This window comes from Polypterus senegalus, chromosome 10 (genome assembly GCF_016835505.1).
Source record: "Polypterus senegalus isolate Bchr_013 chromosome 10, ASM1683550v1, whole genome shotgun sequence".
In the NCBI taxonomy this organism is placed as follows: domain Eukaryota; kingdom Metazoa; phylum Chordata; class Cladistia; order Polypteriformes; family Polypteridae; genus Polypterus; species Polypterus senegalus.
In genome coordinates, this window is record NC_053163.1 from 12,413,841 (window position 1) to 12,558,019 (window position 144,179).

The following is a 144,179-nucleotide window of genomic DNA, read 5'->3' on the forward strand; positions in this document are numbered from 1 at the left end:
TTCTTGGTCCCTAATGTTTAAAACAGTATTTGATTTCATTACAAGGGTACAGACAGATGGACATATAAATGGATACACTGCATTATCAAGTTGCAAAAAAAGCTTGTAAAGCTTTAGAAAACAACTGGGATTTCTGCATTAAAAATTGCTTGAAAGAAAATGACAAAGAAAGATCTTTGTCCAAATATTTTTCAAAAGGCAAGAGTAAAAAAGTGAGAGAAGCACAAAATACAAGAGTAATAAATTGTTCGAGAAATCTGTTTATTTCCTCTCTTGTTTTTCAATACATCTGACCACTGTCAGTGAGCCCTTGTCAAATTCTTACCCTGCTCACTCTAAGTTCCTCCCAAGACAATGGCCACTGGATGACTGTAAACATTGGGACTTCAAGAAGATTCATTAAAACTGCTTCTAGGTCATGCCTTCCAACAACGTCTTTTGGACACACTCCCCCAGCCACCACAAGGTCTTTTAAAGAACACAAAGGTCATTAGTGTACCAATATCCAAGTAATGCTTGGTAATAAACTTTCATCATGGCTTTAACTAAAAAAAATTCATTTTCTGTGACTTTTACATGACTAGAGGTGAGTGGGTAGCAGTCCTTTATTGTACATCCAGCTTTCAGGTGCAGGAATGCAACTGGATATTTGAATTGTAATCCTGCTGCGGACCCTAGTTAACTCATAAATTAGTTATTTCTGCTTCCACAATGATGTAGAGTTCCTCTCAGATCTGTATTCATTGCTCTCTGTCTCAGGCTTCATCCAGACTTGGGACTGGCTCCAGCTGCAGCTCACGCAGTTAATTCATATTCCTGGACAGACTGAGATCTGCTCTTCAGCGGAGGTGCATTTAAGAGCATTTGAACTTGTAGATGCCTTTGGCTTCTCTTTTTTTGTTACATTCTAAGGTATGCTTCTTATGCCATGTCCCCTGAAATGTGAAGATAGGACAGCATCATTAGGATTGGTGCAAGCAGTATGAGGAATAAAAACTTGTATTCATTCTTACTTGCTTCTGGTTGTTGACTATGTATTATACATTTTTATTCAGCTATCTATTAATTTGCTGGATATTTTGGTTCTCCTTTACAGTTGCAGCGAGATATAGTCTCAACAGCTGTTCATCCTGGCTACAGTCACACACCCACACTCCAGCAGGAAAGCCCCTTTAGGTTCACCAATCAGTAAAACATGCACAGCCTTTGGATATAGAAGGAACCTGGAGTACCAGGATAAAACATAAGCTGACACCAGGAGTCCACGCACACTCCAGTAAGGTGGTGAAATTAACTCACAGACCTCAAAGTGTCAACAGGCAATAGCAATAGCCACTAAACTATTTACATAATTCAAATTATTACATATTTATAATCTATTTTCTTATTCTGCTATCTCCATTACAGTGATAGAGGTATACCTATCCAGTGGCATTAGGCCTATGGATATACTGAATAGTTCAAACACTGGACAAAATGCCACTCCACTTTTTATTGTTAACTAACTTCTTCACATTGACTTTTAATTCTTAACCTGTCTCATTTCCACTTGCTTTTTGCTATTTCTCTATTTTATTGGGTCCCCTGACCCGTTTTTTAGTATCTCTGTTTTAATTCTTTCATAATGGTTGTTTTTGATATTTTGCTTTTAGTCCGGCTTGTTTTAACTGTACAGCGCTTCGGTCAGTTGTAATGCTGTGTTTTTAAGCGCTCAACAAATAAAAATGGTATGGTATGGTATGGTAAATGTAAAAAGGGTTCCAGAAATAGAAAGTCAACTCAGCTAGGATGTACTGCTAGGATGGACTACATGTCACTTAGGCAATAAATGTGACTACATTAGCTTCAGAATAGAAGGACATATGTATATCTGAAAGTCTATGTATAAAGGAAGCAAAATAAGAGGCCATTTAAGTAAAAAAAAGAAACCAATGGTACAGGATTTTTCTCTGAAGGTTCTTACCTGTCCTCATAATTAATGCAGCAGTAAATACTCCTAAAATGCCAAGCAAGGAAAACACAATAAAGTGGTTACGTCTATGGCTACCTAAAGAAAAAAAAAAATCAACACAATAAATACTTATTTTTTTAAAGATGAGAAACGGATTAACCAGTAAATGTCAAGAATCAAGAAACCCCACAAATGACAAACTTTATGGCTATCTCAAGGTCTGATCACTTTATGGCATGGATATTGTTGTCATCATTTGGTAATAATTGACACTGTGTTCTTTCATTTTTAGGATATTCTGTTGCTGTCTAGGATGATTGTTACAATTATAGAAAGAAGCACAAAATACCTTCTTTGTGAAATGTCTGTGATACATAAATATAGACACAAATAGATGAATTTCACTTTTATCAATAGAAAAAGCACATAAATGCTCTGTTGGGGTCTAAGTGCCATTTTGCAGTTCGTTAATGTTACGTTAGTATAAATATTTCCATAATTATATTGAAATGTCTGCCTTTATATTCAGGACTGCTTTTAAAGTTGTTGCCAGGAGGCTTGGCAATAAGGCAACAGCTTTTAATATGGTTGCCATTTTTAAAAGCTTATATATGAAGTAACAAAATGCTATGTAATAATATATCAGCTTAATGATCAACCCACAACCTTAAAGAATGTTTAAAGCCTGTATTATTCAAATTAAATTCTATTAAGTTTGCTTCACATGCTTCTTTACAGAATTTCTGTCTCCACTGATATCAATCACTGTACTTTCTCTGGGGTAAAAAAAGAAAAAGAAAAAAAGAAAAAACATGCCAGATTATAAACCCTCAGCTTCTGGTATACAAAGTGCCACTAGCAGAGAGTTATTTACATGTTATTAACAGATTATTCAAAAATTAATCCAACAAATCACTGCTTGCTCGTTTATCCATTTTCACTTTCAAATTTTGGCCATCTGCTCTTTTCTGCTGATTCCTACTACAGACCCATTTGCCCTACAGCATGGAGATTTGGGAGTGAGGGTTCCTCAAATAATACAAAATACATACGTCATATGCTTAGATTTTACTGTTATTCCTTCCTGCAATCTGTTTTATTATATAATTTATTATTTATTATTATTGTTTTATAATATTATATATGTATAAGAACTATAGTGTTATATATTTTAATAGATATATATACCCATTCTGTGTAGAGCAAACATCATGTAAATGAAAACATGCAACAATCCTCTTAATATTTAATAATTAAATAAAAAAAAACTAATAGAATGAAAGAGAATGATGCTAGTTGAACTTGCACTACTGGCAAGCATTTTTTGGCAAAAAGAAACATCCCAAGTTTGTCGCATGGCATTAGGGGCAGAAGATGGCAGCATGAGAGGCTTTTAATAGACCTGCCATTGCTGTGTCCCAAACTTTATAGTGCCCTGAAATGGGGGGCCGTGTATAAACAGTGTTTTTATTTCTACATGGTGTGACCGAAACGTGTGCAACTACCTTAAATGAAAGTCTACAATGTGCACTTTAAATACATCTAAATTGTTTAATTTGTAATTTTAAACTGTTGAGCAGAGGGATATATCAAGGAAAAATGTGCCTTAGTCTGAAACTTTATGGAGGGCAATGTGTTTGTGTCTCTAAGGCTCAACTGTCAGACAAAAACTCAGGCCTTTGAAGCTTGATCTTGGTCTCACCACCAGCTTATGCTCTGACATACCCAATGCGACATATGAATTTGACGACGGGGGACAGCCAGGCTGTGGAGTTGGGGAAAGAGAAATAATTATATGGGTTACTGGTATTCGATGTACTGTAAATGTACCGACTCTAACTAAATTTAAATAGTATATATATATATATATATATATATATATATATATATATATATATAATCCTAAGCCTAAAAGTGCAATGGTGATGTTTTTATGTCACGTTTTTTGTCACGCTTTAAATCAGGCTTATTTTAAAACCTACATATATATGTTTGGCATCATTCTTTTCAGAATTTATCGAACCTTATTGTGATGTTTTTAAATTATAAACTAAAAAATATCAAGAATTCACGTCTCACGAGACGGGACTTTGTGCCAAAGGATTTAAACAGGCCCGGGGCCGGAAATAAAACACAAAGAGTAGGACAGCTGCTGTACTGGCTTTTAAATGTTCAAAGTGGCGTGTGAGATGCAGATCACACAGCACGGCAGCAGCAGCAAGCCAGCAGCTGATCGAGCAAAGAGGAGGTACAAAGAAAACTGTATTTGTTTCCCATTGTATCACCGTTTAAGAGGGGTTTTCCGAGGAGCGACTGGGTCTCCTTGGGGTGCGTTCAGCCCCCCTCTGCACAACGCGAGTGGCAGAGACGCGAAGTGGCTGGTGAGCAAAGCGAGCAGGGGGGAACCCCCTAGTAGTAATATTAAATATATATATGCTTGATTGGCCAGCAAACTCACCTGACCTAAACGTATTGTCAAGAGGAAGATGAGAGACACCAGACCCAACAATGCAGATGAGACGAAGGCCGCAATCAAAGCATCCTGGGCTTCCATAACACCTCAGTAGTGCCACATGCTGATCGCCTCGATGCCACGTAGCATTGATGCAGTAATTCATGCAAAAGGAGCCCCAACCAAGTATTGAGTTCGTACATGGACATACTTTTCAGTAGGTCAACATTTCTGTATTAAAAATAGTATTTTTTTTATTGATCTTATGTAATATTCTAATTTTCTGAGATACTGAATTTTGAGTTTTCATTACCTGTAGGCCATAATTAGCAAAATGAAAAGAAATAAATGCTTGACATACACTCACCTAAAGGATTATTAGGAACACCTGTTCAATTTCTCATTAATGCAATTATCTAATCAACCAATCACATGGCAGTTGCTTCAATGCATTTAGGGGTGTGGTCCTGGTCAAGACAATCTCCTGAACTCCAAACTGAATGTCAGAATGGGAAAGAAAGGTGATTTAAGCAATTTTGAGCGCGACATGGTTGTTGGAGCCAGACGGGCCGGTCTGAGTATTTCACAATCTTTCACGCACAACCATTTCTAGGGTTTACAAAGAATGGTATGAAAAGAGAAAAACATCCAGTATGCGGCAGTCCTGTGGGTGAAAATGCCTTGTTGATGCTAGAGATCAGAGGAGAATGGGCCGACTGATTCAAGCTGATAGAAGAGCAACTTTGACTGAAATAACCACTCGTTACAACTGAGGTATGCAGCAAAGCATTTGTGAAGCCACAACACGCACAACCTTGAGGCGGATGGGCTACAACAGCAGAAGACCCCACCGGGTACCACTCATCTCCACTACAAATAGGAAAAAGAGGCTACAATTTGCACAAGCTCACCAAAATTGGACAGTTGAAGACTGGAAAAATGTTGCCTGGTCTGATGAGTCTCGATTTCTGTTGAGACATTCAAATGGTAGAGTCAGAATTTGGCGTAAACAGAATGAGAACATGGATCCATCATGCCTTGTTACCACTGTGCAGGCTGGTGGTGGTGGTGTAATGGTGTGGGGGATGTTTTCTTGGCACATTTTAGGCCCCTTAGTGCCAATTGGGCATCGTTTAAAGGCCACGGGCTACCTGAGCATTGTTTCTGACCATGTCCATCCCTTCATGACCACCATGTACCCATCCTCTGATGGCTACTTCCAGCAGGATAATGCACCATGTCACAAAGCTCGAATCATTTCAAATTGGTTTCTTGAACATGACAATGAGTTCACTGTACTAAAATGGCCCCCACAGTCACCAGATCTAAACCCAATAGAGCATCTTTGGGATGTGGTGGAACGGGAGCCCTGGATGAGCATCCCACAAATCTCCATCAACTGCAAGATGCCATCCTATCAATATTGGCCAACATTTCTAAAGAATGCTTTCAGCACCTTGTTGAATCAATGCTACGTAGAATTAAGGCAGTTCTGAAGGCGAAAGGGGGTCAAACACCGTATTAGTATGGTGGTCCTAATAATCCTTTAGGTGAGTGTATATCACTCTGTGTGTAATGAATCTATACGAGTTTCACTTTTTGAATTGAATTACTGAAATAAATTAACTTTTCGATATTCTAATTTATTAAAATGCACCTGTAATGTGTTAAAAATTCCAATTTTATATATACCGTGTGAGCTGGGGGGCTGATCGCACCCCTACAGAATACGGACGCTCCTCTAAAAAACGCTGAAAGACTACCTTCACATTGCTCCCTTGCTTGCTGGGCTTACTTGTGGCTGATCTATTGAGCGATCCGCGCGGTACTTCGCATACTTAAAAGTCCGAACAGCACCTGTCGGTTTTGGTTTTTGTTTGCTTCTCTGACCTTCCTTGCTCCTGACGCGCATTCCTTTGAAGAAGAAGATATGTTTGCATTCTTTTAATTGTGAGACAGAACTGTCATCTCCATTGTGTCAAGGAGCACGTTTAAACTTTTGAAAAAGAGACATATGTTTGTTTGCAGTGTTTGAATAAAGTTCCTGTCTCTACAACCTCCTGTGTTTCTGTGCATATCTGTGACCCAGGCGTGACAACCGATTCGATTAAATTATTTTTTTCTTATAGACCTTTGATAAAAATAGAGCTTATTTCTTAATTTTATAAGTTCAGTCTTATGCTTAATGTTACTCAGAGATTTTAATACACAACAACATTGTTACAGTCTCTAAACCCAAACTTTAACAGGTTAGAGTGCTAAAATGTATCCTGACGATTCTTGCAGGCAGTGAAGAAATGTCTTGTATTTTGTGTACTTTCAATCAACAAAGTAAATATATTAGTCTAATTACAAATAAAAGAGTCAGAGTTGGTGGTATCAGAGTCAAAGTCAAAGATTTTGTGTACCTCCTCCAAAGCCCTGGGGACAGCCAGACCAACATCAGGTTTCAAGTTTGTCTCAAAGCTGGCACAGACATGGTAGTGCACCTAAATTCACAAGGTATGTACAGCAGCAAGTCCACTATATTATACGATACACAACAGACATGAACAGTACTGCTGACTGAACACACCTAGCCTGACAGGAACACAATCCCTGAATCAGCCTATAGTGGCCAGGATTTAAGCCACATACATGGTTCCACATGCCACCAGCGCTCAGAGTGCTATATCGTAAACATGTTGATTAAGAGCCAGAGCAATCACACTGCAACTCTGACATGAAAATGACTTCACCAACCGAAGACCCTTACAATAATCTTTGCAGAGTGGCTGGAAGCAGTTGCTTTCGTGAGAGATACACATGCTACCTTCTCCAAAGTGTGTGTTCAGGACAAATACTAGATGAGAAGAAAAGAGCTGATGGAATCTTGCAAGGTACTGTCAGGCTGGTCCTCTTCATCACTCACACTGATTAGCAAAGAAGCAAAAGCTTTCATCATCCATCCATCCATTATCCAACCCGCTATATCCTAACTACAGGGTCACAGGAAATCCATAGTCACACATACCTATATGAATCACACTGAAGTGTTTCTCTAGTTTTAAGATATTTTTAGTTGTAGTTTGTATTTCATTTTTTATTTAGTATGAACCACACTGAAGTGTTTCTCTAGTTTTAAGATATTATTAGTTGTAGTTTGTATTTCATTTTTTATTTAGTTTCTTGCTATTTTCTAATTTTACATTTTTTTTATTTTTCCATTCTCTTTTTAATTTTTTATTAATTTTAATTTTTTGCCATTTTCTATTTTTTGTTGTTAGTTCTTTTTTTTTTATTTAGTTTAAGTTTTTTGGCAATTAACTTTTAGTTTTTTGTTATATTTTATTAGTTATGTACTTCTCACTAAAAATGTCCACACAGACACAGTTTTGCAAAGCAAAACACTGTTTTCTTAATAGTTGTCAAATTGTTGTTACCTTAACCTGCTACCAGTTTGAATAACTCATTTTCTTAATTTCGAAACACTTTCTTTTTTATTGAGATTCTCTATCCGAGCAGTAAGATCACCATCCACATATACTCTTTATATTATTGTTGATACCTCCTGTTGTGTACTATGTCATCTACAAAAGTTTGAAACTTTGAAAGTGCATTTCTTCAGGGAATTTTTACTTTGCTTATTTTTTGAGATATTGTTAATATCAGAAATAGATTAAAATGTTTCCATCTATAACTGCATTTCTACAAGCATACAATTTACATTGAATACTGAACATATGTTATATAGCATCTCAGATTTTTCAATTAATAAGTAACATGCTAAACTGAGAGGACATAATTTAAAAGCATATGTAAGAATAAACATATTTTATCTATTGAGTGTGCTTAAAGATACACTTCTAATACCCAACTATAAAACAGTATCTGATGTTATGCACACTCAGTCCACTTACATGTGAGGCAAACATGCAAAACTCCATCCAGACAATGACCAGGTTAACAATAAAACCTGAACTTATGGCACTGTGCAAGAACAACACATTTTATTTAGTGTCTCTTCAATGCTTTGTGCTTCAACATTATTCAAAGGAATACAACAGAAATAAATACAAAGATGACAATAATAATACATAGGACACAAATGAATATCATTAATAATTTTGCTTGACATATCAAGATTGTGGTCAGCATTGAATCAGATACTTCCAATGCTTTACCACTGATGACCCATATTAAACATGGCAACGTTTGGTAAAGAAAGTTCACTGCACACATTTCCATCACCACAGTTTATTTTATTACAGAGTAGATTTGGTACATTACTCTTGTTAAACTGAGCGGGATTGGTGTACTTCAAAAATAACAGTTCTGATGTGCACTCAAGCATAGCACATCACAATCCCCTGTTTTAATCTTTATAATACTGTGGCATTTTAAATATATTAAGATTACTGGAAGGTTGCCAGTTCAAATACTGTTACTGCCACAAAGGATCGTACTTCGTTGGCCCCTTGAGCAAAGCCCTTAACCTGAAAAGTGCTCTAGGCCGCTGTCCAATGGCCGAGTCTATGCTCACCACCAAAAGTAACACGAAAAGGCAATTTCCCCTCAGGGATTAATAAAGTATATCATCATCATTATTGCAGTCTGTCCATTTGCTGTCATTGAAAGTATCCTATGCATATAAATTAAACTGTCACTGCAAATTAGCAACAAATTACTAAAATTTTTTCCAGTCTAAATACTGACTGAATTTCAAGTGTGGGGATCACTGCTTGAGGCTTTAGTATTCGCTGTCAGTTCTAGCGGGGAAAGTCGACTGTTGGATGAAATGACCAATGAAATCCACAGATTCAGAAACCAGCAGCAAGTGATACTTGTGCATGTGCACAAATCAATACTTGGTCCTAACTAAATCTATAACTGCGCGATTTGAAATAATATATTTTTTTTTTGTAATTTTTTTTTTTACTCAAATTTTATTGATTTTATTGAAATCACACAACGTTCCATACAAATAGATCAATTTTACAAGAATAGGATTGAAAACAAATCAACCCCTACCTATGAGAAAGAGAGCATGGGCACCAGAATAAAACTTAAACCTAGTAAAAATAAGTAAATGGATAAATGAATAACTGAATATAGGTACATGGAGAAGAAAAAGAAAAAACAAAAAAAAAAGGAGAATAGGGATAGACTCTGCTTCCTCAGTGCTTTAAAAGCTTATTCTAAAATATTATTGATTAGATCCTGCCTGGTTTTGAAACATTTCTGCACAGATCCTCTAACTGAGAATTTGATTTTTTCCAATTTCAAATAATATAGAACATCAGTTACCCACTGACTTAAAAGAGGAGAGATAGGATTCTTCCACTTGAGCAACATAAGTCTACGTGCCAATAGTGAAATAAAGGCAATTGCAGTTTGTTTGTCCTTCTCCATTTTAAGCCCATCTGGAAGAACACCAAACACAGCTGTTAGTGGATTAGGAGGGATTGTGACACCAAGGCTGTCTGAAAGGCTCTTAAAATTTTTGATCCAAAATGATGTTAATTTGGTTCAGGCCTAAAACATGTGACGCAGTAAGGCTGGAACTTGATTGCAACGTTCGCAGGTTGGATTTTGCCCTGGAAACATTTTGGACAGTTTTAAGCGAGACAGATGTGCTCGATATATAATTTTGAGTTGAATAATTGTATGCTTTGCGCATACGGAGCTCGAGTTAAATACTCTGCATTGCTGCCTTCCACTCTCTTTCTGATATGTTGAGGGAAAGATCTTTTTCCCAGTGTCCTCTTGGATCTTTGAAAGGGAGGGACTGTAAAATAATTTCATATATTGCAGACATGGTGTCTAAGTCCTTGAAACTGATGAATATTTTTTCCAGCATAGAGGGAGGTGGGAGGTGAGGAAAATTGGGCAGGTTCTGTTTAAGTTTCTAATTTGAAGATAGTGAAAGAAATTTGTTGCTGGAAAGTTAAATTTAGAATGTAATTGTTTATAGGATGCAAAGACGTTGTCTATGTACAGACCTCCAAGTGATTTAATCCTAAATGTTTTCCAGACATTAAAAACTGCATATGTTTACAAGGGTTGAAAAAGGTGGTTCTCGTGCAGAGGTGCCACAGATAAGATTCTCCATCTTAAAATGCTTCCTACATTGGTTCCATATTCTGAGTGAGTGAAGCACAATTGGGTTGAAATAATATTTAATAGATATGCCAACAACTGCTGGCTTGCATGTACATTAAGACTAGTGTGGTAAAAATTATAATTAAAATTACAGAAAAAATTTCATTTTTGTTTAGTTTTCAGACAGTTTTTCATTTTTATTTTAGTTTAAGTTAACAAAATGATTATTTTGTCATTAACAACATACTGTATTTAGTTTTTGTTAACAGGAATAACACTGACACATTCTGGATAGGACAGCGGCCATGCACCTCAGAGTCACACAGAAATAGCAGCTAATCCATCTCTAATCGACGGGGTAAAAAGACGTTTTGTGCCATTCGAAGGCCCTTCTATTAACAGGACAACTGAATTCAAAGAATTATAATTATTTGTAATAAGGAATGTCTAAAATTATAACCAAATAATATATATATATATATATATATATATATATATATATATATATATATATATATATTTAAACAAATGTCATTCGCTTACCTTTTTTTCTTATTTTCTCCATCAATGGCTGTGTCAGAGAACTGTGATTTGCTTTACAACCAATCTCCACCTCTGGGCTCCAAAGAGAATCTTTGACCTGAAGTGTTGAGCTGATGATGTAAGTCCCATCCTGAAGGAGAGTGGCAGGTGTTTGCTTCCTGCTGTGGGGCACCTCTTGGACAGCAAGGACCCAGGACAGAGTTATATCAGAGGGGTAGAAACCTTCTGCGATGCAAGTCAGTGTCAGTACACTAGGATCATCAACTGATGTCTCGTAAAAAAGGCTCAGCTTGGGAACAGCTGTAACAAAGAAACAAACAAGCAATAGGAAAATATGAAAGAACTTTATTAAAAACAGTGTGATGATTAACTCATAAGTAAGTATTTATGATAAAGTGTATTCTAGTCCATCAATGCAGCTAAAATGTATCTTGCTGGAGCAAAAGAAAACAGCACAAATCCTTAAAACAAATACATACATACAGTATGCATACCTAAATTGTATATACTGCATATGCTACTGGTCAAAAGTTTTGGAACACCACTATTTTTCCAGTTTTATTGGAATTTATGCAGCCCCAAGCCAGTGAATAATGTGAAACAGCACAAAGGTAACTGGGAACTGCCAGAGATTTAAAAAAATATAAATTTAGGTTACCAAAACCTGAAACAAAATGTAATCTTTAGTTTTACAAAAAGTATGTTTTCAGAGGACAACTAATGGGTTAACAATTTACAGATTGCCCACAGCTATGGAAGTTAATTAGGCCTTGATGCAAAAAATTCCTTCAGGTGTTCCCACGTTTACTTACAAACCCCTGTGTCTATACAAAAGCAGTGTGAGAATAAACTGTGTTATTACACCCTTCAAAGCATTATTTGAAAATATTCCACTGCATACTGTTATCATTAATAGCAAGGAAAAAGGGAGATTAACAATGGAAGACCGACAGATCATAATAGGTTTCTTAATGCATTCCTGTAAATTGTAAAGAAAGCCAAGATAAGCTCTAGGGAGCACAAAGATGTACAAGTAAGGTCTTTTCTTTAGAGAAATTTCAAAGACAGACAAGGTGTTAGCAAGTTCAGTATTCTAGACCATGAAAAGAAACTTGAAAAGTTCTTAAAACTTTAACAGGAACAGAAATAAGTCCCAAAAGAATCAGAGGACAAGTTTCTGAGAGTCAACAGCTTGCTTGGAGAGCCTAAACTCTGTTTTTTTTTTTTTTTTAAATAAATCTTTGCCAGTTTACCACTTACTTATATACCATTTTAGGTTATTCCCTTGACTTCAACAGCTTAAATTTCAATAAACACTAAAAAAATGGGGGTGTTGTAAAACTTAAACATACATGCAAACACGCATATATACTCATTCAACCCTAATTGGAAATAGTTGGGATGGTATGGAAAATGCAAATAAAAATAGGAGTCATTCATGACAAAATTCACTTTGACTTTAAATCCACCAACACAGTATAAACACAAGATATTTAAGGTTTAGTCTGGTCAACTTAATTTGTTTGTAAATATATTTCCATTAAGGGCCTTAAACATATTGCAAAAAAGTTGAGATGGGGCAATTTAGGGCCAATAATGAGTTAAGAGAGGAAAATAATGGAGTAGAAACAGATGATGTTCAACAGGTTATAACTGTACTGTGCAAAAACAAAGCCATATATTAACAGTGTCCAGAAGCACCGCCAACTTCTTTGGGCTTGGAGTTCTGGGATGGACCATCACAAAGTGGAAATGTGCATTTTGGTCAGACAAATGACAAAGGCATGGCTGCTTGGGAAGACATCATGAGTGCTCAGCTGGCAAGCTTGTGGTTCTGACTTGTCCCCAAATGAGAATTTATAGTGCATTTTAAAACATAAAATGTGACAAAGATGACCCCATACTGTTGCACACCTTAAGACTCATTTGCAAGAAGAATGGGACAAAATTACATCTGACAAACACTTTAGAAAATTGGTGTCTTCAGAATCTAAATGTTTGTTAACTGTTGTGAGAAGGAAAAGCAGCATTACAAAGTCTTTAATTTCCTTTTAGAGTCTTTTAATTATGCTGTGATTAATTTAAAATGTCATTCTTTTCTATTGCTGTGCCTCTTAACAATTCTGGTTCTAAAAATCATTCATTATGGTGGTTTGCATTTTAACACTGGACTATTGTTGATTTTTCTTTTTTTCTATTTTTTTTTTTTTTGTGGCAGACCGTGCCTCAGTAAAGACATTCACAAAAGAAAATTCAGACTTTAATACCCTTGGAGACTTTAGAATAATGATGAAGCTACTGAAGTTAAGATGTAACTGAGTTTAGACTGGAGAAAGAAAGGTCTCTTACGTCATGTTAGCACAAGGCTGTTGAAGGTGATGTAGATTATATAGAAAAATAAGAAGTGGAGCAAATATTGTGTTGCAAACGTTTGGTGCAACCCTCAAAGATTTAACTTACACACAGGTAATCCAGACCTCCCACATGTGCAAATATGAATGCATCAGGCTAACTGTAAATTCCAAGTCATCCCTTGGTGAATGTCTGTGTGTATGAGAGTGAACCCAGTGATGGACTAGTGTCTCACAAAGTAGTACACAAAAGAGAGATGAGATAAGTGCTTTCTTGTTGTATCGAAACATGGGTCAGTGTGGAAGTAGGCCCAAGCTTAGAGCAGTGCTTTTCCTGTGTTCTGACTATATATTTTTTTCATTGTTTATTTCCTAGTTGAATGAATGGTAAACAAGATTAACACATTAGAAACAGAAATAATAAAACACTATGTTTAAATGTATAGCTGATAGAATGTGATAGAAATACACCAATGGAGGACGTTGCTTTTCAGTAAGCATAAGTATTTACTAATTTTATTTGTTTTTTAAATGGTACACAATTATTCATACTCACTCTATAACAAGTCAGTACAAATTATAGGCTTTGATGCCAAGATGTGTGCATGATTTTTGCTTTGAATCAATCAACTTTAAATCTCTTTTATAACATTACCAAATACACCTATTGGTGATGTCCTGTAATGCTGAGTTCTGCAGCAATCTCTTCCGCAACAAACACTGCCCTGGGGCCCACCCAAACTGTGGGATCTTTCCTAGGTCCATGCGCCCAAGCCTTTACAAATAGAAGGCAAGCTGGAGAACACAAATTACAAGCACAGGCAGACGTCATGTGGCTGCCACAGGTTAAAACTTTCTCACCACTTTTACACAATGCTGACACCATTATGATACACAGTACTTCAAGCTTTTCATTTAATGCTTCATCACATTCAATACTGCAATATTTTGTGTTTGTGTTTACATGCAGTTTTCTTTCTTTTAATAGTACATTTCTGTCATTTTGGACTTGTACATTTCCCTGCCACATTTCCTTTTATTTAAGGACCAGATGAACAAATGCACATTATTAATGGCTCCTCATCTTTGTCATCCATGGGAGCCTTTTTTGATAATCCCCAGGACATGATGCCTACATGTTCAAAATTCATATTCAAGTTTCTTCTTATATAATATGCTACCGTGGCTGTCTGTTTGTCTGTCCAGGATTTTAAATCACCTGTAGCTCGCAAACCGTTTGAACTATTGACCTTAAATTTGGTACACATATACTACGGGACCTCTACTGTCCACTTTTGGGGTGATGATTGACCTCCAAGGTTATTCCTTTTTAAATTTTTATTTAATTGTAGAATCAACTCTTGGCAGAGGCCAGCAGGGTGGCCGTGCAGCACATGCTTATGGGTGCCATTCTCATCTCTACCACCTTCGCCATCACTTCCCCTACCTCTTCATATCTTAAATCAATCTTGAGGCAGATTTAACACAAGTGCCAGCTTAAGTTAAAAATGAAGGAAAATGTACTAAGCAATTGCAACACAAACATTTACTTAATCAGTTTTAATGTGAAAAGATGCCAACGAAAGAAGACAGAAGCGGACTGCTAGTGTGGAGAGAAAAAGAGCTGCTCAGGGAGCAACAAGTGCATCAACCTCTGAGCAAGCGAATGCTAAACGTACAGAGAAAGAAAGTTAAGTGTATTCATTACACAGTATCGTGCAGTGCGCCGTTACTGGTATCATTATATTGGTGGACTTCACCTCTTAAAATTTCCGTTTATTTGAGGACCTGAGTTTCGCATGTTCCACTACTTTTTTTTTTTTTTATAAGTTTAAACATGTATAATATACAAGTGAGCATTATATTAACTTTATATGTGTGCATCACATGTCGGAATACAATCCCATTTTACATCTTTATATATAATACGCTTCCGTGGCTGTTCGTTTGTCTATCCAGGATTTTAAATCACCTGTAGCTCGCAAACCGTTTCACCTATTGACCTGAAATTTGAATCACATATACTATGTGACGTCTACTAACCGCTTTCGGGGTGATGATTTTTATTACTCTTTATTTTTATTTTATTTTATTGTAGAATCAACTCTCGGCAGCACGCAGCAGGGCAGCAGTGCGGCGCATGCATATGTGCGGTGCAGGAGTATGGGGGCCGTTCTTATCCCTACCACCTTCCGGTCACTTCCCCCACCACTTCATATCTTTAATAATAATAATAATAATAAATTTTATTTATATTGCACTTCATATTTTAGAAATCTCAAAGTGCTACATAGTAAAAACAAACATAATAAAACAAGAAAATCTATGTATGCTTTAACAAAATATCTTTCTAAAAAGATGAGTTTTTAGATTCCGTTTAAAACATTAGTCGACTGTGGGGCTCTCAGGTAGTCAGGGAGGGTGTTCCACAGTCTCGGCGCCACAGATGAAAAAGCCCTATCACCCATACTGCGAAGCTTGGTTCTAGGGACTTGGAGAGTGTTAGTGTGTACAGAGCGGAGAGTGCGTGAGGAGGTATGAGGGGTAAGGAGTTCCTGTAAGTAAAGGGGGGCATGTCCATAGATGCACTGATGGGTGAGGAAAACGACCTTGAAATCAATTCTGAGTGGAACAGGGAGCCAGTGAAGGGTTTTCAGGATTGGGGTGATATGGTCATGCTTTCGCACCCTCATCAGGATCCTGGCAGCGCAATTCTGAATATACTGGAGTCTCTGAATACTCTTGCCAGGAATCCCGATGAGTAGCGCATTACAGTAATCCAACCTGGAGGAGACAAATGCATGGACGAGCTTCTCTGCATCTTCCAGGGTGAGAGTTGGTCGGAGTTTAGCAATATTCTTGAGGTGGTAGAAGGAAGACTTACAGAGGTGTTTGATGTGGGTGTCAAAGGTGAGTTGAGGGTCCATTTTAACACCCAGATTGGTGACAGATGTGTAAAGGGGAATGTTTTGGCCAGCGAAAGTGATACTGGTGATGGTAGAAGAGCGGAGATGGTGTGATGTGCCAACTAAGATGGCTTCTGTTTTGGATCTGTTTAGCTGAAGAAAATTGAGCCTCATCCACGCCTCTATCTCCTCCAGGCAGGTAGTCAATGTAGAGATTGGCAGAGGAGCAGTAGAGGAGGTGGGGGTAGTTCTGAGGTAAAGCTGAGTGTCATCAGCATATCAGTGAAAAGATAAACCATGTCTGCTAATGACATTTCCAAGGGGGAGCATGTAGATGGTAAAAAGGATGGGGCCTAGCACAGAGCCCTGTGGGACACCACAAGTGACGTTGTGGGTATGAGATTTTGTGCTGCCCAGGGCGACGTGCTCAGTTCTGCCGGTCAGGTAAGATGTGAACCAATTTTGAACATTTCCAGAGAGTCCAATGGTGTATTTCAGGCGGTGAAGGAGAATGTTGTGGTCTATTGTGTCAAAAGCAGCTGTCAGGTCAAGGAGGATGAGTAAAGAAGGGGAACCAGTATCTGCTGTTATCAGAAGATCATTGGTGACCCTGACCAGGGCTGTTTCGGTGCTATGGCCAGGGCGGAAACCAGACTGAAACTTTTCAAACAGATTATTCAGTTTGAGGTGGTCATGAAGTTGAGTTGCAACTATTTTTTCCAGAACTTTAGAGAGAAATGGAAGATTGGAAATGGGCCTATAATTGGAGAGAACTTCAGAATCCAGGGTGGGTTTTTTCAGTAGGGTCTGATCACAGCAGTTTTTAGTGAAGAAGGAATATGGCCAACCAAAAGGGACTGGTTTATGATCCTGGTGATAAGTGGAGAGACGGCAGAGACGTTGGCCCTCAGTAAAGCTGAGGGGAAAGGGTCCAGGGAACTGGGAGACAGTTTCATTTTCCTGATGACATCCTCCACCTCTTCCCGTGTGGCAACAGAGAAGGAGCAAAGGGGCTGGACAGTCTCAGACAGTAGGTCGACAGCTGGGGGCAGGATATCCGTGGTGGAGAGGTGTAAGCGGATGTTATCAACTTTTTGTTTGAAGAAATTTATGTGCATATTGCACCTCTCATCGGTGGCCTCAGAGTGGGCAGGTGAAGGAGGTTTGAGAAGGTGATTTATAGTTGAAAAAAGTTTTTTGGGGTTCCTGGAACTGTTGCTGATGATGATGGAATAGAACCTGGACCGTGCAACCTTCAGAGCTTCTGCATACGCCCTCTTGTGTTCCCTATAAGCCTGTTTGTGGACAGTCAGCCCAGAGGCCTTGAACCGCCGCTCAAGGACACGGCCAGCCTTCTTCATTTTTCGCAGTTCGCAGGTGTACCAAGGTGCTGAGCACGAGAATGAGACGGACCTGGATGTTAAGGGGGCATGGAAGTCCAGGAGACTGCTCAGGAACTGGTTGTAAAAGTCCACAAGGTCAGCAACAGAGAGGGAGCTGGTAGGGTCAGAGGAGAGAAGTTTAAGGTCCAGGGCCAAGGCATCAACATTGATGTTCTTCAGATTTCTGAAATGTATCTGTCGTTTTAGTTTGATATGGGGGGAAAGAATGGGCAGCTCCATTGACACTACTTTGTGGTCTGAAATACCAAGATCATATACCTGTAAGTTACTGATTAAGGCAGAATTTGAAATGACCAGGTCAAGTGTGTGACCCCTGGAATGTGTGGGGACATCAACATGTTGTTGTAGATTAAGAGAATCCAATAGCTCAAGGAAATCAGCAGTGAGATAACCTGTGGGATTGTCAACATGAATATTTATATCTCCTAGAATTATGATGTTGGCAGAGGTAGCACAGAGTGTTGTGAGAAGATCAGTCATTTCCGGGATGAAGGCAGAGTTGGGTTTTGGAGGTCGATAGATAAGGAGAACAGTCATGGGAAAAGGAGGCTTACATTTAAATGCAAAGCACTCGCAGGAGGATGTTGCAGGTATCAAGATACGGGACAACCCCAAATCCTGACGGTGGATGATAGCTAAGCCACCACCACGCCCAGTGCTGCGAGCTGCTTCCACGTAACTGTAGCCAGGAGGACAGGCTTCATTTAGGGCAGAGTAAACCTCTGACTGGTTCCATGTTTCTGTCAGACACATGAAGTCAAGTCCTTTCTCCCTGATGTGTTCTTCAATCAGTGTGGCTTTATTGCAGATGGATTGAGAGTTAAACAGTTCAAATCTGACTAATGACTGTAATCATTCTTGAGGCAGATTGAAGACTGAAGTGCCAGCTTAAGTGAAAGATTAAACAAAATGTACTAAGTAATTCCAACACAAAAACTAACTTAATCAGTTTTAACGTGAAAAGATTCCGACAAAAGAAGAGAAGCAGTGGGCCGCTAGGGTGAAGAAAAGAAGAGCTGCTCACCAAGCAGCAAGCACATCAACCTCTGAGCAAATGAATGCTAAATGTACAGAGAAAGAGGATGAAAACTAGGAATGCTCAAGTCAAGTGTATTCACTGCACGTTATCGTGCAGTATGCCATTACTGGTATATAAATATTTACAGCAAAAAAGGAAAAAAAGTTTCTGATGAATTCTGAATCCATGCATCCATTTTCTTTTAATACAACTCAGTGTTAAGAAGCACTAGGGCCTATCTATGCAGAATGGAGGAACTACAGCAGGGCGGCCATATAATAATATATATTATATTGCATCTACAGTATATATGGCTTATTGATGACAATTTAGATTTTACAAACTTTGGTATACTGGACTTGGGAATATATGTTCAAGATTAAAGTTGCTGAACAAGTAAAAATGAAAACAGTGAATATGTAGATAGTAATAAAAACACCAAAAACTCCAATTTGGAGAATCCACATACAGAATACGGATTTTGGTGTGATATGTGTGTGTTTATAACCTTGTTGCTGCATTTATTTTCATACTACATTTTGGCACACCAGCACCATGCCATTTCCTTCTCCACCATCGCTTGGCAAGTTTATATAATTTTTGGTGTTTATTTATTGTTGCTAGTTTTTACACAAGGCAAAGCATTATATTACTTGGTCTTGAGCAACCTCAAGCAAAATTAAAAGTTTGATGCACAAAGGCAAGGAATACTAATCCAAAAGAAGATAAAGTGTTTACTCAAAATATTGTGTATAAGGGCATATTTTCTGCTTAAATATGTAATTTAATTCAATAAAGGGTTACAAAAGCATGCAACTATATACCGTATATAACAGATATTAAAGCACATAGTTTACATCTACACATAGAAGCATGTAAACATAAGTAATTTACCCATTTTACCACTGTTCTTTTGCACGCCATCCAATATCAAAACCAGCTTTGCACAGACAAGAGCAGGACATGCCATTACAACTAGTAATATACAATGATGAGGTAGACAGCTTGTAACATTTCTCCTGGGATAACAGCCTCAACAGGCTAGTAAACAGTTGTCTTGCAGGGAATTGCCACAACACACAGAAATGAACACTGATATGCACAGAGCAACTAAGCATAAGCATGTCAGTTTTGACATGTCTTTTTACATATGGTCCCTCAGAACTAAAATAGGAAGGTGCACCCATAGAAGGTGGACAAATGACAACAAACGTCCCTCGTGAAGAAGATTTTTGTTCTGGATATTGAAATGTAAGTAGCTCTTACCAGAGAAAGAGAGAAGCTGTAAAGTTCAGCAGATGGACCTTAGACTGATATAAGTCATATACTGCAGTCCCAGAATGAAGGAAAAGCACTGTGCCACAGAGGACAGCATAGAGGCTGATTTGGAAACTAAGCCTATTAAGAGTTCTAATGTGAGGAAACAATACTAGTGAGAGTTCTGGCCAGTTGTCCCAGAGATAAAAGATTAGCTGTCTTTGCCTCTAAAAGTAATCCTGAGGCTTTGTCAGAGAGTTCAGATGAGAGGTTTCTAAAGGTTAGAGTTGGAAGAAGAATTGGGACTCCCTAACAGAGCTACAGTCCAGAGTTATGACTACCTGTGTGATCCTTGGGTGATGGATAAGTAGGCAAACAACCACACCACCTAATAAAAAAGGACATGTAAGGCCCAGTGGGGCAGCTGTATTTTGTTTCTTTGACTTTAAATTATACTGTGAAGTGAGCCCTCCTTGCATGTGTTTTATTTTGTAACCTGCCATTATACTGTTTGTGGCGAAAGATCAGGACACTGTCCTCTTACTAAATAATTACAATTAAATACATACTTATAAATACTTTGGGACAATAATGTATTTACTTTTTAAGATTTTACAATATATAGTATATTCTATAGTAAAATGGTCAGTTTTTCCAAGTATCTCATTAAACTTTGAAGTAAACTCTACAAGATAATAGAAATGTAGTATAAAAAGATACCATTGATCATGAGTCACTTTACCTGTCAAAAACACATGGACTTCTGCGTCACGGTAGGCTTCATCAAAAAGGACTATGCATTTGTAGGTTCCATTGTCGGATATCTGAGTATTTCTGATTTTCAAGATCAGGTTCCCATGTTTTATTTCCTCCATAAGTAATTGGTGTCTGGAGTCCACTGCCCAACTATGATGTGCTGCAGAAGAGCTGTAGTTATAAAGTGTAATGTTGCCTTTGGTCCAAACATTTTTTCTTAGTGGAGTTTTTAATATATTTTGCAAAGCACAATGACATTCAGCAGTTTTGTTCACAGTGATATGTAGAACATCAGGCTTGCATTTCAGCTCAAATGCCACTGATGGGAAAGGGAAAAATAAAAAAAAAAATAAAAAAAGACAGAAAGAGAAAACACATTTCAGATTAATGTTATTTACAGAAATATTAAGACTCAAATATAGTCACTTCAAGTAAGAAATTCTAAATTTTCAGACAGTACTTACACACGGTGGACAGACAGGTCAAACAAAGTGCCAACACCATCCAACTGCATTTTTTCCTGCAAAATACATAAGTGCCAACAATGTATTTAGGAGGTAGAGGCTGTTCTATAAATGCACCAGTCCAGACAAGGTTCACATGATTTTTTGTTATTATTATTTGTAATACAACTGAAATGTAAAACTGTTCTATAGAAGACTATGCATTGACTACTGTTGACTGGGTATGTAATTCATTCTCACATGCAGTTGACCCATTTTCTATTTCTGATTGCTATTTTAGTTATTCTCTAATAAATAAAAATAACAATATAACAATAAATACTGACAAATGCAAATATGAACATATCTTAGTTTGTGTGCACACATCTATGTGTATGTGTGTGAAAATTCTTAGAAAACATTATATCAAAACACACAGCCTACTAAGTCTCCATTCCTTTCCCTGAACTCACTTTATTATGCTATCTAAGGCTGTTTCCTGACAGGACAGACTATAGCCTGAAATATACAATCCATTTCTGGGAACTCTCATTCAGTGGAAAGTATTCCCCAAAGAGGAGCAATGTACCTAACTTAAACATGTACTTAGATACTAGATAGAGAAAATCATACGAACATAGGGAGACCATTAAAAATCCTGTCTATTTCCTGAAAGTGCAAGTTAGCACCTTTAACCAAGCACCACCACGTTATTCCTAAACAGACCTGGACCATTTGGTGCTGTGCTAAAAGATTCTGAAGCTAAATCAAGAGCAGTAATTGACATGTCGGACAGTTTACAGGTTTACAAGCATATATTGCAAATGTTTCCATATTTCTGCATTAAAGCCATTGGTGATGCAAGTGATTCTCTGGTGTAATTTCTTTATAAACCATATTGCACTTAAAATCTCAGTGTGCTATTTAACTATTACAAATTCAGTACAATAAAGCACAAACATACATGAAACACAAATATTCTCTCAGAGGGCCATACTGCATAGTCAGTCTTTTCTTGGCTGGCAGTCCATATCACTTGCATAACAAGAAGTACTGTATATCTGTACACTTTCCTGTTGGATAGTTTATTCTACTTTTTTGCAAACTATTTAAGCGAGACAATGGGTCGCAAAGCAAGTTGCTTTGTTGTTGTGTATTAAATTGTTAATTGTTCACTTCTCATCTTGGATCTGTTTTTGTCTGTTCTAAAGAGACTATGCTTACAATAGTCTCTTGTGCAAGCACAGGGTTTCATTTTCCACAGAAAGTCTGAAATTCCTGCAATTAGGCAATTGATAAATCTACTTGCAAGTGTGTATGTCATTGTATGCTGCAAATAACCAGAGTTCTGTACAAGTGGGAGGCAATCTGAACCTCTTTAATTAACCTTATAACCACAACTAAAACATTCATGCTCCACTCAGGAAACAGATGAGGGTCTAAGAGCTGCAAGCTCACAAACATAGGAAGTGTATTGTGAAATGGATCTAAAGCAGCACTACATAATACAGTTATATTAATCAAGAGTTGGGGACAACAGCAATAGACAATTTTTTTTTAAGTTAGGTATTTGTATGTTTGAGTGTTGGAGTAATTGTAGGCCCCAAATATTAGTGAATGTGTGTGAACACACAACTGTGCCCTGCCATACAGTAGTTGCCTATCCAAAACTGTCACCTATCTCGTGCCAAAAACTTCAAAATTTGAAGATTAAGTGGGATAGAAAATAACTTTATTTCATTCTGGAAAAAAAAAATCTTTTAATATGGAATCATAAAATATTAAATCATATACCACCAGTCAAAAGTTTTAGAATAATCCAGTTTTTTTAGTTTTTATGGAAGTGCGTGCAGTTTAATGTTTAAATATTTCATGAAATCAAAGCACAGAACAAATAAACAATGGCAAATAAAATAATTAAAGGAATCAGTAAGTTTATTAAAATTTTTAATTAATCAAAATTAGTCACCTTTTGCTGATATAACAGCCAAACTGTGGTAATCCTTTTGATTCAGAATGTTGTTTGCTCTTTGAAAGTCACCAACTCTGTCTCCAGCAAAAGAACCCCAGATCATCACACTTTCTTCTCCGTGTCTGACAATTGGGGTCACACACTCAGGAACCATCACTATCACCAACTCAACGGCATACAAACACCCTGTGTGATAAACCAAGGATTTCAAATTTGGGTTCATCTGTCCATAAGACTTTTTTCCAGTCTACAGTCGTCCACAGCCAGTACTTCATGGCCCTATTGTGTCCTTTAAGGAAAGTCTTTCTTACTGCAACTTGCTCTGTCAAACCTGCAGCACAAAGTCTCTTCTTCACAGTAGAAACTGAGACTTGCCTTTTTGGACCACTGTTAAGCTGTACTTGAAGTTGTTGTGCTGCGAGGTGCCTGTGATTACACAAGTTGGTGACCCTCAGATACTTGTCTTTTGATTGGTTTGTGACTTTGGGTCTGCCAGATCTCTTCCTATCAGAGTTTCTTCCAGATTCCAGCTGTCTTTGGATTGAGTAGGACACCACTATGCTCAACGACATTTTGATTTTTTTTTTTTTTTTTTGCAATTTCTCTAAATGAAAGGCATACACTTCTAAGGGTAATAATGCTCTGTGTCATTTCATTTGGTAATTATTCATTTTCTTGCCATTATCACTAGAATTTACAACTTTCTACAGTGTAATATTGTCTAAGTACTTCAGAGGGTGTAGTAACAGCCTGTTCCAACTCTGCTTTGTGACAGAGGTTGGGAGAATGAAGGTTATTCCATGCAACAGACTACCAAGAAACTTAAGATTTCATATAAAAGGGGTCTATTACCATCTTGAGAGAAGAGAGAAAACTGGACCTAAAGAGGATAGAAAAAGAAGAAGGTCCACATGTACAACTCCATTTATGAGGACAGGGACATCAGAGTCTGTAGTTTGAGAAACAAATGCCTTACAGGTCCTCAGATGGCTTCTTCCTTAAATACATGGCAAATACCAGTATCATGTGCAACAGAGAAAAGAGGACGCCAGAAAGCTTACCATAATATGCTTTTCAGGTCATCTTCTGTCCAATGTCTATGTTTTTTTGATTATTTTAATCTTTTCATTTTATTTAAAGGTTTCAGATATTGCCTTTTTCTTTAAAACTCTAAGGCCAGCATCCCAGTCTCGCCTGAAGTTTTTCTTTAGGATTTACCCTTACCTATATACCATTCTGGTGAAACTCGTGCCAATGGAAATGTTCAACTGACCAAATATCTCATTCCAGGCTATGCTAGTCATTTTACTTGAAACTGTAATAGATTCTGTTACACAGTGTTTAGCATGTATACAGCAAAGTGCTATGGAAAGCTAAATCAGCACTTAGAGATAGCAGGTCTGGAAATGCACTGTAAGATATCTTATCTTGAAATAGACATATTTTCAGGTATCTATAATTCAATTTATGTCAAATGCATTTTCCTATATCTCCTAGAAAACTCAAAGTGTGTGTATGTAAGAGTGTGTGCACACACATATATATATCTTTATCTATCTCTATTCTTAGCGCTCTCTCTCTAATATATTTTTTATATATATATATATATATATATATATATATATATATATATATATATATATATATATATATATATATATATATATATATGGATGCCAACAGGGTGGAAGGACCAGGGGAAAGGGCATTACCTCCCCTGGGACACTAGAGGGCAGCTCTCCTGAGCAGCTGTGGCACCACTGATTCCTGCAGGGCATGTCAGGAAATGGAGTTTGGTGAAGCCCTGTTGGGTTCTGTGGAGGCTGCCAGGGGAAGATACATAGCCCTGTAGAGGACCTCCAACACACCTGGGAGTGATTCCAGGTAATAGTGATGAGCCATCTGGAACACTCCCGGGACCTGAATAAGAGGAGCCGCCTCACTCCATTGAGGGGCCAGAGTCAGGAGGAAGGAGACAAAGCCTGAGGAGGAGTGGAGGCAGATGGACTGGTGGCAAGTAAGGGAACGGACTGTATATTGCGGTGTTAGTAATGTGTGCACAAACTGTAAATAAACATGGGTGTTGCGTGAATTTGTGTCCTGCCTGTCTGTGTCTGGGGGTTAGGGTGGCAGTACGCCTCCTAGTGGCTTACAATCTATATTGAAATGTTTTAATATTTATCAAAACCATTTCCAGATATCTTAAAGTTTCAAAGCATTTTGAGAGATTTCAAATAAAATGCAAGACATCTCAAAATAACTCCCTGTAAAACTGCCCATGTTTTCAATGGGACTACTTTTTTTAAAATATCTTAAAATGAATAGAGATTGCTTAAATTTATGGGAAGTTAGTTTAGGACAATTCAAAATGTAATCAAGCTATTTTAAAATGCATTTCAAATATCTTCACATTTACTCTTGCATCTACTAATATCTTAAAATGGGCTTCTAGTTTATTTGATACATCTTAAAAATATTTTCAAGATACACTGGATGCATTTTAAGATACCTTTAACAAGACAGCAAATTATTTCAAGATATCCAAGTATCCTTTTAGAATATACAGAGATACAAGTAGACCAGAAATCTCACTGAAAGAATGCATTTTGAGATGTATCAAAATGTGCTGAAGATGTATTGAATTGCAAAGAAACTCATTTTAATTTTCAGATATCTGAAAAGGCCAAAAGCATTTAAAATTCATTCTGAGATATCCTTAAATGTAAATCTAGCTTGATATAAAGAAATAGACCAAGGAAGTAAAATACTGAGTTGGTTAGAAGGGCTGGAAAATTCAGGTACTAATTTTCAATGTAACATCTGGCTTACATTACTCTGTGTGTACAAATAAAAATTGTAGGTTATTTAAACTACCATCTTACATTCACACATTACTTTCAGATAAGCACCATATACATGTTTTTGGCTTGAATAGTTTATATTGTCATCAATTAAGAGTAAAGATTTCTGTCCAATAAGAAAGCCATTTTGTTTTTCAAAAAATAGGTTGCGTGCTGCATGGAGCTTCTCTTTCAACTGGAAAAGCTACGGGACGTGTGGCTGTTTAACACATAGCCTCAAACAGACAGGAGACCTTGCAGGATGATATACTGTATATGTCGCATTGTTAACATGAACAGACTGATGTACAGTTATCAAAGAAAGTGAAGAACCACACACTCTTCATATTATGTTGTTTTGTTCTGGCCATCCTACACATTAGGGCTGTACAAAAAACAAATATATAAGTAAGAATCCAATAAAAATCATGTATTGACTAGAAGAGCAAATTGCCTGTCTAGTAAAGTAGGCACAATGGTAAGTCCATTTGTTTTGACCATGTTGTACATATTTATATCTTTTATTTTTTTTGCTACTCCAAGCACATGTAGAAACAATAACAAACAATATCACTGCCAGTCTCTTTGAATGTCTGAAGCACACAGGTTCACTGCATCTTAGTATATACAGTATTTCTTGTGAAAGTTTGTATATAAGTAAAAAGTCTGGGTTTCCAGAGACACACAATTTTTTTAAGGAGATGTTCCTCATACAATCTTCATTTTACACTTTGAAAGATTCCTGAAAATTGGACCAATCCCTACTTGGGATACATGCAGTTTATTCCATATTTTTTAGTGCATGTTCCAGCTGAAAATTGTATCAGTTGAATACAGTAGCCTGCATGTGCTTAACTCTATCCAGTCAACCTTGTTTTTTTTAATATTACAAAAACAAATCTTATTTTTTTTTACTCCTCACTACCACAGCAAGAGTTTTTCTCAGTTTTCAAATGTATCAACAGCAACAAAACTGGTCTGTTACATGTTGGAGAGTAAAATAAATTTGTCTTAAAATTATTGTGCTACGTTGTTGGCTTTTGAATGAACATTGATTTAATTTTAGTTTAATGTAGCATCCCTTTTACACTTTAACAACAGTTTAATAAAAATGGAATAAACCATTACATAGTGTCATGCACGTGCACCTGGGCATTAAGTTCAAGGTTTAAGTAAGGTTAAGTGATACCACCCCAAACCAAGAGGAGGCACTGTTGATAACAGTCCTTTCTTTACCATCTGCAGTACGGAAAACAATCCCTGTAAAAACTGACCCCCACCTGTAATGCCTGAAGAATCACCCACCCCTTCTTGTCGGGACCAGATAAAAAGTGTCACGCCAAAGAAGGCAAATCTCATTTTGGACCTAGAAGCCAAGGTGGAAGAAGCTCCCAAGGTACCTGAAGCAACTGAGATAATATTGAAAGCTACTGCTAAGCATGGAGTGCCCAAGTTATTGTACTATTTACTTTAGTAATAACATTTTTGTTTTGTTTTCATTAAACAGGATTGCCTGGCTCACTCCCCAACATTTATTGTGAGCTCCCCAACTGTTCTAGGCCATAACATTATACAGCAGACAACTTTACAATTAATGTATAACTAAATTTATAATGTGACGTTGTCATGTTCAGTTACTTGCAAGCAGCTTTGTTTTTTTCTTCCATCATGCTTTTGGTTAGTCAATCACCCACACCCCACTTAGGCTATTTTAAATAGAGCCCCTGAAGTCCCAAAAAGCTGTGTGTTTTTTATCTAGCGCAACAAGATTTTTATGAGCACAAGTAAAATCTTGAGACCACAAGTTATTGACTGTGCAATGTACACACAAGATTTTCAGGTGGATTCTTACAAAGTCAGTTACTGAAATGCTAGAATGAGCCTGGTCATAAAAGTCACTGGTTAAATGAAGAAGACAGACTCAGGATTCAAGGGAAATCTGTACCTGGAGAGCTGAATGAAACAATGCCAAGGTCTTGCTATTCATTGTTATGGAAATGCTAAATATGTTTTGTTGCTACATTTTGACCTTTGGGAAAGCTAACGGAACACTACCCCGCTTACCAGAAACTACTGTACAGCTGCAATGATTAAGGAGCTTACAGGTGACTTATCAGGCAAATGAATATTCTAGTTTTTTGTACAAGACTGAACTTAGTGAGTAGCAATATATCTTTTCTTAGTAAATTATTGAAGAATTACTGCACATCAGTTATACTACCTACCATTGAACTTCAAAAATGTGTGACTTGTATTATATCTGAGCTGAATTTATTATTATTTCTTGCAACATTTAATTATATGAACATTTTCATACAAAGAAAGTAACTCAAAGTGTTTTACTGCATGTTAAAGTAGATACATGCAAAGAAAAACAAATTAAATTTGGATAAAAAAATTAATGAAGTGTACAAAATATAAACAATGCATACTTACATAAGAAGGATATAAAACAAAGAGATAAACAGTCCTTAAATGTAGAATTTTTTTTAACTGTCTAAATGACAATGTGATGATCAGAGCAAATGGCCAGAGTGGACAGAAAAAAAATTAAACTCCAGTTAAGCAGGGGTCTGTTCCAGAAAACACGATTAAATAATCCTGTATCTCAAAGTGAAGTTCGGCTTGCTTTAGCACAATTTCACACTAGCAGATTAGCTGGTTCCATGTTACCAGATTTTAATCGGTTTATACAACCCTAGATAGGTTGATGTGGATTAACGCATGTTCACATCAAAATTTATAAGCCCTTAGGAGAGGTCACTGAACAGCCGATCAACCGCGGTCTAAAACAGAGAGAATGTCAGCAAGCAAGAGGTGCTGGTGAAAGTATGTGAAGACTATCTGCAAATTTGACAAAAAGGAAGCAACACAGTTACTAAGAAAATGGCGATGGTATGGAGGAATATCATTGAAAAAATGAATGCGTAAAACCGTTAATTAGCGAAATCCGTATTAATTTTGTGTTTGTAATTGTTGCATTCTGCAAAATGTATCCCTGGTGATATTAACTTTACTTGAAAGGTTATATGCCCTCAAGTAACAATTGTATTCCATTTTTGCAATTTTAATATTATCAAAAACTGTATGACATACATTCCATTTTAGTGTTCAGCATACATAAGACCTTTTCTGGTCATTAATGAGAGAGATGTCAAACATTATTGTGCCTGAACTGAATCCTATACTTTCTGATAGTTACACAAGAAAAAAAAAGCAAAGGTTAATTACTGTCACACAAATCTACAACAGAAGACTCACAGTGCCCATTCATTGAATGGTAATTTAAACTCTTCAGCCATGAGACCTCAGATATTTGGCCTCAATGTTTGTTCAGTCATTATGTGTGTGGCATCTTATATTATTTAAGAATGGATAACAGGGCGCATTTATATTTGTACTGAGTATTTGATATTGTGCATCATTCATTTAAAAAACCATCAGCTAAATGAACTTAACTACAGAAATCATATTGTTGCCTTACATGAAAGAACCCCAATTCAAAACAGCATTAATAAGCATATCAGTTATAGGTACCTGCTGAAGTGGGGGGTCTTCAGAAGTGTTTGTTTAAAAGGTAAGGGACTAAGCAGAAAAGATGAAGGTGGGAAGCTTGCTCCACCAGCGAGTCTATTATTAGATGTTATTGCTCAGATTTACCGTAGGTTGTTTAAATTCGACTGGTCTACCTGAGATGCTGTGGAATTTCTCTGTGATGATGCTTGTTTATTTCTGTATCAGAAAGATATTAATTTGGGCAAGACTAATTTTGATTGGATGTATTATGTTACTTCTAACATCCTTAATTTTGTATTGGAAAAAATTGTGGCAAAAGCCTCACAAAAGTTTCACTAGAAGCATACAGGAGGCATTTTATTGGCTGAACTGGGTTTAAGAAGATGGTCAATGGGTTTTCTGCATGATCAGTTAAAATTTTAGAAAAACTAGACTGCCTTTCAAGGGTGACTACTTTATTGTACTCCACTATATGTGCCTTTAATATTTCATAGTGTACTATTAATTTGGTTTATCTTCTATTAAGTTCAACCTTGTTCCCTTTTCATCTTAACATCCAACAGTCTACAAGTTTTCCAGGGTATTTACTTTAGTGCTGAAGGATTTCTTAACAATTTTTTCAAGGGCTACTATGTCGACTGTAGCTCTCACCTTTAAAAAAAATGTATTCCATCTTACTGGTTAAATTGCTGGCTGTGCTAGGGCAGTCAGAAAATTTGGATTGATTATTTATAATATTAGAAATATCTAGAAGCTGTGGATTTATCAAAGTACTGCTTTTTTAACAATGCACTGCTCTTTAATAGTGACTGGTGTTTCTATATAAATAGAAATATATCAGATATCAGATCAGTATATATACTGATTTCCACAACCTGCCTCATGTTAACATTTAATACTTTTGAAATAATTAAATGCAGTTTGTGCTTTCCCTTATGTGTAGGCTGGCTGACATGCTGCCTAAAGATCAAAGGAATGCAACAAATTAATTCTCTTCCATTAGGGTCACACTGAATATCCACAGTAAAACTGAAATTCCCTTTTCATTAATTATTATTATTATTACTACAATTAGGGCGGCACAGTGGCACAGTGGGTAGCGCTGCTGCCTCGCAATTAGGAGACCTGGGTTCGCTTCCCGGGTTCTCCCTGCGTGGAGTTTGCATGTTCTCCCCGTGTTGCGTGGGTTTCCTCCGGGTACTCCGGTTTCCTCCCACAGTCCAAAGACATGCAGGTTAGGTGGATTGGCGATTCTGAATTGTCCCTAGTGTGTGGATGTGTGTATGCGCCCTGCCCGGGGTTTGTTTCCTGCCTTGCGCCCTGTGTTGCCTGGGATTGACTCTAGCAGACCCCCGTGACCCTGTACTTAGGATATAGCGGGTTGGATAATGGATGGATGGATTATTACAATTAGGAATCTATCGTAATTAGCTATTATTATGGATACCAAGTGAACAATAAAGTTCACTTTGACTTTGAAGTTTTAGAAATCCTTAATAAAGGATGTAGTATATTTTGGTCAATACAAGAGACTGTGCTGATTCTTGAATAGCTACAGCAAGATACTCAAAAGATCCAAAAGTACCAAATCTGGTATCTTTCACTTTAGTTGGCTTGAGAAAATATTCACTAAACCAATACCTTTTTATACCTTTGCAAAATGAATTATTTTTCAAAGGTGCTGCTTCAATTACCACTACCACACCATCACTATTGGACCATGTTTCACTCAATGCAAGAGAATCTAATTTCCTATCACTAAAAAGATTGTTAATGTAAAAAGTCTTAATGGCTAGCACTCTAACATTTAGCAAAGCTATACTGAAGTCCCAAGAAGAACACAACCACATCAGAATGTTGGGGCATCTTGAAATAGCAATCAAGTTATTTGTGTTGATCCTGCTTTGTCCAGACCTTTTAGTGAGACTTTGGTCCATTACTATAGTGTTGATATAGTGCACATCTATAGGTGAAACCACTGCAGAATTATCATATTCTAACATGGGTTTATAGTTAATATGATTAGAGCTACGTAAATAGTTTAAATCAAGATCACTATCATCCTAATTTCTCTCTCTTTCTTTTTTTAACATGAAATTATTTGCTAGTTAGAACACTAATAACACGTAAGTTCATTTTATAAGTCATGGGTTGGCATTTTTTTCTCGAAACAACTAATGACAGGGATATTTATTAAATTATGGCCGTTAATCCCTCATCAAATACCATTTTTAATGTATTTTTTACTGGTCGCATGCTGCTTAATACGACACACTTTTTTAGACAACTCATTACCGGCTTGACTATGTTTGAAATATGCAATAATGTAAATTAGTATCTAGATTAATTTCAAAATGGTCAAACCTGTTAATTACCTTGGCTATGTTCTTGGAGAGGACCTGGGTGTCTTGCCTGTTCAGATATAGCCCATCTCTTATGAAAAATCAGTGTCTAATCTCAGAACAAATCACAATTGTTGACAAAGGCAAGTAATTTTCAACCAGGCGTTGATGAAAAACATCCAAATAAAGGATAGATAAATAAATCTGAATGTCGCAACTTCAGTAGTGGTCGAAAAGTTGATAATCCACATAGCTGAGTTCCAGGTCCTGTCTTGAGAGATGTGCAGCAGCAATCCAAAGTCCTCTTTCAGCACCTACGACCGGCAACTGTGAATGCCGTTAGTTCCCATAGTGTTGCTTCTTGAGGACAAATGGAGCTTTTATAACAATGTCCTGGACACGTGCCCTAGGAAAGCAGGACATAAAAGTCTTCTGTCCAAAAGGTGTACAGTCCAGGTTTCATATGATGGAGTCCTCCAAAAAGTCAACAGCATTTTGGTGAGTAGCTAGAACAGACTTGAGACCTTCAAAATGGTTGCTTAGCTGCAACATCAGCAGCACTTTGGGCATATAAGATGGATGCCTTTTTGCTTGTAGTGCACCCACACTCTGTCCCAAGTGGGTGCAGAGGTAAAACAGATACTCACTGGTTTCACGTGCTGCCAGAGTGTGGACAAACTGGCAGGCAATTTCTGGAAGGTGAAGCCTGCTCATGGAACCCTGCTACATATCGCTGTAGTTTAAGGGCTTTCTGGTGCCTGTAGCCTGTAGTATCTGTTCCTCCAAAAAAATTCAACTCTTCGTTAATGTTTAGAAACTCCCAACCACTGTTCTCCATCACTCCTGTAGGATTTTATGTTCTACACAAAAATAGCAATAAACCAACACACAGAGCTTCTGCATGAGACCATCCAATACAACACCAATTCAGACAAGAGCATTTAAATGTAACAGAATTGACCAATGTTCTGAGCATACTTCAATACAACAATGATTTTTAGTTTTGTAATTATCATTTGTTATGTATTAAACATGAATTATTGTAGCCTATTAAAGCATTGTTAGGTATGTATGGGAAATGTTACTAAAATAAAAGTATTCTTTTTTTTTTTACTGGTTGTACAATTAAATGAAATAACAAAACAGTGAATGATTCCTGCAGTTGTATAAACAGTAGGTCGGTAAATAGACAGAACATTGTTTCTCCCAGGGACAAACATGGCTTTTAATGAAAGCTCAATAAATAAATATTACATTATGACAAACAAACACCTCTCGCCAGAATGACTAAAAAGAAAGAAAACTTCCGACTTGGCAGTTCCAGTGAGGCACTATGCACGTATATTGATGTTGGTGTAAAAGTGCCCCCGTTGAATTTCTTTACGTAGTTCTGCTGAATAATTTGATTGCCGAAAGTACTCAGTGTCAGTGTGAGGATATGTAGCATTGTTCAGTTTAATATAATACAAGGAATGTCTTTGTTAAACCAAGTATATCTTTATCAATTTTGTTTGCTGATCCATTTGGATTCTCAAAGCCCCCAAACCACAATGGCGTACATGTACAGTAAGACTTACTGTACTTGTATTTAAAAAAAAACAACAAACAAATTATTTGGCCACACTATAATATTTTGTTCATACAACATTACTGCTCTTGTTCCCGCAAGATAACTTGAACACATAACATACACATCCTTTTTTACACAGTTTATTACTTGTGACAACAATGTAAGATCTTACAAAAACAAAACAGCACCGCAACGAAGATAAAAAAATTATTGTGTTTAAAATAGACTGCATTGTATTAAAGCTTTACCACAGTAGTTGTTGCATTTAAACTAAACAATACAGTATTTAAACTTAAAAAAATGCAATGAAAAATAACTTGTACCTTTATTTCATGTCACATAATCATTATGCAAGAACAGTAAATACAGTAGGTTTAAACTTAAACCTGTATAGGGTACATTTCACTAATTTCATGTCTAGTACCAATTGACACTTCCAGTTTACAAATCCTAATATTACTCTAAGTCACAAGAGACATACATAATTTTTCAGTGTCTAAAGTCTTTAAGGATTTTCATGTCCATAAAGGAAGAAATACACTGTGATTCTTTAATGTCTTTATTGCTAGACGTTTCTCTGACTGCAATTATGTGCTGATCAAAGGCATTATTATTATTATATGTACTTTTACTCAGGTATTTTTAACTGAAATACGTGTTGCTTCCATGAATGTAAAAATTTGATGTACTTTTACTCCATATATTTTCTTTTCACAACTCTGAATATATAACAACATCTGGATTTGAAAAAATATATATATTACCTGTGTCCACACAACCAACAATGAATGTTTACTAAGAGTTTTGTCATGAACACATTTACATTAATTAAAATATAAAAATATTGCTATTTTAGCCTGACTGATGAAACTTGGTAATATTAGTAATAAAAAAACTAATAATAAAATGAACACACAGCTGTGAAAGGTTATCCTTTCTCTGTTCGTCTGCAAGTTTCTCCTCGCCCTACATTTACAGGCTCTGCAGTTTTGAGGTATTCTGTCAAAGTCAATGGTAAATAAGAAGTCGACCGTTCCAAGATGGCGAGTATATTAACGTGTGTGGCTGAAGCATCGTATGTAAATGTCTAATACCAGTCCTCTTCAGCCTGACCTGGAAATGCTTCTGACGTGCTACGCGCACTCTCGGATCCTGCTTTAAAAGAATAATCTCTTCAGCCAGGTGATCTTGAAATCGAGAGAGAAGCAAAAGGCTCACCTGGAGAGAACCTGAAGCTTGGAGTCCAATTTTCAACTGGCATATTTGGGGTAATTTCCTCCCTTGCCGATTGGCAAGAGACCTGCATATTGAGTGTAAATTGCTCTGGGCTGTGGCACACTCAAACGTCTACGAATTTACATTAAAGAGCAGGGAGCTTTAATTTGTAATAAGTGGAAAGTAACCGAGTGGGGGTAATGTAGATATCGGCCGTCAACTCGAACATTTTACTAATCTATATGGAAAGGCGACCCTGAGACGTGAATTAAATAACGACATGCCCAGTGGCTTCTGGGCGATCCCTGGCGCCCAGACCGTCATCTTCCTTATCCTATCTCTCGGAGTGTATGTATTGGATAGCTTGTCTTTAAACTATAAAGGGAGACCCAGCCCTTATATCTGACAAGAATGTACAATGCCTTCTCTCACCCCAAACCCCCTTTTCGATTTTTTTTCATCTGAATGACCCCCGTCTCAGAATGTACAAGAAAATCACAGGGTGCTAAGACCCTGATTATCTGTAAACCGTAACCGACGCCTCTAGACACGCCTACAAAGATCACCGTTCATTGGACGCGACAACCCAAATGGTGCTGGCTTAGGCGAATCAGAAGTTCATGCACCAGCGCCAGGCTGGATAAAACCGAAGGATAATCATTACTGTATAATACGGAGTATGTTACCACATAAACTGAACCGTATTCACGTTGTGTAACAACATTTTTAATTACCTGAAAATGGAGACGAATAGATGGACACGAATGTCACTGTACCACCATTGGTGAAGAGTTATCACCTGACGAACAGGCGAGACTTCCGGAAGAACTAGGACGACGGTCTTATCGTGAAAACCGACGTCTTTGAAGAAAACCTGCAAAGTTTATTTCATACACCCACGAGTCTAACAATATTTGCTATTGTATCTGGTGCAATTACTAGTAAAGCAGAATCGTTAATTAACAGTCATATAGGTGAGATTAACTATGATGTTAACTAATTGATTACAGTGAATTCTTAAATGGATGGGTTAATGTTACTAAACAGTAAATGCAATGGCAAACACTTTAAAAACCGGTGTAATCCTGTTATGTCCATATTTTTTCCTGTCATTGGAATCCAAAACTTCGGGTTTTAAAATTCTAAGTAATTTGGTTAACCTATATTAGATATTGCCTTACAAATAAAGTTATAGAAGTTGGCTTCAAAATCATACACATATGTACTGAAAGATTGACTCTCTCCAGATTTATTATGGAACGAAACAGGTTACTGGTATTTTGTTAAAAAAAAAAAGATGAACCTCTGGCGACTGTGTACACATAAAAAAGTCTGGTAATATCTAAAACGATATTAACCTTTAAAGTGATCATTTTGTCAGGTTTTGTAATGCTGTATACAGCAAAACAATACCTTTTCTAATGGGTAAATACTACATTTACAGCGCACACCACAATTATTGGCACCCCTGGTTAAGATGTGTTCTTAGGCTTCTAATACATTGTTTTTTTTCCACAATAATTTTTGTTTTCAGGGGTGCCAATAATTGTGGAGGGCGCTGTATAAATTCAAAGGGTTCCACAACGTTCCGTTTTTTTTTTTTTTTAATAGAATTTTCCAACTTTATTTACTTAAGTTTAAAAACAAGAAAGCAGTAAGGACAATTGATATTGTAAAACCATTTTATTTGACAACTTCGGATTTGTAAATACTTCCGGCAATATGTACTATGTTTAAGCATTGCAATTAAAAAAGTTATTGATTTCTTAATAAAGTAATACAGTAAAACATCTCTTTAAAAAAGATGAAAACTCACGAAGACCGCACCTTTTCAAAAAGTCGTTGCTTGATGAACTATGTCCGGGTAAGGGGCAGGATTTTACTTAAGAGACACTGTACCAGATAGTTCACACACACATAGACTGAACTTTAGTCTCCTATAATGCTTTCCCTCTTCATAACTGGGCATTAATAGGTAAAGGGGGGTTATTTTCTTCCGTCACCGTAGGACCCTTTATTTATTTATTTTTTTTTTTAAAATCGGAAGAGCACAACGTTCTCAAAAAAAAAACAAAAAAAACAAATGCTCCAGCGCCGACATCATGAAACCGAAGTACCGATTCCGGAAAAACAAACAAAGGCTTTTGGGTAGACTACCCGGACGTAAAAGCTGCTAGTCGCTATGTCAGTCAGAAACAATCTAATCTGAGCTGCGGAATACTCGTTAACAGTTGCTACAGAAATTAGCGTGGCAAATGTCTAAAATTATCCCCCTCTTATTTCTGGTTTATATGTAAACATGGAAATATGTGACGTTCATGTAAAACACTATTACATATACAGTTATTAAAATATAAAAAACATAAGAATTTCTCACTATTTACAGTCATTTTAATGGCTGTAAATCTTTCCTTAAATGGTAGAATACTCCTAAGTAAAGATGAAATCTACTTTAGCCTGTGATTTTCTTTTTCTCTGTCATCATCGGTTGTCTTAATGATTTAATTTTGAAGATGCAAGTGGCACAAAATTTTTGGTGGTATAATTTTAATGTTAGGATTCCAATAAAGCTAGCCAGTTTTCATAAACGAGCATTGCTTACATAGTCACTTACAAATATCAATTCTCCACACAGCTATACAACCTACAATAGAGATAACATTTAAGTAACTAAGAAATACATTCTTTGAAAACAGGGCAAATGCTTTGGTTAGACAACTCATTGACACTAATTTATTTTTATTACTATTTAATTTAATATTGTTTCTTTGTATCAGTATACTGCTGCTGAATTATGTGAATTTCCCCTTGGGATTAATAAAGTATCTATCTATCTATCTAATTGGTAAATCAAATAATTACAGATAGAATGCATTCGTCAGTATCCAATCAGTAGGCTACTCCATTCTAACCATGTCTATCCCTTAAGAGGTATTGCCTCTTTTAAAAAGATAACAATGGTAGACAATGGAGTTTTAAAACAAGTATTAGATTGCAGGGCATAGGTATGTATTTTGGGCTATAGCTACCCAAGATCACTTGTGTAAGATAAAGATATATAATCAATAAAAGATCTTTTGGATTTATTTTTTATAGACTGTGGATGTCGCCTACTAAATATTGTTTAACCAAGAGTTAATGAAGTTTAATACACAAGTGTTCACAGAATTCAACATGTAAAAGATTTTTAGCACATTTACAGTTGACATGGATGATGCATTACATTCTTGTGAAAATATTCCAGAAACTACAACATATATTTCTTATTTCCAATTGTTACAAAATATTTTTGTTATCTTGTAAATCGGACTAAAAGAATTGAATGTAGATGTCTCATTTGAGGAAATTGACGTTAAGCTATTTTTCCCCCATCAAAAACTAACAAAACATATCTTTTATTATTGATTTAAACTTGCTATATATTTTATTCACAAAATTAAATTGTCTAGTAAGAACCCTATTTTCAGTAACCTTGTAACAGATCTCATTTCTGAGCCCAAGGCAAGAGTAAGCACATGATGTTTATGATTACTGTCTCTTGGTTCAAGGCTTCCAAGGCATCAAATCTAATAGGATCAAGGAACATTATAGTAATTAAATGTACTATTATTATTTTCATATTTTTACATGGTAAAACTAAAAATTGTAAAACTTTTAAGATGGATCATAGATGTTACACTGTTAAGTTGATTCTGTTTAAATATGAACAAAATTACTCGTAACATTTAGGTGTGTTTGAGGGTTGTGCAGGCACTGTAGCCTTCAATGCATGAGATCACTAGGTAGGTTTTAAAACCTGCTCAATTCATCTAAGGGTTATGTGGACCTAAGGCTAGCTCATCAGGATTAGGCAAAAGGCTGAAGAAAGGCGTCTGGACAGGACAGTAGTCCATCACAAGAACTACTCTTTCTCTCACACACCCTTTTCTCACATAGTGACAATTTGCAATTGCCATAACAAAAAAAAAAAGTAATTCACTCTTTCTTTGAGTGTATCTGGCATTTGAAATTTTCATGAAATGGGGTTTGCAAAGCTATTCAGTTATGACAAATGTTATGGAATAGCACAAATTAAAGCAAAATTACAGTGACTGACCATTATGGATACCACATGAATGTGGCACTGTTGACAGTAAATTGTTATAATGAAATAGTAAACCATTATAATCCAAGAAAATGGATCTGTGAAGTTGGTTTACTGCAAGGTTAATGATGAGTACATGTTTTATTTTGTGCATAATGGCTTACTTGCTTCACTTATATCTACATAATCTTTTATTTCCCTTGCTTACATTGTATCATGTTACAATTAGGAAGATAATAATGTAACTTACCTGTTACAATGCTGATTCAGTTGTTTTCTTCAATTTGTGCTCAAGCCGATAGGAAGACTTCATAAAGCAGAAACAATTTGCTAAACCTGAGGTTTCAACATGCGCCTAGCTGGACTTGCCAATACAAGATATTTCAGAAGTGCAAATAGTCTTATGCCAATTCCCAGTATTAATGCTTTTAAGTTAGAATTCCTTTTTTATTTAAAATCTTTTGAAGACTTGAAGAATCAAAAGGCAAGATATCCTCTTCCAAAATTTGTAATCATGTTTTCCGCTTTTTTTTTTTAATCTTTTGTTGGTTTTAAATAAATGAAATGCATATTTGAAGAGAAAATCTAATTTTAAAAAAAATGTGCAAAATACTGCAGTCATTGGAAGTGAACAGAGACAAATGATTGGCAGATAAATCCTCGTATAATGTTTTCAGGCTTTTTTCTTACTGTGCCAGAAAAGCAGCTATGAATCTTTAACAGTGGTATCTGGTCTTCTGCAAAAACAGTAGTAACCAGGAGCTGAAAACAGCGATGAATTCATGCATGTAAGCCTTTGTTGACTGCATAATTCCAATACAACAGGTGAACTAATGGCCTTAGAACTCTGTGTGTTTATTAGGATCATGATCATTACCTTCTCATTAAGATGATGCAATATATTTACATGCTACTGTGTCTATAAATGTTTAAATATGTTGCCTTAAAGATGTAATTGTGTTGTCAGGATGGCAAACATTATGAACACAGTAGCTTTAATGTCTTATAGAATGCTGCAACTCAGCACATGGATGTAATGTTATTATGATGATTAAAAAGTGATTTTTTTAAAAAGATATACTGTATCAATCTCACATTCAAAGTTTGCTACAAATCATGATGCTGTATTGGTGCAAAACTCTAAAATTAGATCTGCCTCATCACAGAATTGATTTGAATAAATATCTACCAACAGGAAACTAGAAGTTACTAATTACTTTTACTCACAGTAAACACAACATCCTCAGTTGTTCTGTTTACCATCTTATAAACAAAAAATTGACTCTGAATGCATTATAGGAAAAAAAAAATACATTGTTTTCCATCGTGGCTTGGCTATAGTGCATATTTTGGCTTTACTTATGCATGCAAACTACATGATGCAAAAAAAATATTTCAGATTTATCATTTTTTTTACACAGTACAACTACATTCCTAGTTGCCTGCAAGTGGTACATGAAGTGGAGCCAAATCACTGACAGTACTCTGTTTAGTCAGCATCTTGTTCCTTCCCCCAAATTGTAGTTACTTTTACACAATGGAGTAGGAAGAGCTTCACCTTAGAGGTTGGAGTATGTGTGTATCAGTATATGATATCAGGGTGTCCTCTTGAATTTATGAGTACCATAGTACTGTACATTAATATTCAACTGGGGATCCCTTTCAAAAAAGCACAAGCACCACCATTTTCCTTGGCCAGCCCCCAAATCTCATTGCGTAGGTTATGTAAAACATAACACCACAAGTATTGACTATAGCTGCCCTATGACCCTGCCCATAAGTGGGTTAGAAAGACAGATGGTGAATAAAAAAATATTGTAACATTGCTGACAAGCTGTATTAGCCTGGATGATAAGTCACCTATCTAGTACAAGCTGTCATTCCATCATGCAAATGAGCAGCTGCAGGAGATGCTTTAAAAAGAAGCAAACCTGCTCAAGTTGCAAAAGTGTACCAAATTTTGCTGCCCCAGTGAGCGATCATTTGAGGAATTTTGAGCCACTTAAAAGAGAGATGTAAAGGGCAAGAAACCATGGGCACCTGGAGTCTGCAAACACCACAGCAGTGTGATGCTACAAATATACCTGCTCCTCTTCCCTTTCAAACTTTTTGTGTGACATATTGATCAAACTCCTGCTAAACTAGCTTAGTACAGGAATCTCACATGCTGTCTGCTGCAAACATGAATGCCTGACAGGCTTTCTTATGAGGCACAGGAGAGTGATGACTGCAGTTTGGTCCTTTGAGGAAGCTTCCGCAAATCCTTGGAATCAACTGACAATTTTTATTTACATGTCCAACCAAATTGGTTATAGACGACATCAACTTAGCCCTATTGTTGGGTAAAGGATAGTGCAATACTTCAAAAAAGTCAGACCACTACTGGTGTGTCAATGATGTCTGAAGTTTTAGACATCAGCCACATGGTAAAGGATATTTGATATAAGCTTCAACACACTGTGCTTCATAAAAGGGAGACAAGCTCTGATGCCTGGGTGTCAAAAATCCCATCTCTACTGGAAATAATTTCATCCGTTCTGAAAACTTCTTCAGCTGATTGACACTATCAGTAATAGGTCACAGATGCTGAAGAAGACAGCCAAAACTCAGCTGGAAGTGGTGGAAATCTATTTACAAATAATCAGCAATAGGACTTCTGCCAAAAAGTGATTTGGCAGTTCAAGGAAACAATTCCCATACTGTAAAGAATATAGAAACAAAGACCAAAAAGGTCTTTAAATCCGGTGAATAATATCAAGTAGCATTGGTTCCTATATGTGACTGACTTGTAAAGGAAAGATTCCCTATGCCTAAACTTCAGTTCAGGGAAAGGTCTACACAGACTATAGAAGTCATAAGGAAATTAAACTTTCACTTAGAAAGTTTAGATGTTTTTAAAAATATATCAAGATCTAATTAATTAAATCTTAGAATAACCATTTATATCAGGGCAAAGGACATGATCCTTTCTTTGTTGTTTTAAAAGATTTGCTATTTTTATTGGCTCTCCTCTCTGTCTCGGGCAGGGGTTGAATTATGGTTTGTTAAGTTTGACTTGAGTGTATAGAATGTTCTTTTCTTCAAATAAAATCAAAGTCATAATGAGAAAAAAAAACTGGATTCCAGAGTGAAAGGGACCCTTATATTAAGTGCCTAAGTAGACCAGTCTTTTACAATGATAAGACAGATTTTACAATGGAGGTGACAGGAGAACAAGAATAGACAGTTCATGCAGTGTATATCCAGTCATTAACAGTTATTGCTCTAAGGTTGTGCAGGCAGTATAAGGTGTTTTCCTTTATCCATAGAGGATCACAAACTGTTTATAGGCCCAATAGTAAGTCTGGATGCCATAGCAAATGACAGAACCACTCAAACAGCTCAACTTTGTGGAAGAAGTATAGAAGAATTTTCATAAGACACATGTTTGGGGGTATCCACTAATCCCAGTCTCAATCACTTACAACAATAAAAATCAACATGGAGATCTTTGAGGGGATGGGGTGTTTACAGAACACAGAGTTGCTCCTCTGAAAAATATGAGGGGAAGCTGGGCCCCTTTCAGTAATATTCTTTTCAAGTTAAGAGGGAAGTCTAAGTACACAACAGCCCCAAATAAATATTTTTAATACCAAAAATTGGGCTATAAATGGAAACACTTCCCACATACAGAAAACCCTTCAAACTTTAGATCACCAACTACAGGTCTTGGAATGTGCAATGTTGAACTACCAGCCAGCAGCACTCATTGTTACCTAAAAGCAGGTCACCATTAAGACAATGTTGAATCCATCTGAAGGCATTATGACCTGCACCTGGACTTTGTATGGCCTATTCCTTCAGCAGGAATGGCAGCTTTTCTATCTGGGGCGCAGTTCAGAAGGTGGGTCTGGATAGTCTGATGACATGGCCGGGTTGGTTGGCAATACCTTCCCTCATCAGAAATCCGGGATTATAGGTGGTCAGGGGAAGAATACCTACTAGGGCAGTATGTTCCTACATGTTATAGAGTGGATAATTATTGTTTTGAGACTGCAGGCACTATATTAAAAACAAGATGTAATCTGCCTATTTATAAATTATTTTGCTCAGATAAAATGCAATAAGTTGTAAAAGCACTCTGAAACATTACTATAAGCCATTTTACACAGAGTAGGACTGTGAAACCTTAAGATGATGTTTTAATCCTATGCATTTATATTATATGTGTGTGTGTGTGGTTACATTTTTGTTATCTGAGTGTATGTTTATAACTCATATGCGGGATGGGATTAAAGTGAATTGGAGATTAACCATGAATAGACACCCTTGATAACATTAAGTGTTCTTTTTAACATACGTTTGTGATTGTGATGTCTTAAAGCACAAGATTCCCATAATCAGAGGCAACTGTTTGTAAACATCATGAGGTCTGTGTCCACACATGGCATTTTGGCATGAACAGAGACAACAAATATCAGAGAGACTCCATTCCATCAGCCTTAACCTCAAAAGATGGCATCCATGCAAACAGTCCGCTGAAACTTAACACCATCCAAGATGACTTCTTCACTGACATTTACAGAAAGTATTATTTAATCTTTCTTACTTTGAATCAAATATACATGACTTGCATTCAAACTTTACTATTCACTATTATCTACCTTAGTAATAATTCTTTGTTTTTAAATGTCTTTATTTTGTTTGCATATCTTGAGTGACTGATGCAATAATGCAGATACAGGACACCTACTGTGGGGAGACTGCCACGAGCATTTGCAAGCTGAGGAGAGATGCCTCCTACAGAGAATAGATCTGTGGGACTAACACATCATTGATTAGTAGGTGGCATTAACCAAGATGCATCAGACCCCAAATGCCTAGGATATTTTCAGGGACCAAGGTGTTTCAGCCTGTAGGTCTAGGTTATTTTTGGCAACATCTGTCAGTTGTTCATCCTAAACACTGCAAGTATTAATGTGGAGTACTGAGAAGTAATAGGCTCATTCACTCATATATGGTAAGGTGTATATGGTGTGTGGTTGTATGTATGTGTGTAAACCAATGGTGAAAGAATATTCCAATCCATAACTAACTTGGCAAGCTCCAATTACTCCAGGGCAATACACTTGGCAGAGCGAGCATTGTTTTGATGTAATTATGCCTCACACTCCCTTTGTCTGGAACCTTTATAGGAAAAATGTCATGAGAAGAATTCTTTAGAAGCGATGATGGTGCTGTAATGGCAGACTGGAATTTAGTCAGCAAATGGCGGCCTGTGGAAACAACATGGTCTAAATTCTATAGCTTGCAGTGTGGCCAGAAATAGCAACTGGACCTTCTTTGGAAGATACTGTAGAGATGATGGCTAGCGTGAATTTAGGAGACAAGAAAGGACATGTATAGTTATTGAAAAAAAAAATGCTCAAATTCAGTTGTTTACCAATAAGAAAATTACTTTTTGGCTCTTCCAATTTCATACTCTGTATGGGAGAATGGTATAGCTACAAGAAAATATATGCATGTTAGGACATTCAGATGCAGTTGATGAGTTAGTTACCTATATTGAAAATTAAAAAAAATTCCATTTAACTCTTGGCATGGCTCTGTGATAAATGTTAGAAGTTGTTTTCAGGAGGAGACATCACAAATTCAGATAATTCTGCTTCTCACTTCTCAATCTCTTACAATTAAGTCAGTCCACCTTAAAGGATAAATTTGGCATTTCTCAAGTTGAAGTTATTTTATTACTTAAAAATCATGGTATATATTAATATGAAACTGTGTTCTATGTCTATACTGTATATATTAAAAAAAAAAAAAACCTAGCCTGTTCTTGCATTTCATAATGGAGATGAATGGGATGGAGCCCAGATGTGGAAACAAAAACTTTAAACCTTGCTGCACATGTCTGTTTTTCACGAGTATTGATCCGCATCTAGAGCAGTGGTTCCCAAACTCGGTCCTGGTTTTTTCCAACCAACTTCTATTTTTCATTGGACTCTTAGCCTAATTAAGTGAGTCTTTATTTCCCAGTTTCTGTATTTTGGAGTCAATGTAGAAATTACAAAACTAAGTTAGGTAGATTTTTATTAAAATGTAATAAGCAGTTATTTGGGGAATATATCTTTTTTTTTTAAGTCGTAAAGAGTATTTTCAACCTGATTTTCTTTCTGCTTTTCGAAGTGTTCTGGTTATTTAATTAATTATTTACTAATCAGCGGGTCTGACACTGAAGTCATTGCTGCTTTCATCATTCTGGGTGTCTGCTATGCTGGTTAATTGTCACTATTAGGGTTAAATGAAGGGCGCAAACTACACAAGAAAAGGGAAAATAATAGAAAAAACAACAACAAGAGATAGATAAGCATTTATAGCTTTAGTAAAAAATAAAGATATTGCTAAATGTCTTCTAAATGTAAAATCCATACTGTGTTTTTCTGAATACAGAATAAGAGAAGAGTGGAAAAGACCAGCTAGTTAAATTAGATCAGTTGTTATCAATTATCATCACCAATTATGAATCTGGTTGGAACAAAAACCTGCAGCCACAGGGGATCCCCAGGACCGAGTTTGGGAACAACTGATCTAGATATTGCCTACACTATATCGCAAAACAGTGCATCCATGTTGTTTTAGAAAAATGGAAAACATTTAGGAAAGAATCCAAAACATTTTTGTGAGATTTATGCACTTTAAATGGAAGCTGGCTGTACACTTCACCTCAAAAAGTCCTTTCCAATAAAGTTATGGACATTACTGAATGCTGATGCCAAGAAGTAAATTTCTGTCCCTGCTCTGTAGACATCTAGACAGTAATCCCTGAAAAAAGTCACATTTATAATCCCTCACAGTGAGTAAAAACAAACTACCTCAACATACTATGGGCATGAGGAAATGTCTACCAGGAACAAACAATTAAATTACTAATTATATTAACATCTTTAATTGGTTTATTATTATATCCCCACCAAGAGCGAATCAGCATCTGCTATAAAATTCAGTAATTAGTTTGTGAAGCTTCAATTGGTTTCATCCTGGCTTAGCTCTGTTATACACTCTGCCTTTCTCATTTTTATCATGTGTGCACACAACAGACAGTAAGTGCATAATGCTCATGACATGCCATAGAAAGTCTGTAAAGCAGAGTGTTGATTGGACTTGTTAAATTAGCATTAATGTGGTTTTAATGTTTTGATAAAAATTGCAATGCAGTGCAATCATTTCACTTCAAATTTATTGTTATGCGCACAAAGTACAATGAAACTTTTACAGTATGTGCACACTTCATGGACACACACTACCATGCTATGTGGTGTCAATTTCAATCCACAGGTTATGCTAAATAACACAGGATGTAATAGGTAAAAAAGACACCTTAAAGGAAAAATATGATTTGAGTGTGCATATCATTAAATCACTGTCTCTGTATGTAGTTCACTATATACTGATATTGTCAAAAAATCTGATTCAAGTACACATGGCATACGAAAAAAAAAAAAATGACTACACATGGCACCTGTGCTTGTGAAAGATTTTAATCATGGTAGGTGAATGCTCCAATCAGATAATTCACGACAAGCTGAAAACTCTAACATTCTATCAGGCACTTTCCACAGTTTTGTTTAAGATACCATTTGTTACAAGCCATGATTGAAAAGAACTATTGAGGAAGCAGAATTGGAAAGACAAGAGTAGCAAAACAGGTAGCCAGAATCTGTGTGCAAGATTTATTATTCCTAATTTAATTTTGCCATCACAAGCATGTCTCAGAAATGTAGAAGGCACAGTTTATTTATTCGAAGCCCACTACCATGACAAAATGTATGTGCAATAACTTAACTATTTTTAAACAGTGGGGAATGAAAAAGGGGTAAAAAAATTAAGTTTAAAAAGCTCACATCCATTACCATTTTTACTGTTTTATTTATTGGAAATTAAATTCAAAAACCAACATGACAATAACATTTAAAAAAAATAAATAAATAAATAAAAAAAAAATCACAAGATACTTACCGTACCCCACCTGAATTTCACTACCCTGAAAGCCTAAACAACTCTGTACACATATGCAACATTACCGCACATTGCGAAGGTATATCTGTATGTGGATCAAATACAACCCATGATGAGAATTAAAAAAAGAAAAGAAAACAACAACACCACATACTCAGACAAAAGCTGTATTCCATCAAGAAAATACATGTGGTCTTAGGTGAGATCCCACTTTAGCTGGTAACAAAGCTTGGGTGCGCCTCTCCTGCTGCTTGATGAGAACTGTAATCCCCTCGTCGGCAATGGCTTTTGGGTTGCCCCCAATCCTTCCAACCCCTCTTTCCAACAGAACATGTATATATTTTAAGTGTAATCAACAGTAACACACGTGCAAAATGTTGTGAAAAACTTGTTGAAACATTTTTGCTTGAAAGGCAAACAGATAATAATTTTTATTTAGACAGATTCAGAGACAAGAGTTTAATTTATTCTTGTTTATCATAGTTCTCTTTTCCTACAGTTTATTTGTTAAGAGTTTATTCTTGTAACTTCTAGTGTGGTCAGATTTTAAAAATGACGAGCATCAGTACTGGAAACATAAATGGTTAGGAAGTTTCAATTTAGAAGCAATTAAGGTTGGTTGTTTTAGTGCCTACACAAAAGAAAACTTTATTCAATCAATGATAATTACAGAATGTACAAAAGGAGGAAAAATTCAGGTATAAATAGACAGGAAAATACAAAAAGTAGGAAATAATGTACTTGATACTAGATCATAATTTTGGGATTAAAGGATGCTGTCAAAAAACATATATAAAGAAGTACTTGTAACATCCAAGTTGCAAGATGGACATTGTATATTCGAGTCAAGTTCAAAGTAAACCAGTTCCTGTATTAAATAAAGATAGTGAATAAACAAAAAGGCATATCTGAATGTCTGCATATACTTCAAACTGTCATGAGCAAAATTACCCTCTCTAGACCATATATTAAGAACTGATATGAGTTTAAGTGAAGACAAAACAAAATCAGAATGATCTAAGACGACTAATTGGTCCATTACAAACTTTGCAGTTTCATGCAGTTCAAATTGTACTAAAAGTGAGCTAGGCAATTTTCATTAGTTCTCAAAAATATAAACTTTGCTTGTTAATACAGTTCATGCAAAACAATTAAGCTATAATATATATAGTATATATTATGTGTAACTTGCTACGAAAAGGTATTTAACCCATTCCATATACTTATTTATGCATATTTGTCACAATGAATGTCTTCATATCTTTAGCCAAAATGTAAAATTAGACAAAGGAAAGCAGAGTAAACATATAGCTTACAATATCAAGTAGTTTTCCAACATCATTACTGCCATTTGGAAATGCAATTTCCCCTTTAGCTCCTCATTTAAACAGCTGACAAAAGTTAACTGACAATTAGACTAAGTAGACTCAACACCGCAGACCCTGACTGCAACCCTGTAAAATCTAAACTTCACCATATAGTGACCCTAACAATGAGAGTGAAATGGTCATCATAGGGTTTACAGAAGAACACTATCCCATGATCTAAGCAAATTCCAGAAAGATATTATGGAAAATATATATCATATATATATATATATATATATATATATATATATATATATATATATATATATATATATATATATATATATATATATATATATATATATATATATAATGGAAAAGCTGTGAAAGCTGGAGGGGATGCAAATTTGTTTTCAGTTGTACTGAGACTGTAGCACACCACAGTGAGGACCACTATTTCAACTAGAGAACATTTGAAACAGTGGCAGGAGAGGCCCATTTCTAAAATTTACCCCTAAGGGCACAGCAATGATTCTTTCAAGATGTTCTACATGATCCCAGCAGGTATTTCTAACCTTAGCCGAGGTCAGTGTTCTTGACTCCACGATAACAAAGAGACTGGTTTGTGGAGAGTAGCAATGTAGAGACCTCTGGTATCCAAGAAAAACATACCTGTAAAGAGAACATTTGCAAAGAAACATCTAGATGATTCCAAAGCCTTTTGGAAGAACTTTAAGTAGAACTTTGTGATGACAGAGGCCCCTCGGTGTTCTCTGTTCAAAAGTAAGAACATCAGATCTACAAGAGAGCATGATGGCACTAGCATGATGGTGTGGGGATGATACCTCATATGCAAGAAGACTTGTCAGTATTAAAGAAACCATGGTTTTTGCACTTTACCAGAATATTAATAAGCAGAATGTGCGGTGATCTATCAGTGGCCTGAAGCTGAAGTGTAACTGTTTTTTATTTTACAGCATAAAGACCCAAAGACATCAGAAAAAAATTAAAAGTTTTGGAGTTGTCAAATCAAACTTCTCACTCAATAGAGATGTCGTGGAAGAACCTTTAATAAGTGTGCGATGTAATCATGAATTGCTTATCAATGTTCCTACAATAAAGCAATTCTGTAACAAAGAATGGGCCAAAATTACTCAACACCAATGTGATTGACTGATGTCAAATTATAGGCAGCATTTACTTTGTGATTATTGCTGCAACCAAGTACAGTATTGAAACGATGGCAGCAACTGGAAAACTAAACAAAAGTTATTATTTAAAACCTGTATTGCTGCCTTGTTGTAAAGCTTAATTTTTTGAAAAGGTGCTAGACTGTTCATCGTGTTAAATATGCAACAACAGAGAATATTACAAAGAAGGCAAACACTTTAACAGTATAGATCACATCCTTTCGCAGTTTAGCAATTTCATGGGGACATATTGAAATTTTAATTGTATTTCGATTATTTGTGTGGGCAAATAGTTGGATAAAGTTACTTATACCTAAACACACACACATATATACATACATCTCTGAACCAACAAAAGTATATATATTAAAACTAGTGTAGTGCATATATACCTGAACCAACACATATATATAAACAGGTAAAACAAAGACAAGCCCACAAAACAAGCAGGTGCCAAAGATGGCTGCATTAGATGCTTGGCAGAGCATCACCAGAGAAGACACTCAGCTCTTCGTGATCTCTATAAATGGCAGGCATTGTGTGTGTATATGAATTATTTTGGTGTTATAAATACAATTCCTTAGGAAATACTGACTCTCTTTAAAAGGTTACAACAGCAGTTCATTAGACACTACAGAAGAATTTACTGACTGCATTATATTACAGAGAAATGGCATTTGCATGTTGGATGTTATAACAAATTTTTTAAATCTTTACTGCAAGGTGACATTTTCACTTGTATAGTATATATTAATTAATCTGGAAAAGCGAATGATACCCAATAAAATACTGCAATAAAGTTACAGAGGTCTCACACAGGATAAATTATTTAAATTTATACCATAAAGACACTTATTGTCCAAAGATTTTAAAATAATCACCTGACAGATTCATTCTTTGTGACAGAAACCCTTAAAAGTTGTCAATACTATTTTTTGTTGTGCATCATTGCAAAACGTTGCTGGATTCATTTACCAGTCTATTTTAAAAAGAGAGACGAACATTAATATTACAACCCTATTAAACAACAAAAAATAAACTTCACAAATAACTTTATTATAATACCATGCTGTTACATGCACAAACTAAAATGCTCTAGTAATCATGCCGTGTTTAAACATTTTGAAATAGATGTTAAAAAGTGCATACAGAATAATTTAGAAAATTCCAGTTTTAAAAACATGAATCCAACGCAGACCCTTGATTTTTGACCTTTTCATTAACTGCATTTGGTTTATAACATGGACCCGGGTATATCTGTTTTTCAGTTTGACCAGTAATATGTGTTTATATTTTACTTATTTGGCTTGTAATAAAAAAACAAACATAAATCATTCAGGCAAATTAAAAGAAAATTATGAATTGCGAGATTAATAACTAACAGTCGACCTCTTAAATTTACAATTGTCGATTATCTGAAATAATCGAAGATCAACATAGATCCGTTTTCTACAAAAATAGCCCAGCTGAAGGCGATACAGTCTGAAGACTCGAAAGGATTCAGCGACCTGAGACATTTTGAAGCGCATACATGTGACGTCAGCGACAGCGATTTTGACACCGCCCACTTTCCAGAAGCTTCTTCTACGACACACACCCCAAGTCATGAGAGCTTCATGTCGATTTCAATTGCTTTTAGTTCTTGCTCTCAAACCAGGCCTGTGTATTCAGCATTCATTAAACGTCTAAACTACAGAGCTGTCGGAGTTCTGCAACCGAAACAAAACCACTGAAAGAAAAAATAAAATAAACCCATTTTCTAGGTAAAGCAACACATAGCATTAAAACTGTTTACTAAATACAATTAGGAGATTTAAATTTACATAAAAATAAACGTCGTCGTGTTTCTCACATGAATATAAACAGGTTCCGAGGCTCTGTCGAAGGCCTAAAACTGTCCTCACTGCAGACGCAGATCGGGTAATGACACTTCTTCGGTTTCTTGCTACCCCATTTCATACAGGATCTGGCCTACCTACTAATACCGTCACAGAAGCAATTCGGTTTGTAAACACAAAGGAAAGATGAAGAAAATAATGTTGGAATGTTGGTTTTAAAGCAGAGAATGCATAAATAAAAACAAAACAAACAATTAATGAAATATAAACTTCATATAAGAACGACAGATTGTAGTTTAAGCCTGCCCCTTTAAGTTTCGCGACCATAGTACTAAATACTCCACCGCCATTGTACAAACAATGCTTCGCAAATATCTTATCATGAGAAATCAAAACTTTAATTCGTATACTGTACTATGCGACTTTATGCATTTTAAAATCAAAACTGCGCCTTGGAAAGGGGCACGTATCTAAACCAATTATGGTGAATTTTAAAAAAACAAAAACACTTACATGACTAATTAGGTTTTATCCGTCGTCACAATCGTAATCGTTTCGCAGCGCCAAGTTCTGAAATCTTTTTCTTCTTCTTAATCGCCGTTGTTCACTTCGAAAGGAGTATGGCTCTACTCTGTTGGACCCTTTTCATAGCCGGCTGTTTCGTCATCCACGCCCCGGATACAAGTGCACTGCACACAGTTCATAGTAATGGGCGAGTAGTTGTACAATTTTTCCAATTTGAAAATGTGAGCTGAAAACGTTTTCTGATACTAACAATTTTACAACATGTTTGGACTTGCAAAATAAAAAGCTCAGTATATTTAAAGAAACTAAATTTAGAGCTATTAAACAAAACTAACAAGATGTGCGATTACATATAGCGTCAGCTACGAATCCAATTGTTTTGTGTTTATTACCATTACTGACATTGGCTAGGGCGGCACGGTGGCGCAGTGGTAGCACTGCTGCCTCGCAGTTAGGAGACCCAGGTTCACTTCCCGGGTCCTCCCTGCGTGGAGTTTGCATGTTCTCCCCGTGTCTGCGTGGGTTTCCTCCCACAGTCCACAGACATAAAGGTTAGGTGGATTGGCGATTCTAAATGTGTGTGCCCTGCAGTGGGTTGGCGCCCTGCCCAGGATTGGATCCTGCCTTGCGCCCTGTGTTACCTGGGATTGGCTCCAGTAGACCCCCGTGACCCTGTGGATTCAACGGGTTGGAAAATGGATGGATGGATGACATTGGCTAGATATCATATTTTAAACATATCGTTGTAATGATTTTTTTTTCCCTTTTTGTATTCTGTTTAATAGTTATGTGTTATTGTTTCAACTATATTAACTTTTTAACTTATGTGCTACTGCGTATCTGCAATGTTAATAATGTACACTATTAAAGCATTTATATTTATCGTCGTCATTAGTGTTTATTATTTAACTTGCTTTTCTGTAGCTGGAAAATGCACTATAGCGCTTTCTGCCGAATTAGTATTACGTATTATTTTTGTCTTGATTTCCAGTCACATTTCTGCATGTACGCAGAGAATATAAAAGCAGCATAGATTAAATATCAAAATGAGTACACGTGGCCTCTTTGTAAAAAGCAGGGGGAACTACAGGATTCTGCTGCCTCACCTTCAGAGCCATGAGGTCCACGTGATGAAGTATGAAGGTAATTATGCCAGTAGTGTATGCAGGTGTGATTTATTTAAAAAAATGACAATAGGATACTTTACATGCAAAGGGCACCGATTGTTAGATTTTTGAGTTAGAACTTTTCAAATAAAGTTTCAAAAGCCGAGCTAATCTGTATTTTCTAATGTTTTTGGCAGGTTTTACTATCTACAGATGTAACACTGAGTGTTTCACAAGTGGCCATTTCCATTGTTGGCTTTGTTTAAAAGCCATTGTCAACAGTTTACTGTATGTCAGTATTTAAAAATTTTCATTAATTTTTTATTCCTTGTAGTAGTGCCTTCCAAGTTAGATAAATCACCGTGACTGTGGAATCTTCCTGTTGATGGTATGACCATTTCTCATGGTTTGAGCTGTTCAACTGATGGGATATGAGCTGAGGAGGTGACTGTGTTAGACAGATGTGCGTTGGAAGGGTCTTCAGAGCTTTGTGTCTAAATACAATATCACTCCAATAAGTGAGGTAGTGGTGTCAGAAATGTCTTTTTTTTTTTTTTAACACTCAAACAAGAAAATCCTGCAGGACAAGTGACATTACTTCTCCCTCCACCTCAGAAACCCCACTGTGCCACCATGTCCAATATATATGATCCTGCAGTGCTGGAAGTCAACATTCATTCTTGGACCCACATTTCACGTAGGTCTATCTGTCGCCACGTTTTGGAATGTACTTTGCCTCCACTTAGCTAGTGATACCCATTTGTTTATTGATTTTTAAAGTTTGTCCTGTTTCACTACTACGCAAGTGGAGCCACGGGGAACCGCCAGTGTATATTATATATATTTGGTTATACAATTTATTTATGCATGTATAGTGACTTCGGAGAGTGTTTACTGCACAAGGTTTGTTTTAAGGTTGCTGCCTTTGTTAGCTAAGCCAAGAATATTACATGGAAAAGAAAATGGAATCATTCTCCCTACCTTAGACCTATTCTTCCTCCTCTTAAATCATAAAAGTGAAGACATGTCTGTTTCACCATCGCTTTTATGAGGGAATAAGCCACCCATCAGTCTAATCAAATTTCTTTTGTGAGAAATTGCCATCCCTCAGAAATCGGGCAATAAAATCCAACATCCCAATTTAAGCATAAGCCATGGCTTGTTTTGAAGACCCTAAATCATCTACAGAATCCTGCCATATCCCACCAAAAACCACCTAGAGTTTCCTAGTGAGCCATGGTGGGAGAGAATGTTTCAACAACTAGATATGAAAGATATCCAAAGTAACATTTTTTTTTTTTTAAGTGAAGACAGGAACAATGGACGCTGAAGAAACAGGAAATGCAGGTGGAGTCAGCGGATACAGGGAGGACAACCAGGATAAAGGGATGCCCCTTAAAATTAGGAACATGAGGAAATTAATCATATACTTAGTCAGAGTGCCTTTTTGATTAAAGCACTTTAATGTACAACTTCTCAGAAAATTACCATCCTTTACTCACGTATCAAACTTTTATTAAATTGTTTATCCTGGCTGCTCTTTACATAAACACAAGAAGAAACACTATATGATATGATAAACACATTCTCTGCAGCACCAACTAATAAACGTTTTCTCTGTTCAGTTTAAGATGACCAATTTAAAATAATGTGCACAAGGTTTACATTGGGGTGTCAAGAGGTCAATCTACATAGACATGAATTCTAAGAAAATAAGTATAAAAATGTTAAGTGTGTCATTATTTATTCGAATGTATATGATCAAGTGGTAAACTAACCAGTGTGTGTAGGCTTGCAAGAACATGTGAAATTGGGACTTTAAGATGAAGATGTTTCACGTTTAGAAAAAAGTAAATTAATTAACAATCAGCCAGACGATGGGAACTGATTGGTGGGTGTAGTTATTTTGACTGATTCAACCTAAAGCAGCCAGCAAGATATTGTATATTAAAAGGACTTTAAAACATTTCACAGACAAATCATAACTGCCAGAGAGTAAGACAACTGTTTTACCATTTACTGTTACATTTACAAGTATTACAGCTTAAGACAAGGATTTGAAAAGCCACCCGATACAAAGCTTGCTGTATGACCCCGATTTAAATTGTTCAGGTTGTATGCTTTCATATCTAACCTTTATGCCTGTTTTTTCTGCACATGTTAAGTGATGATTGAAATAAATGGTTGGGGAATAGCTAACTGAAGCAGTCTTGTTTACTTGCATTTAGCCATGACTGATGAGTGTTATCCTGGACAAGTACAGCTTTATATGAAGTTTTTCGGTAGAGAATAGAGTATGGCTTACTGTGACCCAGCAAGGGACAGCTTTCAAGCAAACCCTTTAATTCTGGATCAAGGATAATAATTTTGGAACTTCCAGTATTGACTTGTCCACTAATATATACAAAACCTTATAGGTTAAATTCCCTTTTTCACAAGAAAAAAAAAAAATAAGTGGAGTTAAGTGTATTAGCCATTTTGCATAGCATTTAGGGAGGGGGGGGGGTGCCACTGTGTTTGTGTGTAAAGGAGTTAGAGTGAGGAGTAGTGAAGGAGGATGTGCTTTGAAATTACGTTAAGATGAGCAAATGCTTTCTCACCAGAAAATCCAAATTCAACACTTGTATTGGAAGGCCAAAAAATGATGCATGGTTTGCTTATTTTGTGAACAATTTTGAGCAGGATTTATTATCTGTGATAGATATTTTAATCACTAAATCCAATAGTTTATTATACTTTTGGCCTTTATTCTTGCTGTTATTTTAGGTGCAGAGTGTGTACCCATGAGAGCTTCTTTCTATCATAATATCCTTAGCCTTTTATCCTCTTCGGGAACAGAATTGCTGCACATGCTTACCTTGTGAATTCTTCACTTACCAATCCTGTCAAATTGTCTTGGCTAGTACCTCCCAAAAGTTGCTTAATTAACACATTAGCACATACATGTTTTAGCAGTAGATTAAATTTTTGAAGTCTGGTAGACAACAATATTTCTCTACTAAAAATAACTGTTAATTATACATTTCAAATGACCGCATACACAAAAATGGAAGTTTCCACTACTGCAAGCAATAAGATGATTCACAACTGAAACGTTTCAACTTCTGCATTTAAAAATGTATACATTTGCTTTAAAAAGTCAGCCATTTTGTGAACCTTCTTTTACTTTCCAGTTGAGTGTCATGCTACTTTTCTGCCCACTCCATGCCATTTGTGCAGCCCAGCTGCAAAGAGATTAGACACTTTGGAACATTAACATAGAAACGACAAGGGTGAGCTTTCTTGAAGGCTTTTACTGGACATACCTCATTGTAAACTGAAATGTATACAAAGGAAACATGCAGGTATATACACACGTTGACAAAATTGTGAGTTTTTCTTTCATTGACTGAAGGGTACCAACAATGGTCACAGAAATAACTTTAATCTGACAAAAGTAATAATAAATAAAAATTCTATGAAATTTAACTAATAAAAGTCAGACATTGATTTTCAACCATGCTTCAACAGAATTATTTAAAAAATAAACTCATGAAACAGGCCTGGACAAAAATGATGGTACCCCTAACTTAATATTTTGTTGCACAACCTTTTGAGGCAATCACTGCAATCAAACGATTCCTGTAACTGTCAATGAGACTTCTGCACTTCTCAGCAGGTATTTTGGCCCACTCCTCATGAGCAAACTGCTCCAGTTGTCTCAGGTTTGAAGGGTGCCTTTTCCAGACGGCATGTTTCAGGTCTTTCCAAAGATGCTCAATAGGATTGAGGTCAGGGCTCATAGAAGGCCACTTTAGAATAGTCCAATGTTTTCCTCTTAGCCATTCTTGGGTGTTTTTAGCTCTGTGTTTTGGGTCATTGTCCTGTTGCAAGACCCATGACCTGCGACTGAGACCAAGCTTTCTGACACTGGCCAGCACATTTCTCTCTAGAATCCCTTGATAGTCTTGAGATTTCATTGTACCCTGCACAGATTCAAGACACCCTGTGCCAGATGCAGCAAAGCAGCCCCAGAACATAACAGAGCCTCCTCCATGTTTCACAGAAGGGACAGTGTTCTTTTCTTGATATGCTTCATTTTTCCGTCTGTGAACATAGAGCTGATGTGCCTTGGCAAAAAGTTCAATTTTTGTCTCATCTGTCCATAGGACATTCTCCCAGAATCTTTGTGGCTTGTCCACATGTAGTTTGGCAAATTCCAGTCTGGCTTTTTATGATTTGTTTTCAACAATGGTGTCCTCCTTGGTCGTCTCCCATGAAGTCCACTTTGGCTCAAACAACGACGGATGGTGCGATCTGACACTGATGTTCCTTGAGCTTGAAGTTCACCTTGGATCTCTTTAGAAGTTTTTCTGGGCTCTTTTGTTACCATTCGTATTATCCGTCTCTTTGATTTGTCATCAATTTTCCTCCTGCGGCCACATCCAGGGAGGTTGGCTACAGTCCCATGGATCTTAAATTTCTGAATAATATGTGCAACTGTAGTCACAGGAACATCAAGCTGCTTCGAGATGGTCTTATAGCCTTTACCTTTGACATGCTTGTCTATAATTTTCTTTCTAATCTCCTGAGACAACTCTTTCCTTCGCTTCCTCTGGTCCATGTTGAGTGTGGTACACACCATGTCACCAAACAACACAGTGACTACCTGGAGCCCTATATATAGGTCCACTGACTGATTACAAGATTGTAGACACCTGTGATGCTAATTAGTGGACACACCTTGGATTAACATGTCCCTTTGGTCACATTATTTTCAGTCTTTTCTAGGGGTACCATCATTTTTGTCCAGGCCTGTTTCATGAGTTTATTTTTTTAAATAATTCTGTTGAAGCATGGTTGAAAATCAATGTCTGACTTTTATTAGTTAAATTTCATAGAATTTTTATTTATTATTACTTTTTTCAGATTAAAGTTATTTCTGTGACCATTGTGAGTTTTTCTTTCATTGACTGAAGGGTACCAACAATTTTGTCCACGTGTGTACCAGTGTACAAGAAAAGACAATAAATAAGTAATGATGTACAAAGCAGTACATAGAAGCCAGTATACATTAAACAATAAAGCCTTTAAGACATAAGCCCTTTAACAAGGCAAGAGATTTCCAGGATCAAATCGTGGCAAGATGTGTGTAGACACAGATTCAGATTGCAATGTACCACAACTAACCAGGGGTTTACATATCTTAAAGATACGTTTTGGACGTGACCAAAACAAGTGACACAGGGATGACTATATGAGACACAAGGTGTGTACATGCTTTACTTGAGGTTCATGGACATTTATAACACCGCTATGTTACATGACTAACATGTGCGTTAATAAATGACATGACAAAGGGGGAGCACAGTTCAACAAATAACAGTAATAGCTAACAGCGTGTTGGGCTGCAAAAATCAAACCATCTTCATACTTTAGGATTTAAGGCTTACTAACAATTTATGTCTAGCAATTCTGAACAAAACACTAGTTTTGTGGTGTGGTGTATATGATTCTGTATTAGTTTATCTGATAAAGACACAAACAGGCCACCAATAAGAACGGATACCAATGTAGCAGCAATACTATTTCCCATGGTTTTCATGAGGACAGCGATAGCTTTGATGAGGTTGCTCTAATTTTGTCCATTTCAAAGGTAATAATAAAAAAAAAGTTTAAAAATGAGCTGCATGCAAGCAACTATTAATTTTAACAGCAATAAGTGGCTGAATAAAAGAATTTTGTGGAAGAAAAAAAAAAACAACAAAACATTCTTTAGGTGACACTTTATTTTAGTATTGAAACATTTAACATTAATGAAAAAAAATCATTTCAAAATACACTATATTTCAAATAAATACTGTATGTTAGTGCTTGTCAAAGCTTGTAATTTGATGACTTTAAAAGCAGTCATAATATAATGATTCTTTAATATAATTTAAAGCAAGCTTTTGCATTTTACAAATATGGCATTTTGAAAAGGCACATTTTAACAAGTAAACATTAATAAAAAAGACATTTGAATTACAGTTATGTGAAAAGGTACACATCAATGAGTATCTATACAGTTTTAAATGAAGATTAAACCTTGATATGTCCACGCCTATTTCATGAGGTGCACTACCTGAAGTCAGCCAGTCATTTCCCATCCCGCTATATCCTAAGACAGAGTCACGGGGGTCTGCTGGAGCCAATCCCACCCAGCACAGGGCGCAAGGCAGGAACAAATCCTGGGCAGGGCGCCAGCCAACCGCAGGACACACGCACCCACACACCAAGCACACACTAGGGACAATTTAGGATCGCCAATGCACCTAACCTGCATATTGTTGGACTGTGGGAGGAAACCCATGCAGACACGGGGAGAACATGCAAACTCCACGCAGGGAGGATCCGGGAAGCGAACCCAGCTAAACTGTGAGGCAGCAACGCTACCACTGCGGCACCGTGCTGCCCACTACCTGAAGTGCAATTCTAAAAATATTCAAGATACTTTATATAGCACCTAACACATTTTCAATTTGTTTACATACTCTATATTCATTTTTAACAATTCTTGCTTCTTATTTTAAAATACCCATTCTTGGCTTGGATTAAAAAAAAAAAAAGTATTACGTTATCTGGTATTATGAAAAGAATTGTCAATCGAGTACAGGATGAATGGTTTTCTCTACTTGTTCTCTTCTGCAACATTGAAATACTGAAATTAAAATAATGAACTTGCTAAAAGTTAATCAAGTCAAATGGTGAATATGCATTTTTGTTAACGGAAAGCACCACATAATCTTCCCTGCATGATTCCTTTCGTGTAAAAAAATAAGTTATTTTCACTGAATAAAAAAATACCATTTTGTACAAGATAATTTTATCAAATTGCAGTCTGGAACTATAAAATGTTAAAGTTTTAAAGCCGTATAGCCAATAATTATTTATTGTTCACGTATTGCATATTAGAGTGTATGTTAACTGTATATTAAATAACTTCCTCAGTGTAAGACTTGTATAAAAAAATGTACCTTTAAAATACACTGAAGAGGGATGACTACATGTAGAATACAAAGTAAAAAAGGAAAAAACACAACAAACCAACCCTGTTGCCCCATTGCAGAAATGTTCGTTTCCTGCTTTGTGCTGATGGAATTTAATGGACTTTGCACTGGGTGGAATCATTAAATCCCAGCTGTGGTTTTAATTTTTTTTTTTTTTTTAAGTGTTTATGCCATAACAGTACAGCAGCTCTCAGAAAAGAGGACATCCCAGAGCATTAGGACTCCAATTGTAGTAAGTAAGAGCAGTCATTGGTGTAAAAAATGTTGTGCAAAACTCCCACCGGCTTTACAGGGGCCCACCCTTTTCCTTTCTTGTGCGTTCCAAGTATTTGCATTTCGAATAAATTCTAAATTTCTGTGGATTACTACTATCCCAATTTTGTTGTTTCTTAAGATGCACAAATACTTTGTTTTTTCATCTCTTTCCATGTACTACGCCAGCATAGTCTTAAAGAACATGTTGCTTTATAGACAAACATTTAATATTACTAAATTAAAGCTGTGTTTACTATGGGAATACTTCATTGTAGTGTTATTTTAAAGTCTTTGTTTTTTCAGAATTACAAAGAAAAACATCCATTTAAAAGTTTTTAAACACAGAATATTGTGTATAAACTGGAGTTGGTAAAAACAAAAGGTTTGGAATGCCCACCAACAAAGCAATATTCTTAAATATACAAATATGTTGTAATTTCATTTTCAAGATTGTCAAAGTGCATTTTGAGAAATAAAAGTGCATTCACAAATAAAATAATGGACAATGAAAATGAAAAAAGAAAAAAAAAAGCTTATAGCTTCTTCACAGTAGTTTTGATAGCAAGATAATGAGCAGGTTTATGAGGATACCCTGTTGTAAAAGAAAAAAAAAAAGAAAGATTAAGAAGTATTACTCACTCAGCAGAAACTGAGCTATGCATTTACCCATTGATGAATAATGCCATCCATAAAAATGTGAAAGCTGTGCAAGGTGTGAAAGCCTTCTAGAAGGATCAGTATTAAAGTTTGCATCTCAGCATGTGTATCACAGCTTAACCCCATACATAAACACTGCCACGTGTCCTTTACTTTTTAAAGAATTGGAATGTTGCTAACATTTTGTATTTCTAAATTGTAGCCTGACAAACATCAATCACTCTTACTGTTGTACTACACATATGCTCAACTAAATCATTAAGGTTCTTTCATTTCCAAAAGAATCATCCGTCTGTTAAGTAACTGGAATTAAAACACAGTTAATCCTAACACATTCAAGCTCTGCATTCATCAACAATGTTTGTAAGTTCATATCTTATTAATCCCTCCTATTTTAATATGCTCAACACCAAACATCAGTAGAATGACTTACGAGATTCTAACTAGTTGTAATGTTGTGTGAGACATACAATGTCATTGTCAAGGTGTTTTAATAAAGTACATTAAAATAAACAACCTACAGCACTTACCATGGTCTTTGTAGCTGCTGCATTTCTCGGTCCTTCAGTAGTAGGTTTCTCTGGCAGTCTGACCTGTAGCTTAACTGAGTAGCTTTCTACAACACTCAAAGATTTTAAAAAACATTTATATATTCCAGAGTCAGACATATGAACATCTGAAATTTTGAGAGCTACTGTCTGGTCTTCAGATCCAAACACTGTAATTTCATATTTAGCTGCAGGACCCTCATGAGATTCTCCAGAATCTTTTATTGTAGTGCCATTTAAGTTCCAGACTATTTGACGTAAAGAACTAGCCTTAACTGTTCCACATGGAAGCATGATCTCACTGTGCAAGTCTGCTGTTACAATATTACTCGTGTCAAGAAATAACGGTGCACCTGAAAAGGAAAGTTTTTGCAAAAACAAGTAATCAACATTTACTTCAATAAACAAAACTATGAAGCCTGTAAATCAAAAAGAATAAGTACTTACACTCACCATTCCTTAAAATCAGAATATACACAAGAACTAACCTGTTTGAGGGAAGAAAAAGAAAAACAAATTAAGAGGTTTTAAAAAAAAAAAAAAAACACCACTTCATACCCACTCGTTGTTCAATATTCAGCAAAATAATCTAAATATTAATGAACTGTGACCATCTAATGTTGAATTTTATCTTACAACTCTTCTGCAATTCTGCCAAATGAGCGTCCACTGAAAAAATGCTATGGAAAGAGGTGAGCAGCTAGTTTTCCCAAAGCCAACTTGACTAACTGCAGTCAAGGACCGTCACCACTCCCCCCAAAAGCTAATTTTCTCTATCAAATACAGTTGGGTTATCTGGCCTTGTATTACATCAGCATTAGCAGCCTAAGGAACCAGAAGGTTATATGAACGTATATACTTAACACCTGCATTTAAATGTACAGTATGGATATGGCGTTTGTGTACAAGTAGTCAGTGTTTATGGTTAAAGTCTGAGGCAAGTTGCTTTATCATCACATAACTGTATTTGTAAACCCAAAAAACACCTTGGCTTCACAGAGAATAGTGCTATAAATAACAGCTTTGATTCAACATATTCTGTAGGCCCAATGTGTCGATCGTGATCGACGGGTAGATTGCAAAGGTAGTGCAGGTAGATCGCGTTGCATTAAAAAAAAATTTTTTAAAACGTTTGTCTATCATATATCCTCCCTATGGCATTTGCAACTTCATTGACATACAGGGCGGCCAGTCTGAGATCTCTTTTCTTCTAACACACTGGTCATCCTGCATGCATGATCAAACGCGCAAGCTACTGCAAAACTTCAGCTATCTAAGTGATCTAGTTAGCCTTCCAATTTATTTCGACTAAAGTAGGGATTTAAAAAAAAAAAAATTGTTTAGGAAGGGTATGGGCTGGATGTGGAATTGGAAGGGGATTTTTTTTTCTCTCAAAATGTCACAATCCAAGTGCATTTGTCTGATCTGTCAATCTATCATTGCTATTCCAAGAAGGAAAATTTGGAAAGGAACTTTCGAACTGTTCATAAAAACTACGAAACTGACGTCCTTCCCATCCTCTGATGGCTACTTCCAGCAGGATAATGCACCATGTCACAAAGCTCGAATCATTTCAAATTGGTTTCTTGAACATGACAATGAGTTCACTGTACTAAAATGGCCCCCACAGTCACCAGATCTCAACCCAATAGAGCATCTTTGGGATGTGGTGGAACGGGAGCTTCGTGCCCTGGATGTGCATCCCACAAATCTCCATCAACTGCAAGATGCTATCCTATCAATATGGGCCAACATTTCTAAAGAATGCTTTCAGCACCTTGTTGAATCAATGCCATGTAGAATTAAGGCAGTTCTGAAGGCGAAAGGGGGTCAAACACCGTATTAGTATGGTGTTCCTAATAATCCTTTAGGTGAGTGAGTATATATATATATATATTATATATATATATATATATATATATATATAATTTTTAATGTAGGTAGATCATTTCAACCTGGTCATTTTAAAAGTAGCTTGCAAGCTGAAAAAGTGTTGGCACCCCTGCTGTAGACAGTATAGCAAAGAACCCTTTTAGTAAAATGGGCACAAAGGTAAATCCATGTATTTCATCAGATATGCTAATCTCTACATCAGTCTTACTGCCTTTGTTCATTGGGCATTGCAGCCCTTATATGGATACCGGATGACATTACGCCTGGTCATGGACTGAAGCTGCATGTTTAGCAATTCAAAAAACACTTTAGTTTTATGTCTTTAATCACAACAACCCTTCAGGTTTCAAAACTTTCTCAGAATGTTTTCTAACTGTACAAAAGCCCATTTCAATTCAGACTCTGTTATACGAGTTGTTTTATAGTTTCTGTTTTGATTCATCTGTAGCCTCTAGGTTTGCCAATATTCTAAACAATCAGTCTGAATGTAGTTCTTATCCTAATATAGTTAGCAATGTAACCAGTAAGGTGAAAAATTTGAATGCTTAAGGTAAGAGCTGCACCTGACATAGTGGTCTGTGAAAAAAAAATGTTAAAAAATCCAAAACCCAAAAAGTGACTGATCTAAAAAGAACATGCCAGAGAGCGGAGCGTAAATGGAGAAAAACTAAACTAACGGCCCATTGTGAAACAGTGAAGGCACAGATAACCGAATATAAAAAGTAGTCTGTCTTGAGAAAAAGTCCCATTTTCCTAAAAATTTAAATGACAATGCCGAAACTCTGTTTTATTCTTAACTATTGATCATCTTCTAAACCCAGCCCTTTCAACTGAATGCCTCCAAAAAACTACTAGAGAACTGTGAGGCTTCTGACTTTAACAGAAAAGAAATTATGAGAAATAATACATCTCCCCGCAGTTAATCCTGTCGACTCAGCATGCTCTTTTGAGTTCAATTTCTTCACTAAAACAGATCTACACAAACTACAAAAAATAATTTCTCAACTGAAACCCTCTACTTTCGTCTTTGACCTAGAACTAACAGGCTTTTCCAGAGATGTCTCTGATGTGCTTATTGATAGTGCACTTGACATAGTGAGCTCATCATTAGATATGGGGGTCTTTCAGTACCTTTTCTTATTAAAAACCCTGCTCAAGAAAAATAATCTCAACTCATCCGTCGTTGACAACTTTAGACCAATTTCTAAACTCGTTTTCTTAAGTAAAATTCTAGGAAAATCATTTTTCAAACAATTAAATCATTACTTGTACATTCCATTCTTGATAAGTGTAATCATTTGTGGGTTAATGCAGACAGAAGCCATATACTGTACAGTATCTCACAAAGTACACCCCTCACATTTTTGTAAATATTTTATTATATCTTTTCATGGGACAATACTGAAGATATGACACTTTGATACAATGTAAAGTAGTCAGTGTATAGCTTGTATAACAGTGTAAATTTACTGTCCCCTTAAAATAACTCGACACACAGCCATTAATGTCTAAACCACTGGCAACAAAAGCGAGTACACCCCTAAGTGAAAAATGTCCAAATTGTGCCCAATTAGCTATTTTCCCTCCCTGGTGTCATGTGACTCGTAAGGGTTACAAGTTCTCAGGTGTGAATGTGGAGCAGGTGTGTTACATTTGGTGTTATCGCTCTCACACTGGTCATTGTAAGTTCAACATGGCACCTCATGGCAAAGAACTCTCCGAGGATCTGAAAAAAAAAAATAATTGTTGCTCTACATAAAGATGGCTGAGGCTATAAGAAGATTGCTAACACCCTGAAACTGAGCTGCAGCACGGTGGCCAAGACCATACAGCAGTTTAACAGGACAGGTTCCACTCAGAACAGGCCTCACCATGGTCGACCAAAGAAGTTGAGTGCACGTGCTCAGTGTCATATCCAGATGTTGTCTTTTGAAAATAGACGTACGAGTGCTGCCAGCATTGCTGCAGAGGTTAAAGGGGTGGGGGGTCAGCCTGTCAGTGCACAGACCATACGCTGCACACTGCATCAAATTGGTCTGCATGGCTGTTGTCCCAGAAGGAAGCCTCTTCTAAAGATGATACACAAGAAAGCCCGCAAACAGTTTGCTGAAGACAAGCAGACTAAGGACATGGATTACTGGAACCATGTCCTTATTATGTTCTTATTGTTTATATAATATTTTTATGACATTTTTTTTCTGTAATTTCGTTTATATTGTATATGTGTATCTTTCTTAATAGGTTTTATTTTTTTTCTTACCAATCCCCCTTTTCCATTTTAAGGCTTTTCCCTTTCCAGGCCACAGTTGTAAATAAGAAACATGTTCTTAATCTGTTTTGCCTGGTTAAATAAAGGTAAATAAAATAAATAAAACTGTGGTCTAATGAGACCATGATAAACTTATTTGGTTCAGATGGTGTTAAGTGTGTGCAGGGGCAAACAAGTCAGGAGTACAACGACAAGTGTGTCTTGCCTACAGTCAAGCATGGTGGTGGGAGTGTCATGGTTTGGGGCTGCATGAGTGCTGCCAGCACTGGGGAGCTACAGTTCATTGAGAGAACCATGAATGCCAACATGTACTGCGACATACTGAAGCACAGCGTGATCCTCTCCCTGGGCCGCAGGGCAGTATTCATGATAACGACCCCAAACACACCTCCAAGACGACCACTGCCTTGCGAAAGAAACTAAGGGTAAAGGTGCTGGACTGGCCAAGCTGCAGGGCATCCTTAAACGGAAGGTGGAGGAGCGCAAGGTCTCTAACATCCACCAGTTCCATGATGTCGTCTCATGGAAGAGGATTCCAGTGGGAACCTGTGAAGCTCTAGTGAACCCCATGCCCAAGAGAGTGAAGGCAGTGCTGGAAAATAATGGTGGCCACACAAAATATTGACACTCTGGACATTTTTCACTTAGGGGTGTACTCACTTTTGTTGCCAGCGGTTTAGACATTAATGGCTGTGTGTTGAGTTATTTTGAGGTAACATCAAATTTACACTGTCATACAAGCTGTACACGGACTACTTTACATTGTATCAAAGTGTCATATCTTCTGTTTTGTCCCATGAAAAGTTATAGTAAAATATTTACAAAAATGTGAGGGGTGTACTCACTTTTGTGAGATACTGTAATATCTGATTTTTGTTCTCTTGGACTTGAGTCCAGCATTTCACAACATAGACCACAGTATTCCTATAAATCATCTTAGACAATGGGTGGGCCTTTCTGACAGTGTATTACATTGAATTCAGTCTTATTTAACAGGTACAAAATTCCTTGTTAGTTATGATGATTTTAGTTCGGAGATCAATGAATTGAATATGGTGCACCACATGGATCTATCCTGGGCCTGCTGCTTTTTTTCCAATCTTTTTGCTTCCATTAGACCAGATTACCTCAAAACACAACATGAACTACCATAGCTATGCAGACGACACACAGCTTTATTTATTTATAGAACCTGATGCTCATCTCTCTGATCCAATAATCTTACAAGTATTTCTGAATGGATAAGGAGTAACTTTCCCAAACTAAATGAAGAAAGAAAAAAAAAAAAACCACAAATCATAGAGATTGGAAAAAATGGAAATGGCTAAGATATTAGAAATAAACTTGATCCCATAACATTAATAATCAAGGTGGAGGTAAAGAATTTAGGCGTAACCATGGCGTATAACCTAAACTTTAAATCACACATTTAAAGGACATTTTTTCACTTAAGGAATATTGCAAACATTAGAGTTCTTACAATATTACAAGACACTACAAAATTCACTTTTTTCAGTCAACTAGATTACTGTAATGCACCTTGAACAGGATTACATATGGAAGACCAGTTACAATTAGTACAGCAGCAGCCAGAATCTTAAGTAGAAAAAGAAAATCTGAGCACATCTCACCAGTTTAAGCATTGTTACATTGGTTACCCGTGTCATTTAGAATTGACTTTAAAATACTACTGATGGTGTAAAAAGCCTTAAATAATCTTTGCCCCTTTCTATAATTTGGAGTGCCTGTCCCTCTACGTGCCAAGTTGTAACCTTAGATCTCTAATGGTGGTCTGCGTATAATTCTAAGACCCAAGCTTAAAAGAAGCAGTGACGTGACCATCTGCTGTTATGCACCAAAAATTTGGAATATTTTACCAATAGAGATCCACAGTATTAGCCTTGTGTAACATTTTTAAAAACTGCTAAAAATCCATATTTTAATTTGGCTTTTCATAGCTACATTTTAGTTGTACCCTTAGCAGACTATAAAGGCACAGAATTTTCATATTTTTCAGGTATTTACAATCTTTACTAATCTCTACATTTCTCTGCTTTCTTTTTTGGTTCCTCTCTAGTGGTTGGTGTTTTGCACTGCCACCATCACCTGACTGAGGCACCGTGCAGCCACCTTTGATACATGGAATAAAGGTAGGTTCCCCAGCTGTCCATGAACCAACTGCATTGAATCCTCTGGGACAAAGTCTTGATACAATGAGGAATGAAGGACATTTATATTAGGTAGAAAGGTCAATGGGGCTGGGATGTCTTTTGGCCTTTGAATCTCTGTAGATTGTTTTTCTTCCCCTCCATCTTAAATGACGCCGTTTTCTGTGTACCCAAAAATCTGATCTTATCACTGGACTCATCTTAAGAGACTTACAATATGATACTGTATATAAGGACACTACCCTTCTACTAATTATATATCTACATTTAATAAAATCGTATGGATTTGTTTTTATTTTTGTCGTTAGTTATCCATTATTATTCTTACCTAACCTTATTTTTTATTTTTTTCTAACATTCTCTTTGACATCTTGTAAAGCACTTGGACCTACATTCTTTGTATTAAAATGTGGTATAGAAATAAATGTTGTCACAAAAACATTATTTCACATTCAGCAGCATTTAATTCCTACATCTATTCCTGTAACCTGGTTATCCAGGGACTGATTTGAGGGGAAGCTTAAGCCTATCACAGTATTTAATCCAAAATCTTTCCATATGGATCAAATAGAAATATAGCATACAAACAATTCTTACCCCTTGTAGATTAAGCTTGGCATCATCTTTTTTTACTGCCCGGGTGTTAAGATTTTGCATCAGCCCAAAAAAGGATTCCTGAAAAATGACAAAGAGAAGAAAATGAGACACAGTTAGATTAACTGGTTGATTTATTTGTTATATTTGAAATCTATAAAGCCCCATGTCAGTTTGGGGTTCCTGTGGGTGCTTGGGTTTCCTCCCACAGTCCAATGACATGCTGGTTAAGTGAATTTGAATTATTAAATTGGTCTGTAATGTCCTTATGGCAAGAGTTGTTCACCCTGCAATGGATTGGCACCGTGTCCTGGTATTGTTCCTGTCTTGTGCCTGATGCTTGCTGGGATGAGCTCCTGCTTCTCTATTACCCTGCTAACGATAAGCGGGTCGGAAAATGGATGGATAAATAAATTTCATCAAGATAAAAATGTAGGCTCTGTTTTAAATTTTATATTGTAGACTCTTTCATTCCCTGCTTTCATATACTGTATACAGTCATAATGTGACCAACTCAAAATCCAACATTGTAGAAGAAATTTAAGGAGAAATCTTTGGACCTCATATGCTTAATCAAAACATGCATATTCACAAAGACAATTCCAATTATATCATTACTTAATCTCACAAGAGAATATATATTGTATTACATCTTTAGGGACACAAAATGTACATTGGTTATAGCTAATCACGAAATAAAACAGAACAACATGGTTTAAGATTGTAACAGTTTTTAATAAGACTGATTGATATTAGGTGGGATACAGGAAGACATACTCTTATAACTTCCTCAATTGTTTGTAGCCTCTCTCGTTAGTTTTTACACTTGTGATACAGAAATTTCTAATACATGGGTAAGAATTAACAAATTGCTGTAGAATTACTGAAGTTTTTTCCTCAATGTGAGGATACTGATTTTTTATTTCTATACAGACTTAAGAAGCATGTCTTTCTTTTCGAATTTCAAACTGTTACCATGGCATATTTCAAATAATTTTTATTACTCTGTGAGACAGAGTTTAGAATGGCTCGATAGTGGTGGATTCCTCAACCCATATTTTCATATATTTATTCTTCAAGGTGCAAGTTTGAAAAATAAAACTAAATATTTTTTCTTGTACATCAAGCTCAGAAATCAAAGGCATGATTTTTTTTATTGTTTGTTGCAGCAACATATGGTAACATACATGACTTGCAGCACCGCAGCAAACCTCAAGCTCAACTTCTCGCTAAGCTTTACTTTATCGGTGTAAGATATTTTAAGCTCTTCCTTACATTTTGGACTAATCTTCTTTAAACATTCAAAGATGTAAACCAAGTATGATACTTGCAATACAAGTATCACTTGTTAAATGACATGCATAGTTCTTGCTTTTGAAGGGTTAAAAAAAAAATAAAAAATTCCTCATCCTTCTGTTTAAACACATGTGACAACACTGCCTTTTTATATACTCATTTTGTTTCCTATCAAAGATTAACATACTTTGCCTCAACTTGTTGACAAAAAAGCTATGAACTAAAAATTATTTTTTACCTACTTCATTTTTTACAAGTGCGTCTAGTACATTTTTTACCCAATTGTATTCCCAAACAGCATGTTATGATGGAGAAAGTAATATTTTATTATGATATCACAGTTTTCACATTTGTCGTTAAAGAGACAAATCCTTTCACCCGAACCAACCACAGCTGTAGACCCACCTGTATAAACTCCCACACATAAAGAAGGAGCCATGTAATGGCACAGACACATACACAAGGTGTCATGCTGCCGCACTTCAGTCTCACCAATTGGTTACTAGAAGGAGCTTTGGGGCTCATCTGGCTTGCAAACTAGGCTTCCAGACAGCAGCTAAAACAATTTTATTCCAGACTCAAAAGAGTGAATTTTGCGGAGTTTTTATTAAGTGAAACACTATATGTTCCAAAGTAAAACCCCAACTAATATCCACACCACAGATGGCCCGCAACCTCCAGCCCTGAAAATGCTGTAATAACATATAGTACTGTACAAAATCTCTAATTATGTCTTAAATTGTTTTTGCTTTCCATGCTCTCAAACAGTCTTGGGTGCCAGTAGCACTGGCTTAATTAACAAATGCTTCTTCGGCACCCCTGGACCATCATTGTGGTGTACCCTTGCTGAAAACCACCTATTTAGACAGCAATACTGATTAATATCAAAAGAATTATAAACATTCATCATTCTGTAACGAGGGAGCAGCAAGGTTAAAGAAAACAGAACTGAAAAAGGTAAACTAGAGGACACTACCAAAACAAACATGAATGTTTGATATGCATACATACATACATACATTCGGGATAAACATTTTGAGGAAAATATCTAATTGTGATTTTTCTGACAGATATTGCAATATATATATATTTTTTTAAAGTCAAGCTGAAGTTCAATATTCACTGTGTAACAGATTTAAAACATGGTGGAACATTATCAATTAAGATACCATCAAAATATTAACTGCTTTATATTCTAATGCAAGGATAATGTTATTACATTTTTAATTGGCATAGAACAATAACTAATTAAACACAGAACAATTATCATAAAAGCTGTTGACTTGTTGCTCAGGAGTAACATCTAAATAGTTCACAATCTGTAATCAATAGAACATTTACTAATATTCAGCATTTACCTCATAAATTGACAATCCACAGAATAATTATCAAAAAAGTGATCACTAAGTATAATAGAAATAGAATATCAATATCACACAAAATATCTAAATATAGTACTTACAAATAAAACATTTGCTGGTGACCAAAATATAACTTTTTAAATAGGGCTGGGCGGTATTACCAAAATTCTATATCACGGTATTTTTCAAAATTATACCGGTTTCACGGTATTCAATGGTATTTTTTTCCCCCCATGCATGAGTGGATGTTAACCACATTTTCCACTGCAATTACTGCAGTAGACTGGCCAAGAATAACCTATTCCACTGTCATGAGAATTTTACATTGTACAAAAAAACATTTTAATGTACCACAAGTATTAATACAGGTTTGCATGGCCCCATAAAGTGATAGTTTTCAAGGGGGTGGCACTAATGAAGAGAAGGAATCACATTGCATGACAGTTTCAGTCAAAATATAGAACCTTTCTATTGAACAAATTTTGCAAACAACTTAAACTATAATTTTGACAACATATTTTCAACCATCCAAAGAGGCATTTAGACTTAGTAAAATATCCAGAGGTGCTTGTCAAACATTGTATTGCACTGAACATGTCTTAGAAAAGGAATAAATAGTAAATATTTTTTGTAAACCAACAACACTTTCTGTTAAATGTCAACAATCTCTGTCCACTGACACGTTAAAGTGACTTTTTAAACAACTTTACCATCATTAAACTGCATAATATTTAAACTAATAAATAATAACAATAAAATAATAGTGCAACATCCAGTAATAATACTATTACTTCAAGACATCAAGCCCAGGTGCAATACACAGTATTCACCAAATAAAAATAAAATAAAACAAGTGCAACTTGGTGATGACATCTTTACCAACTGAACCATCATTTAGGCAAATTGCATTAATACGGACGGACCTTGCTTCAAGCTAAGCTATATACATAAATAATAAAACAAACTTGCATTTATAATGCTATTTGTGGTATAGCCCTACGGAATCGTATTAGGGCCACAGTGAAGAAAAAAAAAAAAACTATATGTAGAGAATAAAGTTGGCATGTTGACTTTATTCTCAACATTTCCACTTTAATCTCGCAGTTTTATTTTATAAAGTAGAATGTCGTAAGCTAAACTTCATCCTAAAATCAATGTTTAATTTACTAGATTTTCTCAAACCCTGTCATAAGTTAATGTAGCACATGAAATGCTTTGTGTTGTGTTCCCCAACCCAGTTGTTAATCACAGCGCGCTTCTTAAACCGACTTCCTCCGCACTAATAGGAGGTGCTGGCAGCGATTGCCGCACACTTCATAATATTCCTGCTCTGCAAAATTTAGAATGCTAAGATAAATACTTGATGTCATGTTCAGGATGAAATGCATTAAAGCAAGTATTAAACATGAACGGTAGTGTGGCAGTAGTGCTGCTCCTTTGCAGTAAGGGGTCCCCAGGTGTACGTTCAGTGTAGAGAAATTTATGGCAGGTATGACGAGGCTCCAAAAAACTGGATGTATGAATGGGTATCGCACAGGTTTAACTTAAATATTGTGTAAAAGGTTTGTGATCTGGTGGTCGGAGACACGAACACAGAATTCAATGGATGTTCTTCTGAGTGGGCTTTCTTTCTTGCATGCGTACCGTCTGTCTGACGTACCAAACCCTCAGCTCCTATCCTTCCTTTTTCTTTCTCCACCTAACCAATCACCACACGATAAACGTTTTTGTGAAGTTATAAACTTAGACCATGGAGAGTTCAGAATTTAGAAAAAAAATCTTCATTTATACATGTTTAATTATGCCATCCATTCAGGGTTGCGCCCATCCCAGCAAGCATTGTGTGCGAAGCAGGAGCAAATCCTGAACGTGGCGCCAGCACATCGCAGGGTGAATACGAGCACCTAGCAGGGTCAATATAGCATAACAAAACCCCACATCCTACATGACTTTGAAAGGAAAGTGAAGCATGCCGAATAAACCCACCAGAAAAACATGCAAATTCAAGGCTGGGAACACCTGGGACACCCTTGCTGTGAGGCAGAAGTGCACCCTCCACGCCACCGTGCTCCCACATGATTAATACATGCTTTAATGTATTTTATCAAGAAAATTATATCAAGTATTTACTTAGCATTCTAAATGTTCAGGGAGCAGGAACATCATGAAGTGAATGTATTCTGTGCAGCAATCGCTGCCGGTGCCTCCTTAGTACAAAAGAAAGTCAGTTTAAGAAGCACATATCGATTTAATATGGCTCAGGGAACACTTAACACAAAGCATTTAAAGTGCTACATAAAGTTATGACGGGGTTTGAGAAAATCTAGTAAATTACATATTCATTTTACGATGAAGTTTAGTTTACGATGTTCTAATGACAAATTACGAGAATAAAGTCAACATGTCGACTTTAATCTTGACATAAATGGCGAGAATCAAGTGGAAATGTTGAGAATAAAGTCAACATGTTGTCACACTATTACGCAGTACCCAGGTACATTACACTGTACTGAAAAAAAATAAAACAAGTACAACTTGGCTTGCAGTATTATCCAGTAGTATAGAAACAATATTCACAGATTTGAACATAATGGTCCACATCCGCTCTTTTAAAACCAAAGTATCTCCAGGCAACGGACGCAACTCCTTTTTTTCAGCAAAACTTCTTCTAGGTCATCATGTTCAACTTTATTAGCTGGTACAGCTTCAGTTTCGTTATGTTCTCTGTCCATTTTCACCCGGCAATACCTACACTACTGCATGTACTCCGTTGCATGCCTATTTAGCGGTGTAGCAGTGAAAAATGTCCCCCCTTAAACAGTTTCCTGCTGCGCCACGTTCCGAACGTTTAGGCAATTTAAACCGGTGTTGCGGAATAAGAAAAATCCATATCATAACAAAAGTACTACTTTTGAACTTCTTTTCCCAAAGGCTGCCAATACAAAATATAGTGCACAACAATTAAAAGCTTAAAATTACTTCAAATAGAAGCCTTGCATGACACTTGCTTTCCTGACATCTTGACTTCTCATTGTAGTCTTTGCAGATTATTTTGTAAAGAACACCACAATGTCAGCCTTTGCTGGTTTAGTGCTCCCAGCACTAAACAGTTTCTCTGATGGTGAACTCATGGCTGGAATGCATAGGAGTTTGGCAGCCAGTTTGCTCAGCATTGGAAAGATAGCATTATATATTAGGGCTGTCAAATTAGTCAAAAAAGTAAGGTCAGAATATTCAAATTAATAATAAGAAAATATAGTCAAAATTGGGTTAACAAGGAGTTAGCAATGCTGGCAGTTACATGTGCTTTTGTATGTGTTTTTACTTTCTTGTATATGGGTGTAGAGAAAAATCCAAGCAAAATGACACCTTTTATTAGCTAACTAAAAAGATTACAATATGCAAGCCAGAAGAAGGGGCCTGAGTTGCCTCGAAAGCTTGTATATTGTAATCTTTTTAGTTAGCCAATAAAAGGTGTCATTTTGCTTGGATCTTCTCTACATTCATAATGGCTAACACGGTACAACACCCTAGTACTTCGTATATGGGTATAAGGAAAGTATTGTAATCGTGTAAAAATTAGATTTTGAGATTTTGATGACGTTTTAGACCGCCTCGAGTCCGAAAATACCATTTTTGGAATTATGTCTGTGTGTGTGTCTCTGTGTATGTAAACATGATAACTTGAGTACACTTTCAGTTAGGTCAACCAAATTTTGCATACAAGTATTAGGTTTTTTTTAAAAAAAAACTTGATTTCTAATAATTTTTGAGCTGTTTCCGCTAACCAGGCATCCTAAATTCACAGTCGGAGTGTAAATTGCAGGCAGTGTGATGGATTGTCATCCAGTGTTGGTTCCTGCCTTATACCCAGTGCTGCTGGAATAGGCTTTGGCCTCCTGAAACCTTAACTAGTGAAGTTATTGACCAACTGCCCTGTAAATATAGCACTCTTATTATAATTAGTGCTGGGAGGTATACCGTTTCATACCAAAAACCATTTATTTTTGTTATGATATGGGTTTTCCTTATACCGCAATACCGGTTTAAAGAGCCTAAACAACGTTCAGAACGTGGCACAGCGGGAAACTGTTTAAGGGGGGGGGACCTTTTTCACTGCTCCACCGCTAAACACGCATGCAATGGAGTACATTAATTAGTGGAGGTATTGAGCAGTGAAAATGGACAGAGAACACTCCGAAACTGAAGCTGTAGAAGACAAAGTTGAACAGGATGACACACAAGAACTTTTGCCGCAAAAAAGGATCTACATCTGTTGTCTGGAGATACTTTGGTTTTAAAAGGTTGGATGTGGACCAAACAACTATTTACTGCAAATGCTGTCGAGCTAAAGTTGTTGCCGGATGCGGCAACACAAGCAATTTGCTGCACCACCTTAGCCACAAACTTGCTTTGGAGTACCATGAATGTATGGAGCTAAGATTGGCACCCTCCACGTCTTCAGGTAAAACTGAAAAAGCTAGAGGGCACTCAAGTCAGACGTCGCTTGTAGATGGAGTTGCTTAGAGGTACTGCCTACGACAAAAAAAATCAAGCGGTGGGTCAAGATAGCTATATGGATTGTAATGGCGTTGGTTAACGTGTCAGTGGACGGAGACTGTTAACATTAACAGAAAGTGTAGTTGGTTTACAAAAAATATTTACTATTTATTCCTTTTCTAAGACATACTCAGTGCAATGCAACTTTTGACAAGCACCTCTGGATATTTTACTAAGTCTAAATGCCTCTTTGGATGGTTGAAAATATGTTGTCAAAATTATAGTTTAAGTTGTTTGCAAAATTTGTTCAATAAAATGGTTCTATATTTTGACTACAACTGTCATGCAATGCGATTCCTTCTCTTTATTAGTGCCACCCCCTTGAAAACTATCGCTTTATGGGGCCATGCAAACCTGTATTAATACTTGTGTGCACGTTAAATTTTTTTTTGTGCAATGTACAATTCTCATGATAGTGGAATAGGTTATTCTTAGTCAGTCTACAGCAGTAACTGCAGTGAAAAATGTGATTAACATCCACTCATGCATGATGAAAAAAATACAGTTGAATACCGTGAAACCGGTATAATTTTGAAAAATACCATGATATTGATTTATGGTCATACTGTCCAGCACTAATTATAATCCAAAAAAAACTTAGTCTCCTTTTGTTATTATATAAAATTTCAACACAGGAAATTCTGATTTACTAAATACAGTACATACTGTTTTAACCAAAAGTGACAAAAACAAGAACTATATCAAACTATCTACCAAGTACCCTACCTCAGCTGGTATTATATAAAGACTCAATATTACTTCTGCTGCTGTCTGTCTTTTTGTACATCTCATAAGCTACTCTATAATGCACCTTCTCTTTTTTTTCTGTAATTAGCTTTTGCAATAATGACTATTGCACATAGGTCTACAGTAATCCCTCGCTATATCACGCTTTGATTTTCACAGCTTCACTCTATCGTGGATTTTATATGTAAGCATATCCAAATATATAACACGGATTTTTCGCTGCTTCACGGGTTCTGCTGACAATGGGTCTTTTTTCTTCCTGTACATGTGTAATGGAAGGATTTTTCTAAAGAGAGGGGGGGATCAAGAGAGCAGATGGGCGTTGGTCGCTCAGCGCAAAAACCAGCTTCAAGAAGGAAAAGTACTGGGAATATGGCCAGAGGGTCATGCTGACTTGTTTTTCACTTCAAGGGGCTTCACTACGCAATTCTTATTTTTGTGTGCCTCCTGGTACCAGGTGTCGTCATCATCAGGACCAAGTGCAAAACAACACCGCGTCCCGTGGAAAGGTGTGTGTGCTGAAACTAATCACTTCTGTATACACTGCTTACACGTAAGCCGCTTTGGGCAAGGACGCTCAATTAGTAAGGGAAGGTTCCGCCCTCAGTTTCTTTGGAGGCTCAACCGTGGGGACAGCGCGCACCGCCCGGTAAATGAAAGGCTAAAAGGGTTGATCCTTTGACAAGACTGACAAGCGGGCCCCCTCAGTCTACTGGTCTGGGATGATGGCTCTGGGTCTTTTGATGCATGTTACTGTATGTATGTATGTTATTGTAAGTATAAGTTTGTCTCTTTATTTCTATAACCAATTCATATGTATTTAAATGTTATAATTGATTAAGTAAACAAAATAGAAGTATTGGACTTCTTCTCTCTGATTCTTTGCCTACTTATGTTCTAATCCCTTGAACCATTTTCCCGTAACAAAACAACATGCTTCCTCAGTTGGTTTGCCCAGTTGATTTCATACAAGGGACGCTACTGGTGGATGGTTGAGAAGCTAACCAATCAGAGCACGCAGTTAAGTTCCTGTGTGCCGATTGGCTCAGCGACGGAGTGCCAAATTCGATTCTGCAGCGCTAACCAGAAAGTCTCGTCTCGCTCATTCAGCATCAACATGTTTCGCTGTGTAAAGAGTTAACTTTTGTACTCTTTTGTGTTTATCTTTGTGCGTAGGCAAGCCCTTCATTATGGCTCCAAAATGATCTTCTCCTGCTACTGCTTCAGGGGCCGTGCCCAAGCGCCAACGGAAGATGTTAACAACTGCTGAAAAGGTAAACGTTTTGGATATGTTGAAGGAAGGGAAAAGCTTCACCGCTGTAGGACACCATTACGGCATCAATGAGTCCATGATTCTTTTTATTTAAAAAGGAGGAAAAGAATATAAGATCTATGGCCGCAGTGTCGTTTTAACCAGGGCGCAAAACGAGTTGTAAGTGGACGTAATAAGGCAGTAGTCCAGATTGAATCTGCTTTAGGGATTTGGATTGAAGACTGCCGGAAGAAGAACAATGGCGGTGCTACACAGTCGCCTGAAGAAGCTCCTTTAGACGAACTGTAACGCTCTCCTTTGTTGTGCAGTAAAATTAAACTCATCGTCGTGTCATTGTTGGTGAGTAACCATAATTAATTTTCTACTTACAGTACTTAGTACATGTACGTACGTTTAGTGTCACTGTACACACATTTACTGTATACAATTTTTCTTGCATTGTACGTATTTATTGCTGGTGGCCTGTCTATCGTAATGGCTGTAACATATGTGATATCGGAGACGCTCGATACCTTTAAAATAATATTTAGGTTTTACTGTATATAAACAGTGTGTTTACATACATAATTACAATAAATCTTACCTAATATCTAAGAGAATGCGAAGGGTTTATGCTGTATAACTGTGCGAGGAATATTTATAAACAGTGTGGGAGAGTTTATAAGGGCTTAAAATCTATATATATATAATTCACTAAGGCAAGACAACCATGAAAAGCACGCCGGAAGGGGCGTGGATTCACTAAGCCGCCGACAAGTGAGACACCTATGGCGCACGCAGGAAGGAGCCACGCCCACCAACTCCAAGACCATTGGATATGACGACAACTCGCAGGGACACGCCCACCAAGTCGGACACGAGGACACAGAAAAAGTGGCGTCATTTATATTCGTCTGTCGTAGAGGCCACATGCGGTGCAGGTCAGGTTAATGCCATGTTCATGTCATGCACCTCCGAGCTACGTTGACTGTTCATAGAGGCATGTTTCGCGAGGTGAATCGCCATATGCAGCGTGTGAAACGGTTTGCGAGGGGTATCTCATGGGATCCTTAAAACAATCATTTACAACTGAGGTTAAAACACAATGAAGTAAGCAGTCTACGAGTTTTCAGTTACAACACATGACCGCTTGCACCATAGCAAACTGTTTTACACACTACATACAGCAATTCGCATCCGCGACAAACATGCTTCTTCTTAGATGCTCCTGCAGGAACACGGAAGACGTTTTCCTGCCCACCAACACCCCTTTTTCACCGGCCCACGTCTACCCTTGCTCTCTACGCATTCACACTGCCTACCCATGAGCCCGGACGCAAAAACTCACCGACCACCCAGTTAGCCCCTTTCGTCTGTGCTAGGAGTCCACATGCACGTCTAAGCCACGTTGACTTTTCATTATTCTTTTCGGTTTCGACACCAACCGCGTCCACCATGAAAAACCATGCGAAAGGAACAACGAAGCCTCGCCCACAAACTCTACCCCTCCTCCCACGTGCTCAGGAACGCACCTCAGACCACTGCCCGCCAAATCAAACAGCTCATCAAACACATACTCACTCGCTTTGGTCTGTGCTGCGGTCCAAACCCAGCTGTGAGCCACGTTGACTATTCTTTTGCCCTCCATGGCTGCCGCTTCAAATGTATTTCATGGAAACAACACTTCTTTCAATGTTATAGAAATTCCTGCTTCAGGTAACTGTTTGTTTCTGTCAGTCGGGTTTTTTTGGAGAAATGTCATTGACGAAACTGTTGCTCATAGCAAACTGTTTTACACGTTACATAGAGCAATTCGCTTCCGCGACAAACATGCGTCTTTGTCGCATATCCACTTTGATCCCGTTGAGCCAGAGCTTCTTGGGTCTCCAGTCTGGTTGCTCGTCACCTGGACTGAATCTTAGGGGTATTTGGGCCACTGTTCCATCTCCACTGCGGAATGCATGTCCATACCATCTCAGGCAGGCCTCTCGCATCTTTTCAGTACTTGGCACTACTCCCATCATCTTCAATATTTTTTTTTTTTTGCCTAATGCTACCTGGGGGCATATCATTCTCTCTAAAACACAGTCTGGTTTTGCAGGGGAATGTTAATATTGCAGAAACATGGAGATCACTGAATTGTATACCTCATTACTTAAAACTTTGTCACACACACAAGAGCTCAGAAAGTTCAGCTCTGTCCAAATCAAACTATATTGGCTGGCTCTGATAGGCCTTTGTAAATCTGCTGATGTTTATTTTCCATTTCTGAGTATGTTGCGACTATCTAGTGCTTGGAAATTACATCGCAACTTGTACGTTTCATTCCATGCAATTTCAGTTGTGAAGGATGACACTAGCTTGGGACTCAACAGTATTGGTTCATTTTAACACACCGGTACATACACCTTTTCTGTGACAGACGTTACCCTTAAGAGTGATAAAGGCTTCAGTAAACCTTTTCTTTGTGTTTTCAGCTTTGGTGCTATTTAGTATTCGGCCCCATGAGAAGCAAGTCGGGTACTTGGTGAGTGCAATGCAGAAAAATACATTCAAATCATTTGCCATTATTTACGATGTAAATGTAAAAAGTAAACCTTCTGTATTTTTAAAGTGACATGGCACATTTTAGATAGTCAATTAGACACACCCACATATGCTTCAAATTCAATACAATTTTTACTATTATTGGAAACAATTTTATTTATAAGATTAATCTGAAACTTTTCTGATCTTTTTCTTTAATCAACACACTAGTGTCGAAAGTAAGAGGCTTTCTCCTAACCATAATCTAGCCCTGAGCTAGATAGTGTATCCCACGGAATACTCGAGCACAAACCCAATCGATAAAACAGCATTTGAAATACATGTTCTAGGATATAATATGAAAAAAAAAAAAACAACAAATGTATAAAACTAAACATGTGCAGTAAGACAGTCTGGCTTTTGACCAAAAAAACAATGTGCAAACATCCTCAGAATTCAATAAATAACAGGGGTTAATACAAGATATGCAACACTTACTAGTAGATGATGCATATACCAAGGTGAAAAAAAAAAAAAATCAGTACATACTTTGTCAGTTATGTTCCGATTTGTAAAAGCGTAAAACTGAAAAGTCATTTAGTTTTCATCAGATCTTGCAATTGGTTGGTTTCTTGCTTTAATATCATATGTGATAACTTACAGAAACCTTTTTTGAAAAAAGTACATACCTAACTTTAATGATTAAAAAGCCAAATAAAGCCAAGTTCTACCAGTCAAGTGCTATGGCTGAATGTTCCCACACAACAGTAGAACCTTTAACAGCAAAGTCTCAAACATTTAACATTGCAATTACACAAGACTATAGGTTTCTCAAATCATCATAGAAAAACGAAGGTAGCTGCTAATCAGTGCATAAAGAAATGTATAAGCACCATTCTCTAATGAGGATTGCTTAGAAAAAAAGAATATTCAAGACAACTATTTATTCAAGCATATTCACTGACAATTGGGCTATGATGGTTCTGTGAGGTCGCAAAGATCCTAAAATAATGCTCAGTGCCCACCAATTAACATTGTCCTGTGCCAACTTTGCCAGCCCATTTGACCCATATACCCACACTGGGCCCGGCTAACTCAACTGCGATTTAATAGTCATCTTTCTTGTCTTAAGCCTGTGAAAACTAGAGTGGCCGAACACTTTTTAAACCATTACAGTGCAATTTAAACATCAAAGTTAATCTTGTTCATTATATATGATTTTGACAGTTCTTTTGACCAAGGCACCACGTTGGGATGAGCAAAACTCAAATGTTATTTATCAAAGGCATACGTTGGTTTTTTGCACAAGGTATACAACTAAGTAACAGACTGGACACGAATAAAAGGCGGCGAATAAGTGGGCAACTTCAGCCTCGTCACATACACCAAACAACCGGTTCTAGACTGACAATCGATCTAGTGCGTACACAAAAACCGTTATATTTACCCAGTATAAGACGTGCATGTAATCAATACAGTGCATGCACAAAACCATTGCTACACCAGTGATATATGAACGCAAGCCAATCTACTTCATACGCTAGCATGCGAGCGCAAACCGCACACCGCAAACTCACACACAAACGCAACTGAACCAGTAATATACAAGTGCAAATCAATATCGTTCATATACATGCCAGTAATATACAAATGCAAACCGATATAGTTAATATAAAAATACAATAAAACATGGACATGAACCAATACAATTCACATGAATGAAACAAGTACTGTACGCCCGGAAACCAATAACGTATGCATGCAAACCGACAGTAAATCCTCAAATCAATAGTCCGAACATGTAACCCAATAGTTTACACTCAGAAACGCACGATTTATGGCGTATTTAAGTATTGTAGTAAAACGTAACCGAACAGGAAGAACACAGTCGGACGAATTCTCTGCTTTTGGAAATTCAACTTAGCTAAACACAACATACAAGAAAAGTACTGTACGATAAAATGATATGGCTGTTCAAATGAACTGAGAAGAAAATGCTTTACATACGCTTGAGTTCCAAGCTTAGGCCTACCGGAAAAATAACACAAGTACTCATGACCTGGAACAGGAAACAGTAAGTTCCTGCTGCTTGATGGGAATTGTAGTTCTCTTTGTCAATAATGGCCTTTGAGCCGGTTACCCGATCCTCGCCTACACACATAATGAAAGCCTACTTCATCGCAAACTTCACAGCGCGGCTCGATCTGTTTTACAGAGCCATCTGATATGAAGACACCTGTACGCTGTGGTACTCAGTGTCCCTTCTAATTTGGCACTGGACGCACTACGGTGTACGACTGACGCATCCGTACGTGCCTTTTCCCTTTAAGGGATTACAAAGTTCAGTACTGTACTGTACTATGGTCGAGATGCAATACCTTCTGTGACCAGCGTAAAACTCCAAGCACACAGACAGGAAGAACAGCAGCTAGGAATAAGAGTATCGTTTTTCAGCAGCAAGCCTCTATGACTACACGGTTTCACCTTCCATTAACTAGGGCAGTCTTTATGAAGAAGCGAAGCAAATGGATACTACTGCTGACTTGTGGACAGAACTGGAGACGTACTTCTCTTGCAGGAAGAGAAAAGTAACCATTTAATACCAGATTACTGTATAAACTAGTTATTCACAACCTGGAGAAAGAAAATCATCAGCTACGTCAGACTAGCCCATTCATGAAAGAGCAAATCAAACACTTGTGGGCAACTCAACAGGAGATGTCAGTTAATAAGAAGTCAGCCAGCTTTGCCCTTACCCAAGAGTCTGCCTGCAGATAACGAGAAACCTGTGCTTTCACCTAGGGCTATCAACAGAGCAATATTAAATGCTGCATGTACCGAGTCACCCTGCACTCCAAGAACCTGCACCTTGAAGACCATACTCCAAGCAAGGGACGGACAAAGCCATATCCAGAGATATCAAGGTCAGCCTTGTGGCTGACAAGCAAGCCACCATACCAGGTCAAGGATTTGCCTTTAGTTTCGAGCCCCCACCAGTCCAAGGCTTCTGTCAGGAGCCTGTAATTGATTACAGCTCTCACATCCTGTCCCTTTCACAGTCCTTTGAGAGAGACCACTATGTCTTTAGACAACCTATTCAAAAGTGTACACTCTGCTGTTGGATGCCCTCAGGAGCTGCAGATGCCAAGGCCTCAAAGACTAATTCATTCCAATCTAGCAACAGATTCTACCTATCAGTCAAGTCTCACATCATCTTCCGTTAAGGGACGGCAGGTCACTAGACTCAAGCAGCAGGCCTCCTACAGAGGTCCACAACCATCGATACCTAATTTCACCCATCGAGACTGCAGATAGTTTGGTCATCTTAAGTTACCACTGCCAGAAGATGCAACAGAGTTGTTCAAATATCAGGTACTTGTAGATCATCTTAAACTTGAAGAGGCTTGCTTAATAGTGGATTCTTTTTTAAACTCCGACACGCCATTTTCAAATACCATAGCCACTCTAACACAAAGGTATGGTCAGCCTCACCAGATAGCTTTAAATAAAATAGCAGCAATAATGGATGCGCCTGATGTCCAGCCAGGAGATTTGGTTGGCTTTGAAAGGTTTGCCTTGCAGATTGAAGCATTTGTGGGTTTTTTACAGACACTGGGCCCATAATGCGACGCTGAACTGAGGTTTAGATCTGATGTAGCTCAGCACCTAACTAAACTCTGACAAGAACAACAGGCATTATTCAGAAGAAAAGTGTGTCATAAACCAGGCAAAGTATACACACTTTTAGACTTAGCCAAGTGGCTTCAGTTTAAGACTTGGTTTCAAGATTACGAAGGGGAGACTAGAAGTAAAAGTCAAAGTGTCTTGAGAGAGTTAAAGAACAGGATCTATCAAAGTCTGCTCTTCACAACACATGTTTGGGGAAGTGTATCATGGCATGAACAAAGGAGGTTTCTGAGGACCTCAGATAAAGAGATGTTGATGCTCATCAGGCTGGAAAAGGTTACAAAACCATCTCTAAAGAGTTTGGACTCCACCAATCCACAGTGAGACAGACTGTGTACAAATGTAGGAAATTCAAGACCATTGTTACCCTCCGCAGGAGTGGTCGACCAAAAAAGATCACTCCAAGAGCAAGGCGTGTAAGTCGGCGAGGTCACAAAGGACCCCAGGGTAACTTCTAAGCAACTGAAAGCCTCTCTCACATTGGCTAATGTTCATGTTCATGAGTCCACCATCAGGAGAACACTGAACAACAATGGTGTGCATGGCAGGGTGGCAAGGAGAAAGCCACTGCGCTCCAAAAAAAAAAACATTGCTGCTCATCTGCAGTTTGCTAAAGATCACGTGGACAAACCAGAAGGCTATTGGAAGAATGTTTTGTGGACGGATGAGACCAAAATAGAACTTTTTGGTTTAAATGAAAAGCGTTATGTTTGGAGAAAGGAAAACACTGCATTCCAGCATAAGAACCTTATCCCATCTGTGAAACATGGTGGTGGTAATATCATGGTTTGGGCCTGTTTTGCTGCATCTGGGCCAGGATGGCTTGCCTTCATTGATGGAACAATGAATTCTGAATCATATCAGAGAATTCTAAAGGAAAATGTCAGGACGTCTGTCCATGAACCGAATCTCAAGAGAAGGTGGGTCATGCAGCAAGACAACGACCCTAAGCACACAAGTCGTTCTACCAAAGAATGGTTAAAGAAGAATAAAGTTAATGTTTTGGAATGGCCAAGTCGAAGTCCTGACCTTAATCCAATCGAAACGTTGTCTAAGGACCTGAAGCGAGCAGTTCATGTAAAGAAACCCACCAACATCCAAGTGTTGAAGCTGTTCTGTACAGAGAAATGGGCTAAAATTCCTCCAAGCCGGTGTGCAGGAATGATCAAAAGTTACCAGAAACGTTTAGTTACAGTTATTTGGGGGTCACACTAGATACTGAAAGCAAAGGTTCACATACTTTTGCCACTCACAAATATGTAATATTCGATCATTTTCCTTAATAAATAAATGACCAAGCATAATATTTTTATCTCATTTGCTTAAATGGTTTCTCTTTATCTGCTTTTAGGACTTGAGTGAAAATCTGATGATGTTTTAGGTCATATTTATGCAGAAATATAGAAAATTCTAAAGGGTTCAAACTTTCAAGCACAACTGTAGATACTGCCTTCCCTGAGAGAAGTACTGTGGGTAGCAGGAAGAAAGAGAAAGCATGGTTGTTTTCACTGTCTGTTTAAGTATTTGCACTTCACAAAATTAGAGAGTTCTTTAGAAATAGTGTGCGTCAAGTGAAGCAACGCAAGTTCTGTTCATTTGTTTTTGTTTGTATTATAATAGTTACGCTTGTAATTTCATTAACACTAAAACGTTTCTCGATAGTGCCTTTAGTTATAAGGTCCAGTATTGCAGTATAACTTCAGTATTGCAACTTTAAGATTAATATTTGTTTAAGATTTGCAACATGATTTTCCTTTATGTGTAATTTAAGAACTAAGAATAGATCTACTTTATTTTTTATTGTAGACCACACACAGTGTGGGTCATATGTACAGCTATATCTGCAAATTAAAGGTTTGGATTTGAAATCTACCTTCCAAGTGTTTTATGGACACTCTACTGTGAATGCCAACTATTCCTGCACAACCAGAAGAAGTTCTTTAGTTGTTTCTCTATTTCATTGTGATCCTTCGAGCTGGATGTGGTGTTTACAGTAGCCCAGATGTTTCAGTTCCAAACAAGCAGTGATTCAGGTCGCCCACAGAGGGTCACCCATCGGCCTGCCTACTTAGAAGACTATGAAGTGTATTATCGTAGCCAAGAATCATACGCAGCACAGAATATACAACATCAAGCAGGGATCGGGCCAATTGGCATGGAGGGAATTGCCAAGATGACACCCTTCAGTCAGCAGAGAGTTAGCTCATCCTACCATGGATATCCTAATACCAGTTGAAATCCAGTTGGGTCAATACCCTATGACTCACCAATTTCACAAGAGCCCTGGTATACAACAGTTGATAGGGTTAGTTAGTGAGTGGATCTGAACAAAGAGACATTCTTAACCCATTAAGGGAAACTGATTACCTGCCAAGGAGGTTCCGACTGGCAGTATACGAACTTCAGAAAGAGAATCAGCAATTGCGGCAGACACAACAAGCAATGAATAAGCAAATAGAAATATTGAGAGATGCCCAGGAGGAGATGAAGAGACTCACAATAGTTCCTAGACAGATATCTCCTCAAATTCCAAGTCATCAGGCTTTAGGCAATACGCCAGTGCCATGTCCACGTATTACCAACAGACAATACACAGCTGCAGCATCTGAATCACTGCCACGGACTACACCAGTCCCAATGCCACGGCATCTTCTTGCCCATCTTCAAGATGAATGAATTGATGCCATGAATAAGGACTATTTAGATCAAAGGAACAATAGTGAACCCTCACCTTCAGTCCAAAGCTATTTTAATCCTTCGCCACTTCAGTATTTCCACCAGGAGACGCAGGATTGTACAGGCACACGAATTTCACCCTTTGCCAACAGGCAAGATGAAGAGCAGCTAATGATCCCTGTAGCTGGCGCAAAATATGTGTGTGTGTGTATATATATATATATATATATATATATATATATATATATATATATATATATATATATATATATATATATATATATATATATATATATATATACACACAGTATATATATATATATGTAAATTTGATGTTTGAATTTGTAAAATATATTTTGTAAATTATATTGTATATCATATAGTTGTGGTGCAGTCTCACTGTTGATAATATTTATTTTTCTAATTGTAATTTTATTTATATTTGATCATAATATATTTGTACATAAGTTTACAAAGTTGGTTTGTCTGAACAGAAGGGTGCAGTGGTCACATAAGGTTCATTGGTGGAGTGGAACTGCACATAGTGACACGCTTAATGGATGCTGAGCTGTTTAGTTTTAATAAGATAGTAAGAAGTATCAGAGAGACTGTAATAGAGACTCTTGAATTTCTGGTCAGAAGGCGCACACAGTATGTTTTAATTTTGTTATCCTTACACCTGTGTAATTCATTAATTGTTTAATTTACTAGCTTTATTTTATTTTAGTTTTTCACAGTGTATGACAGCTGTAAAAGCAGAGAGACAGAGCAAATAAATACTCTTCAAACATCAGTCGGAGCGTGGTCTCATCTGTACCAGGAGAAAACATTCAGGAGCAGCTACAATCCCTAATTATTCAGCTCAGGTATATTTGCAGCATTGTACGTCTTTATTAAGTCAAGCTACTGCAAATGCCAACTATTCCTGCACAACCAGAAGAAGTCCTTTAGTTGTTTCTCTATTTCACAGATACCAGGTAATGTACAAGACTGATAAGCGAAAAGACCCAGGTGTAAAACCTAAGCAAACAACTATCCTTCATTGCACTGAACAAACCTCTACCTTAATCCAAAACAATTCAATTATTGCCACAGATGCAGTACCAAATACTGAAAGAGTGATGTCTTGGTTGTGGGGAATTTACTCAAACTTAAATTACATCTTGCCTGAAGAAGGGACCCGAGTTGCCTCGAAAGCTTGCATATTGTAATCTTTTTAGTTAGCCAATAAAGGGCTTCATTTTGCTTGGCTTTTCTCTCAATTATAAAGTAAATACTAGTAAATATATATGCATGTAATGTAGGCAACAGGGGATTTATGCAAACTGTATTTGTACCTAATATGAGCACTCATAACATTTTAATGGCTGTAAATTTTAATTGTGCTTTAAATCCAGAGTTTGGGGCTTACATCACTATGCCCTGCATACTCAACTCTCAGCTGGTGTCATAAGAGGACAAACACTTTACAGAAAACATCTTCATTCAAATCAATTATTTTATTTTATTTTTTTTTAGACCAATGCACCCTCAAAGGAACACTGAGGAAATTATGATGGCGGTTTTAAGAGGAGAAATTATTTCTTATCTCTCTTACAAAAACAAACGTAAAAATGATTGATGTTCCAGAATAAATCATGAATATGCAGGATATCCTAATGAGGTTCTCTAAAATAAAAGACTAGCTTTGTAATCAGAACTGAATCTCTTCACAACATGAGAAACAGAACAACTTTTTTTAAATTACAACATCTTTCTTTAAGTAAGATCAACTGATAAGAGAGTGTGTCTTTAAGGCACTGAGGCACAGTCACGTGAAAGCCACAGAGTGTGCAGGAAGCAGGTGAGCTTGAGAGTCGTACTGTATCACGTGAAGGTCGGAACTACTGCAGCAGGTAGAGAAAATTTAAGTTTGTTTGTTTAATTATTTATTTATTTACTTATTTTTAACAGCCTTAAAAATAAAAAATTACATACAATGTATTTTTCTGTTCGGCACTTTGTTTGAGATGCCACATTTATAGCTGAAGTAGTTAATTACACAAAGCTGTTCTTACCCAAAGTATTACTGATAATAAATTAATGGCCTGGAAATGCTTTTTTTTGTTGGATCGGGGGTCTAGCTAAACAACCTCACGCGCTTCAACTTCCTTATAATTCTGGATAGCTTTAACATATGAAATACTGTCTTCTTCCGGCTACAAGGGTCCCCGTCGCCTCTGCCAGATAGCAAGTTCGCAGCTCAAAATGAGCTGCCGTTTAAATTAATAAGTAAATATTAAACACGCTTGTGCTGGAGAGTGGGAGCAAGTGTGAGCTATCAGCTGATGTCGCCCCCGTCTCCGCGTTGGTGCGAGGATATCAGCAGTCCATGAGTCGCCTTAACAGGTGTTCTAACGAAACATCCTACCCATTGAAATGATCTACTCACTGATACTACGCATGCGCAGATCAAAATTACGCAACTTAGCCTTACTACATTAATGCATTTATTACAGCTTAAGGCATTGGTATTTATTGTCAACATGTTATAAGTTGAATTGGTTTGAATCCTACCTGACAGGGAGAAAATTCTTTGTTAGTTGTGGTAATTACAACTCGAAGACACATGATATCCAATATGGTGTTCCACAAGGCTCTATCCTGGGTCTGCTGTTATTCTCAATCTACATGCTTCCGTCAGATTATCTCAGGGCACAACGTTAGCTACCACAGCTATGCTGATGACACACAGCTGTACTTATCAATAGCACCTGACAACCGCGACTCTCTCGATTCCCTAACACAATGTCTGACTTGTATCTCACAATGGATGAACAGTAACTTTCTCAAGTTAAATAAAGAGAAAACTGAAATCTTAGTGATTAGCAATAATGGATACAATGAGGCTATTAGAAATAAACTAGATACATTAGGATTAGAAGTCAAGACGGAGGTAAAAAGCTTAGGGGTGATTGTTGACTGTAATCTGAATTTTAAATCACATATTAATCAGATCATTAGGACAGCATTTTTTCACTTAAGAAACATAGCTAAAGTTAGACTGCTTATATCACTGAAAGATGCTGAGAAATTAGTTCACGCGTTTGTTTTCAGTCGACTAGATTACTGTAACGCACTCCTCTCAGGACTACCCAAAAAAGACATAAATCGTTTGTAACGAGTGCAGAATGCAGCTGCTAGAATCCTAACTAGGAAAAGAAAATCCGAACACATTTCTCCAGTTTTGATGTCACTACACTGGTTACCTGTGTCATTCAGGATTGACTTTAAAATTCTGCTTATGGTTTATAAAGCCTTAAATAATCTCACCCCATCTTATATATCGGAATGTCTGACACCTTATATTCCAAATCGTAACCTCAGATCCTCAAATGAGTGTCTCCTTAGAATTCCAAGAACAAAACTTAAAAGAAGTGGAGGTGCCTTCTGCTGCTATGCACCTAAAATCTGGAATAGCCTGCCAATAGGAATTCACCAGGCTGATACAGTGAAGCACTTTAAAACACTGCTGAAAACACATTACTTTAACATGGCCTTTCTATAACTTCAATTTAACTTAATCCTGATACTCTATATGTTCAATTTCCTCATAATAACTATTCATGGTGGCTCTAAAATCCGTACTGACCCCTACTCTCTTTTCTGTTTCTTTTTCCGGCCTGCGCCACCACCACCTACTCAAAGCTTCATGATGGACGGATTAAAAGGCAGAACTCTACGTGACCATCTTCATCAAGCCCTTCCGTGAGAACCCTAAATCCAAAGAGGACTGTTTCATTTATGTTAGGTAGAATGCCCAGAGGGGACTGGGTGGTCTCATGGTCTGGAATCCCTACAGATTTAATTTTTTCTCCAGCCGTGTGGAGTTTTTTTTTTTCGTCCCCCCTGGCCATTGAACCTTACTCTTATTCGATATTAATTAATGTTGATTTATTTTGTTTTCTTATTGTGTATTTTATTTTTCTATTCTTTATTATGTAAAGCACTTTGAGCTACTGTTTGTATGAAAATGTGCTATATAAATAAATGTTGTTGTTGAATATTTTGCATGTGTGACTTTTAATCTTGTACAGGCCATTGTATCCATACAGGAGTAATGACCGTCTTGCGAAATCTTTGCATCAGGCTGTGTCTCTTTCGGGCATTAAATGATGCATATATAATAAATTGAGAAATGTTAACATTTCCATAAATTTGATAGACAACTTCTAAATACAACATGTTAAATGATGACATGGTATAACGTTATAAGTTTAATGTTACGACTTACAATAAACTACGGTAGGATACTTCGACAAAGTAGGACAAATCGTCAGAACACCGGCAGTCTGATTTTCTTATTGTCAGTCCGTAGCGGTGATCAGACGATCGCACCTGCAACCGCTCCCCCGGCCTATAAAGGGAGCGCAAGATCGAAAAAAAAAAGAAGAATCTAAAGAGGGATCGAATGTTAAATGGCAATGAGAACGACAGGAGCCTAGATGAGAAGAAGGTAGACTGGAACGCTACGCCCGCGCTTACCGTTGCTGTGAAACACCGGCATTTCAGCTGTTACTGATGCATCCAGTTTCTTGTCATCATTCTGTGATGGCAAGTTTATTGGCACAGATAACGCGGATGCAACAGCCTGACGCATTGCAAGTTGCTGTTCAAAGCTGTTGTCTGACAGACGTCAATGAAGTCTTCAATTTTCAACTATAACTCTTGTTACTTCTTGATCGATTTTTACACGCTATATAGGCGAACTTGTCCGTTCCCGGTTTCCCGGGAATTACAGCAGTTTCAGGAATGAAAAATGTCCGGGGAGCCCGGGATTGGATTCCCTAGTACTTACAGAGGACCTCCAAGTTATCATGCCAAAACTTTTTTTTTTTTTTTGCTTCTCCTACCTTTGCACCTTTCAAATTCTATTTTGCTTCTGGTATCAATCCACTCATTCACGGTCTTTCGATACATAACCACGCAGTTACTTTCTTACCAGCAACAGATTTCAGGGCCAAAGCTGTATTCTTTTGGTGCCTGAATGGGTACTTCAACAGACCAGTCTTCTGGCAGAATAACCACCTTCGCCACATTCCGTTCTACGTCACCGTCACAACTACCAATCCAGTGCTACCATTCGCTACAGTCTTCTCTATTCCTCCCTTCGTCTTCTGGAGCTTTGAATCCACAGCCGCCCTCTGTAGCCTAAAAAAAGAACCACATCATTACTCGCCATATTTGAGGTATAAGATCAAATAAAATCATCCTTCCAAATTGTCATAAAATGTAACATTCTTTTAATCTGCTATGAAATTCTGATTGTCTTAAATCGAGCTCATCAGTTAACAATCAGACGGGTTTGTTTCTTTTTTGCGTCTCTTTTTTTTCTGTCCGTACCATAACTTATCTTTGTTTCCTGTGATAATACATTATTTCTCACGCTGATCACCAGTCCTGGTGCATCTGAACTCCCGTATCTTCGTTGATTCATTTTTTTAGGGAGAATTCCCTTTCGTTTGACTGAATGTCGACAACAACCGTAACTCTGTGCTTCGGTGGCTTTTCACAAAGTCGAAACCCGATAGCCGATACGACGACAGTCCCTTCATTCCCTAAATTGCGCAGTCACAAACGCCGTTGATTGCGGAAGGCTATTGGCTACTCTATACTAGACTCATTATGGGCGGATCAAAAGGCGGGATTGTCGCTTGCAGCAAATCATATTGTGGTAATTCAGACCTTCGACGAATGAGATTATTGTTACTCTATGACAATCAAAAACTCACATGTCCAATTATCAAGTTGTCTGTAACAAAACGTTTCACAGTTTGTGATCCCCACAAACATAGAATAAGTAGGCGCCTCATGACCAGCAGAATCGTACGTTAACGTCGCCGCCATATTGCGAGTGGCACTGCTGTGGAGTGAAGTAATGGATAAGATGCCTCACACATGTTTTTCTTGGGATTGTACAAACCGCTGTACGCTCCAAACCAGATCCTGGGGGATTACATTTCATAGGTAAGGCTGAACAATTGTTTTGATTATATTTGGCATTAGAAAATCCCGTTTTATATTATTTACTTTAGCTACGCCAGGCTAAGCTAGCAAAGCTATGCATTTATGTGCTCAAGTGAGCCTCCAAACAACGTTTTGGCTAAACGTATTTAGTTACTAACTATATAGATTGTTGTTATCTGTTGACATTTCTCAAACTTGATGATGTTTTTTCTCAAGGAGCACATTGAGGAAACACAGTTTGAAATTGACAACCATCATTTTATGCTCATGTCTTTAGTTGTGTCTGTCTTCCACAAATTAAGGCTGCACCATATTGCCAGACGTACTACGGAAGTGTATTACTGCCACGACATAATAAAAAAAATATGCTCACTATCACGTTATAACGTGAAAATATTACATTATAACGTGAAAACATCACGTTAAAACGAGAAATCGTATCATGTGATAACGTGAAAATATAAGATTATAACGTGAAAACATCACGTTAAAACGACAAATAGTATCACGTTAAAACGTGATACTATTTCACATAATTACGTGATAAAGTTTCATGTTATAACGTGAAACTTTTTTGGTTATCCAGTGAGGAGTGCACGTCTGCAAATGAAACGGCTCATTTACACGACTTGATCAAATTCTACTTTATGCTTGGGGTCAGACATGGAGAGATTCTGCTCCTGCTGACTAAGGTGGATGGTTTTGTAATAAGTATGCGTACACTGAGAAGAATTTTAAAAGACATGGGGCTTTACAGAAGAAAGAATCAGTCCGACATTTTGGAGGTAGCATTATTTCTCATTGACCAGCTGGAAGGGCACGGAAGGCTTCATGGATACAAGCTACACCATCTCAGCTGCATTCAAGCTGGGCATGTTGTGACCCAAACCACGGTGAGGCATTTAATAAAGTTTCTAGACCCCCGTGGTGTTGAGCAAAGACGGAGGAATCGACTGATGCGACGCGTGTACATTAATCCTGGACCTAATTTTATGTGGCATGTTGACTCTTATGACAAACTAAAGCCGTTTGGAATATGTATAAATGGAGCGATTGATGGTTTTCCAAGGCTCATGATATGGCTTCATGCTTATTCAACAAACAGCGATTTTACGTTTTAACGTGATACTATTTGTCGTTTTAACGTGATGTTTTCACGATATAATCTTATATTTTCACGTTATCACATGATACGATTTCTCGTTTTAACGTGATGTTTTCACGTTATAATGTAATATTTTCACGTTATAACGTGATAGTGAGCATATTTTTTTATTATGTCGTGGCAGTAATACGCTTCCGTACCAGACTGAATACTCTCAAATTACAGGATTTGAGTGAGCGAGAGGGAGTGTAAGTCTGTAGGAGATTTGGGAGCTTTAAATGTTAAGAGAGGTATTGTATTCTGTAGTTAACAAGGAGCCATTGAAGTTGAGAGAGAATAAATGTAGTATGTTCAGAGGATTAGATAAAACAGCAGGTTATTGTAAGCTGTAAGCGATTCCTGGGATGCCAGATAGAATAGCATTACAGTACTTCAGTACTGTGTTGCGTAAGAACAGGACGAAGTCTAGAAATGTTTCGGAGATGGAAGAAGGCAGCCAGAGAAATGTTACTTCTATGAGAGCAATTATTTAATAATGATATGCCTAATTCTAATTATTATTATTTCGTAATTGCCATTATTAGTGTATAAATGGATATAAATAATTGCATGTAAACGATTTGCTAAAATCTGTTGTATGTAAACGATACTGTTTTAAACGTTATCATCAGAAAACTCGGTTTCCACGTCTACCTGTATTAGTTTAAATGGCACTTTTGCCAATCGCAATAAGGCTGACGCGCTGACATATCGTGTCGACTGGGAAACACAGTGAATGCGGTGTCTATCTATATACTGTATGTCTATGGTGATCCCTACCTGTTTGAGGTTCCGCCTTATAGAGTTACCTCTTAAATAACCTGCCGTTGTACCAAGCGAAGAAACTCCGTTAAAAGAAAAAGAGACAAAAAAAAAAAAAAAGCGCTGCGGTGATGAAACTCCATTAGGCAAAAGAAGAAGCGACGAAACTAATTGCTCTTATTTTTGCCAATGGTAGTCTAAATGGATTGTGAACGGATTTATATAGTTACATTGTACACATTTCTTTTAATGATTTTTTTAAACATTCTTGTAAAATGTGTAAAGAAAGGTATAATAATGTACAAATACAATAAGCATTGGTGAATTGTATAATCATAGTTTCATTTTACAGGATGAGCTTTAAAAAGTACTATTATTATTATTATTATGATGATGATGATGATGTATCAGTGCGTGCTCCTAATCTCTCTCCTCTCCTCTTTTATTATGAAGTGCTGCGTAATTACAAAAATACAGATCATTGAAAGTGAAAACTTTTTTTTACTTGACTTCATCTTTGATAATTTAAAAACTTTTTTAATACGTTGTTTGGGTGAGTTCATTTTTAACTGAAAAGATAGATGAACCATGTGTATATATTTCCTACAGAAGACTCCAGGATATATATATATATATATAGATATATATATAGATATAGATATAGATATATAGATATATATAGATTATATAAAGACCAATTCTTAATTAATTACTGCAGTAAAAATATAATATACAGTATATGAAAACAAATGAATGGTATGTTGTATGATTTTTGTTATACTTCTCACTAATTTCACAAATTGTTCACATCAATATGAATATAGTATAATAATAATAATAATAATATAATAAATAATGGTGCAGATAGACAAGCTTTTTCTCCTTCCTGATTACTGATTTGACTTGTTAGAGGGTTAAGTTCCTTTCCTTAATTAATATTCTTATTTTGGCTGCTCTTGTTAGGTGTTTGCCGTAGTGGATCATCTTTTTCCATATCTTCCTGTTCTGTGCATCTAGCTCCATTACATTCACTTAGGCCTTCCCCTTTTCCTCTTATCTGGCAGGTCTATTCTTAGCATCCTTTTCCCAATATACCCAGCATCTCTCCTCTGCACCTGTCCAAACCAACTATACACCCATTACATTATTGCTTCCTTTCATAACTTTAGTGCAACATTTAAGGTTTAAGGTTTCTTTATTTAGTCATATTTACACAAGAAAACATGAAATTTGCCTTCTCAGTTGCATCTAAAAACAGACAGAATGAAATAAAACAGACAAATAGAAACAAGAAAGGTTAAGGTATGGCAGTTAGATAATACATATTCACACAAAAAGGGGGCACAGGATATATATCAAAACCTTAATCATTATCTCCGATATTTCTTATTGAAAAGTCGTATGGCACCAGGAAGAAAGGAGATCCTGGAGGACTTTGTGTGGGTTTTCAAAGTGACTATCCTTCCTGATTTACTGAACTTTCGTTCTACATGTAATGGATGTGTGTCATTAGTTGAGATGATTTCCAGTTTCTTTAACATTGCCCTCTGACACAAACTAGTCAAATCATCAACATCAGCCCCAATAACTTTAGCAGTATACTTCATAATCTGCTGGAGCTTTTTTGAGTTTTGGTTTGTCAGACTATTAAACCATGCAATTAAACTGAAAGTGATCACAGACTGGATTATACTGCGATAAAAGGACAACATGAGGTCCTTGTCTACTTTAAATAGTTTGAGTTTATGGAGGAGAAATAATCGCTGGTCGCATTTAGAGAATTTTTTTTTTTGTATTTGTATTCCAGTTAAGATTGTTATCTATGTAAGTTCCCAAGTATTTATATTCAGTCACTATTTCTGCCTCCTCTCCCAGAACTACAATAGGTGTGCATACAGATTTCTGTCTCTTAAAATCAAATATCATTTCTTTATCTCCGTTTTTATTTTATTGTAAACATTGTGATTCACTAATAAATTTACTCTAACCAATTAAAGATTCCATCCATCTTTTCTAGCCTTTTCTAGCATCTTTTCTTCTAAGAGCCACTCCTAGGTAGCATAAAACTGACAAATCTCAACTATAAGCATGGTATAGTTTAAAGTATTTCTAGGTCAGTGGTTACGAGTATGATATTTGTGATTTTTGATCCATTACTAGGATATAGCTGTCGATGGACTTCTATTATGGAAAATGTCTAATTTCTATTACAATCGAGACTATTATTACTTAAAACATTTAAACTGAAGCATACGTTTTAATATTAAAACATCTGACACAAACTATTCTTGTTAATTATGCACTTCTACTTCATGAAGTAAATCGTTATATTTCTTATGAACACCCCCAAATAGGGCGGCTTACGCTAATTCAGACTTTTTGATAACTTGTTTTTTTTTAATGATTAGTTTGTTTTACACTTCAGTGCCGTTAGTTACATTGGTGGGAAAACGTCTCACTTGAATTGCCTTGAAATTTCAATGAAGGTTTACAGACTGTCAGTACTCGTTAAAGACTTTAAGAATGGAAATGCAATGGCGATAGCGGCGCGCCCCCCGAAGGCCGTATCGCCACATAACAAACCGCCGGAAGAGGCTGGTTGTTTTTAATCCTGTTTGTAGCGACCATGGCTCCGACTGGCATAGGTGGCGTGTGCTTGGCATTTATCGCTTTGTGTAACTTTGTTTTTGTCTTCGGAACGAGTGTGGAGTTTGTCCGTTTCATCTCGTTTCGGGCGATTTATCACAATAACAACGGCGTGGCTTCACAGAGTAAAGGTAAGACGGGACCAGTTTGCAATGCAGAGAACAGAACTGGCTTTCCACAGAGTGTGACTAAATACAATTTAAACGAAACGATTTTGAGACCTAATACGTATAGAGCCTATCCGCGTGCACGACGAAGAAAAGATATGTAGAAAAATAGACGCTAGAAATGTTACTGTAGTAATTTTGCGAATGAGCGATGAAGTGCAAGGTGGCAGCTGGGTTGTGCGGTTTTTATTTTTTTGGAGTAAAAAAGTAATAACAATATGACTCTGTACTTTACATTTAAAAAGCAAAAATATTCCTCATATAAAGGGTTTCAAGCATTGTCGAGTTTTTACATTTATTAACAACTTCAGGTAAGTGCTGGTTTGCTTTAATAAAAGAACAGACAAGGGCGGGGCTGCGAGTTGCGTGCGATTCAGACGCCTCTTTACTGTTTGCGGTCAGATCGGCTTTTTTATTCGAGATTTTTCTTCGTGATAAAGGGATTTTGATTTAATGCAGGTACTTTCTTAAAATATAAAGGCTTGATGTGCATTGCAGATTTGAAGAACACGAGTGTCCTGGTATTCCATTGCAGATCATTCTAACTTGGAAAACCGATAATTTTTCTCCCTGTGCTTAAAAATTATTAAAAACCCGGCCTGATTATGCGGAGTATGGTACGCCGCGGGTTGGCTAGTACTAAATAATCTGCGATGGTTTTGTACCATCAATTTTAATAGAATTTCATGGTAGTTTTGTGCAGATGATGCCTGCCATTTCTAAATTGTAAAAGACTTTCTTGCAATGGGCAGTGCGGCACTAAATTGTATGTGACTCAGACTGACAGTCACGATATTCAGAGCCTTTTCAATTTTATTACAAGTGACATTTATTTTTTCCTTTCAGCCAGCTTGCTACAAGAATATCGTCTGGAAATTGAATGTTAATGAAAAATCAGGTAAATTTCAAACACCCATTTCTTCAACTTGTAATTCGCTTGTAGTGTTTGACTTTCACGTGTATCTTTTTTTTTTTTTTTCTTCTTTCCTTTTCCTAGGTTCAGTAGACTGTGGAATAGACATGTTGATGGTGTTTGAATATTAATTTATATGCTCTATGTAACCTTACATTTGTGTTTAGATTGTGTATGATTTCAGTACTTTTTCTCTTATTCTCTCATAGTATGCTCTTTACCCGACCACGGAGGGACCCTTTGATTTTACTGTTGGGCTTTTAAAGATGCTGATGATATATATATTTTTTTTTCTTCATGTGTGACATTCATTTAATGTGCCCTCCATTAATGACACCCCTTATAAAAATGTTTATTTTAAAAATATTTATTTCTTGATGAGGGCTTTGTTTTTCTTTGAATGAAATTGTTTCAATTGAAAGTGAGATGTTTCTAATTTGTTTAGTGCAAGGTGACATTTCTTCAGCAAACAGGTTTTTTTTTTTTGTTTGTTTTTTCTTTAACCTTTCTTACTAATTTTTACAAGGGGTGCCAACAATAGAGGAGAGCTCTGTATTTATAGTAGTGTCCAGCAGATTTGTGTATTCATAATACTCTGAAATAATTGATGTATTCTAAAAAAAACTATTGAGATAACCATGAACGAGAGTTTTTGTAGTGAACCACAGAGTAATTCTCACAGTTTGAACTCCATTCCAAAGTGTCTACTTTTATGAGAAAACAGGAGTGTTCAGACCAAAACCAGACAGCTTGCACAAAACAAACTCTTCATATGACAAATTGATGTATTTATTTCTGTGTGTCCGCCGTGTAGGAGAGCAGGCTGGCTGTGTGGCTGCAGTAGGGCAGCAGACTGAAGAACAAGTGGCTCAGGTTTATGAGGCTACAGAGATCAGCAGGGCCTCCAGGAGGACTCAGCATGAAAAACTGTTGGAGTTCATCATAAAGGGCCATTGAGCAGTTGATCACTTGCTGGTAACTTAGTTCAGATAACAAGTACAACTTTGTTATTGTAAACTATCTAGTAGTAAAGAGTTATGATGACTTTAGAGCACCAAACTCTTGTATTTGCTTGTCCAACAGGCTGTTGTATCTGAAAAGGTGTCACCTAAATGGTTTAAAAATGATGAAGATCCTAAAGGTCACCGGGTAATGACCTATATACAGTAGAAGATGAGGAGCTGACAGATGGTCTGTACAACTACCTGATGAAGTGCTGTCAAGAGCTGTAGGCACCTTTGAAAAGATCGACAGAGTTCACCTCATTCTGGATGTGCTGATGCCAGAGGCTTGTTTGGCTTCAGTGAATCTGTAAGGAGTACAGAAAGTGTCTGTGTGAGTAATGTCCTCTCTGTTTCTGTATTTGTGGTCGGCTCTTATTAAAGCTTTAGGAACCGTTGAGAGGATTTCTGTACCAGAGGCAGAAAGTCTGCTCCTTGATGGACCAGCAGACGATGAGTGGGACTTCATGTGGTGTTGGGGGGTGACGGTCCTTTCTTTTTATTTTCAGCACAATTATTCTGTTAATTGGAATACCATTTTACTTGTCGTGAATTTAGACAAGAATATAAACTAAATATATATTGTAACAAGAATGTAAGTTTAATGTCACTGTGATCTGTACAAGAAATTATTTTATAAATCCATTCACATGTACAGGCCTGACCAAAAGGGGCTCTCGGCATTTAGAAGTGCTTAGCCAAGCGTAGGACAAGATGGACAGAGACAGCTTGAGGAATGTGTAGTCAGCCTAAAGACAGGTGTATGCTGTTTTGTCCTCTGTTGGAAGTGAGCACAGGATCTTCTTTCTTTGTTTGGAAATGGACTATTTGCCTACATGGGGCTCTGTACGTGAAGAAACCAGTATAAAAGGCTTGGACAGCAGACAAACACTTCAAAGCCAATGGACGGACGGATGGGTGATATCGTCATCCATGCTGAAAAGCCTTCCAGCACAGTGGACGAAAAATGGCAGACAATATAGATCAAGATCCCACCTTGGTATTGTCATGCTATTTGGCTTCCCGTCTGTACTGGCATGTACATCATCCGTAAAGAAAGCCAAGTTATTTTCTCTTACTGTATATGATTTGTACTGCCGTATCATTATGGGAGGGATATCGCCTTTTAATATCATATCTATATAGTTTTCGGTTACTTAAAACGCAGTAATGATAAAAGAACTTATTCCAATTAGGGAGCTATTGCCCCTGAAAGGAAACGCATATAAATGTAAATATATGTTTAAAGTGAAATTTAAAATACGCATTAATACACTTGTATTGGTGAAATTATTATTATTTTTTTTGTTTTTAAAGTGAGAGAGAAGAGTTTGACAAACCTGTGCTTCCAACTGTTGCAGTACGAGGACAGACAGCATCACTAAGGCATCTCAACTTGGGATTCCATCTCAGCACCTCCTCTAATAAACATGTCACTTGCTTTATTTGTCTTTGGCCTTTTTTATTTCTGAGTGTTAAACTGACTGAGCATAATAGAGTTGTGTATATTTGATTTAACTATTGATATAAATAATAAAGGACACTTTGCTGATTAAGTTCTGTATATTTGAAATTGTCTGTGTATCTGTTTTAGCCAATTCATACCATCTGCATTTTTTTCTTTAATTTTTATAACTGTATTGTACAGTTTTATTATTTATTTTGAACATTACAAGCAAGCATGTCTATCCCCATTACATTATATATAGAAATGGGCGTGCTTCAGTATATTCTCCTATCAGTCTGTTTGTTAAAATGTACAAAAGATTAATTTTTCTTTCAGTGACCCATCATTATTGTTAATTGTAAATATTTCTTGAAATGGTTGTATGATATATACTGAATAATTATTGATAAAATTTTGGTTTTGGTAGTGACAATACTGAGTGTTTTAATTTGTGCTGACCCAATCAACTCATGTATTAACACAACTAGAATTAATCATTTTGAGCAAAGCCCCTTCTTGTACCAATATGGTCTACAAATGGCACTTTGCTGGACTCACTCGTAATCCCACAGGATAAAACAGCTTGGAAACTGAGCATCCTGATTGAGGATTTGCTGTTCATTTACAAACATAGTCTACAACAATAAGGATCTTTCTTATCTTTATGAGTCATATTTTCAATAAAACTTGCATTGTCTTTAACTGAAAATGCAGCTTTTATATATAGGAACAAAATTAAAGGATTGTATATTCTTGAGAAATGGAGAGTCAAAACTTTTGTATCTCAGTATTCTCAAACCATGACTTACAGATAAAACCTTATTATTCTAAGGTCTTGACATTAAGTGTGTGTCAGTGTTTATATATATATATATATATATATATATATATATATATATATATATTAACTGCTCAAAAAATTAAAGGAACACTTTGAAAACACATGAGAGCGCAATGGGGAAAAATCCTGCTGAATATCTCTACTGCTATGGACTGATATGGTGATGTGTTAGGAGTGAAAGGATGGAAATAAAAATGACCAACTGACAGAGGGCTGAATTCGAAGACAACCTGAAAATCAAAGGGAAAAAATAATGTGGCAGGTAGGCAAGCAAGCAAGTCCATTTTGCCGAAATTTCATTGCAGCAACTCCAAATCGTCTTCAATTTATATGGTCCCCACATGCTTGAATGCATGCCTGATAACTTCCTAATGAGATGACGGATGGTGTCCTAGGGAATCTCCTCCCATATCTGGACCAGGGCATCACTGAGCTCATGGACAGTCTGAGATGCAACCTGGTAGTGTCAGATGGACCGAAACATAATGTCCCATGGATTGAGTTCAGGAGAGTGAGCGTGGGGGCCAGTCAATGGTAACAATTCCTTCATCCTCTCGCCACATGAGGCCAGGCATTGTCTTGCACCAGGAGAAACCAGCATAGGGTCTGACAGTGGGTCCAAGGATTTCATCCCGATACCTAACAGCAGTCAAGGTGCCGTTGTCTATCCTCTAGAGGTCTGTGCGTCCCTCCATGGATATGCCTCCTCAGGTACACCATCACTGACCCACCACCAAACCGGTCATACTAAATGATGTCACAGGCAGCATAACATTCTCCAGACCCTTTCACGTCTGTCACATGTGTTCAGGGTGAACCTATTCTCATCTGTGAAAAGCAAAGGGCACCAGTGGTGGACCTGCCAATTCTGGTACTCTATGGCAAATGCCAGTCGAGCTCCACGGTGCCAACTAGAGGACATTGGGCCCTCAGGCCACCCTCATGAAGTCTGTTTCTGATTGTTTGGTCAGAGACATTCACACCAGTGGCCTGCCTGCTGGAGGTCATTTTGTATGCTCTGGCAGTGTCATCCTGTTCCTCCTTGCCCATAGGAGCAGATACAAGTGGGTCCTGCTGATGGGTTAAGGACCTTCTACGAGGGGCCCTGTTCAGCTCTCCTAGAGTAACTGCCTGTCTGTCTCCTGGAATCTCCTCCATGCCCTTGAGACTGTGTTGGCAGACACAGCAAACCTTCTGGCAATGGCACGTAGTATTGATGTGCCATCCTGGAGAAGCTGGACTACCGGTGTCAGCTTTGTAGGGTCCAGGTATGGCCTCATGCCACCAGTAGTGACGCTGACAGTAGTCAAATGCAAAACGAGTGAAAAAACAGACGAGGAAGGAAAAGTACATTGATGTAAACCAGTTTTTCAGTATAAAACTATGACAAACAAATGCCTTAACAGAAATGTCATTGCCAAAATAAATTCCCAGCTGTTCAGATTGAATTATTTAATGTTTAAAACTTGACAGACTCAGTGTAATGTGTGCTAAAATGACCAGTAAAGTGGAGTTGTTTACAGCTGTGCAGGTTGTTATGTCAGAGCCATAGGGGTCAGCTCTACTGGAGTATGCAGATTCTGTGTGCTCTCAATATACTGTTTGCTTGAGTAGTCATATAGGATGATGTCCAGTTGAAATATCTGCCATCTCTATCTTGTTACCAGTCGTGATGCTGAAGCACATCAGTGATTGATGTACAGTTGGACTCCTGGCCTCCTCCAGTCTCAGAGACACTAAAGACAGGCTTGTGTGTTTAGCACACCACTAGGACCTGATGGAGTCAAATGGAGTCTAAATGAGATATGAACAAACATCTGTCATGTTTTAATCTCTAAATGTAACTTTTGCATAAGTAATATGTATTATAATAAATATATATTTGATGATCTTAAAGAGGTATTTAAAATCCTAAAAGTAATAAAGATCCAAATAAGTCAAATAATCGAATACCCTGATTAACAGGTGCACAGTCACAAAAACTGCAAAATTATTACTCTTTTAAAGGCATAATATTTGCTCTTAACAGATCATTTAACATAGTAAACTTCATTATAAAAATAAGAATTGAAATGTGACTATTAGCACTATGATAACCGTGTTTCTTGCATTTAACATTGATAACATGTAGAGACAGCCAAAGAATTCTTTAAAGTCACTTGCCAGCTTTCTTAACATTGTCTGTTCCCTGATGCATGAACGTGAGAGTGTCAAGTATGTGATTTGTAATATTCTATAATCATAATACAGCTAAAAACAAACTTGAATACGAGATCCACAGGCAAGAAACTCATTAGAGCTGCTGGTATGTTGAGGACATGAAGACCATAGAATATTGGACACACATCAGCAAACAAAGAACAGAGGCTGATCTGCAGACAGAAGGGGAGACAATGGAATATTAGGAATACATAAATAAATAAACATGGATAAATAGTAATGAAAGTAATAAAACACATTTTAGGGTATTATAGAAGTAAAGATTTAACTCTGACAGTTTATTCAGCGTTTAAAATTGTAATACGTTTATAGCCCGTCTTTAAGGTGACCCGTCAAATGTAGGCGACTATTTCATTTGGACATTCAAGTAAACAACAACAGTCAAATATTTGTTTTAATCTGACTGACTCAATCAAATAGATCCCACACTTAAGTCAACGTCAATCCATTCAAATTAGGCAGACAAAAATTTGTATTGTTATGTTCATTTAAATTTTCTTCAGACATTTAGTAAAGATAAATATCTCATATTCAAACTTTTATTATCATTATTTTTTAAGAACAGCTAAATATAAATGACGGTAGTAAAAATACACTGCAATCTTAATAATCGACAGAGTGCCGCAGTGTATATATTGATTATGTGTTTTTGTAAAATTTGTTTCAGTTCTGACATGTATTAAGGTGTCAATCACATTTAATGTAATGTCTCTTCCAAGGCGGGAGAATTAAACTACACAGGCAAGTAGTTGTAGCAGTTCAAAAAATGAAGGGTTATTGCTCTTACGCCTTAACTGGACAATGAAAACTAAGAAAAAAAGAACGGTGTCCAAAAAAGAACAATCACGTGTCAAACACCCCTCTAACTTCATTTTCTTTTATATCCCTCTGTCCTCTTTGTTTTCTTAGCAAAAAAAAAAAAAAATCTTTCTTAACAATTTCCCACCCCCAGTATCCCAGTGGCTGCTTTATTTACGAGTGACAGACGACTTGTCTGCACTCCGCTCTACACAACACTCTGACCAAGCCAATTTGCATGGCTTTTTAGGACACACAGCCTCAGTGGTAATTTCTTTCCATACTGTTACAATACATTTTGTGTTAAATGCCTCTTAAATCACACAGTAACTGTACAGTTAAAGCCTATCCATCTCAGGTATCTACTCATAACAGCAGTGTGGTGGCTGGGTAAGACATGACCTTCAGTCCAGGTGGAAGGGCCAGTCCTTCTGTGACCAACACAAGTTACAATCTTAAAGCTGCTAAATCCAGTTCAGAATCAAGGCAGGCAGCAGGTGTCAGTCCATCCACTCGTATACACAATCTAACTCGCATTTACACATGGTCACCTAAGAGTCATCAATTAACCTCATTAACCTGCTCATCTTCAGGATGTGGGAAAAATAATAGGAGCACACAGAGAAGAATTCATATTGACACAAGAAAAATTTCCATGAAAAAGGACACACAGACAATATGTAGATATGGTATATGAATAAATAATATTTATGTAGAAACCTTGAATAGCACAAATAATAATCATTTTACAAGCACAAAGTGAAGTGTTCTGTAAAAGTACACAGTTTAAAGGTTAAAAAATGCACAAAATTATAATTGTTCGTATCCCAATGCATTTTACTCCAGTCCTCAGATTTTCTTCAGTCTTTCCTCAAAATGTCTTTCACCTTTAGACCCTGAAAGCAAGCAAACTTAAATAATTAACCTGTATTATCCAAGAGCAGATAGGCTCAAGCTACCTGGAGACACTAATAGCAAATCATGGCAAGTTCACCTGGCAGCATATTTTTGAATGGAAACCCTTGCGAGATCTAAGCAGATTCATTTAGATTAGTTGTCCTCACCATTTGGAGTTAGACACAATACAGCTAAAATCATGCACATCCTTATTGTATCAATTTTGAATAAATGTGAATTAAGAAAATAGATAGGACAGTGGACTATAAAACAAAAGACTAATGCTTTAGTCTCCACCACTTAACTGCCCCTGCTGTTAACCATGGGTGTCGTAGTTGGGGGGGATGATTACCCAGGGCCCAGTGGGGATGGGGGGACTCAAAGCCTAAAATGAAAAGGGCACGTGACAGACATGAATCGAGAGGAAGAAGCCCACAGAGACTACTTATGTATAGGGCCCAGAGTTCTGCGCTTCACCCCTGTGTTAATATTCTAGAACGTGTACAACTATGACAGTAAATGTACCATTGAAATAAGCAAATGAATTATCATGTAAGACGAAAGTCATATCCAGATCTCTGATTCTCCGATTTATCACTGCTTTATCTACACTTTCAAAGCCAGCTATCCTGGCCATGTTCATTTTTGCTGCCTACATCTGACTAAACAACAGCTTACACTGGAGATATATCACTTTCCTCCTCTTGCATAAATTTGGGCACCACAAAAAAGAAATTAAATCAATATTTAGTTGATCCGCCTTTTGCAGAAATTACAGCCTCTAAACGCTTCCTGTAGGTTCCAATGAGAGTCTGGATTGTGGTTGAAGGTATTTTGGACCATTCCTCTTTACAAAACATCTCTAGTTCATTCAGGTTTGATGGCTTCCGAGCATGGACAGCTCTCTTTAACTCACACCACAGATTTTCAATTATATTCAGGTCTGGGGACTGAGATGGCCATTCCAGAACGTTGTACTTGTTCCTCTGCATGAATGCCTTAGTGGATTTTGAGCAGTGTTTCGGGTCGTTGTCTTGTTGAAAGATCCAGCCCGGCGCAGCTTCAGCTTTGTCACTGATTCCTGGACATTGGTCTCCAGAATCTGCTGATACTGAGTGGAATCCATGCGTCCCTCAACTTTGACAAGATTCCCAGTCCCTGCACTGGCCACACAGCCCCACAGCATGATGGAACCACCACCATATTTTACTGGAGGTAGCAGGTGTTTTTCTTGGAATGCTGTGTTCTTTTTCCTCCATGCATAACACCCCTTGTTATGCCCAAATAACTCAATTTTAGTTTCATCAGTCCACAGCACCTTATTCCAAAATGAAGCTGGCTTGTCCAAATGTGCTTGAGCAGACCTCAAGCGCTCTGTTTGTGCTTCCTCTTCATCACTCGCATACAGCATCTCCTTGTGTAAAGTGCGAATGGTTGAACGATGCACAGTGACTCCATCTGCTGCAAGATGATGTTGTAGGTCTTTGGTGCTGGTCTGTGGGTTGACTCTGACTGTTCTCACCATTCGTCGCTCCTGTCGATCCGAAATCTTTCTTGGTCTGCCACTTCGAGCCTTAACTTGAACTGAGCCTGTGGTCTTCCATTTCCTCAATATGCTCCTAACTGTGGAAACAGACAGCTTAAATCTCTGGGACAGCTTTCTGTATCCTTCCCCTAAACCATGATGGTGAACAATCTTTGTCTTCAGGTCATTTGAGAGTTGTTTTGTGACCCCCATGTTGCTACTCTTCAGAGAAAATTAAAGGAGAAGGGAAACTTACAATTGACCCCCTTAAATACTCTTTCTCATTATAGGATTCACCTGTGTATGTAGGTCAGGGGTCACTGAGCTTACCAAGCCAATTTGAGTTCCAATAATTAGTTCTAAAAGTTTTGGAATCAATAAAATGACAATGGTGCCAAAATTTATGCACCTGCCTGATTTTGTTTGAACAATTATTGCACACTTTCTGTAAATCCAATAAACTTCATTTCACTTCTCAAATATCACTGTTTGTGTCTCCTTTGTGATATATTTAACTGACTATTAACAAGGTTGCCCAAACTTTTGCATCCCACTGTGTATATATATATATATATATATATATATATATATATATATATATATATATATATATATATATATATATATATACACTGCTCACAAAAATTAAAGGAACACTTTAAAGAAACACATTAGATACATCAGATCTCAATATGAAGTTGGATATCTATACAAATAACGACAGGGCAATGTCTTAGGAACAAAAGGATGCCAAGTCTTTTAATGGAAAAAAAAAGTTTTCTGCCTACAGAGGGCTCAATTGTGTAGACACCCTAAAATCAGAGTGAAATGAAGATGTGGCAGGCTAGTCCATTTTTTAAATAACTTAATTTCTGCTACTCAAAATGCTTTTCAGTATCTTGTGTGGCCCCACGAGCTTGTATGCATGCTTGACAACGTCGGGCATGCTCCTAATGAGACGACGGATGGTGTCTTGTGGCATTTCCTCCCAGATCTGTATGAGGGCATCCCTGAGCTGTTGTACAGTCTGAGGAGCAACCTGGCGGCGCCTAATGGACCGAAACATAATGTCCCACAGATGTTCTATTGGGTTTAAGTCAGGGGATCGTGAAGGCCATTCAATTGTTTCAATTCCTTCATCCTCCAGGTACTGCCTGCATACTCTTGCCACATGAGGCCGGGCATTGTCGTGCATTAAGAGGAAACCAGGACCTACTGCACCAGCGTAGGGTCTGACAATGGGTCCAAGGATTTCATCCTGATACCTAATGGCAGTCAAGATGCCGTTGTCTAGCCTGTAGAGGTCTGTGAGTCGCTCCATGGATATGCCTCCAAGATCATCACTGACCCACCACCAAACCAGTCATGCTAAATGATGTTACAGGCAGCATAATATTCTCCACGGCTTCTCCTGACCCTTTCACGTCTTTCACATATACTCAGGGTGAACCTGCTCTCATCTGTGAAAAGCACAGGACGCCAGTGGTGGACCTGCCAATTCTGGTATTCTATGGCAAATGCCAATTGAGCTTCCCGGTGCTGTGCAGTGAGCACAGGGCGCAGTAGACATTTGGGCCCTCAGGCAACCCTCATGAAGTCTGTTTCTGATTGTTTGGTCAGAGACATTCACACCAGTGGCCTGCTGGAGGTCAATTTGTAGGGCTCTGGCAGTGCTCATCCTGTTCCTCCTTGCCCAAAGGAGCAGATACTGGTCCTGCTGATGGGTTATTGACCTTCTATGGCCCTCTCCAGCTCTCCTAGAGTAACTGCTTGTCTCCTAGAATCTCCTCCATGCCCTTGAGACTGTGCAGGGAGACACAGCAAACCTTCTGGCAATGACACGTATTAATGTGCCATCCTGGAGAAGTTGGACTACCTGTGCAACCTCTGTAGGGTCCAGGTATCGCCTCATGCTACCAGTAGTGACACTGACTGTAGCCAAATGCAAAACTAGTGAAGAAACAGTCAGAAAAGATGAGGAGGTAAAAATGTCAGTGGCCTCCACCTGTTAAACCATTCCTGTTTTGGGGGTCATCTCATTGTTGCCCCTCTAGTGCATCTGTTGTTAATTTCATTAACACCACAGCAGCTGAAACTGATTAACAACCCCCTCTGCTACTTAACTGACCAGATTAATATCCCATAAGTTTCATTGACTTTATGCTATACTCTGATTAAAAAGTGTTCCTTTAATTCTTTTGAGCAGTATATATACACACACACACCTATCTACATTGTATATATATACACACACACATACATATACACACACACACACATATATATATATATAATTTGTGTGTATGTATGTATGTGTGTGTATATATCATGTAGATAGGTATGTGTATATATATGTTGTGAACGATAGGGGGCGCCCTCGCTCCCTTGAACCCCTGTCCACGACTCCAGACACCAGGTAAAAGTCCTCAAGTTGACTTTATTTTTCTTCCACAGTGTACAAAGCACACTCTCCTCCACAATACTCATATAATTCACAATAATACAACAATAAACCAATCCTCCAGCTCCCAGACGCGTTGCCACCCTTCCACCCAGCTCAGCTCATAGTCTGTGAGTTCCCAAAGTCCTTTTATAATCCCTGACCCGGAAGTGTTTCTACCCAATAGTCCATGAGTCCTTTTCCCTTCCGGGTCAGGGTAAATCGTCCCTTTCTTCAACCCGGAAGTCCGTCGCTCTTCCTGTGACGAACTTCCGGGTCACAGGGCACGAAGAAGCCCTCGGTCCTCCCTGCAGCTCCCTCCTGTGGCCCCCACGGCATCCAGCAGGGCTTTGCATAAAAACTCCAATGTCCATGATGCCCTGCTGGTCTTCTGGGGACCTCCTCGCTGCAAGGAGGGCTCCACCTGGCGGCTTGGGGGTATTGGCCGGGATAAATGGCCGGCCATCCATTACAATGTGTATATTTAGATATGTATATATGTATATAGATATGAAGATATGTATGTGTATATATGTATATATTTGTAGACTCAAACCCATTATGACAGCAGCAATCCAAGCTGTGAGAAAACAGTAAAAGGAGGCGTGTCAGGCGCGTGGTACATTTTCTGATGCCGCTACCGAAAACAACTTCGTGACGCTGCCGCCAAATACACAAAACAATTACTTTGACAATCATGTTACGTTATTTTTAAAATTATTCCTTTTCTTTTTAATAACTTCTTTAACACACGACATCGCACAAAGCTGGTATTTTTATATATATATATATATATATATATATATATATATATATATATATATATATAAAATGGGCGGCACGGTGGCTGCCTCGCAGTTAGGGGACCCGGATTCGCTTCCCGGGTCCTCCCTGCATGGAGTTTGCATGGTGTCTGCGTGGGTTTCCTTCCACAATCCAAAGACATGCAGGTTAGGTGGACTGGCGATTCTAAATTGGCCCTTGTGTGTGCTTGGTGTTTGTATGTGTCCTGCGGTGGGTTTACACCCTGCCCAGGATTGGTTCCTGCCCTGTGTTGGCTGGGATTGGCTCCAGCAGACCCCTGTGTTTGGATTCAGCGGGTTAGTGGATGTCTATATGACAGCAACACTCATAACAGTGACAAAACACTTACATTGACAATCATGTTTTTTTTTAAATGTTTCCTTTTCTTTTTCATAACTTCTTTAAAACACTACTTCTCCGCCTGCGAAGCGCGGGTATTTTGTTAGTATATATATATATATATATATATATATATATATATATATATATATATATATATATATATATATATATATTGTAGCGACCGCAGTCAGCGCTGCGGAGTGATGCATTGTGGGAAGGTTGTACGCTCACTGCTTTTTATAATGTTTTTCCTGTTGTATTTATTAATGTCTTAACTTGTAAATAATTGTTGTGTTTGTATTCAATTAGTTGGGTGGGTCTGGGTCATCGCCGTCCGGGGTTATTTATTTTGTAAAAAGTACCGATTATGTGAAATGTGTCTTCGTGCATGACCTTGACCATGGCAGTGCAATAATGTCGAGCTTTGTTTACTGGCTATCTGTGAATAAAGAGATACAACAGGACAGAGCTGTTATTCATTGCTAAGATTTCATCTAAGCAATTAATGCCGAGACACTCGGAGTCGTGCGGTGTATGGGACACGAGTGCTCGTTACTTGAGAAGCTGGGTACAGCTGCGTGCTGCCGAGACACTCGTAGTCGTGCGGTGTATGGGACACGAGTGCTCGTTACTTGAGAAGCTGGGTACAGCTGCGTGCTGCCGAGACACTCGTAGTCGTGCGGTGTATGGGACACGAGTGCTCGTTACTTAAAGAGCTGGGTACAGCTGCATGCATAACGCTGGCAATCCGCTAGCCGACAGCTTGGGAGAGGTGCATGGCAGCGATCGGCTTTAAAAACTTCAAGACTCGACCACGGGTCGCTACATTGGTGTCAGAAGTGGGAGACCAGGCTGTTTAGAAGATGCCGTCATGGAACAGAGTCTTGAAGAATTAGAGCGTGCCATCTTAGAGAACAGCGTTACGTTAGAGCGCCTGATCAGCGGAGCTGTGCGGAGAAAAGCGGCAGACCGGTCCTAAAAGACATTCCCCGAACCCGATGTGTGGTCTATCTGGACGATCTGCTAATCCATGCCAGAGACTTTGATCAGGCTGTCCACAATTTAAGGGAAGTCTTGACAGCCATTCGTAGCGCCGGGTTGCGGTTGAACCCGCGAAATGTAACCTCCTCTCCCGACAGACTCAGTTTCTGGGACATGTGGTTAGCGAGAGTGGAGTGGCTACCGACCCAACAAAGGTGACCGCCGTGAGCAACTGGCCCCACCAGCCAACATCACCGAGCTGCGGAGCTTTCTGGGCTTAGCCTCATACTACCGGAGATTCGTGAGAAACTTTGCAACCATTGCTAGCCCCTTGCACCAGCTGACGAGTAAGGGCCAACAGTTTGGGTGGACGGAGGACTGCGCCGCCGCTTTTCAACAACTAAAAGCTGCTCTTACAAGTGCACCTGTCCTGGCTTACCCTTACCCCAACCAACCCTTTATTTTGGACACTGACGCTAGTAATGTGGCGGTTGGCGCAGTACTCTCCCAGAGGGGGGAGACCGGAGAGAGAGTGGTGGCCTACTATAGCTGCAGCCTCAGTCGACCGGAGAAAAATTACTGCGTTACCCGGCGGGAGCTATTGGCAGTAATCCTGGCAGTACGACACTTCAAGCCTTACCTTTTGGGCACTAAGTTTACAATTCGAACTGACCATGCTAGCCTTACATGGCTGTTAAACTTCCGGCAACCTGAGGGCCAGGTGGCAAGGTGGATAGAGATACTTCAGGAGTATGATTTCGAGGTGCAACACCGACCAGGACGGCAGCATGCAAATGCTGATGCCCTCTCCAGGCGACCATGTGTCCTCAACGACTGTCGATATTGCCGTCGGCAAGAAGAAAGGGGTATGGGACCATCAGCAGCAGCCGGGCTAAAGGTCACTGATGGAGCAGGGGAACCATTCACCATCGACCAGTTACGGCAACTACAAGCAGACGACCAAGTGCTAGAGAAGGTAAGGGGTTGGCTGGAGACCCAGGAATGCCCCGATTGGCAAACCGTATCTTCCCAGGGGCCGGAACTCAAGTTGTTACATTCGCAGTGGGGCAGCCTGGAGTTGCACGATGGTGTGATCTACAGAAGATGGCAGGCACCAAGGGGGGGAACTGACCGTTTGCAACTTCTGGTTCCCCAGGCTTTACGTACAACGGTCCTCCGTTGGGTGCATGGAGCAGCTGGATCTGGGCACTTTGGAAATGCAAAGACAGTGCGTCGGCTGTGGCAGCGATTCTATTGGCTCGGATGTCGACAAGATGCGGAGATGCACGTCCACTGCTGTGACGTTTGTACGGCGCTCACGCGCCACTACAACAGTATCTTGTCGGGGCTCCCATGGAGAGGATTGGGGTAGATGTACTGGGTCCTTTCCCTATCACCGAGGCCGGAAATCGTTTTGTTTTGGTGGCAATGGACTACTTTACTAAATGGCCGGAGGCATATGCCATTCCAGATCAAAGTGCCTCCACAGCCGCTCAAAAATTGCTGGATGAGATGTTCACTCGATTCGGGGTGCCGAATGAACTGCACAGCGATCAAGGGCAGAACTTCGAGAGCCGTTTGTTTAGAGGTGTGTCAGCGGCTGGGGGTGAAGAAAACCCGAACCACTCCCCTTCACCCTCAAAGCGATGGACTGGTCGAACGGTTTAACCGCACCCTGGCCGCCCAACTTGCTATCCTCACTAGTCAACACCAGAGAGACTGGGATCAACATTTGCCTCTGGTCTTGTGGGCGTATAGGACGGCCATTCAGGAATCGACTATCGAGTCAGTGCACACCGGCAGGGCTGATGTTCGGAAGAGAGATGCGCACGCCGGTGGACTTAGTGTTTGGCTCGCCCCCTGAGCCTGAGCTTGTTGGCGGTCACGAAACGGACTATTTCCGACGATTAAAAGAGCGGCTGGACACCGTGCATCAACTGGCCAGGGAGGCCCTAGCGGGAGCTGGAGCCCGTCAGAAACGGGCATATGACATTCGGGCTCATGGTCCAACTTTCAAGCAAGGGGACAAAGTGTGGGTCTTTTGCCCACAAAGAAAACGGGGGCTGTCCCCAAAACTGACACACCATTGGCAGGGACCGGGAGAAATTCTGGACATGATTTCGGAAGTTGTTTTTCGAGTCCGAATGCCTGGAGGGGGCAGACGGGTGGTGCTACATAAAGATCGTTTAGCACCATACCACCCATTGACCCCAGCACCAGAAGGAATTGGAACTCAAAGTGGCTCTCCAACCTCCACACTCGGTGTCGAGGCAGACATTGAAAGTCTCCGGACTGAACCTGACACGAGTAGTGGAGAGTCAAGCAGGCCAAAGCGTGTTCGTCGCCGACTGGGATATTTAATAGACTTTGAATGTAACGACTAGGGTTGTGAGGACACTAAACCCTCTTGGGAGGGGGCTATGTAGCGACCCGGCAGTCAGCGCTGCCGGAGTAATGCATTGTGGGAAGGTTGTACGTTCACTGCTTTGTATAATGTTTTTCCTGTTGTATTTATTAATGTCTTAACTTGTAAATAATTGTTGTGTTTGTATTCAATTAGTTGGGTGGGTTTGGGTCATCGCCGTCCGGGGTTATTTATTTTGTAAAAAGTACCGATTATGTGAAATGTGTCTTCGTGCATGACCTTGACCATGGCAGTGCAATAATGTCGAGCTTAGTTTACTGGCTATCTGTGAATAAAGAAATACAACAGGACAGAGCTGTTATTCATTGCTAAGATTTCATCTAATCAATTAATGCCGAGACACTCGGAGTCGTGCGGTGTATGGGACACGAGTGCTCGTTACTTAAAGAGCTGGGTACAGCTGCGTGCATAACGCTGGCAATCCGCTAGCCGACAGCTTGGGAGAGGTGCACGGCAGCGATCGGCTTTAAAAACTTCAAGACTCGACCACTATATATATATATATATATATAAATAAAATCTAAAAGACTATTTCTTATGGAACCCCAATTGGGTACCGAAACAATACACTACTCCTGAAATAAATATTCAAGCAGGGAAAAAGGCAAATTTTCGTGGTGATCGGTGTTTCCCATCAGTTGCAGGCATCCAGATCCATTTCGTCTCATTATTTGCGGACGATTAATGAAAAAATACATTCAAAACTGATAGTTTACGCGAACTTTTTTTTGTAAGATTAACGCGTATTTTTTTTTTTTTACTACCAATACCAAAGCTAACATGACCAGTTTTAATTATATCTTCACTACTTACCAAATCAGTCCATGTGTCAAAAAAGGCTAAAGTAAAGGTTTCTCCTTCACTTCTTTTTTAAAAGCGACGGAAATATGACGTATTGCACAAACCAGTGTGTTTCTTCGTGCCGGTCTGCAGCAATATCCAACAGATTTGGGTCCTACCCAATTTACGACGTCCCCGCCCCATTCCGCCAGACCTTCCCAAACCAAATGCTCTCCCACATCTTCTCACCAAATGACAACCCATAATAACAGTGTAAGAACAACAAGCAATCCAATTGGCTGTCCAGGGGAGCTATGGGCTGCAGCATGAGTTTGGATCCATTCTTACAAATAAGGGGCTGGGATAATCACTCATGTTGGCCAATCAGAAGTATTTTCTCGTATGTAGTAGGTGCGGCAACCCAGTTTACCGGTGCATTTCGGCTGAGACTCTTTATCGGTACCTGCTAGAGGAAGAGAGGAATTTGTATCAAATGATAAACAGCGAAGTGAAAACGTATCAGTCTTATTTTAATTATGTAAGTGAAGGCTTTATGTTGTAGTGATTACTGTTACTTTGTTTGGGGGCGCGAACATGCATGTATTTATCGATATACGTGAAGCAGATCGGCAGTAGAACTAGGCTTCTACGAAATAATGAAACTCCTCGCACTGAGGTAATCAATTCGTTAACTAGCTAAGATAGTTTCTTTCCTTGCGTCTCGGGTGACTGTTAGCGACAGTGAGTGATGCATTGGCTGCGCGTAGATAATACAGTTACATGGATACCTTGATCTGTATACGCCGGTACCGGAAAAGAGGAGATTTTCAGCGGGGAGTAAGTGTCACGAGTTAGTGTCACGGATGTTTAGTCAACACCTCAACAGAATCATGCCGTAGATATGAAACTTCTAAGCTTTCGGAATCTTTTGATAAAACTTCTACTTTCGCGGTTTACACATGTGCAGCTCACAAATTGGGCGTTACAAGTGGGTTGTGTCCGTCGCTGGCAGACCCATGCAGAATGCAGTAAAGTGGGCGTGACATATAATTTTCGACTTCACCCAATCATATACTGTATTACATTTGTCTACGTTAGGCACTTATCAGCCAATCGCAAATTAAAACGAAAGGCGTGAGTCATTTCTAAAGGTAGACGGTCAAGATAAAGTGTAAGAGTGTTATGTTCGTAAAGTACATCTGCGACGGTAGCCTACTAGTGCCAATATATCACACTATAACACAACCATAATCTACTTACCTGTATTTTCTTAGATATCTCACCCATTTTGTTGCTCCTCGGATTGTCTTTCTTATTCTCCATGATTGACAAGAATGAATATTTTAATATCAGTAAAAATACAAGTACACACCAACATGTTCTTTGGCCTTGGACAATATATTTCACAGTGTAAACCAAATATCCTCTTTTTATTGATTTTGAGACTGAGAATAAATCATTCATTGCCTTTGCAGAATGTGCTTCCTCCTTAAAGGGCAACAACAATTGTCTTAGTAGCATTAAATGGATTATGAAAGGCAAGAACCATCTCCAGATGGCGTGTCAGTCCTTTACAGAGCATACTCCCTCACACTTAGTCACATTTTAACTAAACATTCATGTTTTTCAGATGTGGGGAGGGCTATGGGATATCAGCATGTTTTTAGTTAATAATCAAATAATTAAACTTTGGGATTTGCTTTCTGTTTTGCAGAATTTTAGGTGGACCTTGAAAAATAACACACAAGTTTTTTTTAATAGCCTCACAATGAAACCAGAGCCTATCCCAGCAACACTGGGCACAGAGGCAGAAGCTTATGCTGGATGTCAGTCCAGTACAAAAATCATTTTAATAACAAAATAAGTTAATAAATCGGGGGGTTTAGGTTAAATCATATATGCTTTTATATGTTTTGATATTTTGAAAATCTTGGTGTTTTAAATGTATGGAAAAATTGGTGACTTTGTGTGTCTGCTGATCTTTTTTGATTCATCATAAACAACTGTTACTGTTAAGTTACTGTAAACCTCACTGAATCAATTTTGGCCATGTTGATGTCTCAGTCACTTGATGGATATGCTGCTGCTTCTGGAATCTGTTATTTTGAGTTTCCATACATTTCCACACCTCAAGTGGTTGGGTTAGACAACTTAATTATAATTTGCTAATGCGGGATATTATCTAACAAAAGAATTATAAAGCTTGTTTTACAGCCAATATGATATGATTTTTCTCATTGTTAGATGAAATCTGACAATCTGCTGATGAGGAGAACACTACAATATACCGTGTCCATAATAAATGATTAAATCCTAAAATATTTTTCAGACATCATCTGTCTCTCTTCAGAATTAATGTTATTAATGGGATCCTATACCATGAATAGTCCAAAAAAAAAAAAAAAAGAAAACAATAATGAAGACTATGATGCAAACCTAGGTACACACCTTTGAAGGACTTAGAATAACTCTTAATAAAATACTACTTAATGGGAATTCAACAACAGATGAGTCTAATCAGTCATCACATATGTGACCACCAGATAACTGACAGTACAGAGTGGTATTTAGCAGGTAGAATCCCTCCAATTCAATGCTATCAATAATGGCACCACATGGCCGAGAAATGTCACAAGACTTGAGAAAGAAAGTAATTTCTTTCCACAAAAAGGTCAAGGCATTAAGAAAATTAGTAAAGCATTGCTAATCTGTTGTAATACAGTAGCAAAGTGATTTAGAAATTCAAAGAGGATGCACTTGTTTCAAGCTCTCTAAGACATCCAAGCTGTCTATGGAAATTAAAACTTCGCGTTTTGTGATAAGAAGAGTTATGGAACATTGCCATGAAAGTTTATTAAAATCAGCTAAAGCAGCAGAAAGGCCATCTTTATTGATCTTTCCTGTGACACGACATATGCTACAGAGGAGTGGCATTCGAGGGTGACCTCCACAAAGGAAGCCCAAGCACACAAAAGGCCAGCTTAGCATTTGCTAGGGCTCATGTTGGCAAAGGTGAAGACTGTTGAGACTGTAAAATTTGAAGTGATCAGATAAGGGTAAAACGTTTTGGAACTGATGGTATCCAACCTGTATGGTGTCACAAGGGTGAGGACTACATTGTAAATTCATGGTAACCATAGTAAAGCATGTTGGTGGCAGTGTTCTTTTATGAGTGCTGTAGGTGTCTGGGAATTGCATTTCATCGATGGCATCATGAATTCATAGATGTACTTTGAAATACTGAAGGAGAAGATACTGCCATCTCTCTATGCCCTGGGTCATAGGGCACTCTTTCAATATAACATGATCCAAAATGTACATCAAAAGCCACTGTTGAATTTCTAAGGAAGAACAGGATGAAAGTGATTCAGTGGCCAAGCATGTCACCCAACTGAATAGAACAGCTGTGGGGAGTTCTGAAACGTTGACAGGTTGAGCATTATTCTCCATCCAGCATCAAGGCTCTGAAAGAGCTCATTCTTCAAGAATGGAGATAGATAGACATGGCAGTGTTTCACCAACGTGTTCATTGCACATCTAGAAGAGTTGGTGCTGCTCTTAAAAATCATTGAGACCACACAAAATATTAGTTTTGGTGGAATTTTTTATAGGGTGTATTCATTTTTTCAGCAACTCACTTGAGTAGAATGTATTATTTTCTTATCCTAATAAGGTTGGTGACCAAGCTTTTATGTTATTAGTAAAACAAATGTTGCTTTATTAAGTTATTTTCTTTCTCCTTTATAGGAAGTGTGCTTTTTTGGTGGTTTCAGTGTTTCTCATCTTGATCAGTCAGTCATTTTCCAACCTGCTACATCCTAACACAGGGTTACGGGGGTCTGCTGGAGCCAATCCCAGCCAGTACAGGGAGCAAGACAGGAACAAATCCTGGGCAGGGCGCCAGCCCACCGCAGGGCTCATCTTGATCAATGATACCTTAATTGGTAAGTTGGATTTAAACTGATCTTAGAGTTATGCATCTGAACTTAATTCTTGATCCATTTCTTATAGACTTTGGTTCTGATAGAGCCCACTTGGAACTAATTATACCAGGTATATTAAGCCAACATCTGTATTTACTTTCAAAAGCATTTGTTGGTTAATATTACATTTTAATGACAAGTAAACTGAAAATAACCTTAAACTTTTTTTTAAAATGATTAAAAATATATTCAGTGTGATAGCGTTTTGCAAAGTTAAGTTGATCTGGGGATTGTGATGGGTGTGTTATCATTAGTTTTTTTTTCTAGGTTATTCCAAATATCATACTGCAATAAGTGTTGTTTGAGGCTCACTTTCTAGTGACCTGTCTTGCTGTTGTTTGAAGACTACCGGCTGCTTGCTCAACATCGTTGTGTATTTATTTAACAGGTTAGGGTAGCAAGTGAATGAGCAACATTAACCTAGTTGTCTTTTTTTGTGCTGCCACACTAAGTACCTATCATCTCTTTTTTAACTAAGGCTCTTAAAAGCTTAGTATCCTTCCACACACTCTATCAATTAGTAAGCTAGTTTTTCTAAAAATGAAATACCTAATGCCTGTTTTGTCTGTGTTCACCAACAGAAGCATTGAAGCTGATATGCCCACCTCGGCAGCTGTTGATCTTAAATACTTACGCTACAGCTGGCTGTACGCTTGAGGGAAGTGGCAAGAATTCTGTCGACTGTAAATGCTTCAAGAAAGATGGGCCTACTATTGCAAAGTATAATGGAGAATCATTGAACCAAAGTGTTTTACTAGATGTGAAGAACATCAATCAGGGGAACATTTCCCTCATCTTTCCTTCAGTGCAGCATTCTGACGGTGGGAATTACACCTGCTGTGTGTTCAATGAAACCATTTTTCGTTGTCAAGACCTACAGTTGGATGTAGAAGGTAACTTTTTACCTTGTCAGCATGTGTGTAAAATATTCTATTAATAAAGACATATTTTCCATATCTTTATTAACAGATAAAAATATTAAGTAGAGCAGCAAATGAAACTAATAGATTATTTATTCTCATTACAGTTACAACTGAAAAACTAACAAATAGTATGCAAAACAATACATCTTTTCCTGAAGGTGAGAATGGCGGTTATTAAATTTATGAAATTTCATGCAAGTTGTCATTTTCCTTCACCCTTTTAGTGATAGGTTTCAGTTGGCATAATAAGGCATAGTATTCTACAACAATTAATAATAAGTCAGTAGATTGGTTAGTTCTTGGTTAATTTATATTATTACACCTTACCTTGCCCATTGGTTTATTTATTTTCCAACTTTACTTATTCCAATATTGTTTTTTTGTAAACTTGACATTTCCCAAAACATTTGGCTCCCGCAAGGATCCAACATGGGCCAGAAAATCACAGGGCACATTGGCACACATACACATACTGGGCAAATTCAGATTTACCAGTCAACAGAACCTATATGTCATTGAGATTTAGGATAAAACAAATGTATCTCAGTTGGGAGAATATTTAGTCAAAGGTAGAATAAGCTAATTACACAAAGGCTGTGACCATAAATCCTTGAAGTAGTGGCAGTAACCTTGCCATCCTAGAAGATAACTGTCTACATTTTTACAATTAACAGGATAGCTTCAGTGATAAGTGATGCTTTGTTTTCCACATAAGGAAAGCATGAGGACATGTGTTTAAGGATCAGCATCTCAGGCCAACTGCTTGCATGCCTTGAAGTGAACTGGAACAAAGTTTATGCATCCTGGTGTTGATTTCTTTACACTTAGACCAACCAGATATTTTTAAGATTGTGGAAAATCGAATAAAGCACATCTGTGTTTTGTGTTTTTGTGTAATGCACTACAGATCTGGGTCAAAATCTCAGACAGACATTTAATTAGTTACCCTGTATCCAAAGTGCATTCTTTTTCATTAAATCAATGATGAGACATCTAGTTCAGTATAGTAATTAATGCACCTAGGACAGTGGAATGACATGATCCACATGATGCCCTACTGTAGCACCCACTAAGCTCCCTGCATATTATTTAGTCTGACCTTCCCATAAAAATCTGGTAGGGTTAAAGTATATAAAACCATCCATACATCTATTATTGAATTTACTTATTTCACTTATTGGTTGTATGTGTGATCCTATCCTGGTAGTGTTGGGTGCAAGCTTGGAAAAAAAAAAAACTTTGATCAGGAATGCCAGACCATTACTGGGTTCCCTCATGTACACACCTATGTTCAGATATACCGTACAGTGCTATTTTAGTGTTACCAGTTAATTTAAACCTTGTATCTTTTGGATTAGAGAGGAAGACACAAACAGAAATGGGAAAAATGTGAAAACATCATGTAGGCAGTGGAATCAAGTTAGATTTCAAATGCAGTACTTGAGCTGTGAAACAGCAACACTCAATACTGTGCCACCATGCTGCCCATGTTATGTAAAAGAACATGTGTAATTTCACAATAATGGCCCTATATGAAATATGCAAAAACATTGGATTGTGATTTAATATTTTAAAGATATCAATGAATTTATTTATACATTGCTTTTCATAAACTAAGAAGGAATTATAGATGCTGGAAAATTAATTCTTGCCATTTGTAAAGAGAGCAAACTGATGACATTCCACTTTGGTACAGTTTTTCACACATTCGTTTTATGGCAGATACACTTGTGTGAAATCTCACAGCTGTTGGAATTCACTTTGATTTCTGATGTGGGAGCATTTTCTAAATGGATTTTCGTGGATTTCTATCTGCTGTCTGCTAGAATGAATTTTCTGCTCTTCCTTGGTTTTGACTTTGAGTTGAGTACAGACATGGGATGGATGAGTGGATTGACATCTGCCTATCATCTTGTTTCAGGTGCAAAACGACAAAGGCATTGGCTGTGGATCAGTTTCATTGTAGTGGCAGCATCTTTATTAGCTTTAATTTGCAGAATTAATAAAGGTAAAAAATAAGTATTAAAAATACATGATCATAAGTAATTAATGATTGTGGAACAGATTTTCTATTTAATGTGAATCTTGCGTGCTTAGTTTCAGCTGTGCAAGTCCTCTAACTTTTTTCTCTTGATAATACTGGGTACCACCACAGGGTCAAGGAATATTTGACTCCTTTTGGTGACATCTTTAAAGTCCGCTCATTTTATTTTAGTATGCTTTATTGCTATTTTTCATGCAAGACTGTCAGAGCCTTTTCAAACAGTGTACTTCGATTGTGTAAGACTAGTCACCCTTACTCGCTTACATGCCATTAAAATTATGATTTGAAAAGTAGAGTTATTCAAGCTGAATGTTAGTAGTAGTAGTAATAGTACTATCATCTGTGCAAAGTGCCTTAAAATGTTTACTTGTGCTCCACTCTCTGCCACCATGATAACAAGAATGTATCAAAGTACATAATCTGAAATTTTTGAACAGTGTACCAATTCACTAAACACATGTTTGATTTTTGCTTTTTTGCATTGACTTAAAGTGATTATTCTGTGTTCTAACAGGTGATTCTTCTGGAAAAAACTTTAAGGCAGAATCTTTCAGATTGGTGAATGTCGTTGCCCAAGTTCCTGTCGTGCAGTCTGATATAGACTGATGCATTAGTTCTTTCCGGAAATACCTGAGGAAAAGGGTGGTATGAATTCACTCTTGTGCCTGCTTCTGTGAGACCTCTATGGTATGTGCAAACCTTTTTATGAAAATGTTGAAATGGAAGGAAAGAAGTGACCAACTTTCTCCACTTATGCTGACACAGTCCTGGATATTCTCCTGAATTCAAGACATTTCTCCCTTTTCTGTGATGTTTAGGTGGTAAATAATTTAAAACAAGTCTGACTAAAATAGCATTAATGGATTTGTCTCAAAATGATAAGCTTAGTTCACCACCAAAGTTGGGGAGTAGGAGTTGGGGGTTATGTGGGGTAATGTGCAGTATCTATTTAATGTAAAGGAAGTATTTAACAAATTCAATTATTTTAACATGTTTTGATATATCTTGTCATGTCTGTATAAGTTATGTTAGTATACTTAATATAAGTACATCCATTTTGGGATTTGATATTGTTTAATAATATATTGCCTTTGTCTTTTATTTCTGTTGGCTTCCATAGTAAGCCTTTAACCACTACAAAATACGATTTGTGAAATGATTCTCCTCAATTGGGCCTTTTAAATTATTACAGTCATTTTCAACCCGAGGACTTCATTGTACTGTGCTGTAATTACTTAAGTTGCTACCATGGCCCATTGTGAGACTTGCACGGACACCACCAGTTAGAAACCACATCTTTATAAAAGTCTCACGTTTATTTTCCACAAAAACACAGTCCCAAACACAACTCACAGTGCTCCCTGCACCAATCACCCCTATTCTGGTCTTTCTCTATGTCCGTGGCCGCCTTTCCTCTCCTTATGGTAGTTTCGTCCTGCTCCTGCTCCCGACACTAGCTCCCTGATTGTAGGAAAGTGATCCGTTTTATTCCCACCCGGATGTGCTCCAGGAGCCCGATGACGTCCTTCCGGCAGCACTTCCTGGTGTGGCGGAAGTGCTGCCCTTTGCACCGGAAGCACTCCGTGCGTCACTGGAAGGGTCTTCCTCCATCTTCCGGGGTGTGGCGGAAGTAAATGTTTCCCGGGTTCCACGATGCTTAAGGCACCCCCTGGCGCTGGCCACGGGTCCCAATGGGTTGGAACCTCCTTGCTCCTTTCCCTTGGTCATCTCTTAACCCAGGGCGGTTGTCCCCTTATGGCCCGGAAGACATAAATGCCACCTTCTGGTCCTGGTAATAACTCCAGCCTTCTGTGACACCATGTAATAGTTTCTTCACCCTCACATTTATATTGAAATAAGATATTAACATTGTGACTTATCCATACTCTTTGCAAAATGCAGCTTTGCTTTCTAAAGCAAGTTTATTGTGCAGCTGATTGTCGTTTTTGTTGGTCAGATATGTCTGGTGTATTGAATGTGTGATGGAAGGAAGGGCTGGCCTGGTGTCCTGGCTGGGATGGAGGTTCCCTTAAAATAGATGGATCTTATGGATTAATGTGCAACCCAGCTGGCGTGGATGGCATTCCCTTTCTTACTTATAGGAGGCTACTATAATGGGAGGGAGGGGAGAGGAAGAGACTGCTTCCTGGGTAAATGTGTTCCAACAATACAGTGGGTGGCAGTATCCTTGTGGTGCAGTGACATATGGTGAAGTTCATGGCTGGTGAGGCACTGACTCCTTCACAGTGAGATTTACAAATATATGAAACCAAAAGAGTATCTTATTCAGTAATCATTTGGCAGCATGCACATTGACTACTGGTTATGTTTCATATCTCATCAGCATTCTTTACACACACAAGTAAGGTACATATGTGGCTAAGAAAGAACATTGCATTTATAGCGGCAAGAGAGAGCAGAGAGAGCACATTTGCTCTGCACCCTCCATGTGTTATAAATTTGCCGTTGCAATTCCACAATTCATACTCATTCAATACAAATAAAAGTAGAGAGTGGTGTACAAAAAAAAAGGTTTCAATCTTGACCTTAATTGAAATATTTAGTTGTTTTTAAAAGCTTTTAATTCTGATGCTTTAATCAGTTTTAATACAGACTGTTCAACAAAAGGATAAGAAAAATTAAATAATATTTTATTTCAGGTCAAAATTTAAATATTGGATTGTTTTTTTTTCTTAGTCTGATCCCATTTTTTGTAAAACTATGGTCTTACCTTTTATTTGTAAATGATGTCCATGTGCCTATCCTTCTCCAGGAAAACCTCCATTACTTTCTTGTAAAAGTCCTATTTATTTTCCTTTAGTTTTAAAAATCTTAATTTTCCATTTTGGCAGTCAGTTGGAACAAAAAATAAAAATACACGGAGCGCTGCAGTGCACTTGACTTTTTGATATCGCTAACTTATTGGCGCCTCTACGTAGAACAGCAGCAATGAGTACCTGCTGGGCTCACATGCGCCCCCTTCAGGGTGGCACGGTACTGTCTGCCTCACACTGTGTGCCTTTTCACTGCAGTTTTATGTCCGGATCAACAAGACTAAATATGTCCAACACATTCATTAAAGATATTAGCCAGACTGTGGAAGGTCAGGGTGTATAATAAATGTGTGTGGAAACTTTATATTGGTTACATAAAGAGAGACAGCAACAGGCACGCGCCAATTGCATGCATCAACCCAGTGTGTGAGGGAGAGGCCTTAATAATAACAAATGTTAAACCCATTGTGCCATCTGATACAGTGCTTGGTGTTTAAGATAACAAATCAAGCTGTTCACTTTACATGTTTTGTCATAAGACAATTTTCCAAATTAGAAAGTTTTTATACTGCTGTGTGTGTTTTTATTTAATAGTTTTGTATTACAAGTATATCTATCTAGATAAAACTAGAGGCAGGCTGGATGCCTTATCTGTACTAATAACAGAAGCAGATGTATTATGTAAAATTATTTTTGAGGATCTGATCAAAGATTTTGTAATTATAAATAAAGTGTAAATATACAAAAATAAACATTTATTTTCCATCTCATTGTATGTCTGGTTTCATTTCGAAAAATAAAATTATATTTTACCATTTATTACTGTTAATATTATGAATTAGATATATAAAGAGGGCACCAAAATATTTTGGTCCTAATCTGTCGCCGTCCAAAATATCATGCTTTGAGGTCTAAAAACGTAATGACTCTGTCATACTGAATAGCCGCAGAGTAGAAATGACTTTGCAGGGACCTGAGCAGAAACGGACTTTAGAGCTGTAAGGTCGCAGATGTTCCTTGAATGCAGAATCTTGAAGCAATTGTAGGCAAACTTAGCGACGCTTCCAGTCTATTGTGATTTCTCCCTCTAGTGGCAAAATAAAAAATATCTTTGCCGAGGCTTTTTATTTCTTTTCTTTTTTCTTTTTGGTTACCTCTACAAATTAAAAATGGAATCCTTCTTAACAAAGTTTAATGTACACATATTTGTAGAAATCACACAAAAGGACGGTGTCTGCTTGAGACGTGCAACTTCTAACCAGACGTATATGGAAAAATGCACTGATGAGCCACTGTGAGTCCTGCATGGTGCGACACAACACCCCTTCAATAGATTTGAGGATTTCTTGTGAGTAGCAACATGACATCAAATATGTCTGTGTAGCACAAGAAGGAGAAGAAGAGATGGGTCTGGAGACAGAAGGAGAGGAGGAAAGTAAAGAGAGTGATACTGAGGGTAGGAACTTTGAATGTTGGCAGTATGAGTGGTAAGGGGAGCAAATTAGCAGATATGATGGAGAGAAGGAAGGTTGATATATTGTGCGTTCAACAGACTAAATGGAAGGGGAGTAAGGCAAGGTGGATCGGAGGTGGATTCAAATTGTTCTATCATGGTGTGGATGGGAGGAAAAATGGAGTAGGGTTATTCTGAAGGAAGGGTATGTCAAGAGTGTTTTGGAGGTGAAAAGAGTGTCAGGCAGAGTAATGATTATGAATTTGGAAATTGGAAGTGTGATAATGAATGTTGTTAGTGCATATGCACCGCAAGTTGGGTGTGCAATGGGTGAGAAAGAAGATTTTTGGAGTGAGTTGGATGAAGTGATGAACAGTTTACCCAAGGGACAGAAAGTGGTGATTTGAGTAGATTTCAAAGGGCATGTTGGTGAAGGGAACAGTGGACACGAGGAGGTGATGGGTAGGTATGGTGTCAAGGAGAGGAATGAAGAAGGTCAGATGATAGTGGATTTTGCCAAAAGGATGGACATGGCTGTGGTGATACGTATTTTAAGAAGAAGGAGTAACATAGGGTTAGATACAATAGCGGAGGAAGATGCACACAGGTAGATTATATCCTATGCAGAAGAGTTGATCTGAAGGAGATTGAATACTGCAAAGTGATGGCAGGGGAAAGTGTAGTTAGAAAGCATAGGATGGTGGTCTGTAGGATGACGTTGGAGATCAAGAAGAGGAAGAGAGTGAGGGCAGAGCCAATGATCAAATGGTGGAAGTTGGAAAAGGAAGACTGCAAGGATGAGTTTAGGGAGAAGGTGAGACGGGCACTGGGTGGCAGTGAAGAGTTACCAGACAGCTGGGCAACTACAGCAGATGTAGTAAGAGTGACAGCAAGAAAGGTGCTTGGTGTGACATCTGGAAAGAGGAAGGAGGGAAAGGAAACCTGGTGGTGGAATGAGGAAATACAGGAGAGTATGCAGAGGAAGAGGATGGCAAAGAAGAAGTGGGATAGTCAGAGAGATGCAGAAAGTAGACAAGATTACAAGGAGATAAGGAGCAAGGTGAAAAAAGAGGTGGCGAAGGTTAAAGAAAAGGCGTATGATGAGTAGTATGAGAGGTTGGACACTAAGGAGAGAGGAAAGAACCTGTACTGATTAGCTAGACATACGGATCGAGCTGGGAAAAATGTGCAGCAGGTTAGGGTGATAAAGGATAAAGATGGAAACGTACTCACAAGTGAGAAGAGTGTGTTGAGCAGATGGAAAGAGTAGTTTGAGAGGCTGATGAATGGAGAGAATGAGAGAGAGAAGAGGTTGGATGATGTGGAGATAGTGAATCAGGAAGTACAATGGATTAGCAAGGAGGAAGTAACGACAGCTATGAAGAGGATGAAAAATGGAAAGGCCGTTGGTCCAGATGACATTGTAAGCATGGAGGTGTTTAGAGAGAGATGGCAGTGCAGTTTTTAACCAGATTGTTTAATGGAATCTTCAACCGTGAGAGGATGCCTGAGGAGTGGAGAAGTAGTGTATTGGTGCCAATATTTAAGAATAAGGGGGATGTGCAGGACTACAGTAACTACAGGGGAATAAAACTGATGAGCCACAGCATGAAGTTATGGGAAAGAGTAGTGGAAGCTCGGTTAAGAAATTAGATGATGATTAGTGAGCAGCAGTATGGTTTAATGCCAAGAAAGAGAACCACAGATGCAATGTTTGCTCTGAGGATGTTGATGGAGAAGTTTAGAGAAGGCCAGAAGGAGTTGCATTGGGTCTTTGTGGACCTGGAGAAAGCATATGACAGGGTGCCTCGAGAGGAGCTATGGTATTGTATGAGGAAGTCGGGAGTGACAGAGAAGTACGTAAGAGTTGTACAGGATATGTACGAGGGAAGTGTGACAGTGGTGAGGTCTGCGTTAGGAATAACGGATGCATTCAAGTTGGAGGTGGGATTACATCAGGGATCGGCTCTTAGCCCTTTCTTATGTGCAATGGTGATGGACAGGTTGACAGACGAGATTAGACAGGAGTCCCCATGGACTATAATGTTTGCTGATGACATTATGGTCTGTAGCAATAGTAGGGAGCAGGGTGTGGAGACCCTGGAGAGGTGGAGATATGCTCTAGACAGGAGAGGAATGAAGGTCAGTAGGAACAAGACAGAATACATGTGTGTAAATGAGAGGGAGGTCAGTGGAATGGTGAGGATGCAAGGAGTACAGTTGGCAAAGGTGGATGACTTTAAATACTTGGGATCAAAAGTACTGAGTAATGCAGAGTGTGGAAGAGAGCTGAAAAAGAGAGTGCAGACAGGGTGGAATGGGTGGAGAAGAGTGTCAGGAGTGATTTGTGACTGACTGGTATCAGCAAGAGTGAAAGGGAAGGTCTACAGGACGGTTGTGAGACCAGCTATGTTATATGGGCTGGAGACGGTGGCACTGACCAGAAAGCAGGAGACAGAGCTGGAGGTGGCAGAGTTAAAGATGTTAAGATTTACATTGGGTGTGACGTGGATGGATAGGATTAGAAATGAGGACATTAGAGGGTCAGCTCAAGTTGGACGGTTGGGAGACAAAGTCAGAGAGGCGAGATTGCATTGGTTTCGACATGTGCAGAGGAGAGATGTTGGGTGTATTGGGAGAAGGATATTAAGGATAGAGCTGCCAGGGAAGAGGAAAAGAGGAAGGCCTAAGAGGAGGTTTGTGGATGTGGTGTGAGAGGACATGCAGGTGACGGGTGAAGCAGAACAAGATACAGAGAACAGAAAGATATGGAAGAACATGATCCGATGTGGCAACCTCTAACGGGAGCAGCTGAAAGAAGAAGAAGAGCACATTCCAATAAAGAATATATTGGTATCAGATTGTCCCATCCCTATTATTCTGGGGCAAAACTTTCCTTCATTTTTCTAGTGACATGAGGGATCTATTTGTCATTTTCAAATATGCTCTAGTGGTTTCCTACCTCTATTATGTGCTAGTATTGTCTGACAAAATACCATATATGCATGATATTGGTGTCTAAGAATTGGATAATCTGATAAAGAAGGCTAAAATAACAGAACACCTGTAAATCGCCTTTGCACTAGCTGCTTAACCATGTTCTTTTTGGATCTTGGGGGTATCACAAGCTTTAGCACTTAATTAGGAGCATAGCTCCATTCTGGTAGTGCCAGAGTAGGGAGTCCCCCTTGGGTTATCATGCAGTCAAAGAGTAAAATTTTACACAATCAAAGTTTGGGTCCTGAACAATGTCTCAATGCATAACTGAAGAAAAGGCAGGACTAGACTATTAAAGCTCAGGGGTTGGATGTTTGAGACCATGAGATGGGGGAAGAGGGGTCTTTTCTCAGAGTTGATGTTATTATTACATAGCTTGAGTTGTATTCTGATGTGTATGAAAGTTATTTCAGTCTGCTCTAGGTGTTTTTACTTGATTTTTAAATGCATGTTATGCACTTTACTAATAATGGAACTACAGTACATCTGATTACTGTTATTTTAAAATATGAATGAATTCTTAAAAACACAATTTTGTTCAAAGATCATCACACGTATTTGAGCTTATTGGACATCCCATTCCAAATCTATTGACATTAATACAGAGTTGCCCTCTATTTGTGGCTATAATTGCCTTCGCTGTTCTTAGAAGGCTAGCTATGCATAGATTTTGGAGTGTGTCTGTGCCCATTCAGCCAGGAGAACATTTGTGAGGTCAGGTACTGATATTGGATGAAGAGACTCAACATCTGCGTTCCAATTTATCTAAAAGGTGTTCAATATAGAGATCAGGGCTCTGTGCAAGCCACTTGAGTTTCGTATGTCTTTACAGACATGGCTTTGTGCACAGCGTCACAGGAACGGGCCTTTTGCAAATTGTTGTCAAAAAGCTGGAAAAATACATTTTGTCTAAAATGTCTTTGTTAGATGTAGCATTGACAATACCATTCACAATAACCATGGGTGCTAGCCAAAACCCTGACAAACAACCTCCGACCATTATTCCTCCTTCACCAAACTTTACAGTAGGCACTATCTAGCCTTGACAGGTTGTGTTCTCCTGGCATCTGCCAAAGCCCAGATTTGTCCATCAGACTGTCAGATAGTGGTTCATCACTCCACAAAACAAGGTTCCACCTCTCCAGAGTCTAATGGGGGCATGCTTTACACAATTCCAGCGGACATTGGAATCTCAGACTTGTGTGCAGCTCCTCAGCAATTGGAACTCATTTCATAAAGTAACCTAAGTAGAGTTCATGAACAAATGTTTCTTCTAGAAGAAGTTTGGAACACTATCGTGAGTGATGCAACTCTAAACAGGAGATTTTCATGTGATTTGCACTTCAGGTCAGATGGTTTTCTATGCGCTTGTATTTTCTACCAGTTTGTTGCTGAGCTGTTGTTGCTCCTGACTCTTTCCCTTCACAACAACAGCACTTACAGTTAACAGGGGCAGAACAGCAGAGCAGAAATTTCTTGTATTGAATTGTGGCAAAGGTGGCATCCTATAACAACGCCACATTTAAAGTCACTGAGCTCTTCAGTATGACTCATTCTACTGCTAGTGTTTGTCAATGGAGATGGCATGGCTGTGTGATTGATTTTATGCACATGTCAATTAGCTCAATAATATGGAAGGGTGTCCATTTACTTTTGGCCATATTGTGTGTCTGTAGCAATAAAAATGTATTTGATGAAAAAAATAAATAAAAATTAAAAAATCTTTGTACTCTCTAAACAAGTCTCTGAATGAACCTGAACGGAATAAACTGAAAAAATACAAAATAAAACACAAGGAGGACACAAAAATGTCGTAGAGGTTTGAATGGGTTGAGACTGGAATTACAGACCCTGAAACTCTGGTACTGGAACTAACCACTGCACCACCCAAAGACTTTCATGATGATATTAATTGATCACAAATGCAATAATGTTTGCCATAAAATAAATGTAAATGTATAATGATTTCCCCGGTAGTACTACAAAGTGGTGCAGTCTCATGGATTACACCTCCAGGATTTGAATGACATGGATACTTTTTACCTGTACAAAGTGTGTGCACTCTCCCTCTGTTGCTGTGGGTTTTTTATGCTTAGGTGAATTGGAGTGTGAGTGCACTGTAAAAAAAACAACTTCAAAAATGTTAATTGAGCTCGACTTTAAAAGTTAAATGAACTAGCAGTTCATTAAAATGTTGAATCAACTTTAAAAAATAATTAAATTCAGTGTTTTTAGCTTTGTGTTATGGGAATGTGAGAAAGAAAGTGTGGGGAACCTAATAATTTACGTTTATAACTGGTTTTGATACTCCACGATATTGCACATGCTCATTGCTTTCTTTGACGCTCTCATGTTAGGGACCATTTTGGGTTAGGGTAATTTCCCTCTAAAGTAAGTGTTGTTACTTTCTCCATAGCCATTTTCTTCAGTTTCTCTGAGAAAAAAGCGCTTCACACATTCTTTATCAGATTGAAACGACAAGGCGATATCTTTAGGCTTAATAAGGTAAGGTTACATTAAGACACACGTTATATAAACAATTGTTGACTTAATAAATATTTTTTCAAACTTTTGTGTTGTCATTTTTATTACATTTCTTTAAGCAGTTTTATGTAATAGCTATTACAAACACAGAAATGTATGTGGACTGTTTTAAAAATGGAAAAATTAAGCAACCAGCTGCATAGTGTACTCAACTAATGGGCATTGAATTTGAACTAATAGGAATTATTAAGTTAAAAGCAATTTCTATACACGAAGTTTAATTTGTCTAATAAATTGACACTCATACAATTTGATAACTGAGGACGAGTTTGCCGAACTTAAAATTTCAATTAGTTCGGTATGTGCCTTGGTTCCAGTACTGGTTATTTCTAATTCACCTTCTTGCACTTGAACCTCAAACTCAAGCCAATTTGAGAGATGATAGAGTGTTGGAACTTTAATGTACCTTGACAAGATATAGTGACAGAAGTTAGCTTCCAAAGTCTGACGTAGCTTGGAGGAAAGTCGAGTTACGTGTAAGCCACAATGCAGTTCAATTTTGCCTTTTTCATCTAGTTGGTCAAGCATCCCCACTAAAGCACGGATTTGCAAGGCAAATCTACAGAAGAACACAGTATCACCAGTTCTGATATTTGCACCATCCATTAGTTCAGCTATTCGTTTTAATGCTTGGGAGTAATAAAGTATCTATCTATCTATCTATCTATCTATCTATCTATCTATCTATCTATCTATCTATCTATCTATCTATCTATCTATCTATCTATCTATCTATCTATCTATCTATCTATCTATCTATCTATCTATCTATCTAATGCCAATTTATGAGGCTGACCATATTGTGCAGTTAAGGAAGCCATAGTGTCACTATAAAGATATGGAGAGTTGCTATAAGAATCTGCAAATAATAATGCATCCTCCAATTTAAGGTAATCCACAAGGAAATGATACTTAAAATGTTCAGTAGCATCACTTGGGTGGAGATTCTCAAGAGCTATCTTTATTCTAGAGAATTCTCTTGCATCCTCATGGACGAAGTAAGGTATCGTAGGTTTTGGTCCTCGGTAGCTCTTCTCTTGAGATTGGTGTATTAGTGAAGAATAAGGATTTTGATGCTGGCCTTCAGCTGGTGGCACTGAACGTGTCTCATTCTGAGCGTTTTGATACTGGTGTGCAGGTGGATAGATAGTGGGGCATAATGGATTGATTTTATTCTGCATCGTGACCTGGCTGACAAATCTTATTGAAACATTCTCTCGACTACTTTGTCTTGTAAGATTAGTGCCTAAAGGGGTTTGTACTCTTCAGAGGAGGATCTTCAAAGAATGTTAAATCTGCTGACTGGTATCTATGGTCACCTGCAATGTTGGCTACTGGGGTGCTATAAACAGAAACAGGCCTACTCTGGGAGACAATTGATGTTTTGGCCTTTTTTTGCCATTTCAGTAACTGAAGGAGATTGAGGCTGTTTATCGGACTCCTGTGCAGGAACTACATCTCTATGAGGCTGCACCTTTTTAATGGCATTGGTAAGATGCATCATATTCTCACACAAATACTTATTTTTAGCTTGCATCTCTCTAATTGCTGCAAACAAATCGTCACTAACTCCTGGGTTTGGAGGGTTAGGAATTGTACTCTCAGCAGCAATCTGGATGTCACTTTGTTGCCCAATGTCAGAATCAGGAATGTGACAGGGAGAGGGGAGGGGTGTCATCTTGGCAGCACCTTCATAACTTGTCCTCTTCTAATAATCTGTAGGTGAATGATAAATCTCAAATTCTGGATTCACCCTTCTAATTACACCTTCTTGAATGAGCGAAGAATCCTGCAAATTGGAGTGATGTGCTGTCTGAGGTGGAATCACAACTAACTAATTCGGCAATATGGGTGCACTGTTACACCGACTCACATAATACACATCAAAACTTCCAAGTACACAGGGTGACGTAATTGGCATCTGGGTCTAACGGTGGCTTCATTATCCTCCATAATGTATGTTGGAAAAGACAAGTACATCTTCTTACAGTGTAGCAGCTGTCTTTCCGGCTCGAAGGACCATAAATTGTAGTGAAGAATTAAGTTGGTTCAGGTTAAATTACAACCACTGCACACATCCAGTCAGGGATGGATAAAGATGTCCAAATTCTATTTATTAATTTCTTCCAAACTTATACAAATGTGAAGGTATGGTCTAAATAAAATAATATCCATAAATTAATTATCCCAGTTTCTTTCTCTTCAGTTTGTCAATGTTAACATTAGTCATTAACAGGTACTTAATTTATCCAGTAGATAGCGTACTACACTCAAGATAACATCAATATTGGAAATTACAAGAATGTTAACCCATAAAGCAAATACTCAAATTAAATAAGTAATTATTCTTAACATATATACATATTATACATGAGGAAACCATAATACTGTACTTCTATAATAAACAATACAGTATGTGTGAATCTCCAAATAGCGTCTGTTCAACTATACTTTAGCTTCCTCAAACATCTATATTTTAGAAACTGTACTAAAATTTATATCCAAATTACAAATTTAAACACAAACAATATACTTTAAGGACAAACAATTAAATTCCACTTACTTTATAAATAATTACGCAAACTTTCACAAATAACAAATGAAGCTCCTACTCTACTGCTCAGATGCCACCAAACAATCTATAAGTTTCAAAGTGAAACCCTGTGATTGGCCAAGTTCCAACTCAGCACAGTCCAATCACAATAACTAAAAAATCAAGGTGGACGGCAACTAATGAAAGAGATACAACACATAAATAATATATTGCCTTTTCAACACTTACAGAGGATGAAAAAGTGAAATTGAAATGAAATGAAATACTAATTTTCCAAATTAAATTGAATAAGATTTATACAAGAAAAACACAGGGAGCTTATATAAAGTAAAACACAAAATGGATAGAAGAAATTAACTCTATATATTTTTGTAGATTAGAAAAACTTGTCATGAAAAGAATACAATGGAAACATTGATTATCAATGATGTTAAATGCTCTGATCCAAAGAAAATCGCTAATGAAATGTACTTATTTTATAGTAATGTATATTCATGTAACTTCTCACCCCAATTAAGAAGAATTATTTTTGACAAAATTGAAGAATTCATACCTCAAATAAATTCCTCAGATAAATTAAAATTGACTGTGGTGCTGAAATTTCAGTTGAGCAACTAGATATTGCAATGAAACATTTGACCCTTGACCATTCTTCAGGCCCAGATGGCCTCTCTGCTAAGTTTTATAAATGTTTTTGAGAACATATTAACATAACTTTTATTTAATACATTAAAAGAAATAGAGCGTTTAGTACTTCCACCAACTATGAGACAAGGCATAATGGATTCCAAAATCAGGTAAGGATACCAGAATTTTTGATAACTGACACCCAATAACACTTTTAAATAAACAACAACAACATTTATTTATATAGCACATTTTCATACAAACAGTAGCTCAAAGTGCTTTACATAATAAAGAATAGAAAAATAAAAGACACAATAAGAAAATAAATCAACATTAATTAACATGAATAAGAGTAAGGTTCAATGGCCAGGGGACAGAAAAAAAAAAACTCCAGACGGCTGGAGAAAAATAAAATCTGTAGGGATTCCAGACCATGAGACCGCCCAGTCCCCTCTGGGCATTCTACCTAACATAAATGAAACAGTCCTCTTTGGATTTAGGGTTCTCATGGAAGGGCTTGATGATGATGGTCACGTAGACTTCTGCCTTTTAATCCATCCATCATTGTTGGAGCATCATGAAGCTTTGAGTAGGTGGAGGTGGCACAGGCCACCACCACAAAGAAACCGGAAAAAGAAACAGAAAAAGAGAGTAGGGTCAGTACGATTTTAGAGCCACCATGAATAGTTATTATGATGAATTGAACATACAGAGTATCAGGATTAAGTTAAATTAAGTTAAAATGAAGTTATAAAAAGGCCATGTTAAAGTAATGTGTTTTCAGCAGTGTTTTAAAGTGCTCTACTGTATCAGCCTGGCGAATTCCTATTGGCAGGCTATTCCAGATTTTAGGTGCATAGCAGCAGAAGGCCGCCTCACCACTTCTTTTAAGTTTTGTTCTTGGAATTCTAAGGAGACACTCATTTGAGGATCTGAGGTTACGATTTGGAATATAAGGTGTCAGACATTCCGATATATAAGATGGGGCGAGATTATTTAAGGCTTTATAAACCATAAGCAGAATTTTAAAGTCAATCCTGAATGACACAGGTAACCAGTGTAGTGACATAAAACTGGAGAAATGTGTTCGATTTTCTTTTCCTAGTTAGGATTCTAGCAGCTGCATTCTGCACTAGTTGCAAACGATTTATGTCTTTTTGGGTAGTCCTGAGAGGAGTGCGTTACAGTAATCTAGTCGACTGAAAACAAACGCGTGAACTAATTTCTCAGCATCTTTCAGTGATATAAGAGGTCTAACTTTACTTATGTTTCTTAAGTGAAAAATGCTGTCCTAATGATCTGATTAATATGTGATTTAAAATTCAGATTACAGTCAACAATCACCCCTAAGCTTTTTACCTCCGTCTTGACTTTTAATCCTAATGTATCCAGTTTATTTCTAATAGCCTCATTGTATCCATTATTGCTGATCACTAAATTTCAGTTTCTCTTTATTTAACTTGAGAAAATTACTATTCATCCATTCTGAGATACAGTCAGACATTGTGTTAGTGAATCAATAGAATCGGGTCATCAGGTGCTATTGATAAGTACAGCTGTGTGTCATCAGCATAGCTGTGGTAGCTCACGTTGTGCCCTGAGATAATCTGACCTAACGGAAGCATGTAGATTGAGAATAACAGCGGACCCAGGAAAGAGCCTTGTGGAACACCATATGATATCATGTGTCTTGAGTTGTAACCACAACTAACAAAAATTTTCTCCCTGTCAGGTAGGATTCAAACCAATTTAAGACACTGCCAGAGAGGCCCACCCATTGACTAAGGCGATTTCTAAGAATGTTGTGATCAATGGTGTCAAATGCAGCACTCAGATCTAAGAGGATGAGAACAGATAAATGGCCTCTGTCTGCATTTCACCGCAAAGTCATTTACTACTTTAACGAGTGCAGTTTCTGTGCTGTGATTTGTTCTAAAACCCGACTGAAATTTATCAAGAATAGCATGTTTATTTAGGTGGTCATTTAACTGCATAATGACTGCCTTCTCCAGAACTTTACTTAAGAAAGGCAGGTTAGAGATGGGTCTAAAATTTTCAAGAGCGAGGGTCAAGATTATGTTTCTTAAGTAGGGGTTTAACTACAGCAGTCTTAAGACAGTCTGGGAAGACCCCAGTATCTAGTGACGAATTTACTATGTCAAGAACATTATCAATTAGCACGCCTGATACTTCTTTGAAAAACCTTGTTGGTATCGGGTCAAGGGACAGGTGGAGGTTTTAATTGAGATATTATTTTTGTAAATCAGGTAAATCTATCCTAGTGAAAGAGTTTAATTTGTTTATAACAGGATGCTGGGGTTTAGGAGGATCCTTAGTGTTGGAGGGATATACTATGTTATTTCTAATATCATTAATTTTTTGATTGAAAAATACAGCGATAGCCTCACAGGTTTCACTGGAAGCACTTAGGAGGCATTCCTTTGAGTTACCTGGGTTTAGTAGGCGATCAATTGTAGAAAATAAGACCCTGGGATTACTAGCATTGTTATTTATAATCTTAAAGAAATAGCAGCGCTCTCAAGACGGACAGTGTTATTGTATTCTGTTATTTTGACTTTTAATATTTCATGGTGGATAGTAAGTTTAGTCTTCCTCCATTGACGCTCAGCTCTACGGCATGTTCTCTTTAAATCAGACACTCTTTGGGTCTTCCATGGTATAACAATGCTAGAAGATTTTTTCACTGTCTTTTCAGGTGCAACTATGTCAACAGCAGCTCTCACTTTAGTATTAAATCTTTCCACCTTACTATTTACATTATCCTCGCTATTATAGCTGGCACTATAAACGGACTGATTGCTTAAAATGTTTGTAAGTTTTAAAGCTGCTGCGATCAAAGAAGCGTTTTTAACAATATGCTTCTCATGAGTGTTTTTATCATTATTTCTATATTAAAAAGTAGAAGAAAATGGTCTGATAGACCAATATCAATGATCTGTTTTATATCAACTTTCAGTCCTTTAGTAATCACTAAGTCTAACGTATGACCTGCTTTATGTGTAGGCTGATTTATGAGTTGTCTCAAATCAAAAGAATCCAGGAGGTTCATAAATTCTTTTACTTTTAGATCACACTGATTATCTATATGAAAATTAAAGTCGCCAACTATTAGGAGTGTGTCATAGTTAGTAATTAAAATTGACATTAAGTCAGAGAATTCCTCAAAAAACGACGCGTTATATTTAGGAGGTCTATACACGGATAGTACTAGAACTTGAGAATCTCCATGAATAACAACGGCGAGATACTCAAAGGACTTGAACTTACCAAAACTGACATCTTTACATTTTAATCGGCTCGAGTAAATGTTTGCCAATCCGCCTCCCTTTTTCCCTGGCGGTCTGCACGAGTAAAACTGTAATCCGAGGCAGATTTGATTAAAACTGCGCGCATCTGAGTCAAGCCACGTTTCACTTAGTGCAATAAAATCTATTTTTTTTTCACTAATAAGATCGTTGATAAAAACGTTTTGTTAGTTAAAGCTCTAACATTTAATTGTGCCATATTTAATGTTTCGGAGGTGCAGAGATGAATACTATATGCGTTATTGATATTTGGAATAGGAACTAAATTATTTTTATTAGCGCCGCTCTGTGTGTAAAGACTATAAAAGACTATAAAATCTTAACTAATAGTTTATCAAATCACCTTAAAGAAGGAATTTCTCAAATAATAAGTGATACCCAATCAGGATTTATAAAAGGGAGATCAATCCATAATAACATACACCTAGTTCTGGACTTACTTGAATACAGTGATCATAAAAATGTTGATGGCTTTGTTTTGTTTTGTTTTTTTTCTTGATTTTTATAAGGCTTTTGATACAATTGAGCATCCTTGTATCTTTAAAACATTGGAACTATGTGATTTTAGGGAAAAATTTAGGAATAGAATTAAATGTTTCTACCATAATACTAATAGCTCAGTATCTTTAATAGGTGCCACCTTCTATTGTTTTAATATTAATAGAGGAATGAAATAGGCATGCCCAAACTCTACAGCACTTTTTTTATTTGCAAGAGAAATGATGGCTATTCTTATTAAGCACTAAAATAATGGGCAACTGAATGCTTGTGGCAATATTGTCATAATTCAGTTTGCTGTTGATACGGATTTATTTCTTCCCTAAGGTCATCCAGTTTATAAATTTATTTTCTAAAGCCTCTGGCCTGTATTTTATTATTAAAAAATATGAATTATTAGCAATACATGATTACCATCTTGGAACAGCACAGACTATACTTAACTTAAATACACCCCTTCACCTTCCACCTTTACTAATTGATGACTTTGATTTTTTAAATAAAAATTAGCTATCTTTATTTGCAATCTTTTTACAAAACAATTCTATCCATTGCTATTTTGTAGAAACTCCCTTTCTTTCATTTTTAGTCAATATTATAAAGAAAATGTGTGTAAAATTCTTAAAGTTACTTTTGCCTCCCAAAGCTAAAGAGGTTCCTTATAAAATATTCAATGATATTTATCCATCAGGAGAATTCCTCAGGCATAGATTTAATATTGATCATAATAACTGCATATTTTGTGTTGTGGACACTGAAAGTACATATCATGTGTCTTTCTCATGCTGTTATAGTAATACATTTTGGAATGATTTATTCAATTGGCTGCAGCAAAAAAATCAATTTTTTTCTCATTTTTCTAGAAATGATTTAATCTTTGGGATTCTAATTGGGGATAACAAACTTGTTTTAGGGAAATTCTTTATTCTAAATATATACAAACTAACCTTTCAGTGACTTTTTTTAAATCAAAGAATTCAGATTATACTGCAAATCATTAAAATGTATATGAAAAAGAAATCAGGGAAAAAAATTGTTAAATATTATTAATGATTTTAATTTATATGAAGAGACACCTTAACCCCCCTTTTTTCTTCTGTGTTCTGTTTAATTATAAAATTGTTTAAATATGAAAATTATATATTTCTGTATTGTTGTATTATGTATTTTATATATGCATTTTATGAATAAACAAAAAAAAAGTTGGTGATTTTTTGTTGCCTGTGTTTTACACAAGCTTACTGTGCAGGATCAACGGATACCAAAATAATGAATGTATGCATGTTGAAATAAATACATAATGCTAACTTAAATCTTCAGATAATATTTGTATAGGAACCTATTGTATTATTTTTTGCTGGACAGCAAGGATAAAGCCCCACTGATATTTTAAGTTCCTGAACTCAGATCTGTTTACACACTTTAATCTTAAATTTTAACTAGCTTTTCTCAGTTTCGGTTTACTGCTTCTGTTATAGCTGATTAGCTCGGACTGCAATTGTACTAAAATACTTTAAATTAATAAAATTTACATCGAGGCTATTCACAGATGAAAAGCATCTTTCATCCAAAACATATCAAAGTATTTACTTCATAAACATGTATGCTAATGAATTTATCCATCCATCCATCCATCCATTATCCAACCCGCTATATCCTAACTACAGGGTCACGGGGGTCTGCTGGAGCCAATCCCAGCCAACACAGGGAGCAAGGCAGGAAACAAACCCCGGGCAGGGCACCAGTCCACAGTAGGCTAATAAATTTATTGCACATAAATATCTTATCAGAAACACCATTATATACCTACAAATGCAGTGTGCTGTCCTCTGACAGGTTAATTTTAAAATGGAATAACTTAATTCATCCCAAAATATATTTATTGGCAGTATCATTTTCAAAAAGACCCAATTTGGGAAAGCAAAGTAAGATTTTAAATTAAAGAAATGTTTTCTATAAACTCTGGTTTTGTAGTAGTTTTACTGCTGAATTTCTGCCTGCATCTTATTGTTCTCGGAGTTGACATTTACAAATAGTAATTGTTATATACTGAAATATACTCAAAATGTTAGATTCTAATCTGGCAATGCTAAACCTAGAACTTCACAGAACTCTGCAAGCAAATACCAGATTTAGATTTGCCTTTGTGCTTAGCTGTAAATCTGATTATTATTATTATCATCATCATCATCATCATCATCAGATGGCCTATCTATCCCAAACCACTCTGACCCATAACCAGTTATACAAGAGCTTCAGAATTAGCAGGCAGAGCAATGACAGGGACTGTTGTAATGTGCAGTAAGTTGGTTATTGCTACATGAGGCTTTTGTCATCTTTTAGTGGTGGGGAAGGTATGAGGAGGTATGAAAGCCGGGTTTCCATTGGAATCATCACAAATTATATTTTTGTCCCTGCAAATAACTTCCACACCCCTGCTTTCTCCTTAAAAATGGGATCATTCAACCTAATATGAATGTTGATTTTTTGCATATCAAGAGAAGGCATATTGAGCCATTCATACTTGTGTCAAGACACTGTTTTGGATGTAAGCAGGTTAGTTAATGAGTACAAAAAGAACTTACATGCATTACAGTGCCTATGAAAAGCATTTACTCTCTTGGAAGTTTTTAGATTTTATTATTGTGCTGTATAACATTGAATTATAGAGGATTTACAGTATGCGCTAGCTTGCCTTTACAAAATATTAAACCACTGAGAACCAGCTCAATTGTCAAATGATTGGAAATTGTTTTTTTTATAATTTAAAAAATATATATATTTCTTTATTTATGAATGTATTACAATAACTTTATTAATCTTGTTTACAGTCAATTTCACAATTTCAATCAAAAGTCATTTTTTTCAATAATCCATCTAAAGGATCTTCAACAAAAACCAGTTGAAATGGACCTTTAGTGAGAAAAAAAAAACAACTTTTTTGATTCATTTTCTTGTTACCTATTTAGAAAGTATAGCATTTCAAGTACCCTGAATTTAAAAATAAGTGTAAAAATGGTACATAATAACATAATAGCTTTGAGCAAGTATTTTTATGTTTCAGCCAGAGCTCCTCCCAAATCTGGTGCACAGATTTCACTTTTAGCAATACACTAGCAATAGTGCTAGTGTATTGTGTTTTTAGATGTGACAGGAATGTGCATAAATGGCAGGTGAGATGTTACCTTTCTCTTGGTCTTTTCTAAAACCGCTATAAACTGTCTTCATGGTTCATTGCACTGTTTTTTGTTCCTGAAAGGTACAATTCTCATGCTTGTTCCCTCTGTTGACTTATACTTATCCTCCTCTATCTGTTTTGTGTACATGTTGTTTGCCTAGTCCTTGGAGCAGATTTGTGTGAGGGAACGCTCTAACTTTGCAAGGCTGAATGGGAGGGGAAGATCTGTGCAAGTTACATCCTAGGACGCCAGGTACACCATAGGGCAACACCACATACTATGAGACTCTACCTGCCCCTACCAGCAAATAAGGTGCAACAGCACAGCTTTTATTTTTTCATGCCAGTGGATTACTTACATCATTACTTGAATTATACCAACCTGACAGACACCCAAGTTCTGCTTCTGCCATTTTTCAAAACAGGTTTTGTAACTCTCACTAAAAACACATTCAATATTGCAGCTCCTCCTCTCTCTTTAGATCTGTTTGTGAAGCAGCTATCAGTGGGGCTTGTTCGAATCTTGATTAAAGATTCACTACCTGTCTCTTGCATTTAAATTTAGCAGACATTAGTTATATTTTTGTGCCATTCTTCTGTAACAACTTTACCAATCATAAGTCTATATACTGTCTGCCAAGCTCTTCTTTTTCACTACAATACTTCCCGGTTGTTCTTTTCACTTTAGCCTGTATTTTAAAACTTCTGAATTTATTTTGGAGTGTATCCTAGTTTGCTAAATAACTGGTTATGGATTTTAAAAGTAATATTATATAAAATAAAGATTGATTGATTGGTTTATTAATAAATTGAAAAATACTGTTTAAGATATATACTGCTGTGCACCTTCTCATATCAAAATGTTACAGCAAATCTTTATGTGCTAATCTGTTGCCACCTTTTTGCATGACTTTAGATTATGTTTTGTTGAGATATTACTCTGCCTACCCAAGATCTCTGTTCCTGCGTTGTGTATTGTTTAATTTTTGAAAATGTTCTTTCCTCCTTACATTATTTTTAAAAATGTCTTATTTTGACTTTATCATCTTTTTCATTTAATTATTTTTTGTAATAAATTATCATTATTATTATTAATAGTATCATCTCCAGACAGAGGAGCAGCTTCAGTGACAGACTGAGGAGATTGTTCCTCCCCCTCACTATGCAACTCTTCAATTCCACCCTAGGGGTTAAACGTTAACATTAACATTATACAAAGTTATTGTCTGTTTTACCTGCAATTTTATCATTCTTTAATTTAATATTGTTTTTTATCAGTATGCCGCTGCTGGAGTATGTGAATTTCCCCTTGTGATTCATAATGTGACATCTATCTATCTATCTATCTATCTATCTATCTATCTATCTATCTATCTATCTATCTATCTATCTATCTATCTATCTATCTATCTATCTATCTATCTATCTATCTTATCCTGCCTACTATACTAAAATCTATCTATCTATCTATCTATCTATCTATCTATCTATCTATCTATCTAATTGCCATTTTGTTTGTTAGTTTTTGTAATAATTCATTATTGCACTCCCTCACAGAGCCATCTAATCCTGTACGTGTGCTGCCTGAGGTACAGGGCTGATGCATGAGGTGAGCCAATGAGGCAATTTGACAAAGGATGTCATTTTCATACAACAGCATTTATTAATTGTTTTTTATTAACATAGGCATAAAGAAATAATAATAATACAGTGGACAGGAAGGTGCACAACTACATCAACAACAACAACAACAACAATAATAATAATAATAATTCTTTACATTTATAGCTCACTTTTGTTGCTACTCAAAGTTCTTTTTAATAAATAGGGAAACACTTCAACCACCACCAGTGTGTACACCCACCCATCTATTATTACACCAGTACACTCCCCACACATTAGCTATTAGGTGGTAAAAATTTTTAATGACCACAGAGAGTCAAGACATCATTATAATGTCTTACCCAAAAGACAGCACCTTATTTGCAGCACAGTATACCCATTACTGCACTGGGATCGATAAACAGACCACAAGGTAAGCACCCCCTGCTGGACTCACCAACTCCTCTTTCAGCAGCAACCCAAGCTTTTCCTAGATGGTCTCCCATGCAAGTACTGTACTGGCCAAGCCTGAACATGGTTAGACTCATGTGGATGACATGTTCTGAAGCTGCTGACATAAGTTGAACTTAATTCAGTTATTTCATTTTTCTAAGGTAACCTTTACCCTTATCTCAAGTATGGTAGTTATTATTACTATTATTTTATTTTTGATTTGACATACAGTACTGTTAATCTGAAGGGAAGTTATCTTTTTGAATGACCTTTTATGTAGTGAAAAGGTGAGGTAGTAGATGTAGTTGCGTGAAAAAAATATTTTGGGGTGACTTGTAGTTTTCTTGACATTATTTGCAATTTTCCAAAGACAAAAACATTAATTTGCATTTCCACATCCCTTTGGCCTATGAAACAGACTCTTTTTATTTCCAACCTATGCCAGTAAAATGTCAAAAATCACCTTTATTTAAAGATCGCCAGTATTACACATTTGAGTAGATGGCCTTTAGTAACCGGTAGATCTGATCGAAGCACTCACTTTAAGCACCGTGTCTAAGTCTTACCCCACATGCCATACATAGGGAATGCTTAGTTGGCTTCTTAGTTGCTTAGTTATCTTCTTAGTTGGTATTCCTGCCCCGTTGTCCCTCTCAAGTCCGGACCCTGGCGTCGCCACATTATTAAATATGTGTATGCATTTGGTGGCATATTTTATTAAAAAACATGTGTCTCCTGAGAAGAAATTGCATTTTACCATTATGTTTGTAATTGGTCTGCTTGGTTTTTGTGGTGCTATAGCGTTTTGTTTAGAAAAAATGTTAAAAGATTGGAGGTTCTGACTATGCTGAGAAGGAAATGCATTATTAGACACTGCGTCTCAGTGCCAACCTAAAGATGGCCATA

The 144,179-nt window shown here is 37.5% G+C and overlaps 3 protein-coding genes and 2 long non-coding RNA genes across 9 annotated transcripts in view; 2 read left to right on the forward strand and 3 right to left on the reverse strand.

Annotated features, from left to right (window-relative positions):
- Positions 1-250: 250 nt before the first annotated feature.
- On the reverse strand, positions 251-35,425 carry LOC120536743 (signal-regulatory protein gamma-like). The gene is made up of 6 exons (XM_039765219.1): positions 35,351-35,425; positions 21,183-21,238; positions 20,705-21,037; positions 11,028-11,327; positions 1,964-2,047; positions 251-935 (listed from the first exon to the last, which is right to left on the reverse strand). The coding sequence occupies exons 2-6, from the start codon at positions 21,220-21,222 to the stop codon at positions 922-924; spliced, it is 771 nt and encodes a 256-aa protein (XP_039621153.1). The 5' UTR covers positions 21,223-21,238; positions 35,351-35,425; the 3' UTR covers positions 251-921.
- A 14,901-nt stretch (positions 35,426-50,326) lies between these two features.
- Positions 50,327-51,991, reverse strand: LOC120536760. The gene is made up of 2 exons (XR_005635187.1): positions 51,544-51,991; positions 50,327-51,170 (listed from the first exon to the last, which is right to left on the reverse strand). It is a non-coding gene; the product is annotated as an uncharacterized LOC120536760 (long non-coding RNA).
- Positions 51,992-92,152: 40,161 nt separating this feature from the next.
- On the forward strand, positions 92,153-100,391 carry LOC120536759. Of its 3 annotated transcripts, none has more exons than XR_005635186.1 (5): positions 92,153-92,184; positions 97,750-97,801; positions 97,901-98,791; positions 98,900-99,151; positions 100,135-100,391. It is a non-coding gene; the product is annotated as an uncharacterized LOC120536759 (long non-coding RNA). The 3 variants fall into 3 exon arrangements; XR_005635185.1 differs by lacking the exon at positions 92,153-92,184 and adding an exon at positions 96,691-96,867 and having other exon boundaries at positions 100,135-100,389; XR_005635184.1 differs by lacking the exon at positions 92,153-92,184 and adding an exon at positions 96,691-96,867 and having other exon boundaries at positions 98,631-98,791; positions 100,135-100,386.
- Positions 100,392-104,808: 4,417 nt separating this feature from the next.
- LOC120536746 overlaps positions 104,809-144,179 on the reverse strand; it is a 48,912-nt gene continuing 9,541 nt past the window's right edge. Inside the window, exons 1-2 of one of the 2 annotated variants that reach the window (XR_005635176.1) lie at positions 114,351-114,461; positions 104,809-105,019 (exon numbers count right to left, since the gene is read on the reverse strand). Coding sequence is in view for 1 of the 2 variants with exons in the window: in XM_039765225.1 (XP_039621159.1) it covers positions 104,973-105,019 (47 nt within the window). In the remaining variant the exon portion in view is untranslated. Of the gene's footprint in view, positions 105,020-114,350; positions 114,462-144,179 lie in introns of those variants that run through there. The other variant, XM_039765225.1, reaches the window with a different exon arrangement.
- Positions 114,775-123,628, forward strand: LOC120536745. 2 transcript variants are annotated; one of them, XM_039765222.1, is made up of 6 exons: positions 114,775-114,855; positions 118,065-118,261; positions 118,882-119,193; positions 119,328-119,381; positions 121,145-121,231; positions 121,782-123,628. In XM_039765222.1, coding segments are annotated over exons 1-6 (744 nt in total). In that variant the 5' UTR covers positions 114,775-114,853; the 3' UTR covers positions 121,874-123,628. The 2 variants fall into 2 exon arrangements, with proteins under 2 accessions (XP_039621156.1, XP_039621157.1); XM_039765223.1 differs by lacking the exon at positions 121,145-121,231.

Excerpts from the sequence above, each read along its gene's own strand:
- LOC120536743 (XM_039765219.1), bottom strand. The coding sequence starts at position 21,222 with ATGGTGTTGGCACTTTGTTTGACCTGTCTGTCCACCGTGT. Across the intron at positions 21,038-21,182 it reads GACCTGTCTGTCCACCGTGT|TGGCATTTGAGCTGAAATGC; the intron begins GTAAGTACTGTC and ends CTTTCCCATCAG. Across the intron at positions 2,048-11,027 it reads GGAGAAAATAAGAAAAAAAG|GTAGCCATAGACGTAACCAC; the intron begins GTAAGCGAATGA and ends TTTTTTCTTTAG.
- LOC120536745 (XM_039765222.1), top strand. Across the intron at positions 118,262-118,881 it reads GATCAATGATACCTTAATTG|AAGCATTGAAGCTGATATGC; the intron begins GTAAGTTGGATT and ends GTTCACCAACAG. Across the intron at positions 119,194-119,327 it reads CCTACAGTTGGATGTAGAAG|TTACAACTGAAAAACTAACA; the intron begins GTAACTTTTTAC and ends TTCTCATTACAG.